This window comes from Equus caballus, chromosome 23 (genome assembly GCF_041296265.1).
Source record: "Equus caballus isolate H_3958 breed thoroughbred chromosome 23, TB-T2T, whole genome shotgun sequence".
In the NCBI taxonomy this organism is placed as follows: domain Eukaryota; kingdom Metazoa; phylum Chordata; class Mammalia; order Perissodactyla; family Equidae; genus Equus; species Equus caballus.
Genome location: NC_091706.1, coordinates 15713740 through 15839716, shown reverse-complemented (window position 1 = coordinate 15839716; position 125977 = coordinate 15713740). Strand labels below are relative to the sequence as shown.

At 40.0% G+C, this 125977-nt stretch overlaps 2 protein-coding genes and 1 long non-coding RNA gene across 14 annotated transcripts; 1 reads left to right on the top strand and 2 right to left on the bottom strand.

Moving 5' to 3' along the window:
* Positions 1-5828: 5828 nt before the first annotated feature.
* ISCA1 (iron-sulfur cluster assembly 1) lies at positions 5829-17688 on the bottom strand. 2 transcript variants are annotated; one of them, XM_023627114.2, is made up of 5 exons: positions 17086-17688; positions 10245-10298; positions 7568-7673; positions 6203-6298; positions 5829-6124 (listed from the first exon to the last, which is right to left on the bottom strand). In XM_023627114.2, coding segments are annotated over exons 1-5 (663 nt in total). In that variant the 5' UTR covers positions 17491-17688; the 3' UTR covers positions 5829-6122. The 2 variants fall into 2 exon arrangements, with proteins under 2 accessions (XP_023482882.2, XP_023482883.2); XM_023627115.2 differs by lacking the exon at positions 6203-6298.
* On the top strand, positions 17533-18655 carry LOC138920373 (uncharacterized). Its single transcript, XR_011431449.1, has 3 exons — positions 17533-17663; positions 17753-17959; positions 18389-18655. It is a non-coding gene; the product is annotated as an uncharacterized lncRNA (long non-coding RNA).
* Positions 18656-21287: 2632 nt separating this feature from the next.
* Positions 21288-81023, bottom strand: TUT7 (terminal uridylyl transferase 7). 11 transcript variants are annotated; one of them, XM_070248521.1, is made up of 29 exons: positions 80846-81023; positions 79154-79704; positions 74296-74477; positions 73861-73977; positions 73184-73361; positions 71519-71607; positions 69715-69766; positions 68690-68759; positions 67803-67929; positions 66279-66398; positions 57207-57359; positions 54263-54443; positions 51791-52896; positions 50641-50791; positions 49517-49603; positions 48830-48930; positions 47128-47185; positions 42242-42345; positions 41515-41604; positions 41038-41151; positions 40785-40862; positions 39990-40167; positions 38345-38392; positions 38170-38261; positions 36660-36775; positions 35125-35450; positions 32966-33042; positions 32557-32620; positions 21288-22298 (listed from the first exon to the last, which is right to left on the bottom strand). In XM_070248521.1, the coding sequence occupies exons 2-29, from the start codon at positions 79671-79673 to the stop codon at positions 22231-22233; spliced, it is 4647 nt and encodes a 1548-aa protein (XP_070104622.1). In that variant the 5' UTR covers positions 79674-79704; positions 80846-81023; the 3' UTR covers positions 21288-22230. The 11 variants fall into 11 exon arrangements, with proteins under 11 accessions (XP_070104622.1, XP_023482880.1, XP_070104623.1 ...); XM_023627112.2 differs by having other exon boundaries at positions 80782-80943; XM_070248522.1 differs by having other exon boundaries at positions 80094-80897.
* Between the last annotated feature and the right edge of the window lie 44954 nt (positions 81024-125977).

The following is a 125977-nucleotide window of genomic DNA, read 5'->3' as shown; positions in this document are numbered from 1 at the left end:
TCTCACACAATAAAGATTAAAAGATATCTCCTTGCCAGACACAAAAGGACAAATGTATGACTCCACATATATGAGGTGCCTATGATGTGGGCTCGGGGAGCCAGAGTCGAAAGAAAGATTTCTTGGACTCTCAAGGTCTGGTAGTAGTGCTCCTTTATTCAGAGAACAGCATGGGGACAGGACCCACGGGCAGTGAAGAGATGCAGGCAGGGGACAGGACCCATGGGCAGTGAAGAGATGCAGGCAGGGGACAGGACCCATGGGCAGTGAAGAGATGCAGGCAGGGGACAGGACCCATGGGCAGTGAAGAGCTGCGATGTGTTGAGGGTTAGGGCTAAATTGATAAGGCATGGGTATTTGACTTATTTTCTACTGGACAATGGAAAGATGATGTAAAAAGTCATTAAATGGTATCAGTGCAGGTGGGGTCTGGTTATTGTGTGATCATATAACTACATATGAATCAGGTCATATAGATCGGCATATAGGCCAGGACGCCTTGAGCTTCTCTCCTGGGGGCAGCCCTGATCCACATCACCTAGAGCAGACAAATTCATGGAGACAGGAAGCAGAGGATGGTTACCAGGGGCTGGGGGAGGGGGAGAGAATGAGGAGTTAACACTTGGGTAGAGTTTCAGCTGGGAAGATGAACAAGTTCTGGAGAAGGATGGTTGTGATGGTTGCACAACAACGTGAATGTACTTAATGCCACTGAAGTGTACACTTACACATGGTGAAAACGGAGCCAGCCCTGGTGGTGTAGTGGTTAAGATTCAGCCCTCTCACTGCTTCTGGGATCGTTTCCGGGTTGTGGAACCACACCACCTGTCTGTCAGTTGTCATACAGTGCCCGTGGCTCACATAGAGAACTAAGTTAACAACTAGGATACCCAACCATGCACTGAAGTGTTAAAAAGAAAAAAAAAGGCTAAAATGGTAAATTTTATGTGATGTATATTTTACATGACATAGCATATCTTCCTGAGAAAGGCAGGGCCCTGAGCCACCTTCTGCAGCCGTTCAAAGGGCAGGTGGGCTGTGCCAGACTCTTTCCTTCCTCTTAAGTCTCCCTGAGACCTCAAACTTAGTCTTTCTATTTGAGAAGAGTCTGGTTCAAAAACGTGAGGATAAAAATGACTTGTGGACCCTCCAGGCCGCCTGGTTCTGCTGGCGAAAGCAGTGGTAGCTGAGCTGGTGACCCCAGCTACCAAGGAAGCTACTATGTGGAAAGGGGGCTGGGGTCCCCGAGACATTTTCAGTAGTTCAGAACACCTAAAGGTAGTCATAGACAGCGCTTATAGAGGTAAAGCTGCCAGGTAAGCTGTCCTGGCCTTCGGGTGCTGTCACCTCAGGGCGGCAACACTATGAGAAACCCTGAACGCCATGGCGGGTGCCAGCGCGAATTATCATTAACCAGGTTCTTCCAGAGAAAAATAATTTAAAATCTTGCTACTCAAAGGTGGTCTGCAGAGCAACAGTGGGGGCTTCACCTGGGCCTTCGCTAGACGTGCAGAACCCCAGGCCAGCCCAGACCTTTGGACCCAGGCCAGCATTTTACCAAGATCCCCAGGTGACTTATTTACATCTTCAAGCTGGACAACTTCAAGACATGGACTCCACGGAGAACAGTAAGTGGATACTTTGTAGGCAACAGTTTGGGAATTACTTGTTTACGGAAGTAACCCACTAAGGCCATCAAAGAAATAGGAGTTTTAAGCTGGGGGACTATTGCTGGTACAAAATCCTTGCCTTGGGGACGGTTGAATTTCATGCCGTTAATGAGAATCACAGGCTTCACCTAAGATTTCGTAGGGGACCAAGGGAGGAAGTTGACATCACACCTCCCACACGACAATCCCCCAATGGGCCCCGCATCTCAAAGGAGGTTGAGGGGAGGGTAGCCACCAGGCCTGTTCTCCCCCTGAAGTCTGATGCCTGTCCCCTCCTAGGGGCTTCAGCCACCACTCCTCCAGGAAGGCAGGTTTCTCTCTGCATGAGAACTCTCTTAATAGTTAATCAGCCACTAAGAGAATGCAATTTCTCTATATGATTATATTTATAGTTCTTTTCAAACAAGTTACTGTGGTCATTTGAAAGAAATACAGCAAATCTCCCCCAGATTAATACAGGACAGTAACTCTGTAATTGCGTGGAAACTCATGTCCCTGAACTCCTGCTTTGATTGATAATCCATAGGTAAGGGGACCAGAACTACAATGTATTGTCTTCTCTAAGCTGGATGCTGTTTATGTGCAGTTAGTCCATCAAATTTCCCCAAATTCTGAGATCGTTCCTCAGAAGGGGAAACGGGCTCAGAGAAGTTACCTAACCTGGCACAAGGCCACAAGATGATAGAGGCCCTGATTCAAATGCAGGTGTTATCTCACCCCCTGGACCTCGACCTCTGCCCACCAGCCTCCCTGCACTGCAGACTGAAAGTCAGCGCCGGGCTGGGCTGGCCGTGTCTGCATTCCCTCTGGTCGAAGGGGTCTCTCTGGCCCAGGTCACGTCTGCCCTAAGGCACAAATGGGGCACTGATAAACGGCTCCGCAGGCCACGAGGGTCCTTACAGCTGTTGGGTGGCATGGGAACAACCAGGCAGCTTAACATCATAGGCTTCTGAGTTTCCTGATCTCTCAGGCATCAAACAAGACAAGAAAGGCGGTTTTTAAAGGTGTTTCCTGCCGAAGGAAACCTAGCAAGTACTGGAAATCTTACAGACATTTGATCCTGAAGACATTTTTTCCAACCTCCTCCTCCCTTTTCTCTTTGAGAAAAAATAACGTGGGTCCAGAGACAGCGGGCAGGGAGATGCTCTGGAGCAATGCAGCACGGCAGCCCTGTCTCTGGAAATTCTTCAAGGGGTATTTTAGCCGCGGTGCCTGAGCCATCCAGTTAGCAACCTGATAGAAGATGGGGCTTCTAAGGGTGACAAGCCAATGGGAAGCTCCTCCTACAGCAGCTGACAGCCCGCATGTTGCACAGGACACTACGAAATGACCTCTTGCAGGACGCCCGGGGTTTAGAGTGGAGCTTGAATATGCGGCAGAATAGACAGAACATGATACGGCTGATACGGCTGCAGGGAGTCACTTGTCAAAATAACTATGATGTGCCTGGCGCTAAATGAACATCAACGAAATGACAGAGCTCCTGTCTTCGAGAACTTTTCAACGTTGCGAAAGAGACAGAAACCAAAACCCAAACCCCAGTAGAAGCGTTACTAGTTGATGGCCAAGAGCCACACCATTATGGCCTCACGGAGGTTGGTCTGCTAATGGAGTCCTGCGGAGCTCACCTGCTAAGGCTTCCTCACACCCGTCCCTCCCTCCGGCTCTACTCGGGGTTTTGCAGCAGCTTCCTCCTGGCCGCCTCCTCATCCAGCCTTCTCCACGCTGCACAGGGCAGCCAGGTTGACACTTCTAAATACACTGTCTTGATGATCGCCCTGTAAAAACCGTTGGTGGCTCCCAACACCTACAGAACCTAGAGAAAGCCCCAGTGTCCCAGGCTGCCCTGTCCTCCGTCCTCTCTACTGCCCCCTTCTGCACCTCACATTCTTCCAAGGGCTCAGCTTCTACGTATGATTTCAAACCTCTTTAGTTCTGTCCTTCCCTCTTCCTCAAACCTCATGCCTTTGAAGACTGTGCTCAAGTGTCCTAACCGCTAGGATACCTTTTCACAAGTGCACCCTCATCTCAGTTCTTGTGACATGCAGTTGCCTAACTGCTAGGAGCCCGGGCTGCGGCCAGAAGGCGTGGGCTGTCATTCTGACCCGGGCACTTACCGTGTTACCTTAGGTAGATAGACTCTTTTGTCCATGCAGCGCCCCAGCTTCTCATCTATGACAGACAGCTGTGAAGACGTTTATTAGAACAGTTCCTGGCATGAAGCAAGGATGCAATAAATGCTCACTATGTTCTCTTCAATGGTGTCTGTCTCGTCTGTCAACTTTAAGATCTTGGAGGTCCAGGACGGTCTCTGGTCATTTGTGAGACCTCGGGGCTAGTGGAGAGGAGGTGCTTACAAAAATGCCTGAAGTGAACAGCCAAGAACTTTCTTGGAGGTGAACATAAAGCTTGGATGACAGACTTGGAAAAAGCATTCCAGATAGGGATAATGAAATGTGAGAACAAAGGAACGAATGTGGGTGGGAGGTGGGAGGAGGCAGCTTGGATGAGGTGGACAACCCTCAGAGTGAAACAGGGAGAGACAGGCTGCAGAAGAAAGGGAATGAGGACGACTCTGGAGCCAAGAGCAAGCTGAAATGGTTACTGCCAGGGCCAGGGAGACTGCAGCAACGGAGACTGGCTGCACGGAATCAGGTGGGGAAAATTCTGGGCAGCAGAGAAACTAGTTAGAAAAACATGGCAATTATTGATTAAGTAGCTATAATAGCTACTACTCCCAAATCCTTCCAAAAAATAAAGGAGATTTTTATGATCACAAACGAGGCCACATTTTTTTATTGACAACTCAAACTCTACATACATCCAGTATTACACAGACTGTGAGATGGTAAGTGGACTGACAATTATATTAATGACACAAACCAATGAGCATTACCCAGGGCTGCCGCTCTAGGTTTTGGTGTATCCTGAGCCAGGTACTTTAGTAAATACGACAAATGTAAGGGAAGCAGCTACTTCAATTCATGAGAATCAGCTCTCAAAAAAAGCATGTATGTCATCTCACGCAACACTTAATATGTCAAACCCAGGAAAATCACTAAAAGACAAAAGGAACACTGCTAAAAAAAAAGTTGGTGACAAAAATGTTAGGTTTAGAAATTTTAGTAATTGGACTTAGGATCCAGAAAGTGTAGGTGTATGGAGAATTTTAAGAAAAGACCCCAAGTTCTGCTTCATGATTACTACTACATTCCAAAAGGATATTTCTGGGTTGCTACGATGTCTTCCCTGCTGTTAGAAACCACTGCTTCATAGTTCTAAAGAAACAAGAAGGCAATTCACATAAATGGGTTCTAAAATAAGATTCCTCTCGAAATAAAAACTAAACATGATCTGCACCAAATTACAAAGAAATCTGATTAAAGTGTTGACCAGAGCAAAAAGCCAGACCACCCATGCACCCTCCCTGACTGCCTGGAGCACAGTGCAGGGAGGCCACCTACAGGGAAGGGGAGATGCAGCAGTCCCCTTCTGTCCCCACCCAGCCTGCAGCTGGAGGGGCGACACGGCCCTTCAGGCTCCCTGAGGATTTGCTTCCTAGGTACAGAACTGAGGGCGCGGGCCAAATGGCTTTTTATAGATCTTCCGACTCAAAGGCTCTCAGTGTGAGACCCCACCTTTGAGCGGACATGTTGGGTGGCAACAGAAACAGACTAAACATGGTGGGGGAAGCATTCCTTATCTTTTGATGCCGTCACTCAGAACTATTCTGCAGTTCAAGGACATCTTTGTCTGATACCTTCATCTAATGGCTGGTGCTGCTAAAGAGTAAGTGAACGAGGCAACTGACAATGAAATTTTGGATGAAAATGTAGAAAGACAATGACAAGTTTGGGAGAAAACCAATGCCCCAGATCACACCTGCAGTCAGGACTGTCTGCCTCTGAATTTTAGGAGCCATCAACCTGGTTGGGAGATGCACATTCAACAGAGATCTAAGGAGTGTGAGAATGTTTCCTGAAATTCTCCCTGGAAGGCGACTGTCATGAAGCTGTAGGTTCTAACAGGAAGGATGCAAGCAAATTAGGTGCAGGGTAGGATTTGTTTTTCTTTACAGATAAGAAAAATGACCCAAAGAGAGCGATGGCCCCTAAAAAGAATACAAATACCACTTTTTCTGGAATCTAACACACTGGCTTCATTTTCAAAATGCACACTTTATTGTCCTCGTAAGGCAGCCATACGTTACACACCTTAAGCACGTGACAATCACATGATCTCTTCAGTAAGTCCCGGGACTTCCACAGCTTTCCCGGGGCTTACAGTCAGCGCACTCCCGAGGGGTCAAATATTAAAGCTTTCTCCACAGCCACACGTTCCTTTGATGTTTGGGTTATTGAAAACAAACTCACTGGATAATTTGTCTTCAACATAGTCCATTTCTGTTCCTAAAAGTGTTAGCTGTGCTTTCTTTTCGATGAACACTCTGACTCCTTGGGGAGAAGAAAACACGTGTCACATAAAGCCTGCTGACTCGAAGCTCAAGTGAACTTTAAACAGTAACGACTCACAAAGCCACAGAGGAAGCTCCCGAGTGTGTCTCAGTATCTCCTTTAAGGGATTTAGTGTCCAGCTTCCTGTCTGGCCCCTCTTTCCCACACAATAATCTATGTCAAGAACAATAGTATTAGGCTAGACAGATGTATACAAGAAAATTCCAAAATAATTCCATGCAAAACTAGAACTTGCTTTTCACTCCACTCATTTTTCCAATTTGCAACAGGAAGAAAATGTATATATTCTCAGTGAGAATTTTGTAAAGACGGAGACAATAAAACATATGAAAACCTTGCAATGACATCTGTACACACGGCAGTGCGAGCCTGGAGACACAAAAAGACTGTGACACAGCGGGCTGGTTTAATAAGAGCAATCAGTACAACACAGCAGTTCCGTCCTTCTGCGCCTGGGCTGGAAAACTGCTAATGACATAACCCCTAGTAATGATGTAGGGAGAGGTTGGCATCTTCGTAAATGCAATCGGTTTAAGAAAACTTTCTTCCTTGTAAGAAATTGGAGTAATTACTTAAATATGAACTACACATAATTATTAGATCTCTTCTTAAGATGAAAAATTGAAGGTTTAAGATATTTTATGTATTGACTTCAAAAACAATATATTAACAAATGTCTTTACTGGTCAGTCCCTTTAGTTTAATAAAGTGAATCGACCCAGGGAGTCCACGCACGCTGGCTGACAGCACGCCTCCTACACACAAGCACTGCTGTAGACCCTGTGCACACTGACGTCCCCCCAAAGTTGTAGCAGGAGTGACTTTGTTTTAAATAGGTTTACCAGATTACTGGTTTGCGGCAGGGAGTGGATGTAAAATGTAATTAAAGCACTGAAACTTTAAAAAAACCCCTGGAAATATAGATTCCTCAAAAGCATGAGATGACGTTATTTGACACAGATGTCAAACTGCTGCTTCAAACAAAAACGGCTGGTTCATTCTCAAGTTTTATCACCTTAAAACTTTCTGCACACGACTATCTTTCATAAGTGAAATGAATAAATAAGTTTACTCAATAATCTATCAGTTACTAAGAGCACAGCCTCTGGAGTAAACTTGACTGGGTTCAACTTTTCACTAGGCCACTTACTAGCTGTGTGACCTTAGGCAAACTATTTAACCTCCCCACGCCTCAAGTTCCTTCATCTGCACAGTGCGGACAAGATGGTACCATTCTCCCCTGGCTGAGTGTATAAATCAGTTAATACATGAAAGTCCGTCAAACCACACCTACCTCATAGTGAGCCCCATACACCACTCTACACCATAGGAGAGCCATTCTGACTACTATCGTTCATGCCACGCAAGGCTAAAAATCTCAGGCAAAACAAAGTGCCCAGAAAAAGTGTGCTCAAAACTCACCGTCTTGAACGACTTCTTCATCAGAATCTCCTTTTGTCTTCGTATATTCTAGAGTATATGAGAGGCCATTACAACCCCTAGTTCGTACACCAACTTTCACACCTACCTGAAAAAGTATCACAAATATAAACTTAGTTTTCAAGTAGTACAGATTAATTACTTTAATAAAAACCCTGGCTATGTGACATTTTCCATTTCTTCATAAGCTAAAAGATAAATATTTCTTGCTATAAAATGTCTCGAATGGCAAACAAGTATTTAAAAAAATTAACTTTGTACAAACATCACTACAACACTAGCAGGGATCCAAAGAGAATAAAAACCAATGACATGCAAAGAAAATAATACAGAGAGGAAAAAACCCTTAAAACTATAGTCACTACTACGCTAAAAAATCAGCTTATATGTTTTTTCCTATTTTCTTCCAGCCCTTGTCACATATATAATCTAAACATAGTTTTTATTATAGCACAAATGAAAATTTTATTCTCAGCTTTGTTTTTTCTACTTACGACATCATTTTCCTATGTAATTAGCCTTCACAATTATCATTACCAAGTAATGCCTAAATATTCTACTATACCAATGTACGTTTATTACTTAACCCTTATTATTAGTCATCTAGGCTGAGAATAACTTTTTTAAGGGAAGAGTTTTAATTCCAAAAATGAATTATCACTTTTTTTTTTAATGGAAAAAGAAAAGTATCTTACGGCAGAGATGACTACCTAAAAAAATCAGACTTTCTCAAAAACGTTCGTGCTCCACCTCATTGTGTGAGATGTGCTCAGGGAGTTTCTCTACGGTTTGGTTCACCAAGGTTCCTGGGCCATCACCTGGCCATCACACTGCCTCTCCACAGCCCTGAATTCTAGGGCAGACCTGTGTAAACATTCTCAAATACCAGAAATCAAAAGACTGCAGCAAATATAGAGGTAAGAACTTTAAAAAGTGAGCAAACAGCACTTTTCAAACATCGAAGTCTACCTTAATCTAATTTTCTAACAGTATCTACTGCATTTCTATTCTTGGGTCCTATGTGCTCTTTCATTTAATTATACAATCAAAGTATTATAAAAAGTATGATTTCACCAAGCAGATCCTGATTCCCTTAAAAACAGCAATGTGTACTTGCTTCAGGAAAGCAAACATAAAGCAGGAAGACACATGGTGAGGGCGAGTCAGAATGCTGAGCTGCCTGCAGTCCTGACAAGCTGAAGCACTCAGAGGGTAGTCTCCTCGGTCCTTAACAACAAGGAGACAGAACTATGGTTTGATTCACCTTGAGAGCCACAGCTTAGGGAACGTAGGTGGGAATGCCACATACGTAGCATGATGGATAATAAACTACCTAGCTGAAATTCTGGGGCACATGTCATAAGTATTTGTTTAGCCTAGTTTTTATCTTTGTAAACAAGGAGACTCAAGCAAGCAGGCAGTCCAACTGTTAGGAATGGACATAGACACAGAGCGTGAAAATATGGCTTTCGGGTAGCTGGAGTTTGGAAAAGGGATTGCTTGTGCCATAAATTACACCCAACGAAGTGTTTGCTCAATCCTTTTCACATCAATATGAACAAACATCCCTCAAACCTACAAAGCTAAATTCTTGTTTCATTTGGTCAAGGTATACTCTAGCCAGTCTATCCAAATGGAGTTGGAACACTCATACACTTTAGCATTTAATAATTCTTAAGATGAAATGTGCTAGAACTCCATTACACTGTACTACAGGTTGTACAACGGAACCCAGAAAACCACTCTGTAGTCTAATTACTAAATATTCATAGTGACTTGAAAGTAGTTTACAACATCCCACAGGCAATTAGCAAGGCACTAAGATTAAGATGATGCCCACACTCCTTACTCCACAACTCTATATTTAGGAATACAGCCTATGCAAGTGCATGCCACAGGCTTGGCCCCCTAAAACAATGGGCCTGGCACCTACAGATGCTAAACATTTGTTGAATGATGTTTGTAGAAGCGCTGAATGAAAACAATCCAAAGACCATTAATATGGGGAATTGGTTAAATAAATCAAACCTGTTCAACGGAACATACTATTATATGCAGCCACAAAAAAGACTGAGGCAGACCTTTTCACAATGATATGGGAAGATCTTAGGCTATATTATTAGGGGCAAAAAAGTAAAGAACAGCACGTATGGAATGCTCTCATCTAAGCAGGAAAAGAGAGACACACACAACCGGAGCAAGCATAGCTAGGCCAGTGGGTGCCCTCAGGGAATTATTTTTGGTTGTCACAGCTCAGGAGTGGGGCGGTGCCACTGGCAATCTAGTGGGCAGAGGCCAGAGACACCACTGAACACCTTGCAATCCAGCCCCAACAAAGAATTATCCAGCTGAAAACATCCACAGCGCTGAGCCAGAGAAACCCTGGCGGAGGCAGATAAAGTGCATGGACTATCTGGGAGGATGATGAGAGGCCGCCGCTCAGAAGGAAGAACGACAGTGAAGCGTTTGGGGTCAAAGAATGACTTCCTTTTCACTGAACACCCCGTTACATTATTTTAATTTTTAAAAATGAGCATATTTTCCTTTTTAAACAAAAACCCCTGATCAATGAAAGCATACTGTCTATCACAAGATAAACTCATTGTGAAAATACAACTTCAATTAGTTACTAAATATTTGTCTGACTGTGTTTACTCACATGTTCAGGCTTATCTTTAAGAAGTTGTTTTATCTTGTTCACTGCTGAAGGTGTCTGAAAAAAGAAAATGTCATTAAGCTTTTAGTTACAAAACTTGCAATCTTCAAAGCCTTATATTTCCTAGTCTTTAAGACTATTCAAGTCTGTCTTTAGCAAACTCATGTGACAAACACATGTTCCATTCTTGCCAGAGCCTCGTGGATTTTATACACAAACATATGAACTCTACTCAATTCAAAGCATTCTGTTTATTTTTATTTTTAAAATATCTTCTCTAGCAACATCCTTTTAGTCTTGCTTTCCCTAGTCAAGGTCAGCTCCCTGTAACACACTCTATGGTACTATCTACTTACACCACAAATGTAATTTTTCCGGGCAGGATCTGTTTGGGGCTCCTACTGTATGCCCAGCAATAAGCACTCTGACACAACCGAGGCACTCAATAGCCAAAGACTGAATCAAGTACCTCCCCGGGAAAGCCAACCTCCAGGTGTTTTTCCTGTTGATTATTATTAACTCTACTGCTTTTTTGCTACCCCAATCTATTGCAAATCCATCAAAATGCATACCTAGAGGAAAAAAGTGTACCAGTGGCAACCCAGACTGGTTTCTTGTACCAGTCTCACCAAATGTTCACAGATTCTAAACATGGCTTAACTCAACATTTTAGGATTTCTTGATGAAAAGAACTAAGCTAGTCGACTTCAGAAACAAGAACAGGGAAGAGTTGTTTTCAGGAGAAATGCTGTTTAAACTAGCCTCATTGTCCTCAAAATGAGAAAAGCATCACAACATATTCTATGTATAGGTCAGCATCACCAACCTCACTTTCTTGGGAAGGAGGCTGTTAGGGACAAAGTCTATTCCAGGGCACTCCTGGTCCCCTTCCTAGCTATGTCACAGCCCATTTCTTGGGTGAATGGGGATAACAGTTGAGGATTCCTCTTCAGGATTCTTGTGAGAATTAAATAAACAAATTCATGAAGGGCATTCAGAACAGTGCCAGGCACAAAAAGCTCAATATCAGCCAGTTATTATTACAATGAGTACATCATAACAAAGAGATCATATCCCTCCTACTTTGTTTCATTAGCTCCTCTAGCTGGCAATGCTGTGCTGGTCCTCCAGTTTTTATATTGGCATTTTACTGGTTTGTAAAATCCCAAAGAGTGGACATCATGAACTACAACCAGGTACGAACTACAGTCAGAACTCATCCTGTGCTGAGAGGGCAGACCCAACGGATGGCCCAGAGCGTGCTCTCCACCTGTCTGGTGGGGGCCCGGCCAGACGAGAATCCTGAAGCAGAGTCTGGTCCTAGTTTAGAAAGGCCACAAAACCAATTCACAAGGATGAGACTAGCATTTCTTAAAAACACAAAATAGAAGACAAAAGAAAATGCATTGCACTGAAGACGAATGTTTAGTAAGACTTTTATTTGTTATTACTATATAGTGAGTATGTACATATATATATTTCTTATTGTGTGTCACTGTAAAAGAAAAAAAAAGGGTAAAAAATCACTACCAATAGGTGGTCTATAAAGGCCTTTTCCACGATTCCATGAGAAGAGGAGCCAATCAGTGTGAAAACACAGGGAACAGTATGGAGGAGGAGGAAGAAGGAAATGCTGAAGAGCAGAATTAGGGCCTTTTTTGGGGAGATCATAGCTTACCAACATCAAATAGTTACAGAAATATTTGTGAAAAATTTTTTTAAAAAGTGCTCACTCTTAATGATTGCCAGTAGAAACTGACTCCCATAATTTTCATGGTCCTATTTCCCATGTGAGTCCTAAACAACTTAATCTAAGTACTGTCAAATAGTAAAAGATTTCTGATACATTAAAAAAAAAAAGGCACAGCAATGAGAAAACATTCGTTGGAACGACAAGCTGATATGAAGCTAGCGGGTCACAGGTGCGGAGGGTCACCACGGCATGATCTAAAGGCGCACAGTATGCTGTCAGCAAGCCCCGCGTGATTTTCTAAAGGACCTAATTTTATAAAATACTATGTTTTCTTCTTTTCCCAACTCTTAGTTGAACACAAACAGTAAACGAAAGCACCTCATAGACAATGCTCCACAAAGTGGCTGATGGTCACATCTTATGCTGAAAGGTGCGGAAGGGAAAAGCGCCCGGTGCGCCTGGGAGTTGTGCTACAGGTACTCAAACGTGTCTTCATTTTCCCGTGTCAGGCAAAAACCAAACACACTCCACTTGGAGGAGTATTACTAATGATGGATAACCCCGCTGAGTGCTCATTTAAAGGGAAAAACAGGGTTCTTACAACTTCCCAAATGACGGATCTGGTTTTCAGAACCGTCAGAATGACTAAACATGGAATATTTGGGACTTAAAAAATTCTAGCGATAAAAAAAGTACTTTTTGTATCTCAGTCCCAGGCAGAAGCTAAGGATCCCACTTTGCTCTAGGTCTCTTTGCACACTCGGGCAACTCTGCACTGAAGTAAAACCACTCTGGGAAACAGTATAAACCTTCAACTAAACAACAGGCTGCAGGCCTAGCAGCCCTCCAATTTCAATGCACTCCCCACACAACTAAGAAAGCCACAGCTTTCCAAGAGATTTCTGCATCATTAATGACTCCAATTCACCCGAGACCTGGCCAGGGAGTTAAAATTTAAGAGATTCTTGAAACTCAATGAAATATAATGATGATTTTTAATCTACTCATATATATATCACAGGAACACAAAAATATCCTTGAGCGAGATATTTTGGCCTTCTAAAAAAAAGATTTCCAATCTGTTTTTGTTGTTAAAATTATGGCAAAAGGCACTGTAGATGAACACATTTTATAACTACTTCATAGCAACATTCTTCTACTTTATCCAATGCGACAGGTATCCTCAAGCATTCCCCGGGCAATTTTCATTTTTTTGCTAAGAAAACAAAATGAAAGCTCAAACTCCATGATTATGTATACTACACATGTGCCAACAACTACAACGCACTTTAATTTCATTACAAATCTGGGATTTTTATTTTCTCCTATTTCTAAATTTACCATTTTAATGTTTAAAAGATGCTAGATAAATAGCAGCCAATGAACAAGTTACAGTATATTTTGTTTAACTCGTTCTTTAACAGCTATGGCTGCCATTATGGTGGTGTTTCCCCTCCATCTTTTCCTATTCATGTATGTCTGTATATGTATACATATATATATATAATCATATAGACAGTTTTGTAGCCTACATCTTCTTTTAAAGATTGGCACCTGAGCTAACAACTGTTGCCAATCTTCTCTTTTTCTTCTCCCCAAAGCTCCCTAGTACATAGTTGTATATTCTAGTTGTGAGCGCCTCTGGTTGTGCTATGCGGGATGCTGCCTCAGCATGGACTCATGAGTGGTGCCATGTCTGTGCTCAGGATCCAAACCAGTGAACCCTGGGCCACCAAAGCAGAGTGAATGAACTTAACCACTCGGCCACAGGGCCGGCCCCACAGCCTACATTGTAAAAGCTTAACATGTTCCTCATTTGATACATAGAAATAAACATATATTCACCACTTACTGAGTGCCTTCTAGGCGTTTAATGGTTTATATGCATCATCTTTTTATTCTTATAATTCTGTTATTTAGGTATTAAAGATTAAATAATTTTCACAAGGCTAGTCAGTCAAAGAATGAAGAGTTATGACTCACAAACTTAAAAAAAATCATTATTTACAATGACTACATAGTATTTCACCAAAAGAATTCACTCTAACTTAACCAATCTCTCATTGTAGACATTCAGGCTACTTCCGCTTGTTTCCTGTGCAATGCCCCTTAAACTGCCTACATATACAAATCTTACTGCTTGGTCACTCTTACAAAGGCCTTCAATGAATTAACAGCTCCTTACTGAGTCCCAGTGTATTTAACATCGTATTGTTTCGCAGTCCTTCTCAACCAGGTGCCACTAGAAAGCTGTACATAATGAATTAACTTCTCTCCTGTGCGTCAAGAATGATGCTGGCTCTGTACATCATTCTCTCACAACTTTGGTTGAGCTTTGTGCACAGCTGTGGGCACACCCCCAATCCTAAATTAGGGTTGCAGGGATTCTCATTTGTACAATGATGGAAAGAAAGGCTTCTGCTGGTAGGGTAGTGTTCAGTCTTTGGGTTCTTTAGTTGTATTTCACTCCCGCTCCTACAAATTCAACTCCCTGTGTCAATTCCTGGGTATGTAAGGAAGTACGGGGAGGGGGACATCCTCTTTGGATATTCTCCGCAGGTGTCCAAAGGTACTCACTTTGATGTGGTGGGTTGGAGTCTTAAAACATTCAACCAAAGAACCATCTCTGGTTTGCACAGAAGTGTGATGGGCAGCTGTCACCAGTCTAAGCCTTTCTCTCCAGCAAACTCCCAATCCTCTCCTGGTTTAACATTAGTTAACGCAGATAATTTGGTGCTGACAACATGGAATCATGTTTTCATTTCATCACTTCCTTTTCCTAGCTTCTTGCTGACCTCTGGTAGACTGAACAGGTACAGTGCTTTTCAAAGGTTGCAACACGTCAAATTCTTGATGTCACAATTTGTATATCTAGGTAACATGTACCCCTTCTTACCTGTTTTAGTGAATTATCTCTAGTTTCATTTGTTTTCCTCTGTCTCTACCATTAGCCCTTTGATGACCTCACTGTTTTTGCACTTAACAAATGTTGGGATTAAAAATGTTCGCAAAAACACTTGAAAACTAAGCACAAACAGCAATACGTGACTGCCATAGCGTCTTGAGACTAGGGAACACGTGCCAGGATTAAAATGACCGCCAGCCTGCTAACACAGGCCCTTGGTGGAAAGCAGTGCGGACGTGTTTTTTCTCTGCACCAGCTTCTAAGAAGGAAGGAACATCTAGTCACCGGGTAAGCAGGATTAGTTCAGACAATGACTCCTGCAAGTTTATCACAACAGTTAATCAAAGGCAACACAGAACCCTTGTGGACTGAGAACTGATGTAATAAAGCAGTGCTGGCAGCAGAATTAGGCTGGTGAGAGGACGCACGTAATGAAGCAGGAGCAGCAAGCGTGGAGAGCCCAGGTCTCAGAATGCGACTGTATTATCATTCTCAGTAATTCCTAGAGGTGGCGAAGGCCAGGCCCAAAACTGTCTCCCAGGGCAGTGGGAACTATATAACTCCTTTATTTTTTGTCTTGAAACACAGTGGGTCTTAAATGTCTGTTGAATAAATACGAATGGAGAGGAAGGGGAGGACTCACACATTTTGAAGAAACAGGTAATATGCCAAATAATGCAGAAAGAAAAGGCCAAAAAGTGTTTCCACACTTTGACTCCTCCTGGCTCTACCATTACCGGTGGTAGAACTCTTTCGAATTCGGAGTAACTTTTACTGAGATTTTCAGGGGACACAAAGCCTGAGTTGTGCCCCCCAGTTCCTGTGGTTTCACGACCTTGAAGAACTCTGAGAATCAACGGTGTATCTTTCAGACATGGAAACGGGCGGGATGGCACAGGAAAAGGTACCACAGAACACAGCGCTGTCTGTGACCAGGACCACCTCTTCACGACCCACTACAAATGAATTCTCCCGCCTTAGCAGGACTCTCTTCTATTTTGCTACAACTGATTTTCTGGCAACAGGCCTTCTTATGGCATTAGATTGAAAGCAGTCCATCATTCGACGTAAATAACCTATCTCCCCAGTCTCTAGAGCAGGATGCTTCTTAACCGAGAATGGGGTGTGTGTGAAACTGCTGAGCTGATGATAAACTTTGCTACGAAATGACCCTCTTCCAAAACTGCGAATACATGTGCCTGCTTAAAGCATTCGGGTTTCTTTTGGGGTCAAACGTTTTGGAAGTAGACAGAAGTGATGATGCACAGCACCGTGAATGTACTAAACGCCAGTGAACGGCACACTTTAAAACGGCTAACGGCGGATGTGGATCTTCCCCGGCTAAAACGGCCACGGCAGGCCAAGCACACAGGCCGCGGGGAACCGCCTCTGCGCTACGCACCCTGCCCCTCACCCGCACGCACGGACGCCCAGCCCCGGCGCCTGGCCTCTCACCCGCACGCACGCACGCCGGGCCCGGTGCCTGGCCTCTCACCCGCACGCACGCGCGCCGGCGCCGGGCCTCTCACCCGCACGCACGCACGCCTGGCCCCGGCGCCTGGCCTCTCACCCGCACGCACGCACGCACGCCTGGCCCCGGGGCCTGGCCTCTCACACGTACGCACGCCTGGCCCCGGGGCCTGGCCTCTCACACGCACGCACGCCTGGCCCCGGGGCCTGGCCTCTCACCCGCACGCTCGCACCCGCGAGCGGGACCCTCCCCTCCGGCGGCCTGAGGATGCCATCGGCGGAGCCGCAGCGGTCCGGCGGACTTCAGGACGCCCCGTCCCCGCCGCTCCCGCCCCACACGGGGGTCCTCGGAGGGCTCCAGCCCCCGGGCACCGGCAGGGGCGTCCCGGTTGACCTGTCCAGCTGCGCCGGCACCCCGCACACCTGGCCTCTGACCACCTGCCCTCGAGGTCCGCGGCCCGCGACCCGCCAGGATCTCGGGCGGCCCGGGGCGGGCGGGGGGTTGGTCGGGGGCGTGGTGTGTGTGTCCGGCTGCGCGCACACGACGCTCCCGGCTCGCCCCTCCCCCGCCTGGGGGCGCGCGGCCTACTGGGAAGCGTAGTCCCGGGCGCCGGCCCGCGGAGCAGCCCCGCCCGGACTTGTTTATCTCCCAGCAGCGGTAGGGGAGCGCGCCCGGGGCCCGCCGCCCGCCCGCGCCACCCCGCCGCCGTGACCTCCCGTCGCGGGGCGGAGGTGACCCAGCGTCATGGACGCAGCCGCGCGCCTCGGTCACTCACCAGGGTGAGGGCAGCCCTAGTGGGCTGCAGCTTCCTCTTGCTCACGGCCCGGACGGTGGCTCGGACTAAGGAAGCCGACATCCTGGCCGTCCCGGCGCCCAGGTGCCTCGGGCCGGAGCTCGGCCGCCTCAGCCTCTCTCCATGGACACGGCGGGCGCATTGACGCCACAAGCCCCGGCGCACGGCCCCAGGCCCCGCCCCGCGCGGTCCCTCCGCCGCCATTGGGCGGGCCGCGTGAGTGACGGGCGGGGCGGGGCCGGCGCCAGGGCCGCGGGCACGTGACGCGGGCGCAGCGGCGCGGAGGAAGGTCGTCCCCGCGAGGACAGCCTCGGCGTGGCTTCGGGAGTGGGTTGCTGCAGGCGGAGCGGCCAGCGGCGTGGGGACTCCGGAGGCGCGTCGCTGCATGACTGCCCCCTGGGCAAGGAGCCGCCGCTTAAGAACGTGAGGAGGCCCCCCAGCATGGGAGCTGATGCTCTCGAGGCTGGACGGTTCCGCGCGCAGCCAGCCACCTACGCTTCAGCCTTCCCTTTTGGTCCAGCTAGATGGTTTTCAAGAGCGTAGAACTACCGCAGAGAATCGTGTAATAAATAAAGATCCCCCCTCCCCCAACTGCGTGCTGTCCTACTTGGGATGTTGAAGGATGGTGCTAATGCAGTTTTCGCTTTAGATGCTGGCTTTGGATCCCTCCCCTACGATGTGACTGGGCAGCTCTGAATACTCACACTTATAACTAGTACCAGTCAATGCGCTTGATTGAACACCTGTTTGTCAGACCCTGTCGTAGCTGCTCGGTGGCCTCTGTCTCTTAATTCTGCCTATTCAGCAAATAGTCCTGAGCACCAGGCACTGTACCTGGGCATCCACAGGAGGCCTGGTAAACGGAGGCCCGGGGAAGAGTGGGAGATGCTGGGAGGAAGGAAGCGCGGCCGGGTCAGCAGTCGGGAGAACAGGATGGCACTTTTCAAAAGTGCCAGGGGTGAAGGGAAAGAGGGAGGGGCTTGGTTCTGTGGAGCGGCGCTAGCGGGGTAGATCCTCGCTCAGTGTTTTGACGGGGAAAGAACTAATCAGTGCAACGGGTTTTCGTGGCCGCCTTATCTTTCATCCCCTAGAGTCGACAGGGTTGGATAGTTCAAAATTCCGTTAAGTAGTTAATGCAATCGCATTGACAATAAGAGAATCGTTATTTTTTCCCTAAGCCCCACTGCACACAGATACTGTAGGATTAGGAGGCGTCTTGGCTATGTCTGACTAGCTGGGTGATTTGGGATAAGTCATTTTACTTCTCATGTCCTTCCTCCTACAGATCTTGTGAAGATTAAATGAAAAGCCCTTAGAAGAGTGCATGGTACGTGGCAGCACTCAATAAACGCTAATTGTCAGCAGATATTTAAAGATGCCATATATTGTGAAACTGTTCTGTATGATGCTGTACAACGGTGGATACATGTCACTATACATTTGTCCAAACCCACTGGATGTACCACACCAAGAATGAATCCTAAAGTAAACAAGGGGCTTTGGGGGATAATGAAGTAGATTCATCACTTGTAACACGTCCCACTCTGGTGCGTTATGTGGATAGTGGGAGAGGTTGGTGTGTGTGGAGATGAGGGGGCATGTGGGAGCTCTCTGTATTTTCTACTTAAGTTTGTTGTCAACCTGAAACTGCTCCAGAAGATAAAGTTTGTTAATAGAAATGTAAAAAAGGATGCCATGTATCATTTTTATCAAGTATTGAAATAGTTATACAGTTGTGGAGCACTTTACAGGTTTCCGAGGAACCCAAACATATCATCTCATCGCAGCCTCACAACTTTGAGCTGCGGAGGGCAGGAGTGTTAGCACGGCGATTTTACAAAGGATCCTTGAACTCAAGCCTTTTAGTCTAGTGCATTAGACAATATTTTAAAAATCTAGTCTTAAATTTTCTGAGTCAGGATCTGGTGTATATTTATACAGGCTTCTTTCCTCTATTTAATAGACCCTAGTTTTTAATTGGTGAACTGTTTTGCATGTAAGTGCGAAGTCACATAATCCACCTGTCAGGGCATCAGGCACACCTAATGTTATTTGAAGCTGGCACAGCTCCAAGAGATAAACTCATGTTAGAAGAGTTTTCATGACTATCTCAGAGAAGCAGCTGTCCTGTGGTGTTGAAATGAGGTGGGTGTGGAAACTGTTGAAGGAGATTGCAAGCTCTAACCATTTTTAGATTTCCACTAATAGCTTAAAAACATATTACTATAGGGAAATGTTCAACACTGCATTTTAGGATTTAGTTTCAGCGTTTTAGACATTTAAAAAAGTGTTTTCCTAGGAAGACCTCACTTGATCCTCACTATTCTGTGGGAAGGCAGGTATGATTTCCATTTTATAGGCAAGGAAACAACGGCCAAGAGGTTGGGGGGACTGTCACACTCTCAGCTGGAAAGCTGGCAGAGCCAGACCCTAAGGAAGCCTAGAACTCCACTTAGTGAGAAGTGTGCTCAATTCTTGACTGCCGCTGTCCAAACAAACCTGCTTTCAAAGAAAAAAGTACCAAGTGCATCTTGACTTTCATGGGGATTTGTTAACTTCTGTGTTTTCTTGTTAACATTTTTTGCCTCTAACACTATGAACCCTACTGATCTATCTACTCAGGATTTTTTCCACTAGGGAAATATTTTTTTAACAGAACCATTTGTGAAACACCTTTCAAGATGAAAAACTGAAGTTATCTCAGAACATTTTAACATCTCTAAATGTGCACATTGCTGATACTGTACATGCTGAGCAAGACACTAAAAAGTGTACATTGGGGCTATAAAAAATGGGTTTCATAGAATTGAGGTAAATCATATTTGTTCCTCAAAGAGGAAAGGAGAATCCTGGTACTGGGGCATTTGTGGAGCTTGTTGAGAGAGAGGTGAGCCGCATTTGAAAGACAGCTGTGCCCTCGGAACTGGACGTGGCATGGAGCAGATGCACCTGCCCCCTAGCTGGGGCACTGAGAAGGGGCTGTGACCACCATCCAAGTACAGGAAGTAAAGAACCAAGGGCAAGGCATTCTCCAGGTCTGTTGTTATATACCGGTCATCATACCACTGGTCCAGTGTGAGGGGTCAAAAATCAAACAAAAAGCCCAATACACTGGGCAGAATCTACTATAGCAATCAGAATAAAATGTACGAAACTTTAAAATCCTTAAAAAGATATAAGAAAACATGGTTTCTATGAAAAGGAAGAAAATAAGAATAAACTAAAAGAATGAGAGGAAAGGAAGGTGAGTGAGGTAAGTTTAAGAAAATTAGAAGTGAAATGACAAAATTCATGTTAGAAACAGCAAACAGCAGAATGACACTAAAATTCAAGCCAGTCATGTGTATGGAGATTAAACTTGAGAAGTTTTCCAAGGAGAGAGATAACAGAGGAATATTGAAAAAAGACAAAAACATTTTTGAAAAAAAATTAAGAACAGAGATATTTTCTCAAATTGAAAAAAAAAATTGGGTAGGGAGATGTATTGACAACAGTCGCTGACACAAAAATGACGGGGATAAACACACACAGAAGCATCCAAGCAGAAAAATAAAACCTACAAGGGAACAAAAATTAGGCTGGCCTCAGACTTCTGCTATCATGCCAGAAGACAAAAGCATCAATAGGCTTTCCGAAGAAAGTGTGACAAGAACTGTATGCCCAGTCAAGTTGACTTTCATGCACGAAGGCAAGAGAAGAAATCAGAAAAGGAGCAGCTGAGGAAAGTCTCGTAGAGCAGTTTCAGCCCAGGGTGCGTAATTCACTTGTTAATTCGTGAGTTTGTGTTCAAACTGATTAAGGAATGATCAGTAAATCTACCACAGCTTCCCAATTCTCGAGTTAATTTTGATATGATTCTTCTTTGCCTGGAATATGTCTTCAAGTAATTTGTTGAAAAGGAGGGCACATAGGTGTGTATTTTCTGAGCCCGCTCCTGTCTGGGAAGCCTTGCCCAGCAAGCTCCCTCCGCATCCCTCTTTAGGTCTTCATCCCGCTTAGTCTGTGCCTCTGACCCCCACATTCCCCGTGCATGGTACACAGTGGGTGTCAGTGATCACCAATGACCGTGTGAGCACAAGCAGAGGGAGCAGGACAAAAGAGGAACAGATCTGTGCTGCCCTTACTCCTTGGTCTAGCTTCCTCAGGAAATTTAGGACTCTCACTAGAAAGTAATGTGGATAAAATTACAGATTGAAATTTTGATTTTATTTCAAAATGATAAATAAACCAAGGCATAGTTCTGACCATGTACTACTTCTGAAGGGCTTGTGACGTTAGAGAAACAATTCCATGAGGGCTCCAGTCAGACTCAAAATGACGCCAACCAAACTCGTGATTGGCAGAGATAGCCTCTTTAATCTTCAGGGATGTGTAAAAGTTCTCCACCCTAATTGAATATCATAAAAAGTAAAAAGCACTTTTATTTTGTCATTTTTCCTTTGAAAATGTTTTTAGCAGCAAACAGGACGACTTGTTTTCCTTACTTCATTTTTATGAGCATAGTACTTATATGTCAACTCACTTAAAATTAGAGAGGGAAAAACACAAGCCCCTCAGTGGCACTGCTCATCCATGGAAGGCTCACATAAATAGGTACTCATGTTCGTTATCACTTCTACAAATATCAATAAAATAAAGTTTGTAAATTGTAAATACAGTAGTAGCAGTTCACACATATTTGATACGCTTTCACACAAGGATTCAGTAAACAACAATAAATATAATTTCCCCTCTTCAAAACAAAAGGGATTTATAGGGGAAAAAAGGGTTAATTCCTTGGGGTTTATCAGCACACCATTCTCAGTGTGCTTTGAAAGAATTAAAAACCATGAAATTGTATTCAGTAAATACTGGCCCATAGTTAACTTTTTTTTTTAAACCTGGCTTAAATACATACGTCATGGCTTTCCATTAAAATCCTTGAATCTATGGGGATTTGTGGTAGGTAAGATTATATTAAAATTTTTTTTCCTCATTAACAATTTCATTAAGTTAAAAAAATCTGACATTTCCCTTAAATATTAAGTTGAAGCCTGATCTACGCTGCTGTGTCCTGTGAAATGAACCTAATTTTCAAAGTGAACAGGCACGCCCGAGTGGCCACTGAGAGTGCTGCATTTCCTTCCCTCATGATTCCTGCTGGGTCCTCTTCGCTGAGGCTTTTCCCTGAGTCATATATTTACTGGAAAGGCTACCTAGAGGAGGGGAAAAAACAAAACCCAACATAAATAAAAACAAGCCTCACTTTACCACAAAAGCCATAAAATTACTTCTTATTGTTAATTATTTACAGAAACTTTTCACACTGGCATTGGTCATTTGTTTTGAATCAGTAATTAGGCTAGATATAAAAAAGTATATATGAAACATGACCTATTAAACACAAGCCTCGTCAAAATTCTTCCTAAAGAAGACAAGCTGCTAGAGTGACATCATTTTAATACACGCGCATGTTCACTATCCGAGTTGGTGCAGAAGGGTCAGGTGAAGCTGTTTCAAAGGCTCTGCTTTGCATAAATCAGTGTCTTCATTTGCAAACACACAGACCAAATTGCAAAGAACTCTTTGGTCAGAAATAAATACCTTGTATCATTGCTCTGCAGATATGAAGCCATGAATGGTGACATTCTAGCAATAACTTACTGATATAAAAGGAAATTTATTATACTTACAGGTAAAGGATAGAAATAAAGATTACTAATTAAAACCACAACACAGAACAGTTAATAAATTTTGTTCTGGAGTCTAAAGAAATAGATCAATGAAATAAGAAAACTGAGAAATTCTTAAGTGATTATCTATAAGAGAGTAGTATATAATAAAAGTTGCATTTCAAACCAATGGGGGAAAGTATGAATTTTTTAATAACTAGTATTGTGTCAAATAAATTAATTTTGGGGAGGGAGGGAGGAGTTAGTTTCCTTCCTCACGTCATACCCTTCCTCCCTACCCAATTCCAAATGAATTACAGTATTAAATATAAGAGGGTCAAAGTATAAGAAGGGGTGAATATTTATATAATCTTGGGGTAGGGAAGAGTTTCCTCAGCACACCACCATATGCTTTACTTATGAAAAAGGCTTGCTATGCTTAGTAGAGAAAAGATGAACGCCAATAGATGACTGGGGAAAGAAAAAGCAATATATGGAAGAGAATAAATATGAGTATTGGTAATCAAAGAAATGTAAATTAAAACAAGATACCAATTTTTGATCACCAAATTGTTTGAAAGACGAGCAGAAGGAAAGGGAGGTGGGTAGAAATTTTGCTAAAAGAATATTCACAGAAAGCTTATAATAACGTAAGTATGCAAACAAATGTCTAAAACTTTTGCGATATGACTAAGTATATTAGGAACACAAGAGAATACTAGGTATGCATAGAAGGATAATTAATAACATGAAAAAAGTAGGTCATAAAACCACATGAATAGTATTTTCACAAAAACTAAAAATTAAACACATGAAAAACTACACCAATCATATATTTGGTGCTTCATTTTCCTTATCTGTAAAATGAGGGCAATAACACCTACCCCTTGGGAGCAATTGTGAAGATTAAATCAATTAATACATGTAAAGCAACCGGAACATAGAAACTACTCAATAGATGTCAACTATTATTATTACATCGACATAAAAAGATGGGAAGATTTTACTTCCAAAACCTAAACAGTTAATGTTCTACAATGGAGCAAGTATAAATGTCTTTTATTTTCATTTTGTTTAAGTATACTTTCTAAGTTTTCTAAAGCAAATATCTTAAGTATACAAATAAAAACTTATGCCCCCAAAGCAAACTTTTCAAAGCAGGGCATCTAGATAGTCAACACCGTGAAAAACGAACGACACCAGTCAGACAGAAAGCATGCACCACAGTACTGTGGTATTTATGCTACAGAACGTCTGTTGGTCTACAGGCACATATCTTTGATATTCTGAACTGCACAAAGTGTTGAGGATAAAGCTATCAGAAGAAAATATAGATGGATATCTTTATGACCTCAGGTTAGGGAAGAATTTCTTAAAGATGACCCTAGAATCATGAATTACACGACCATGAAAACTAATCATGGAAAACCAATCATTTGATTATCTCAAAATATAAACTTTGGAGTAGCAAAGATAAGTGGCAGGAGTGGCAACAGACATAAGGTGAAAGACAAAGATATACTGGAGGAAGATATTTAGAATGCATATAATAATAAAGGAGCACTATTCAGAATAAATGAAGAACCCTCACAAATTAATAAGGAAATGATAATGGAACAGGAAAATGTGCAAATGATCTGAACAGGCTATTCACAGAAGAGGAACTCCAAGTGGCCAGTAAACATATAAAAGGGTGCTTAGCATCACCAGAGTCAAGAATATAGGCATTTGAACACGACTGAAGTATTGTTCCCTCATCAGATTTGCAAAAATAAACACTGCTGATAGTAGTGGCAATTATTTCAACCAATAGGATAATTTGACAATATTTAACTAAACTGAAAATGCACATATGCTATGACCTAACAAGTTGACTTCTAGGTACATGAACCCTACAGAATCTCTCAAACATGTTCTAGGATTAAGAAACTTTGTGCATTCATGTGATGGAATGCTATAAAGAAAAAACTAAATCTATATACAGCAACATATATAAATTTCAAAATAATTTTCTTAAATAGATTTGAAAAAGCAGGTTGTAGAACATTCTTATTATACAGTATGATGCGTTAAATTTAAAAATTCACCAAGGATACATATATTAAAAGACACATTTGTAACAGCTTAAAAAAGAACTGGAAGAGCACCTGAACTCATAATAACGGATGCCTCCGGGATTGAGGAGGACATGACAGAATGGGCCTGGGGATGGGAGTCAAAGGGGACTTCCACCATCTTAATCTTTTATTAAAAAAAAAGGAAAAGAAAATGTGAAAAAAATAATGCCAATTCTCTAGTAGATGGGTAGTTATTATATTATTTATATCTTTTTATATTTTTTGGCAAATGTTAAAAAGTCGGTTTTTTCCCTAAGAAAGGTACAGTACTAGTAGTCTTATTACTGTATCACTTAAACATGTAATTTCCCATATATAAAAATAAACCTCATCATACTTGAAGAAACTTCATATAAAAAGTTTCATATAAAAATTCACACGTAAAAACCCAAAACTACTAGAAATAAAATACGAATGAACTTTTACGTAATCTGGGGCAAGAACATGAAATTCATAAAATTGTGTAAGCATGACTTGAAACTACCCAGAAGGTGGCTGATCGAACTACTAAACTACCCAGAAGCAGATCAAACTACTAAAACAAACAAGCAAACAAACGTCTGTAAGGCAAAAGAAATCATAAATGAGGTTGAAAGAAAAATAAAAACAAAGACGAACACTCTAATTAAAAAAATACAAAAACATAACATGAAGAAATACAAATGAAAATGTGAAAAATGTTAGTGTTCAATGATAATAATAGAGATTCAAGCAGATTGGCAAAAAGACTATCCCAGTAAAGTGAGGGTACAGGAAACAGGTTGTGAATGACTCTGGGATCGTCGCCAATCACCATTTGGCATTATTGGTATCATTGGTGAAATGTGCATACTTTTTAACCCATCAGTCTCCTAACTGGGAATTTATCTCGAGGAAATAACTAGGCAGATATGCAATATTCACTATAGTGTTTTAAACAAACAGTTGGTTTTCAAACATGTATTCTTGAGTCAACTTAACGGGACAAGTGGGCAAGGTGCTTTAAGAGAGCCGACTGCCGCGCCTCCACTTCTATCTGAATTCTTTCTGAGAACGCCTTTGTGGCCAAGACTTTGGGCTGCTTCTCGGGAATCACACCAGTTCTCCTTTCCAACTCCCCTTTCACAATTTTTCTCCTCCTACTTTATAAATGAGAAGCATTATCTCCTCACCACCCAAATCTTAGCATGGTATGTTGCCCTGGAGTGAAACAGCCCGGGGAGGCAGGGGAGGCAGGGAGGCACACAAAATGCTGGTTATCTACGATAAATGTGAATGCTTCTAATAAAAATCCAAGTGTTCAGTTTTTGTAAAATTACAGTGATAGCTGATGATCATCACAAATAATTTCTGATGATACATTACTTTATGATTTTGGTTATTCAATGAAAATATTCAGTGAAAACAAATATCTTTGTTCCCAAACTCTTAAAAAGTATTTCTATTATTTTTAATTTACTATCATAAAGACTTCTGAGGTTTCTCAATGTTTACCAACTATAAAAACAAAAGGATTAGGAATAGAAATGATAAAGAACACTGTTTCATTCCCGCAATAGGTAGTACTGATCCAAAGATACACGAATGCATGGGGAAAAATCCCATCCATCTCATTAAATGAGGGTCACTTTCAGTGAGCAAATATAAAAAGTAATTTTTAATCAAAATTTGTAAATTTATTTTGATCAATTATATTATTCTAGTAACTGTAAAAACAATTTAGAAGAAATGTTTACATTTGAGACTTAAGTGTAAAAATCCAATTTATATAAATATTTTTGTTGCAGATAAGTATGATAGGCTGATCAATAAAATGCATGAAATATATATGATAAAAATATATTATCTGAAGATAAAATTCTTAGAAGTAAAACAAAGGAATTCAAGGAAAAAGGGAAATGACGTAAAATTTCTGCAATATTTACATTTCATTTGAAACATTTAAAGCTGATTCAAAAGTTTTATTTTAAAAATGCCAATATTTACCAAAAAATGCCCAGAAATTACATGCCTTGTAATGTAACTACGATGAAACATTTAGATGTCAACTTTAAAACATACGAGGAGATAATTGGGCTTTCCACATTTTGGGGGTGAGTATGCAAGCAAAAATGTTTTGAAGACATTGATTTACCAAATATCTGAAAACAGCTTGTCCATTAATAAAGAATGATTAAATAAATAATGGTATAGTCATATACTGGAATATCAAGAAGAGTATCAAAAAGAATGATCTATATTCACTGATAAGATCTCCCCATACTATTTAAAAAAGTACTTCTATTATTTTAAATTTACTATCATGAAAGCCACAGATTTTTTTTTTTTTAATAATAAGTAGGCTTTAACATTCTGGTCAAGGGAAAAAAAATGGTTTAAGTCTCCGGCATCATGCGGGAGAAAAGATATCCACCAATCTCTTATAGCATCTCCAATTTTTGAGATTTCAACCCATGGGATTAAAACAGAATAAATGAAGAGATAGAGGTAGTTTCTTCTAAAAAGTTAATTTTCTTTGCAAAAAAGGGGAGGATTAAGGAATAGAAAAACAGTTTCTTGAGATTCTTATACTGAATAAACTGTTATATGTAAACCACAGTAATTAATTTAGGCATAAAAATCTGCCTTTATGATGATTTTGCAATCTCCACATACCCTTGTTTTGTTAAAAATTTCCATTACATATTTGTCAAATAAGTTAGAAGAGAGAAATCACAGCAAGGTTGGAGACTTTCTGCTAATTACAGTAACAAGGGTGGCGGTAACACACTAGGTGGTATGTGCCAGATGCTTTATGTATATGAAATTAACTCCTACAATTGCTCTGTGAGGTGTCAGCCCCAATACTGATAAGGAAACTGAGGCACAGAGAGGTTAGATACTTTGACAGAGATGACAGCTAGTAAATGCTTGGGCTGGTTTTCAAACTCAAGTATGTCTGACTTTAAAGCTGATGTTCTTGACCATTCTCCCACTAAGTCTTCTTTATTCCTTCAAAATGAGTACACCTCCAATCAACAAAACTTACAGAACATCTAAGGCATTGTGTTAGCTGTACACATATGGGGAGAGAGGTAACAATGAAGAACAAGGCAATTCATGGAATTTTCTATCTACTCCTATCTCGTTTGGGAGTTAAGAACTACTTGTGGGGGGCCAGCCTGGTGGCGTAGTGGTTAAGTTTGTGTGCTCTGCTTTGGCAGCCTAGGGTTTGTGGGTTCAGATCCCAGGCGCAGACCTACACACAACTGGTAAAGCCATGCTGTGGTGGCATCCCACATATAAAATAGAGGAAGACTGGCACAGATGTTAGCTTAGTGACAATCTTCCTCAAGCAAAAAGAGGAAGATTGGCAACAGAAGTTAGCTCAGGACCAATCTTCCTCACCAAAAAAAAAAAAAAAAGAAGAAGAAAAGAAAAAGAAAAAAAGAAAGAACTACTTGCAGCCTAGTGGAAAGGAATGCAGGCAGGCATCAGGATTGGAAAGAGAACTTGGCGAGTGCTTACTAAAGACTGCGTCCTTTAATCATCACAGCACCCTGGGAGACAGATGTTACTACACCAATTATAGATGAGACATCTGGAGCTCTGAGAAGCTAACGTCTTGCCTAAGGTCAATACAGCTGATGTGTGAGAGCAGGGGCAGTCCACACCACCAGGTTCTTGCTAGAAAACTACTTGTGAAACTATCTGTGCAACACTATGGAAAGGAAGAGCTCTGGGGAGACAATACTATGTACAGTTGAGAAATATTTCACATTTATAACAGAAAATAATTTTGATAAATTTATCACGGAGAAATTTGACAGTCTTAACAGCTGTCCTGTACTAATTTGAATAATTTATTGGAAAGCTAGATATTAGCCACCTATAAATGTTTTGTTTCTGGTATAAAGTAGACATATTTATGGTAATAATTTTTTCTGTAGTAAACTTAAGTTTTACAGTTGCTCCAAAGATTTAAAAAATCTGGAAGCCTTTTACTCAGAAGATAATTACAGAAATCCTAACTTACTGTCAATTGGTAATGCCATTTCTAGGTATATACCTAGCATCTGTATTTCCATCCCACTTAAAAAAAATTATGAAGTTATAACAAATTTTCCTTTCAAAGAGGTGTGACCTTCTCGCAGGAGCAACACTAAGGGATGCCGTCCAGCAGCATCAGTGTCGTCACCCCCACACTCCTCTGCTCCGCTCTCACCACAGGCAGGCACTGTTCTCAGTGCTTTGACACGATTTCTCAACATCCCTACAAGTCAGGGATGATGATGATGATGATTATTGTCCCCTTGTAACAGATGAGGAAACTGAGGCAAGTGGAGGCTAAGTAGGTTTGTCAAGATCACAAAGCTAGAAATCATGCCATGTAATCTGACTGCAGAGCTGATATTCTTAAACACTTTATCCTTGGGAAAACGAACATCTTGACTAAGCAAGGATCAGTATCTTTCCTATGTAAAATGTTCTGGAAACATCTGTTCAAGACTGAAGCTTGTAAGAGCAACACTCTTGGCTTGTTTACATATGGTAACTAAGTGACCCTCGAACTCTCAGAGGATCTGTGGGAAACTATCCCAGAAACAGCAAAGGAGTCTGCTTCTCATGCACTTTCATCTGCTGAAGCTGCTTCCAGAGGCAGCTTGTCAATCTCCTCATCCAACTTTCATGGCTGCTCTGACTGTCAATCTAATCATCTCACAGTTGGATCCATTCTCATTTCATTTCTATTTGACTTTGGGGGTTTGCCCAATGGAACTTTCCTTGTTGTTAAGTCCATACCTTCTACTGAGAACAATTACAAACCCTCCCTGGACACAGCTGCCCCTCATTTTCTCACTGAGCCTCCTGCGTCTTTACCTCTCATGGACACCATTCTCCTTTTGGGTAAGGTGGCAATTTGAAGATTGCTGTTTCTCTTTGAATCATCCAACCTCACTCTGCATACCAACCTCAACCCCCATGCCCTTTAAATTTTAATTGTAAAGAGATTTCATGTCACTTCAAATGTTTTCCCCAATCACTAAAAAAAAAACCCAAAATAAAAACCATCTATAAAATTCACAGATCATAAAAATCAATGCCTAGTTCTGTTTAGATTATTTTACATACTTGAGATAATTCATCTCGGTATGGACAGAAACAGAAGTACTTGAGTAACTTAACAATTCCATTTATTTTTCTCTTGTTAACAACAATCAAAGGAGACAACCAAACAATCCTCGCCTGGAGCTTTCTTGGCTCTCCCAAGCTGAGGTCTCAGAGCCCTAGCTGATCTCAGACCACGTTGGTGAAAGCAGGGAAGTGCTCCCTCTACCGCAGGGTGTAGGAGGCTGCTGAGGATCTGGGAGCGCTATTTCTCAATAACTGACACCTAATGGCAGAGAGAGCCTAGACTCTTCACACACTGTAACTAACACAGGGATCTCTCCCATCTAAAAGCAAACAGGGTTTGCACATCAGCAGTAAGACACAATATGTAAAAGCTGAGCATGAAATATGTGGGCTGTTTTACATTACATACAAAAATGTCAGGTTGTATCAGTGAAGTTGTAAGATTTAAAAAACTTTTCTCATAAACTATACATTCAAGTTAAAAAGACTACACATGCTCTATTTGCCCTCCTTCAACCCTACTTTACTGAATAAGATGAGAGAGAGACGGGAGGGGAGGGGAGGGGGAGGGAGAGAGAGAGATTAAGCAAAGTTACTAATGGTGCCTGCAGGCCACAACTCAGAATGTTTGCATCAAGTTTATAGTTTCATTCCGTTCTTAATTAAAAAAAGCTGAAAAAGTTACTCAGTATGTTCAAATTACTTTGTTTTTTCTTTCCCTCCTCAATATTCTCCCTTCCCTTTCAGGACTCAACAGCACTCCAGAAACACCAGAAAAAGGCCTTCAGAGCCTCCTGGTTTCCCCTCCCTTTGAGCATCGGTCCACAGGCCTGGGGACCTGGTAGGGATGGGGGCCCTGGTGCTGGGCACCCACAGCTGAGGTGAGGTTGCCTACAATTCCTCTTCCAGCGTTCCTCATCGGAACTCCCTGCAATGAGGTTTTCTCCGCTCCACTCCAAATAAATGGCTTTTTGCAGTTACCAGTGATTTCTGTGTTGCCAAATCCAATGCTTAATTCTCAGTCTACGACCGCACCAGACCTATGAGCAGGAGTTCGCACAAATGGTCAATCTCTTCTCTTTGAGGCACTTTCCCTTTTGGACTCCAGGACCCAGCTCTCTTGCTGGCTCTGCTCCCTCACTGACCACTTTTTCCTGTCTCCTTTATTTATTTTCCCCGAGTCTCTAAATGCTTTTCCCTTTTCTATCTGGATTTACTGCCTAGGTGATCCCACTCAGACCAGGCCTTTATATACTATCTGTACACTGATAAGACTCAAATTTACATCTCTAGCCTGGACCTCTGCTCTCAATGCCAGGCTCATATATCCATTTGGCTACTCGGCATCTCTATTTGGGTATCTAAGAGGTCTCTTAAATGCATGTCTAAAACTCAACCTCATTTCTCCCTGCAGTCTGCTCTTCCTGAGTCTTTCCAAGCACAGGAAATTTGACCTCCGTTCTTCTAGCCAAAAATCGTAGTGTCATCTCCGATTCATTTTCTGTCATACTTTATCATCCAATCCATCAATAAATCATGTTGCAACTACCTTCAAAATATCCAGAACAGGGGCAGGCCTCACTTCCTCCACTGCTGCCACCCAAGTCTAAGCCACCATCTCTCCCTGAACTGCTGCCGGAGGCTCCTCATTGGTTTGAGTCTCCTCTCTCACCTCCTCAAAGCAGCCATAATTCAAACACCACACCCTAGCTCAAAACCCTCCAACAGCTGCTCACCTCACTCAGGGGAAATCCCTGCCTACCAGTGCTCAAGGTGCTTTCTGATCCAGCCCCACCTACCTGACCTACCCTCTTCCACCCTACTCCCGTCACTCTACCCACTCCACGCAGGGATGCTGGAGGACAAAAATTGCTTTTAGTTCTGCTATAATGGTCCAACTCCAATTTCCCCTTGACTTGTCCCTTCCTTTCATCTGATTATTTGCTTAAACGTTCCTTTGTCAGAGAGGCTGCCTCTCCATCCACATTCTCTCTCCCTTTTCCTGCTTTTGCATTTCTCAGCACCTGTCGCCACATGAAATATTTAGGTATCTCTTCTGACAAAAAGAGAGAGTAAATGAGGTAAGGGCTTTGTTGTTCACGGCTGTGTCTTCAGTGTTTAGGCCCATAGCTTGTATGTAGTGGGGGGGGGTTTAATAAAACTTGTTAAGGGACAAATAAATGACGTAGCTGAGAGAATGGAGCTCAGGCTAAGAGCACCTTCTTTGCTTTGGTGCCCCGCAAATAGTCTCCACAAGGAGAACACACTGCTGACAAGATGGTGGTGATTTCACATCAGAAACAGAATGTGTGGAAGAAGAACTGATAATTAAAGGCTACGGTTCCTAGGGATGGTATAAGAATCACCTGGAACACTTAAAAATACAGAGGCCCAAGTCTAACCACTGAAGGATCTCAGTTAGGAAGGGAAGGCGGGGCAGGGCAGCTGTATTTTCAAGGGTTCCCCGAGTGATTCTGATGTCGGATCCCTGTTAAAACCAGTTATTCAAAGGAAGCGTCTCAAAGGGCATGTGGTAAACAACTATGCAGTAAATAAAACAACACACATTTGTTTTTTTTAAACCCACATACCTGACTGGGGACTCAAAAATACAGTTGTTTTTTGTTTCTTTTTGTCTTCATGTAAAAGCACTGCCTAAAAAATGAAATAGACTAGTTTACAAAATTGAAAGGAATAGCACCAAAACAGCCTTAAAACTATAACCATATCCAAGGAGAGCCGAAATTAGGCATGTAGGTGGCAGAACTTTGCAAGTTAATTGAAAAGCAGGACACAGAGGCAGGAATCTTGAGAGCAGGCCCTGCCACCAGAGGAGAGCAGGCCTCACGCACACAGTGCCGGGAGGAGTGAGGGAGCCAGGAGCGTTAGCCAGTAGGAAGGAGGCAGGGCCGGGCTGGGCACAGGGCTGCAGCACTCAGGAAGTGTGTGCTGACAGACACGTGACGGAGGGCTTCCTGCTCAGCTCTGAGCTGGGTTTACCTGGACAAACGTGCCAGCTGGTCTCAAAGGGCTAGCTGACGAAGGGGATCCAAACACACAATCTGATTTAGACAAACCTGAGAAAGAAATCAGCACTTTTTGTTCCTACTTTAAACTGAAAGCACTGGCCGTTTTCCCACTTCCACAGAAAGACTTTCTGCTGATGTTACAGAAGCTCCACTCAGTATATATCATGTGGACAAAAAAATAACACATTTGAAGAAATGAGGGAGCAGCACAATTTTCAGACAGGAAGAAGCAGCTGATTATTTTGAATTGCTGCTGGAGGAAGTCCACCCTACTCCAGCCCCACTCCTCCCGTCTTACTTTACTTTTCTAATATGATAACTACTTGACAATGTGGAACTACTGCATTCTGAAGAAACCAAGACTCTAGCGCTCTCCTTTAGGTTTGATAACACCCCGCCCCCACCCCAAGATACCCCCTCTCTCTTGGATTGCTGCCCCCCGCCTGCCAGAATCACTGCTGTATTTTGAGCGGCGTCACTAGTAGACAACTTAGCTACTAGCTGGAAGGAAGAAATCCATGAAAGCTGGGGGAGGGCAGGGGCATTCCTTCCCCACTTGGCCGTACCAGAGAGGAACACAGTGATAATGTACTTCATGCTATGAGTAAACACAGACCTTGAGTTCTTCTGAGGGTAGCCTACAAAAATAATTTTGGTAAAACTTTATTACATCTTATCTATACTGTTTACAGTTTCCTCATCTGTAAACTGGGGACATGAATACCACCACATAATTGGGGCTGTGATGAAAATTAGATGAGATTACCCATGTTAAGGACTTAAAATAGTGCCTGATCCGGAGTAGGCGCTCAGTGAATGGTAACTGTTGCTATTTTCTTTTAAATATATTTATCTATTATAATCATAAAAGAAAATAGTTTATTCTGGTATATGTCCCATGTCAGGGCAAAAATGCTTGAAAGTGAATTTGTCTGAGCTCCTTAGAAGCAGAGCAAGCTATATCCTCCATAAACATTTAAGTCCTATTTTAAAATCATAAATAAATAATTTAAAAATATACTTCTTTCCATATAAGGCTCCTTTTTAAAAAAAATAAGGACAGGTGATGTAAAAATTTTGTCCTAAAAAAAGAGACACTCTTTTGCTGATAGAATCAAATGGAAGAGCGGTATTAGAGTTCCAGGAGCAGTGAGCACAGCGTAAGAATTTTAAGGAAACTGGCAGCAGTGCTGACTTTTTTATGCTGTCCACAAACATATACAACTGAGGACAGGAACAGAGTTACTGCTTCAATAAAAAAAAATGACTTCCGAGGGTTTCTCCTTTATGCTAGTCAAATTTCACCCACTTTCACAGGTTTGTTCTGAGAAACAAAGTGAGAGTGCATAAATCAGTTTGTAAATGGTAACTTATTACACACGCACAAGGTACCCTCACTTGTAACTGTCGGTTAGAAAGGTACCCACAATGGACCCTTCGCCCATTTCAGATAAAGGGCCAATTCAGACCCAACAACTTAGAGGGGCAGGACTTATGGATGATTTTCAACTATGGACTGATAGTATATTTTTTCTCATCATAAGAATAATCATGTTCACTGCAGAAAGTACTAAAATGATGAAATCCAAAGCTACAACCCTCTGCAAGCCTCCTCTGCAGTCAGAACCCCCGTGACCTGTCTACACATTTGCTCTAGTCCCTTTCAGGTAAGTGCATGTCATGCATTTACACAAACATACATGCGGCTCCCTGCACACACAGGGCAGCATCCTGAGATGCTCCGCCCGTTCCCCCCGGGTGGGCAGTGCTTCCACTTCCAAAGGGCGCACTGAGGAGCGGAGCTCATGGTGTAGTCTGCTTTCTGCTCGCCAAGGCTGCACTTTCTAGGGACTGGGGATGACCAGGTTTTCACTTCATTGATACTCTTAGTAGAAAAGTCAGCCAAATGGTTTTCAGAAGCCTCTACACAAAACTAGGAATAAGTGTTTAAGATGCACAGAGGGTCAGAATTAAAGGTGAGGGGGAGGGGAGATTTTGCTTTCTTAAAAACAGTAACTTTTTGAGTAAATGGATTTGTTAAAGAAACAAATTAAAATAGTGAAGAACTCTAAAAAAGAGATTTCCCTTGAGATGTGAGTGTAAACATCACGGTGTGATTGGTGAACATACCTGCAGAGCCTTTAAACTGTGGGCACTCCTTTTTAATGTGCCCTTCTCTTCCACAAATAAAACAGCGCTTTTCTCTTAAGTCTTTGTCGTCCTGCCTCTTCCATTTCTCCGCCGGTGGCCTGAGAAGTCTCTCTCTCCCCAGGTCGCCGGCTGCCCTCACTGGCTTGGCTTTCTGAGGGGTGCACTGTGCGGGTTTATCTTCCTTTGTTGATGCCTCCCTCTCTGTGTACTTGTTCTGAATTTCCTTGTCCTCTTTGCTTCTTTTCTCTTTGTTCTCAGGGTATCTTTGGTTCAGGGTATCATCCTGATCTCGCCGCCGCCTCACTCTGTAGAAGAAGATACAATACTAGTAGGAAAAAGTGAAACAGAAACCTAACAAAATATTAAGACCATTCCAGGTTTAGGAGATGAATAGAAATAGAAAGTATCAGGGAAAAACACACATTTAACCAATTTAGGTCCACCTTCTCTATTAAGTAGCAACCTCAGGGCTTAAGGGTGTAGTTTTTCTTTTTCATTTTCAAAATTACTCTAGTGCTGTAAAGCCAGTTTTTGCAATTAGTGGAACTCCTTGGTTCAATATCTACTTTGATACTGAGGTGATGAAACTCAAATCTCCTTGGGGGATTTCTTGAACCTTTCTGGTCCATTAGCATTCTTTACTAGGCACTGGAAATTTGAGATGCGAAACTTTAATTTCACAAGACAATAATGGTTATAAGGAGATTTATGTTCTTAAAAGGTTAAAATCATTTCTTCCTTGCCCAACATGACCAGTGACTATTGTCTGAATAAAAACCGAAAAAAGTACTAAATAAAAGCCTCAAATTCCAGATGGTGACTTATTTTTAAGCAGCATGTTTTTAAATGAGAATATCATCATCCAGTTAAAAATACTCCCCCCAAAACAACAATATGCCCCACAAGCAACCCATGACACACCTCCCCTCCACCCCCGCCATACCCCACCCTTGTGCAAACATCACCAGAAGCAAGCATGGTGACGAAGCTGAGTAGGTCACCATAGCAATTATTAGGGGTTAAACTGCATCCAAGTGAAGGGTCCTATGGTCCAGTAAACGGTCAGTGAGTCTAAATTCCAACATGACAGACTCCAGTTATTGTACACTAGAAGTATAATTTACATTCTGAAGGAATCCATTGTACTTGTCGTTGACTGAAATGATTCTGAACTTCTCAATGCTGGAAAAGGGAAGGATTTTGTTGCCTCTTTTCTTCCTCCATCCTGGGTGGAGAGGTTGCTGACCAAATGACTGAGTAAAGATTAGGGCCATGACCAAAATCAGGAAAGGGGACCAGGCCCAGAAGACTGTCACCTGTACACCTGAGTCATTCCTAGTCAACTGCACTTAAAGCCATGTTTTAAATCACTTAATTCTCATGGTAAAAAATCTTAAATTTATCTGAGAACTGGATTTCATGCAAGTTTACTTTCTGTTACAATAGAACCTCATTTAAAAACTGGTAAAATAAGAAAACAAAAACAAAACCATCCCTTTTGAACATTTACTTACTTTCTCCTCATAGGACAATCCTTCATGAAGTGTCCAATTTTCCCACAAATTCGGCAACATCTATCATTTGGGGCCAGCTCTCCTTCAGTTAGCACATCTGGATCAAAAAAGTACTCCTAGCAGAACAGAAATATATACAAATCTGAACTACTAATGCGACAACAAAACACAAAAGCTAACCAGATGTCTATCAGGGATCTTATATCTCAACACTGACATATCATTATGTTTAATAATTATTATGTACACTGTTTAATTCCAAATCTAAAACAATCAAGCAGTCTCATTCAGGGTAGCTTTATCCAAATTCACTTCTGTTTATTTCTTTTCATCATGCAGAACACTGTTTAACTTTATACTGTAAAGGTAGCTTTTTTTTAAAGTACACTTCTAAGTAAGAGCATTACACATCCCTGTGAGTCAGCTTCCCCCGGACTTGAGAGGAGCATTTTATGTTTTCTCATAAAATGAAAAGGCTAAGGCTAAAATGTAACGAATTGAGGAAGGTGATTTGCATCACACATTACAGAGAAAGAGAAAGAAGCTATGTGTTGTTGCTTTGCTTTGTTGTGGCTTCTGAGTGGAAACATATCAGGAGAAAGGAAAGACAATGGTCTGGACTCCAGCCTCTTTGCCATGGAAATTAAGGTGGGAACCAGCAGCATCGGTGGCATCACCCGGGGAGCTCACAGGAAATGTAGAGTCTTGGGCTCCACCCCAGACCTCCTGAATCGGAAACTGCACTTTAACAAGATCCCCAGGGGATCTGCTTGAACAAGTTTCAGAAGCACTGGTGCAGAAGATTGCCACAGCAATATCTAGCAAAAACCAGATGGACAGAGGTAGTCAAATGCTGACTGTGCCTTTACACCCATATGCTTAAGGTTCATTCAGAAAGTGTTTATTAAGAAAACTAATACAGGAGAAAAACATAAAACCCTCTAGTTCCTAAGCCCCTTTTCTCTCACTGAAATGAACTTTTAAAATGCAATTTGTTTTGTTTCTCAAGAGTGTTGTTCCATAAAAACCTGAATATTGGGTTTTATGAGAACGGACAGTTCTCCAGCACAGGCGGTACTGTCTCTCTCCTAGTCCCATTAAGGGATTTATTATTCTTTGCAAGCAGACTGAAAAATCTGGACTTCATATAAGGAGCATGGAGGATGTCCTTAGATATGCACAAACTGCGCTTGGCAGAGGCTGGCATGGAGTTGATGCTGGTGGAACAGAAATGCTACCTATATGTGTTACCAAGGAAAAGCAGCAACAAAATTATTAATTTTCCCACCCAAACTCCATTTCTGGCTATTTCTCCCTGTTCTCCTGATAAATAGCCCCAAAACAGGGATGTTTAAAAAAAGGTTTTTAGAAATCACTTTGTACTGTAATTATCTCAGCTAGACGCACCAGACTTTCGGAGTATTTAAGTTATTACTGAAGTAAGTGTACAAATTAGGTGCTTAATAAAAGCTTTTAGAATTGGTTTTTGGTATTTACAACAAACACTTACCATTTTTGAGGGGTAGTCCTTTGGAAATCCTTTGACTGGAATACCGAATACTCTTCTACCATTAATAAATGCTTTCATTATAAAATTTGTCACTAAGAAGAAAAGAGTAAGTGCTCAATTAGATGGATTAAAAGGAAAAGAGATCACATTAATATTTACAAACAAAGAAACTTACTTTTCCTTGATAATCCAGCTCCAAGATTATGATTCAAATCAAAAGGATCTAAGAAAATTAATGAGAACAAAAAAGATAATCAAATAGGAAATGCCACTATGCATACATTAAGTGAGGCCTATATAAGGCAAAGAAAGTGTTACATACTTTATCTTTAATAAAAGTATTAAATGACTGCCTTTTTAACGAAATTCAAATCTGTAATACAGCTAAGTAGTATATACTCCTAAATATATGCCAAGTTTTTCCCCAAAAGTGTCCATCAGAAAAGAGAGTGTTGCCTTATCTTTGAGTCCTTACACATCCTTCATATTACGAGGAATTGCTTCATCATGAACAACCAAATGCTGTTTGGAGAAGACTTATTAGCCTGATATTATCTAATGATGCTGGCTGTGGAGGCACACAGAGGTCACAAATATACTTAAAACATTTTAGCACTGAATCTTTCTGCTAACCAACAAGCTTTTAATATCCCTTTAGAAAATAATTCATCACAGAGATCATAAAACACACTTATAAGATAAATTAAAACACACACACCTGTCCCACTGGCATGCCCATAGCTACCTGGGTCTTAATTTCCAATAAAAGCTTCAGATAAAGACTCCTATATGATCTCAAATGGCTACATCTCAAGCGTCTTGGATAGGGGTGTATATATATATATGATGTGTTCTGGATTATTACATGTTAGAGGACCCAGAAAGTGGTAGGAACGATGAAAAAAATGCTGATGTCAAAGATGTATGTGATACCTGAATAAATTGGTTCATGAAATAAATGGAGGTAAAGGACTATTTCTAAATCAAAATACTATTTTGTATATAATACTTAAATATGTGCAAATAATAATTCATAATTTAAACATTATGTGTAGATATTTAGTTATTTCCAAAAAATGCCTAATAGCATATTCAAGAAAGCAAAGGAAAAAAAACCCAAAACCTTTTTTGGAGAACATCTCATTAGGAAAATGGAGGCTTGCGTTCATAGAGCATATACGAAACGAGTGAAGAAGTTTTAATAAGAGGCACTCTTCCAGTTGTCTGTTAAGCTTCTAGCGCACAATAACTGAGATACGCCATTTGGGAGTTAGACTCACTAACAGTTTCCTGGAGCACAGGACCCTTGCCTCAGTTTAACCCTACACTAATCATTGCTATGAGAAGGTTACCCTCCTAGTAAGTTTGGTCATGCTTTCTTCTAGCGATCGTTATGTGTGTGTGTTTGCAAGTATTTCTGGCTATTGTACAGTTACAAACACTACTACTACCACCATCACTGCAATTTCTCAATTCTAGAAGAGCTGCTTAAAAGTCCTCTTTCTGATTAAGCCTATGGCTCATCTGAAAGCAACGTAAAAATTAAAAGCAAAAGATAATGAGGTTTCAAAAATTAAAAACAAAATATTAATAATTGGCAGACCATACAAATTTATTGTGATAATGGAAAGGTTTAAGACAAAGTTTTATGTTTTTGACATGTGAGATCCTAAAAAGTTAAAAGCCTATCTCTAGCCCATTGTGATCTGAATTTAATTTTATGAACGTTCACAGTATTTTAATACCACCAGTAGGCAGAAGTAATGACAAAAGCATAACCTATATTAACACATATTTAGGTGATATGAGTATATATGTACCTTCAATAACAATGTATTTTGAAGTCCACTGTTTCTTAAAAGTTGTAAGCAGACTTTTTCTCCTGATGCTAATAACATGTTCTTTAAAATCAAATTCCTCTGTGTAGAAACGAAGAAGACCCAACCATAGCTGCCCAACAGATTCTGTATTTTTTCCATATTCTGGCCAATAGGAGGGCTAGAAATAGAAGGGAACAAAGATATCATGCTCTCTGTTAAAGTGTTAATATCAACAGTCATTTGCATCTCAGGGAGTAAATTTGCACTTATTTTAATTAAGTTTAAATACATAAAAATATAATTACATAACTTTTCTTTCACATTTTAAAATACCATTTACATGAGTTTATTAATCTCTACCTTATGACTCAGAGATAGGGAGAGCTTAGGGTTTTAAACGTCAGAGTTCAGAACGCATGTTTGTGGAAGAATCTGGAAATAAATTTAAGAGCCTTGGCGATGTCTGAATTATTAGGTGTTTGTAACTTAAAGTCTTTCCAAACTCTCTGTAGAAAACCACAGAGGAAATATTCGTTCATTTGGAATAAAGTTATCTAACCATTTGGAATTTTAGGCATTAAAATAATCTTGGATATAGTCCCTAGAAACTCACCTGGCTTAATAAAAATGTTTTCAACTTCAAAGAAAACATCTGTATATGCTAGTTTTTTACTCTCATAATATAAATAAATGTAATAAGTGATAACACAGTTGTTGACCATCTACACTACAGCATAGCAGAGTGAACTTTTAGTCAAGGATGTAAAAAAACATCTTTACTCTTAAAATACGTACCAGTTCATCTATTTGATCAAAAAAATAAATATTCCAGCCATCAACAAATATTTCAGGTTTCTTTTCACCTCTGTATATCTGAAATTAATTTTTAAACTATTAGTATGGATAACAACTCAATACAATTGATAGAAAAACTCGTAGAAAACAGTTAAAAAACTTTAACTACAGAACTACAGAATTTTAGAAACGGAAGAGGGTTCAAAGATCACCCGGCTTTACAGATGAGAAGTACAATTTCCTTTACGAATACCTCCTGAAGGACAGGAATGACTGGCGGGTTCCTCTGCTGGAGGAAATAGAGCACCATAAGCGTGTATGCATAGGACGACAAGCTGCCTCTTGACGCGTCACCAATGTCGCACATCTGGAGGGCAGGCACGGGGACAAAGGAAAGAGCAGCTGGGTTTTCTGTTAAGTTTGCAGCTGTTCTACTATCACTAAAAGGAAGCTGCTTCTTTGGGCCCCAATATAAAAATGACACTTTCAAATGCTAAATATGCCAACAAAAGCAACCAACAGAAAATCAAAAACAAAACAAAACAAAAAAACCCCAACAAAGCAGAGGAACTATCAGTTACAAGCATTTTAGCTTGCTGGGGAGGGTTTCCCAGAAAGCTAAGCAAGCACTTGACATGGCTATAGTTCTTTAGAGAAAACAGACTCATGTTTTCAACAAAGTTTGCAGACACAATGAAATTTCCTGATAAACAGGAAGCTTTGGACTCACCTTTGTAAATACTTTCATGGTATAGCACAAATATTTCACTCTGGGATCAATGGCTGAATAAGCAGATAAGAGCCTTGTGTTATGAAGGGCCTGTTAAAAGGGAAATTACACCATTAGGCTATCAATTAAAAGAAAAGTTTTAAGCTGGAATATTCTGAAAAGGTTCACACTGTAATCCATTTTAGGATGAAGACATTTAGACTGAAACTAATAGTTCATTCTCCAAGATAAGCTTCATTAACTTACTAGCTAATAACTCTAAGTGACTGAGCTCATGACTTCCACTATGTGACTATGTCCTTGGTCTGAACATTCCTAGAAAATAAGAGCTATTAAAATAATCAGTTCCCTTTAAGTAGATGTAAGATTCCCCCACCCAGCTCTGACATTATTTAAATTAAACGCCCTTAGGGGCCAGAGAGGTCCCATAAAGCTCTGAGGCACACCGAGAGTGAGACCAAACTCTCTCCATCCCAAATTAAAACAAAGTTCATTCCAAACAAAAAGCACCTGCCACTCTGACCTCATTTTAAATGAACGCTAATATTAACTTACTTCTCTGTTACACCCCAGCCTCAAAACACTGCCCAGCACCTAGCAAGCACTCACAAATAACTGAAAGAATGAATAAGATGAAATGAATGGCTTTATTTTACTTGAGATTTTGTAAATTGAGACATTCATTCCCCTTAATCTCCCTAAAGAAAAAGCCTAGAGAAAATCTTACCAATGTGTTATACAAACTGATGTCCACTTCCAGCCCACTTCTCAAATGGAAGAACTTTACAATTGGCACCTTTGCTGTGGTAATAGGCAAGATGTTTCTCAGACCTAGGTTGGGAAATAAGTATCATTAAATACAGCAGCTGGGGATCTAAGATGCTCTTATGTTAACGTTCCAATATAAAATGATGTAAACCTAACTTTGGCTGTTTCCCTGTAGTCACTAGGACTAGTCAAACAATCCTCTATCAATTAACAAATATCTGGGAAGACTCTTGTGACAGAAACCAGTGTGTTTACATTTGTTAAACACACTGGTTTCTGAAGTACAAGAATCAACAAGGCAGCCACTGCCCTCCAGGAATTCACTGGATCTCGTGGGTGTAGGGCTGTCAGTCTGATAAACACCCAAACAAAGGAAACTACTACAGAGCCTGGATTATGCGGGCCCTACCTATTCTCTCCATATGACTGTATTTAATACGGAGAAAAGCCTATGGTGCAATCATGTGAATCCTCATGACAAAAGTTACTCATCATGGAGCTAGAAGTTATGACAATAAAAGAAAGGAATCAGCTTTAATAGGAGAGGAGGAAACTGCCTGAGCTGGGTTTTAAAAAAGGAGAACAAGAGGCAAAAAGAGAGGAGGCTGAGGGGATTTACTAGGCAAGGAAAACTGCACACGGAAAGGGTAGATGCCTGAAACAGAACAGCATGCTCAAAGAACTTCCATGGAATTGTGAAGGCTACAGAGCGGACCTGAGGAAAAGGAATAATGAGAAATAGAAGGTAGCGTAGAAACTGGGAAGAGCCCAAAAACAGAACATACATATTCTGCTACAAATTATCTCCTTAGAGGCAAAGAGAAGCCAATGAACTGGTCTAAGATGGAAGGAATCACTGACCACCTATGAGACAGGAACCAGCCTAATGAGACAAGGCCATCACAAGGCCCTGGGTCTAACAAAATAAGGCCCTAACAAGACTGGCCCTAACCAATCTGCAGACTAGGAGAATCAGACAGAGGCTGCCAAGATCCACATTCCATAGCCTCAGGACGTTCATGGGCTTACGTATGCGCCCAGCACCCAGGAGTCCACTGAAGGTGTCCCTAGCCCCATTAGCATAGTAAAAATCACAGCCAGGTGTGGAGAGCTAGCATGCTATTGATACATGCGTCACATGAGATGGCATATTAAACAACAGTGCAGGCGTAAGGAAAACTCCACCTCTACATGCCCTGACAAGGCCCTCCTCCCCAGCCTTTGCCTAATGGAAGCCCCACAGTTCCACTCCCTAACGAGCTGGTCACCTGCCCCTTTCCTTTCGCACCGGTTCCCTTGTGCCTCCCCTGTGCAAAAGTCAATAAACTTTTATTTTTCTACTCCTGTTTGTTGTCTTTCTTGTCTTTCCATCCTGGGGGACAATAAGAATCCAACACTCCAGTAACACATCTATTTAGACAATGCCCCTGAAAATGGACAGATTGAGGCACCCGGAATAGAGGCGGGGTGACCATTATGAAAAATGATCTGGGACTGAACTCTCATGGTGTTATGGGAACGCAGAGAAGCAGCAAGACACGTTTGAGAGCATCTATAACTGGATGAGGTGGGGAAGTGGAGGCAGGGGTGATAAGGGAGAAGGAGGGCTCTAACAGTAAGAGCTACCACTCCCTGAGTACCTAGAATCCTTTACAAACATTCCCTCCCAAGACTAGTCACCCTCACCTAACAGATGAAGAAACGGAAACCCAGAGAAATGAGCTTGCTAAGGAATGTGGAGCTGGTAAACTGGCGCTGGGATTCCAATCTAGGTACGACTGACTCTAAACTTCTACTGAGGCTGATCTGGGAGAGGCTAATTAGCACTTCATCCATTTTGGTGATTCCAAAGACGGCAATGTCAACAACCCAGAAAGAGGATTCAGAAGGAAGAGTAGGTAATGGTGGCTGTAGCAGAAGGGAGGCAGTAGAGAGAAAGATAAGTTCTTCCGAGAGTCAAGTGGCGATACCTAGAGGGCAGATACACAGTGATCCAGAACTCAGGAAAAAGGTATGTAGATGACAGAAGAAAGTTCAGCAAAAAACGTCTGTGTGGGAGAGAAGATGTCTAACTTATCCTGCTGGGGAGGAGGGGCAAGGAAGCTCATTTTTACTGAATACTTAGCATACGCTAGCCCCTGTACTTTAATGCATTACTTTTCATAATCTTAAGTGCTATTACTGTTATTCCCACTTTATAGACGAGGAACTGAGTGTTTATAATGAGGTTGAGTGACTTTCTGGGATCACACAGCCAACAAGTGGGGAGCCAAGATCGAAAACCAGAGTCTGACTCCAGAAACCCCACCGGCGACTTTGCCATACTGCCTCTAAATAAGAGAGTTTCTCTCAACCTCCTTCCCATTCTAGGATTCGACAGTTAACCACCATGAGACTTACAAGCCTGTCCTCTGGGCTTTACTCACAGCACCATCATCCTGGTTCTTGTTTATCATTCTAATGGCTCCTTTTTCGGTGTCTTTTCTTAATTTCTACCCACAGAAATTAAGGCTTAGTCCTCAACTTCTCTCAAAGGATTCCTCAGAATTCTGCTTTATTCTTGGTGTCTCCTTTCCCTCTCTTCAAAGCTTTCAATGCAAAACTGTTCTGCAATCCTGACGGACAACTCCATATTTCTAACTGCTTGCTGGACTGTTAACTCTTGGAGATTATACCTTCCTAGCAAATTAAACACTCCCACACTGGTGTTCTCTGCAAGCATCCCCATTTCTCAAGTGACATGAGCCTGAACCCTTATTTCCTACTTATAGGTACCAAATCTAGGAAATTTTCCTTTTCCTTTTAGGGCCACTAGCAGCTGGTTAAGGTCATTCTGCCCTGTCATTTGGATTACACTTTCTCCAAAAGACTATACAAGCTGCCTAAAAAGCTTAAGTTTTGCTTTTATTGAGTTCCTCCCCTCCTGAAGAAACCTCAGTGGCTTCCAAATATCTACAGACTTCACCTATTTTCTAATAGTTCCCACTTGAAACTCTTCTCTAAACTTACCAATCTTCTCACTGTCCTCCAAAATATACTACAGTGATTCTCACGTTCATGTCCATGCACTCTTACGAATGACTTCTCTTCCAATCCTTTTCAAATCATATTCATCATCACTGAGATCAGAACAAACCCATCTCTTCCACCAACCACCTTGATGCAACTCTTTCCCAGACTCTCTCTCCTCAGAAGTTACTGACTACTCATTATAGTCTCAGACTCATTTGGATAAACAAATACTACCTTATAGTGTTACACGGTGTGTGAGATTCTCTTACCTTTTATAAGATCTGACAGCTGTCCAAGGAAAGACTTGTGGAGACTTACTCATTTTCCCACCATCCCTAAGTGCCCAATACGGTGCTGAGCCCATGGGAGGCACCCAATTAAATGCCTGGGGAGACTGCTTTTAAAGATGTTAAATTTTAATTATAGCCCTCTTGCTATTATTAAATTCTTGTTCCATGCGATGTGCATTCCACTGTTATTATCTGTGTGTATAAGTCATTTCTAATCTAAAAATTACCTACTTTAATTTAACATGGTTCATTTTTAAGAAACAGACACTCCGGTATTTCAGGGAAAGGGATGTGATGCCTGAGTTTAATCTCTAACAGTATAGAAAAACACTGCGGTGAGCAACAGAGAATGATACATCAAATGGGGTAAAATGTTAACAGTGCTGGCTCTGAATGAAGGACATACAGAGTTCTTCATACAGTTTTTGCTGCTTTTCTTTAAGTGAAATTATTTCAAAATAAAAAGTCAAAATCAAGCTCAGTATTAAATAATTAATAGTTGTGGCAACTTAGCAATTTAGTTTCTTTGCATAATCTTCAAAAAAAATTAAAAAGCACACGATCTTTAGGGGTCAAATATCCAAGTGAGGGCAATGCCTATTTCAATGACCAAAAAAAAAAAAAAACCTGTATCAGTTCACATTAAAAGAAAAACAACAAACCTGATGCTCTAGGTTAACTTTCAGTGGGAATAAGCCAAAATTAAATATTTTTCCTTGTTATTTAAATAAAATGGTATCCTCTATATTTAAACACTTAAATAAAAAATACAAAAAAACGGGGCACTCCAGGTATATGTTTGTGTGTGTCTGTGTGTGTGCATGTCCATGCTGTGAATTTTAGTCTACTCTCGACTGAGACATAAGAAAGCTTTCCATGGATAGATCCATGAATTTTAAGTTCCATGAGGACATGGACCATATTGTGTTCACCTTCATTCCCAGCTCTCAGCAAAGAAATCTGCTGAACCACTTTTTAAAAGATTCTCACTGTTAACAGCATCCATAGCTGCCCCTGACAGCAAAGAAGTTGTTAACGGCATTTCAGCTCTGTGAACAATTTACAGAATCCATACATTTTACAACCATAAATTTAGAAATTACCTAGCCCAGTTTCCTCGATTTACAGAGGAGAGAAAAGAGATCAAGTGAACTTAAATGACTTGTTCCGGGTCCTGCACTGTTGCTGAGCAGCACAACGCAAATACAATGCATAACCCCAGTCCACAGTGCTTCCACTGCGTTTCACACCACTGTTAGTAACCCCTACACTCTGACTTATACAATGGCAATAAGGCAAAATGATTTCCAAAATTTTTTGCCTGTTCGGCATATGCTTTGATCTTGAAGTAAGACTGAGATAGGCAACAACAGGCACACAAATTATAACCAATTTCTCAGTCTTTCATAGTCACACAAGAGTTTTCAAAAACACCAATACAAGTATGCTATAAATACTGTTTCACTAGCATTAGTGAATTCTAAGTATGTAAAATAGTAACAAAAAAGACAAAAATGCTTTTAGAAAAAGCTTATAGAGGTACCTGAATGTTTTTTGAGGACTCTTGCCAATTCTTCAATAGTTCGTACACAGTCCAATCCCTGCAAGAAAAATGGCACAAAATACTGAATCCAAGGAAGACAGGTTCCTAACCCGGCTATAAACAGCTTCCTTTACCTTCAGGAATAATGAAACTAATTTCCACTCGTTCTATACATATTTTCCCTTCCAGGTGACCATTAGTCAGTGTTCATAGTTAATATCCTAAGGATACAAAAGCCCCATTCACCTGACTTACTAATTGCTTTTGGTAGTGCAACAAAGGCTGAAATCAGAGCCCCCAGAAAAGCCTCTGCACCATTGAGAACCTCTATTTTTTCCCCTCTATATAATTCTGTCACTCAGAAGTACCCTATGTGCCAGAGTAAGTCAGAGGGAGCACCTGTGCCCTGTCGCATTCATTCTGGGTAGACTTTCCTTACAGCTTAAGAGCTGACGAACTGCTGTGGAGTGTGATTGGCTCAGATTATTTCTCTATAGTACAAGCCAAAAGTATGAAGCACAAAATCAAAGCCATAGAGCAAATCTGAACAATACTTCAAATAGATCATACTAAAAACACTTGGGCTGACCCTTTTGAACATAAGCCCTTTTGACGGTTATATACATCCCAGAATATACTTAAAATTTTATTTTAGAAATGCCCTCAATACTAGTTTATAAATCATGTAAAAATTCAATCTTGATGATGTACAATAAAGTCATTCCATACATCAGACTCAATTTTGCTTATCCACCTTATTCACCAAAGTCAGGCTAGATAACTCTTGGCTGTTTTCTCAAATCAGATACATCCTCAAACGACAAAGACTTGAAACTAAGAAAAGGCATAACACCTTGAGCAGCAGCAGCCTCACCCACTTGGATAGACAGCATTTGGACTCTTGTTGAAAATAAGAGAAAGAGTAGGGATTCAGTACTTCTCAGACTTTATACCTCTTCTCAGTATTTTATATTTTCATAAACACCTTCATGTCCATTAGGGCTGGCAAACCTTTTCTGCTCTACGGGCCCTAAGGCCTGCTGCAACTACTCAACTCTGCAGTTACAGAGCGAAAGCAGCTCTAAGACAAAAAGGAAACGAAGGGGTGTGGCTGTATTCCACTAAAACTGTATTGACAAAACAGCCAGTGGGCTGAATTTAGCCCGTGCGCCATAGTTTGCTGACTCCTGACATACGTGATCCAAGCTGATATGCACAACAATCTCCTGAGGCAAGAGCATCGGAAGCGATCATTTCCATTTATAAACTATCAACCAAAGACCACATGTTTAGGGACTGACGAAACCAAGTTTGTCTCGAATCCAGGTCTGTGGACTGTAAAGTTAAATTGTACCATTGCCTGCCTGCCAAAAACCTTTTCGGAAGACTTTATGTGGGTGTATATATCTAAGTTCGCCTCATGGCCATGCCAGTGAGACACTGGAGTGGCTGGGTTTGGCTTTCTAGGATCCCCAGATGTTGATTTAAATATTCTCTGTACTACAGGTTGAAAGTACAAGCCTTTCTAACTCCTCACATTCACCACTAAACTTCTTAACGTATTTGGCTAGAGAGATTCTGCCAAACGGCATACTCCATATGATATGCCCTGATGAATTTGGAAAATACCAAGCTGTACTGTCAGTCAAGATTGTCAAATCACACTGCCACAGCAAATGCAAGTTTTATGTGGTCACTGTACCTCAGCAGTTTCAAGTCCATTAATTGTCATACAGACGTCAAGGTCACTCTGTTTGAACCCAAATCCATTTTTGGAGGAGCCAAACAAGCTCAATTTAGTTCCTGTTAGGGATATATGAAAAGTAATAACTAATTACCTGAGTACATTTAATTTTCTGATCAAAACGGCCCTCTCATGAATCAAAAATACCCAGTTGTTAACTACCTCTATTAATCTTATTATAATTATGTTCTCTTATTAACAGTCATTAACCATAAATTATTTCCTCTCAAAATTTACTTTAAATACAAGCTGTATGTGGCATGAAAGATTACAAAGCAGTATTTTATTCTTAAATGAAAGGACATTTCAAGGAAATATGGATCACCTCAACATATTTAATAAACTTACTACTTTCTAAATGAATTTACTTTTTAGAGGTGTGAACTTTGACTCTAAACATAATAATAAATGATATTCACTTGTGGTGTCTGCTAAGAGAAATCCCAGACTCAGGTGTCTCCTGTTGGCATACTAGCAGTGGGCAGACCAAAGACTGTGTCAGGTATCTCACGGAACAGCTAAGCCTTGTTCCCACCATCATGCAAGATTATTTGATTTTCAAAATTAGTGTGCTTGGAACACATGGACTCATTCGGAAGGGAGGTCACGATGCCTTTCCTTTCTTAAACGTAAAAAATGATTTACCTGGAAACTCCTGTCTTATGAAACTTTCTAGGTTTTGCCGAATATGTTCACGAGCCTGATCTTCTAAAATAGTTGGAGAAAAATCCTCTGTTTAAAATAAATAGAAACATTCAGAAACATTGTTCACATTCTCTGAAAAAACTGTATTTTTTATAAAATAAAACCTAACAAGCTTAAAAAAAACCACCCTAAATTGTGTGTCCTCTCAGTAGACAGCACTAGTAATGTAAAATAAAGAGAATTGTCTTTTTAAAAACGTCTATCACCAAGAACTGCTTCTGCAACGGAAACGAGCCTGAGCAGGGGTTCTGTAGATGGGTTCCACAGAGACTCAGGCCTCTAGACAATGGCCTCAGGGAACTACCCTGGGGTTTGAACACAAAAGTCTGTGAGCATGTACATATATATTTTTTCTAAGGAGAACCTGTAGTTTCTTTTCTATAATCTCCAAAATGGTTTAAAAAAAAGTCACTGGTTAAGAACCAGTGTCTTCTGGCACAGACAGACATCTTAAGATGTGGCTAGGCGCCTTAGGTTCTTCCACTAAACAGCTGCATGCCGTTCCTTTAAATGTTTTTTCTTTGTAGAACTTTAAACTTCTCTATTCCAATGCTTCCCCAAACCGGTGCTCCTTAAAGGGCTGTTACATAGGCTATAAATTAGCATTATTTAAAAAGTATTCTATGCTCCAATTTTGGAAATGTTGGATTTAAGAGTAAAATAGGTTTTTAACCATAACATTTCTCAGAAGCTTTATTATGCTAATGTGCTCTGTGACTCTTTAAGGGAGGGGCAGTATGTAGTTATTCCCTACTTGACCTGTGGAATACTTCTTGTCATGAAATACTATTAACTATACCTGGAAAAACATTTCAAAGAACACCAGCTGGAAAATGCTAGTATTCTAATCTTAAGACTTAAAAGATCCTCCCTTCTTGTCTTTCTTGAACAATTATTTATTGTGTGTCTCAAATGGAACAGGACACATAGAATACAGTGGAGAAAATGGAGAATGGAAGAGACTTTGTCCCTGTAATGGAGCTAACAGGCTAGTGATTCAGATCACTCTTGAGAAAATGTCAATTTAATATTCTGACAAATCAAAAGTAATGTTAATAACTTACTATAACACTGGATGCAAACTTGATCTAAGATATTTGAAAATTTGGGTGTTAATGGTGGCAAAGGTTCCAGCTGGATTCTTTTGAAGTCTTCGGGACAGTCCTTCTTTAGATGACCCTCTCGTTTGCATAAACTGCATACTACCATAGGAGACTGCAGGAAGATGGCAAAGCAGAACAAGACTTAAGATAAAATTTTATTTGCCAAATAAAGGGGTCTTGAATCTCTTTTTAAAAGTACACAGTCCAATTATGGAGATTTCTCAAAAAATTAAACAGAAATACCATATGACCCAGCTATTCCACTACAGGGTATTTATCCAAAGAACAGGAAATGAATAATTCAAAAAGATATATGCACCCCATGTTCATCGCAGCATTATTCACAACAGCCAAGATGTGGAAGCAACCGAGCGTCCATCAACGGATGAATGGATAAAGGAGATGTGGTATATATATCGAATGGAATACTACTCAGCCATAAAAAAGGACAAAATTGTGCCACCTGCGGCAACATGGATGGACCTTGAGGGTATTATGCTGAGTGAAATAAGTCAGATGGAGAAAGACAAATATTGTATGATTTCACTCGTATGTGGCAAATAAACACATGGATAAGGAGGACAAACGAGTGGTTACCAGAGGGGAAGGGGGTGGGGGAGGGCGAAAAGGGTAAAGGGGCACATGTGTAAGGTGATGGATGAAAACTAGACTACTGCTGGTGAACATGATGCAGTCTACACAGAAACTGATATATAATAACGTACACCTGAAATTTACACAAGTTATTAGCCAGTATGTCCTCAATCAAATAATTTTTAAAAAAGTTTACTTTTTTTAGTTTACTCTTTACTTCCGAAAGGAATGAAAATATAATGTGCAGCCTCTCCAAACTATCTGAGATGGGGATACCTTATGGGAAACTCAGGAGAAAAAGGCAGTTATTTTCACTGTCAACAGCATTGCCTTTCTTCTATGCAAATCCCCACCAGTCTAAGGAGGGAAGTGGACCAAGTGGTTGTACTGGAGTGAAAGACCAACTTCTTAACCGTTACTAAAACAGGGGAGAGCCCTGTTCTAGTAAAACTGAAATTACATGCACTAAAATGATGCCAAGTCTCCTAGTTCTACATCTAGGAGTGGCACTGATTACCTTGCCTTTGGTGAAGGTGAGTTTACTAAATTCATAGAAGAAATCAGACTGATGCACAGCTGAATTTTCCTCATGTACGTTTTCTTCTTTAAGACTGATTTTATTAAGTTCCATTAGTAGAGCTCCATCTACATGTTTTCCACTTTGTTTCAAGTCTTCATACTTAGCAGACCTGCCTAATTCCTCATCCTCTTCAGACAAGGCATCTTCATCCCCTGATCCAGTGTAGATATTGTCTAACTCATCTTCATTAGCAATATCATCCTCATCTTCCCTTCGGGTAACAGAGAGCCTGGGTTCTTCATCCTCCTCCTCCTCTTCTTCCTCCTCCTCCTCTTCATCGGAGTGAATGATTCCTGACGTCCTGCCCTGTCTTGAAGGGGCAAAGTGGCTTAGCGTGTCTTCGAGATCATCAGTACCTTCCATGCTTTCTTCATCAACATCAGCCTTGCCATCTAAAGAAGCATATCCATCACACTCTTTAGCCGTAGGATTTTGGAAGCCTTCTAAATCCAAAGTGCTGTCTGTGTCATCATTTTGTGTGCTGCCACACATGACAAGCTCTCCATGTTTGCTACTGCTTAAAGCTTGAATGGTGGCAGTCAGAAGATGCTTCTTGCTCTCCCTTTTAATTTTTTCTTTCCCAGTTTTACCTCCTGTTTCTTGATGGTGTACTTTAATATCTTCATAATCATCACAACCGACCTCTGCCTTGATACAATCTGAGTTTTCCAGATGGACACTGACGTGTGCATTTCCCATTTCCTGTGTTGGCGGGCTTTCAAAGCTCGCAGCAGTCCCTTTAGGAGTAAGTGACTGTACCTTGCAGGTGTTTGCAGTTGAACTGGCAGCACCAGAACCTTGAGCTAAAATTGAGTTTTTGAGCCTATCATCTTTTACTTGCACAGCTGGATCACGCTTTGCTACTTCTTTAGAATGTTCGGAAATGCACATAACAGTACTCAGAGGCTTTGGAAGGCTGGATTTTGTAATTTTATGTGGAAGAGCAAAATATTTATATGTTGTCCTTAAACAATGAAGTATATATTCAAACACGGGTTGATTATTTAGGGTCCTTGCCACATTTCTTTTAACAGAGTATGGATCTGTAACAACAACAAAAAAAATCCACCACTTCATACATTTCTATTTCATGTTTTAAAAATGAGCCTGCTATAGATAAAAATAGACAACTAGTAAACAATAGTAAAATTTAGCATGTATCTTATATGCTTTTTAAAATATTGGGGATGGAGAATAAAAAGATATAGTTTAAGAACAAAAAGGAATGTTTTCTTATCAACATCTGCTCTATGAAGAGAACCCATTCTGTTCAGAAACAATACCCCTTCCCTATTTTGTTCTGTGACTGTGGAGGTAAAAAAGATGTCATTAGTGTGGCTCTTGTGCCCTCGGGAAGGCAGGTCTTCCCGCCAAGCTCTGCTGAGTGCTCTGCCTCCCACTCAGCCAGGCCCTGTGGTTTGTAGAGCTTACCTCCACTCTTCTGCCCTGGGAAGCCCCATCACTGAACTGCTGGACTGAATTCAGGGGCGAGAGGGAGGCACCAGGAGGAGACACCACTTCTCTCAATCTTTTCTCCTCCCCTAGAACTCCAGCAGGTTAGGCAATTGGCCAGAAGAGCTGAGCCAGAGAAACTGCAGGGGAGGGTTTAAAAATGTGAGATCCCCATGACTGCACACAGAATTTATGCAAAATGCAAAAAAACTCTCTTATGCAATACAAAGCTTGAAAAAAAATCAAGCAAAAATAAGAGAATTCCATTTAGGAGGTTCTTTAAGTTATTTGAAGGAGGAGAATTAAGATTTCTAGAGGGGTTTCAACCTCCTGACTTTGCAAAGCTGAGAAGAGCTAGTCCATTTAATGAAGTCTACAGGGCACATCAGTGTGTCTTTTATGCAATGGTTTCAGTTCAACGAGCCTTCACTAGAAAAAGTGTTTTTTATGAACAAGTTCTAAATTTTACTGCAAATATTCCGAAAATAATTATCCTTTCTCTCTATGGAGAGGAATTCAACAAAGAATGTTATTTTTCACGAGAAAAAGTATTTTCTCATCTTTGTAAAACTAAACAACATCAACAACAATCCATAAAAGAACTGAATCTAAAAATCCAGAAATAAGAACAGTAAGGAAGAAAGGGGATTCACGCATCACTGGGAAAAAACCTAAGCATTTAAGTTATTAAGCAATTTACAAAGAAAGCAAGGACTCAGCCAGCCATTATTTTAGTTATTGAAGTAATGAAGATGTTTCACTGCAGCACTTAAAACATTCAGGAAGAACAGTTTCGTCCCTTGCAAAGGTCCACTGTAACACGTGCAAGATGCTAACTATTTATTTCACTTTTGGGGTCAGGCCTACCTTATATGAAGGAGCTGAAAAGAAACTGAAATGAAAAGCATGCTGTTAGACTGGTAGCTTAAAAAAACGGAATTAAACATTTTGAGATACCTTCAATAGCAATGCGCTTTTTGGGCCAATCCTTCGATTCACGAGATATTGATTCTTTGACACGGATGCTTATCACTAAATCAGCCAAATTAAACTCTAAGGCATAGAATCGAAGCAACTCCACCCAGAGCTGCCCAACTGGTACGGAAGGCTGGTGTTTTAAATCGAATGTTAATGATACCTATTAATAGCAGAGAAAACATACAGGTTATTGCAGATGTCAGCAGAATCTGAAAAATCAGAGATCATTCAAGCATCAAACTAAAAAAATCTGAAAAGCCTTAGCAAAAGACAGGAATCTGACACTCCATCTACATAAATCACAGTCTAGGTTCTATTTTGCTTGTGGGAACACAGCTTCCCTTCACTGGCCTCCTGGGATTAGTTATGGTAAAATGCAGTCACCACCACAGGAACAGACAGGCAGCACTCCTTGTTCCGAAGTCTTAAGGACGGGGGAGAACTGTGCGTGGAATGCTACAACCCAGCACTGAGCTCTCCGTCACTGCCGCCGGAGGGCGCCTTCAGTGACACACACGGACGCGGGCAGCAGCTAAAGGGGCAGAGCAAAAGGAAAACACTCCTCTCATTTTGAGAAGCTAGTAAGTTCACTGCATCTGCCCGTGGCAACTGATTTTAAAGTCAAATAACTCTTGATATCAGAGATTGAGACTAGTTTTACATTCACAGACTCTTGAGAAATTGGAACATACAGTGATGTAACATATTGGAAAGTGCATAGAATTTAGAATAGAAAAATAATTGGTTCAAATACTGATTCTGCCACTTCACAGCTCTTAACTGCCCTGTGACTTAGCTTCTTCGTCCTCAAACTGGCAGTACAGCACAGTGGCTGAGAGAACTGGCTTTGGAATTTGACACTTTAAGCATGAAATCCAGTTCTGCCATGTCCTAGCTGTGTAGCATCCTGGTCAAGGTACACTAGCTGTCTAAGCCTCGGTTTCCTCATCTGAACAATGGGGATCACAGTACCCACCTCATAGGGTTGTTGGGAGGACTGAGTGAGAGAGTATCTGTAAAGAGCTTAGCACAGTGCCTGGCACACATGTTCAAAAAATGGTCGCTATCATTATCTGCAGAGTAGGGATGATACCACCTATAACACAGGATAGTTACGTGGATTAAATCAGAAACAAGGGAACGCATCTGGCAGACTTGGCTGCTTTCTGTATTTTTTCACTTAGGTATAGGCTTTTAAGAACAAGAAATCCATTTGTCATTGAAACATAAGGTCACAACTGTAAGATGCTCTGAAGAGGTAATCTAGTTCAACTCCCAAATGTTACAAGAGAAGGATCTGAAGCCCAAAGGGTTGACGTGCCTTGTCAAAGGTCCCCCTGCTTGTGAGTGGTACAATGAGAACAACATCCCCCGAGCCCAGCACAGTGCTCTCTCACCACGCCACGCAATCTAGACACTGTCTAGATCTCAACTTCAGAAGTGGCCGCATGATTAATCTCTCCAAGTAGCATGAGAGTGTAGAGATAAAGTATTTAATTGGACTTACGGCAATACCTTTTCCTGCTAAGATATACAAACTTGTTTCCAATCACACTTGTTTGCATCAAGCTTCAAAACAGATGATATGGTATTTTATTAACTATTAAATCTCAACCACAAAGGTTCTGTCAAATAATATAATCATTGAGTGGATTTACAAAGCAGAAGTGATTGAAAATGGAAGTTGTCTAGGTTCCAACAGTATAGTTGAGGACAAAAAGAAAACCTCCAGAAATTGAAAGCCTCTTAAATTTCACCTCTTTATCCATAGCCTTACTCAGCATTACCAAGGACTTTTAAGCATCTCACTGAAATGACTTGATAATACCGTAACATGGAACTTAAGAGATCTTCAACATATCTAGAGTAATGGTACTTAAGCTGTTTTTTTTTTATTGGTTTTGCAAAGTAGAGAACATTTTCAAATAAAGTAAGAAAAGCAGCTAACAATTACTGAGTGCTTACCACATGCTTGGCACTGAGTTAAGCATTCTATAAATCAATGACTCTATGAGAGGTAGCAATATCATCCCCATTTATAGGTGAGGAAACTGGGACATAGGAGGACTGAGTTGCTTGCCCAAGGACACACAGCTAGGAAGTAGGAGAGCTGGCATATAAATTCACATATTTTGGCTCCACAGCCTGTGCTCTTATCCACTACCAGAACCCAAAATATAACACCACATAAAAGTGATGCTGTTTTGGTGGCAGCAGGGGTAGAGTGGCACCACCTCCCTCTCCCCCGCAATGCTCAAGGATTCTAGAAAACACAACTGCAGAATCTAGGATTCACCACTAATTCCTCATTTTGGCATGGATTGGAGGAGTGACATGACTTTTTTGTGTAGAGCTGGGATTAGAACCCTAGTCTCAGTATTTTGTGGATATTATTGTCATTTCACCCCAAAGGGTTAGGTGATGGGGTCAGGAACCATTCACCAATTTGAGACAGAATACGATTTTTATTACTAGTATAATTACATTGCTCAGATTTTTGTTTGAAATTCAAATGGGAATTCTTTCCCTGTGCAAATTCTGACCCCTAATGGGATGGATGAGGACAAGTACTTTAAACCATGTACTTATTCACTGTTAGTTCAGTAATTTGAGGTTAGTTACCTTTTCATATATTTAATGCTTAGAACACCATATAAGATCTTAGCTCTCTGAGAACAGATAGGGATTTACCTTTGAATTCTTAATATCTTTCACAGGACCTTGCAAACAGTGAATTTAATGCTCTGAATTTTACCTTTTCTCGTTACCTGTCTATTCAAAGGACTGAATAGACCAGGAAGTGAAACATCCATGAAATAGTTGATGTAGGTGAGGAAAGAAGAGGGCTCATTAGCTCATAAACTCGACAATGGACAACTGAATTAAAAATAGATGGTAAAATGAGTAATGAAAGAGAACAGACCTGTCCCCTTTTAACGGGCACTTCTTTTGGTGCCTCTTCTTTTGCTGTGTCTGTGTCCTCTGCAGCATTATCACTGTATTCCCAAAGCACAACGTCTTTCTGAATGTCTTTAAGGTTGAAGTTTCCTAGTTTGTTTAATGAGAATCCTTCAATCTAGGAAAAATTAGACACATAGTATCATGAGGTAGAAAATTTTATATTAATCAGAGCATCTTAACCCTGGAAGAAATGAAAAAATAACATAGTTCATTAAAAATACTAAGGGTATCATTCATGGACTGTCTCTGAGACATTTGTAAATTTAAAAATATTTTTTAAAGTAAAAAATAAGGTTTTGATTAGCAAAAGAAATGGTGACTTTGTGATATAATTATTTAGTAAATAGTCTAAGAGAAGGCAACATGGCCTAGGGCTAAGGCCATGGGCTCCAGAGTAAAACTGCCTGGGCCCAGATCTCAGCTCCCTAGTGCACCAGCTGTGAGACCTTCAGCAAGGCACTCACTCTCTTTAGGCCTCAGGTTCCTGGGAAAAGGGCTACCCTAGAACCTCCCTCATTGGATGGTGTGATATGAAATAATGGACATAAACCATTCAGATACAAGGTAGGGCACACAGTAAATGCTCAATAAATGTAAGAAAGGATTTCTATTGATGTAATAAGATGCAAATTGCTAAGGAAAATAGTCTGGGCTCAGATGATCTAAGAAATGTGGAAAAACTTGAAGAGGTTTCTTTATTGTACAATAGGATTTATCACAGCCTTTAAACAGGTTAATGTACATAATGAATTGTGGGGTGGGGTGTGGATGTGGTACCCCATTTCCCAAATGTACTTACACTACTTCTTTGTTTTAGCAGAGTAATCCTTCTAAAACCCAAGACATCATGTCGCTCCCCTGATAAGTTTCCTTCTCACTCAGGATGAAACTCACAGTCCTTTCCAGGGCCCAGGCAATCCGCCCTTTGCTACTCCTCTGACCCATCTCGAGACATTCTCCCAGCTCGGAGCCAACGTCGGCTCTTCCCTCCACCCATCAGCTATCCCCCTCTCCCTCACTGTAGTCAGGCTCTGCTCAAACATCTTTTTCTCTAAATAGCTCCTCCCCTTTCACTCTGTCCTTCTTACCCTGGTTTACTTTTCCTTAGAGAAACTACCACCACTTGATAGTACTTACCTGTTTCACCCCATTAGACCTATGAAAGGGAAAAGATTCTCTTTTGCTCGCCGCTCTCACTCCAGCATCCTGGCACAAGCTAACTGCTCAGGACGGATTTGCTGACTGCCTGAATAAACCACTCTCCTGCAGAAAACACTTTGGAAATACCAGGTGTGGTGACTCTTAGATGTACATATTCAGTATTTTCTTCAGTTGTTTTTGTTTTCTTGATGGTTCTTGAGGAGTAAAAGCTCTAAAGTTTGACAGTTAAATTTATAAAATCCCCAGAAGAAAACCTAGGAGAAAATCTTCGCAGCCCAAGGATAGGCAAGGATTTCTTAGGTAGAACACTAAAAGCATAAACTGTATCAACAGAAAAGAATATTGATAAAACTTTTATGTTTACGTCTTTGATCTATTTTGAGTTAATTTTGGGGTATGCTTGAGGTAAAGATTTGATGTTCATTTTTTTCCTTATAGATACCTAGTGTTTCCAGCATCAACTGTTGAAAAGACTTCCCCCCAATGAAATGCTTACGCACCTTTGTTGGAAAAGAAAGGACCACCAGAGATGAAAACAATATTGATGCTTCCAATCCATAGCCTTGCTATGTCTCTTAGTTACCTACATTCTTAATTTTTCTCAGCAACGCTCCAGTTTTTAGTTTAGAAGTCTTGCACATCTTTTGTCAAACTTACTCGTAAATATTGTATGTTTTCAAGCACTACTGTTAACGGAATTTTTAAAAACAATTTTTCAATTGTTTGCTGCTAATATAGAAAAGCACAATTGATTTTTGCACATTAACTTTGTATTCTATGATCTTACTCAATTTACTTCTTAGTTCTAGCTGTTTTGTAGTTTTCTGAGGATTTTCTATGCAAACAATGATGTCACCTGCAAATAGAGAAACTTTTACTTCTTCCTTTCGGATTTTTATTGCTTTTTCTTTTCCTTCCTTTTTGTATTGGTCAGGACTTCCTGTAAATGTGGAATAGGAATAGTGAGGGGGATATCCTTTTTTGTCCCCAATGGCACAGGGATAATGTCCAGGATTCCAACATTAAGTATCACATAAACTGTAGATGTTTTTCAGATGCCCATTTTCAGGCTGAGGAAGTTCCCTTCTGTTTCTAGTTTGCAAAGAGGTTTTCTTTTTGTTTTTCAAATCATAAACGAGTGTTGCATTTTGTCAAATGTCCCTCCCCCCCACCACATCTACAAATGATCATATGGCTTTTCTCCCTTATTCTGTTAAAATGGTGAATTATATTGATTTTCAAATGCTAAATCAACCTTGTATTCCTGGGAGAAGCTCCATTTGGTCATAATATCTCTGTTTTAGCATATTTCTGAGTTGATTTGCTAATATTTTGCTAAGGGTTGCAGTGTCCATGCTGATGAGGGCTATTGGTATATAGCTTTCTTTTCTTTTGTCTCATTTTGGTATAAGGGTACTGCTGGCTTCTTATTTCTCCTCTTCATTTTCTGAAAGAGTTTGTGTAGTTGGCATTCTTTCTTTCTTAAATGTTTGACAGAATTCACCAGTAAAGCCATTTGGGTCTGGAGTTTTCTTTTTAGGAAGGTTTCTAATTACAAATTAAATTTATTTAGTGGATAAAGGGCTATTCAGGTTATTTTTTTCTTCAAAGCTCTTTTTTGTATTTAGTCTTATATGGATATGCCCATTTTATCTAAGTTTTCTCATTTACTGGTATAAAGTTGTTTAAACACTCTCTTCTTTCCATCATTTATGTCCATAAGAGCTGGAAAGATAACCCCTCTTCACTCCTGATATTAATTTGTGTTCTCTCTTCTTAATCAGTCCATCAGGAGTGTATCAGTATTGTTGATGAAATAAACTGTTTGGTTTTCTTAACTTTCTCTATTGTCTATTTCCTCTTTATTGATTTTGCTCTTATCTTTATTATTTCCCATCTTCAATTTACTTTTGAGTTTATGTTGCCCTTTGATTTCTAGCTTCTTGTGGTTAAAATTTAGGTCACTAATTTTAGACTTTTCTTCTTCTTAAATTTCAAACCTATAAATTTCCAAGTGAACACTATTTTAGTTGCATCTCACAAATTTTGATGTGTTGTATTTTTATTATTACTTAGTTCAAAATATTTTCTAATTTCCCATGTGATTTCTTTGATCCTAGATTACTCAGAAGTGTGCAATTTAATTTCCAAATATATTTGATTTTCCTAATTATCTGTTATTAATTTCTAACTTAACTCCATTGTGGTTGAAGAACACACTCTATATGATTTCAATCCTTTTAAATGTATTGAAACTTCTTTTATGAACTAGCATATGGTCTGTCTTGGTGAACGTACAAGATGCACTTGAAAAAAAAATGTGTATTCTGCAGTTGTTGGGCAAAGTGTTCTATAAATATTAATTAGATCCAGGTGATTAATAGTGTCTATTGAATCCCTTATGTCCCCACTCATTTTCTGTTTAGCTAACACATGAGTCAACTGCTGAGGGTGTGTTCAAATCTCTTACTCTGATGGTGCAATGGATTCCATCAATTTTTACTTCACGTATTCTGCTGCTCTCTTAATAGATGGAAACATTTATGATAGTTTTTTGTCTTCCTGACGAGTTGACACTATCATAATGAAATGTCCCTTTTGGTCTTTGGTAGTATTTTTTTCTCTTGAAATCTATCTCAACTGGTATCAGTATAGCCTTGGTTTGACTTTATTCTTTTTTCCCTAGCTTTACTAGGTATAAGTGACAAAAGCTTATAGATTGCATATATTTAAGGTGTACAATGTGATTTGATAGACATATTGTGAAAGGATTGTGAAAGGATTATTTGGTGGTTTCTGATGAGCATTTGGCCATCATTCAAATCACTGTTCTTTTATGCAAGGTGTTTCTTCGGCTGCTTTTAAGTTTTGCCTTTTATTTTGGTTGCCAGCAGTTTCACTATGATGTGCTAGGCATGCTTCTCGTTGAACTGATCTTGCTTGAGGTTTGCTCAGCTTCTTTAGTCTGTAAGTTTATGTCTTTCATTAAATTTGGGAAGTCTCTGCCTGTCCCATTCTTTCCTTCCTCTCCTTTCTGGGACTCAAATTACCCATAGGTTAGACTTTTTTTGAAAATTGTCCCAGAAGTCTCTGAGGCTCAGTTATTTTTTTTCAAACTTTCTTTCTCTTCTTCAGACTAGTTTCTATTAAACTATTTTCACATTCACTGACTCTTTCCTATGCCATCCCCATTCTACTATGATGCCTATCCAGTAAATTTTTTATTTAAATTAACGCATTTTTCACTTCTAAAATTTCCACTTGGTTTTTTACATTTTCTATTTTTCTGGCTGATAGTCCCTTTCTCTTCATTTACTGTAGTATATTTCCTTTATCTTATGGAGCATAGTTGCAATAACTGCTTTAAAGTCTTTGCCAGTTCTTGCATCTGGGTCATTTTGGGTTTAGCATCTGTTGATTTCTTTTCCCTTGAGAATGGGTCCCATTTTCCTGGCTCTTTGTATGTTAAGCAATTTTGGATTGCATTATGGATATTATGATACTGTACTGTATTATGAAAATTCTGGATTTTTGTTATTCCAAAACGTGTTGATACTTTTGTTTGACACGTAATTAACTCAGTTAGACGAATTGCAGATTTGTCAAATCTCCAGTGGACAGTGGCTCCAACCTCGGTTGTTTTCTAAGACTTAGCTCTTAACTGTTTTTAGATTGTTTCACATGTGTGGTTTAGAAGTGCATCATTACTTCCAGAAAATTCTCAGTTATTATTACTTCAAATCTCTCTTCTGTTCCTTTCTCTTTCTTATCTTTCTGGTATTCCCATTATCCATGTATTACAACCCTTAGTAATGGTCCTGCAGTTCTTAGAAATTCTGTTCCATTTCTTTTTCAATCTTTTTTCCCTTTTTGCTTTTCAGTTTGGGAAATTTCTACTGAATAAAGCTCACTGACTCTTTCCCCAGCTGTGTCCAGTCTACTGATGAATCCATCAAAGGCATTCTTCATTTCTGTGATAGTTTTTATTTCTAATATTTCCTTTTGCCTCTCAGAGTTTGCATCTCTCAGCTTATATTACCCATCTGTTCTTGCATGTTCTCCATTAATGTGCCCTTAACATATTAATCTTGGTTGTTTTAAATTCCTGGTCTGATAATTCTAATGCTTGCTCTGTCTCTTCCAAACTATGTTTTTTGCCTTTTAGTATGCCTTGTAATTTTTTTTGTTGAAGCTGGGTATGATGTTCTGGGTCAAAGGAACCGAGGCAGACAGGCCTTCAGTGTGAGGTTTTATTTATCTGACCAGGAGTTAGGCTATGTTTACTGTTCATTGTGGACGTAGATGTCAAGAGGCTAAAACTTTGTCTGGTGTCTTTTTTTTGTCTTCCCTGCTATCTTTGGGTTTCCCAAGAGATTTCTTGTTGAAAACGACGTCTTTCCATTGTACTACCAGTATACAGGAGCCTGAATGACGTGGCAGTAAGGTGTGGGAGAGAAGCCAATCTGTAGTCCTATGATGCTGGGTATTTTTCCTCCCCCTAGGTCGATTAGGCCCTGGTAAAACAGTCCCTCGAGGACAGGCTTTTGTTTAGGGGGACAGAATGCTCTGGGCATATTTCAAAATGGCTACCTTTCCCCTCATGCTGCCAAAAGCTTGAGGGAATTTTTCTTGCCTCTTCACCCTGAGAACCTGGTTGGGGTTCCTGAAGGTAAAACTCATGAAACCACTGGGGGTCCCCCAAGACTGGGCCCCCCTTGTTTTTTTTCACTCTTAAGTTTGTCCAAACTGAGCCTCTAGAATCACAGTCTAAGTCTTCCTACCCTCATATTGGCTGCAGCGGCAGGACTCTGCTCCTGGGCTCCATGCTAGCAAGTGATAATTCACTGTCTTCACCTCTCTCTCCAATTTTGGGGGCAGGAGTTTTCCCCATGACCTCAATTCTCTGATATAGCTAAGAAGGGTTGTTGATTTTCAGTTTATTCAGCTTTTTTCTTTTTGTGAGGATGGAGTGACAACTTCCAAGCCCCTTACATGACAAACCAGACGGGCTCAGGAGTTAGTCAGAGATGTGCTGAGTTCACAGACAATTAAGGGTTCCACTTCTTGGTATCTTTCCTTTCTGGGTTTTTTCCCCCTTATTATCTGGTGGCCCTAGTTCCTCTGGCCAGAAAGAAGACCAGTTTTTCTACTAGAGTTGACTTTAAGGGTAAAGCCACAGAAAAACAAAAACTCACTCTGTGTTGACCACTTGCTCCAAGTTTTGACTTCCCTCCAAAGTCTGCCTGCATTTGTTTGGTTTCCAGAACCTTCACGTTGTTATTTTTTTTCTATTTTTTCTGAGAATTTATAGCTGTTTCCAGAAGGATAATTTGGTTAGGAGTCCATGCCTCCAGACCATAAGTGGAACTTGACTTTTTATTGAAGGGGAAAAGGACCACACTTGTTCTCTGACCTTGTTCCAGGAGCTTTGCATTCATAATCTCATTTCAAAATTTTTCAGATGAGGATACTGAGGCTCAGAGATTAAATGACTTACTCTAGGTCATAAGATATTAAGTGGCAAAACCTGGATGAATCTCATGGCTGCCAAACTTTAAAACTACTGTTCTTTCTATTATAATATCTGGCATCTTTAAAGTGTAAATAACTGTTTGCTAAAGGTTGAGTTTATATAATCCAAAATAAGGCAGATTCCAAATAATATCTATTAGGAAACTAGTAAAATTTGTTGTAGGGGATAAAAGATGCTAAGACAGGGTTAAACCTCTTCATCATTCACAATTCACCATGATTAACTTTAATCATATCAAGGTCTAATGACAATAAAATGGGAATTTTAATTGGGAATAAAAGGTCAGAGAGGACAGTCTCCAACACGGAACAGATCTGAGTAGGCTGGAAAGGAATGGCCAAAAGATTCCTGAAAGACAGATTAGAGCACAGAGGTGTGACACTCTAAACTTCTCAACAGAGAATTCAGCCTCGTTCATCTGTGATTTCCCTTCAGGGCCTAATACAATGACTAACATACACAGTGCTTTAAGATTTCAAAAGAATTGACAGTTTAGATACTTTCATACACATGATTTTAAAGTCTTCAATGAATTTTCTGCAGAAATAATGGATATAAAATACCTGGCATGAATAAAGTACTGAATAAATATTAATTCCTTTCCCCTTACTTGCTTTACATTTTTGACTAAGACTCTGGCAGAAGCCACCACATCGATGCCTGCTCCATTTTAAATGCTGAAAACTGCAGATCATTTTGTTTTAGGTAGCAGAGTTTCCCTTATTTGATTCATAGAATTCAACCCAGTGTTTGGCCACCACATATCTGTTTTTGTCATTAAATCTTAAATAAATGGTATAATCAAAATCAAATTCAGTGTCACTTTAGAGAATTTCCAGTATCACTGCTAAGGAAATAATGCATGGGCCACAGAAAAGAGTATTCATACAACTCTAAGCAAATCCTGAGGAGAATCTCACCACCAGAATAGAAATGCCTTTTTTCCTGCAGCCTCACATCAATGACAGATGACTAACCAGAGGTGATCAGGACAGAAGAAAAGGCAGATCTCACTAAGACGGTGGTGAGCATGACTACACATCCGATCACTTCTGGGGACCTTCTGGGCATAGGAGTCCACCTGGCGGGGTTCCACCCTACGCTCTTGTCTCTCTTGGATCGAAGTGAAAGGCAAACTTGCAAGGCTTTCATGGCTACCTACTTGGGTCCAAGAGGAAGGGTTATTTATCAACCAAGGGCTGACTTCGTTATCTCACTCTTGTTTCCACCAGGAGAGGGGTCTAGCAGATACCTTCTCCGGGCCTGAATTCTTTCATTTCAGCACCACAAGCATAGAGAGAGATCCCTTTAGACAACTGGGACACACAGCAGACTGCAACCCCTTACGCCAGGACAGATTTTATAAGGGGCTTATTCTGCCCTAGTCGTTACTCCCAGGGCCTGGCAGGTAAAGGTCTCTGCTTAATTCTCAACCTATTAAGTATGAAGAAAAAATCCCCTACAACTGTATTTCTTTGATATGTACCCATAGTGAAGAAAGACTGCTCTGGAACATACCCTCTTAATGATGAGAATCCCGTGTACAGTAAGAAGAAAGGGAGTTAAAATATCAAATGTGCCAAAGTAAGCTTTTCACCAACTAAAAAGCCTTTCTACAAACTAAATGTACACATAAGATTTTATCAAGATAAACACCTGGGGATTAAAAGTGAGGTTTCCAAGAGGATGAGAATGTGGTGACTTTGAGATGGCGTCTTATTAAATCTCATTATTTGAAGAAATCAACTCAACTTTATACAAAAGAAAGAGTGGTCACATTACTGAAGCCTAATTCATCTTAAAGATAACACCAAAAATATTATTCTACAGGTGACAGTGTACTAAGTTCTGCATCTTATGGCATAGGGAGCAATCTGAATGCTTACATTTTCTTTTGTTTCACAGCAAATGGGGAATAAAGAGAACTGAAGACTAGAAACACAAAGTAAGTTACAGTGAACCAAATGCTTCCTACAGTCTGTCCGGGGGTGATATATAAATTCAAGCATCAAATTATAAACTGTACCCAAAAAAGTGTGCGCCAAGTGACAAATTTAATACAGGTTCACATTCTCATTTGAAACCCTCAGGATCATGTTCCACAAATTAAGAGTTTTTTCAGTTTAGAAAAGTAATAATATTCCTAGAAGAGTACAAGGCAGCATCTTGTAATCAAATAAATTAATATTTTCACAGTGAAAGGTATGAATATTCACACTAGTAGGAGAAATAAATGCAGGTCAGTTCTGCTTAGGTTTTTAGATTTTCACATTATGCGTAAAGGACTGTGGCCCTATAATAAAATCAATATCTGATATATAAGCAAAATAAGTTTTATACCCATGATCCTAGATAAACAGGCAGAAGGGGTTCCTTCCTCTGTTGAAGAAAGAAAACGGCCATCAGAGCAAACACATAAGGTGGCAAACCTCCTTCTTCAGGGCGATCTATACTGCAAAGCTACAAATGAGAGAAAAGAGGATAAGTATTCTTTCGTACCAACTTGTCATTCACACAACTTGGTCTAAAACTTGTAACTTCATTTCCATGTTATTACATGATTTCCTCCTCAGCACAAACCACCACAGTGACAAAATACAAGACTTCCTTACAGTTTTGGAGCAACCAAATATTGTGGTTTTGAGGAGCAGCTTTGATTTCACATTTTTAATCTTGTTAACTAAACTTACTCATGGAGGGCCCTAAAACAATATTTGCTATTTCTTTCTTCTTCTTCTTATTTTTTTTTTTTTGGTGAGAAAGATTGTCCCTAAGTTAACATCTGTGCCAATCTTCCTCTCTTTTGTATGTGGGATGCTGCCACAGCATGGCTTGATGAGTGGTGTGCAGGTCTGTGCTTGGGATCTGAACCCATGAACCCCAGGCTGCCATAGTGGAGTGCACGAACCTAACCACTACACCACTGGGATGGCCCTTATTATTTCATTTTTTGACATCCATGGTAAATCCATTCCCTTGGTTAAAACACTTGTTAAAGAAGTCAAAATGAAGGCTTGATCCCAAGTCCAAGCCAACTACTGGATTTGCTCAGTTTAATGGTCCCCTCATCCTAACCTCCTTCCTTGAAAATGCATGCTTTGATCACAAGCGATTAGGGCAAGTTCACCAGCACTAAGAGAAATAACTTAAAAAGCATGGCCTATTTAGTGATGAAGCAGGAGGCAGCTTTCAAAGTACGGCATATTGTAATTATCTATTCACCGAGTTAAGAGTGGGGCATTCTCTCTGTTCATCCTGGACCCAAGCAAAAGGAACTACAAATTGCTATTGCCATATCTTAATCAGTAAAGCTTTGGCTTTTCTCTGTAAAGCACCTATACAGAATCTCAATTATCTAAATAATTATCTAAAAAATTAATAATCTAAATAATCATGACAAGACCTTACATTTTAGGGCAAAGGGATACTACATTTAAGACATTATGGAAAAGTAGGCAAGATCAGATAGTGGTTTTCATTTTTCTGAGTCTCTGGGCATATTATTGGAAAAGGTATAAGAAGCTTTATCTCAAACTTTCCTGTGCCTAAGAATCACCTCAGGAAACTAGTTGTAAATGTAAATTCTTGGGCCATGTCCTCTGGTATTTGACCCACAAATCTGATTTTTAATAAGCACTATAAATCATTTTGATCTCTGAGTAACACTGTTATAATGAAACAGAAACAGTGAATTTTCCTTTCTGTACACATTAAAATTTCTGTTCCAGTACTCAGACGCCTAGTCTATGGACGACTTGATAAACAGGCATCCTAATGTTTCAGATTAAATTAACCATGTGAAAATCAAAGCCCACTGATTATGCATACAGAGAGTATTCACACATTTAAAGAACTCAAACCCACCTTTGCCCAGTACCTAAATGCAATCACCAAAGGAACCAGCCTTGATTCTAGCTTTCCAAGGGCAGTTAAATGATTCGTTGTGAGGCAAGCATTTTCATTTCCTGCACTCACTTTGCAAAGAAGACCACTGGTAGGGGTAAGGGGTGAGGATGGGAAAGAAAAAGAGGAAAATAAGTAGTGTTATATACAGATACTAGGTATCTTCTATGCCAACAACTAACTTACACTGATAATACTTTAAAAATGAAAATAAAGTAAAAAACTCACTAAATCTTTAAAGGTCAGTAAAGAAACTGGATTTTAAAAAAAGGGCAGCTATTTTCTGACTAAACTTTACTTTTCCAGAACTGAAACTTTCTATTTTCATATATTAAAACTATTTTTGAGGCGAAATGCAAATAAAGAAAATACTGTAAAATGTCTCATTTGGGAGCATGAATTCATCTTTGTAAGAGTAAAAGAGTGTTTTCCCAAGAGCTGGGGGAGTGTGCCTAATGCAGAATCATTGCAGCCTACACACCATCCATTCACAGTGCTGACGGCAATGCTCCCAGGTGGAGGACACGAGCCAAGTCACACTAACTGCTGTTCAGCACTGCTAGAAATGCTGCTACAAAGGATGGCAAATAAAGGTGATCGGAGCAAGTGACCACTTGATAAAGGTATTTTTTACTGAGTTGAAATGGGTCAAAATGCTTCCTTCCTCTATTTTTTCCTCTTAAGTAACTTTATTTTTTTAAAAAATAAAACACTTTTTCCTCTTGCATCAAATGCCAAAAGTATAGGGAGAACACTAGTAGCAAGCCTGTGAAATTAACCACATAAGGAGATTATCATTCTACAAACTGGACATTAAGATTCAGTAAAGTACTTAAAGAAACTGAGACCTGTGCTTTTCTCTGCACACCACCACTGGCACCCTTGCATGGAAATCCGCATCAACATCAAGAAAAGAGTCTGAGGAAAGAAGAAAATAATATTAAGTAAGTTAATTAAACCTTTACAAGAGAATTAGATCAAGTACAAATACTAGTTCTCACTTATCTGTCTGGCCTTTGGAAAGACCCTGCTAAATAAAGCTCTGAGATGACTTGCAAAGGATAAAAGTATTATACGCAAGCATTAAGTAATCACATTAATTTAAACCCTTGTTTTGCAAAATTAATGTTGAATTAGAAATGACTCCATTATTAAATGAGAATATTTCAATATTATGTGGATAACAATTAGAAATATGGATAGGACATTCAAAAACAAAATTGCTGTAAAAACTACTGAAATGTTCAGGGTCAAAATACATATTGACTGAAGTAAGAAGATACGTCTAAATGTTTTATTCAACCGAAACAAGAAGGATGGGAAAAACTAATTCAAGGGGTGAGTCACTTTGACGAGGCCTAAGGAAAGCACAGAAAGTCAAAACCCCCCAGTTGGATATTACTCTGGACAACTGGTAAAGCTCACTGAGAACTACTATTTGTTGATTCATTAATCAGGGTTGGGTCATATCTACGCACCATTTGTAAAGAATTAATTTAAACCATTGAATAAAGTAGATTATCTTTACCTCTTTCTGTTCCAGTAGAGGTTTAGCTTTACCTCTAAGAGTAAATTTTACATATTTTGCATCTTTTAAGTCTAGGATTCATTTAATCTTTATAAACTGTGCCATTATCATCAAGCTAAAGGCTTTACTTGTAGAATGGTTATTCTGCATAGTAGAACAACTAACAGGACTCTGACTTGCTAATAATTCATGGGCATTTGCTTTTGGTTTTTGTTTGGACATTACCCATATAAATAATTTTAAAAACATGACTTCCTACTTTCACAGTTTGAGAAATAAGATGTATTCAAATTACAGACAAAAGAAAAATTTAAGAGCAAATTGTAGAAAAGAATTTGGCCTTACCACTGTTCTTTAAGCATTCTTGAACAAGTAAGAGAACATCCGGCTGAGACATCTAGGAAAGAAATCAATGAATACATCAAACAATCTGTAAGTACTTCTGCTTCGCTGAGATAATACACAGTTATCTGGAGTTATCCAAAGTCCTTTCCAAATCAGAAAGCACACTGCTCCCAGAGGAAAGAAACTGATCATTATGCTGTGTGCGCATGTCAGTCAGAGAGAGACGAGCGCCACAAGGGTGAGTGTGGGCAAAAGAGCTGCTACACAGCCAACTCCTGATTAACCAATCCCTGAGGTCATCAGTCTCTCCGCAATCTCAAAGTTGTGGTGAGAAGCTGCCAAACTGTTAACAATATTACCTCTCACTCTCTCAGACTACTTCAACAGACAGCTTACTTGTCTTGGGCTTTAGTTTTGCCTTTCTCCAATCCTGGCTCCACATGGGAGCCAAAACCATTTAAAATCACGAATTTGATCTAGTCATGCCTCTCCTTAAAACTCTCAATGGCTTCTTAAAGTCCTTAGGTCAAAGTGAAATTCCTCATGATGGCATACAAGAGGCTGCATGTTGGGCCCCAGCCTACCTCTCCATCCTAAGCTTATGCTCTTCTTCCTCTTGGTCCCTTCACCACAGCTACAGACTCCTCTTTGTAGCTGCTTGGACATGTCAAGCTCCTTACTGATTTAGGGTGTTTGCAAATGCTGTTCCCTCTGCCTGAAACACTCTTTTAACCCCCTTTACTCTGGCCCCTCTTTTCATCTTTTAAAGCTCAGCCTAAATGTGATCTCTTCAAAGGGAATTTCATGACTCCTGTATCTGTGCATCTCTTGTTGTTTTCTGCCACAGAACCTTGTTTCCATGCATAGCTCTCATTATAATTAATTATATACATGTACATATCTCCTTCACTAGGTATGAGTTCCTGTCTTGTCCTCTAGAATCTAGTACAGTGCCTGGCATATGACAGGGACTCAGAGAATATTTGCTAAATGAATGAATGGCATGAGATCAAAATAACTGCTATGCTTGTAAATTACTACTCAAAATTTAAGGTTAAAAGAATAGCAAAATCTATTGGTCAGCTGACCATGTAGCTACAGCAGTCAGGAATGGCAAGGAATGACTGGCTGCCAAATAGAACATCCGGGGCTGGAGCCCAGGAATCTGTATTTTCAACCAGCAACCCAGGTAAATAGGTATAAACTACCTGCAAGCTGGCCTGTGGGAACCACCAGTAGATAAATGGATAATCTACTAAAGTGCCTTCCAGTTTTAAAATTCTGACTCATCAATGTGCTTCTGAATCATGCTTAAACCAGAAATCTAGGTTAGGTGTGGTTCTTTAAAGGTATAATTATTTTAACAAAGTAGCTGTATAAGAGAGGACACTGAGGAGCGAATTAAGTTTTCAGGTCATAAATGTCTACATGTCTACACTGTTTAAAATCTGAAATGCTTTCCCGCCATTGGAAAGTTGACTTTACCAAGATAATTTAATCTTTTCAAATTAACAGAACCTAAATAGCCCCGTTAGATTCACATGGTTAGAAAACCAGTGTTTGAAGTAAGCATGAAAGATCTGTAGAGTGAAGTAAGTATGAAAATCTGTAGAGTATTAAAAGAAATGCTCTAAAATTGAAGGCAGGCAGAAGAACATAAAAACAGAAATTTTAGAAAAAAAAGTTGCCACTATTACACTTAAACTGTCTTCAAATATCTAAAATATATTCACATGTAGCTCACACTTGAAAAAAAGAATTTCCATACTACATTGAAAATTCAAGCATTTCGTTTTGTACTTACAATGGCTGGGAATTGAATGTCAATGTTTACATCTGAATTTTTGAAACCCAATCTGCTACAGGATGACCCATATAATCTCAGAGAACAATCTAAAAAAAATTAAATAAAAGTCATTAATAAAGTAAAATTTTTCTAAGTTATAACAAAACACTGCTATTTCAGAAACGGAACCATCAACTAAAGCTACACAACAGCAAAAGAGTTTTCAAGTCTGGCATCATGGAAAGACAGGAACAGGCGACTCTGCTCTTACCCTCACTTTATTTAACAGGGACGGCTGCCCTTACTGCCATTTAGCTTAAGAGTCGCTCCTTTCACGTCAGTTGCAAAACATGTTAAAAAAATTCCTACACTATAATTTCACATTTTTGGTAGAAAATACCATTTGCAGTGATTTTCCAAATGTGCAAACTGAAAAGGGATACCTAAAGTTTGTTTTACATTTATAAACTTGATAGTATACTAAAGAGTTAATGCACACATTTCACCTTTTAGAAAGCACACACAGGCATAGTTTACTATAAAGACGTTCCAGTAAAATAATAATCATAAAAATGTCCTTCAGCATAAAGTTACTTTTCAATATGAATACTCATTACATTATGAACAAAAAGGATTTAACATAACCTAATCCCTCCAGGAAAACTTTTGAAAAATGATTATAACATCACTGATATAATTTAGAATGCTAGGCCGCAAGTGATCCACTCTTCAGAGGAAGATGTGTGTGTGTATGTATTGCCTATATTTATTAACGGCATTTTTTCCCCCAACGTTTTACTACTATTGTGCCAAAAAATTATCCCTTCTCATCAGGTGACTTGGGTATTCTTTTTTTTTAGGTTTGTTAAGTCAAGTGATTTCTTTGGGTTTTAACAGTTTTCCATGACAAAGCACATTCAATTTGACGATGGATCTCTATAGCAAAGATCACTGAAATTACAAATGACTTTTTAGGAACTTGTGTACAACATCAAGAATGAGAGATCTATTAATGAAATGAGCAGACTCTCATCCTTTATTTTTATAAAGTATATATGAGTGATATCCTGTATGAATGATCTTTCAGTAGAACAAGTAGTTGCATGGGTGATACAGTGATAAACTTAAAAAGTGATTCCAACCCTAGCTGTGGATCAGAATTACTTGCGGAGCTTTCTAAAAAATAGTTTTCCATGACTCCACAGACATAACTTGGAAAATCAATTCAACAGTACACAAAATCTATTCAAAATTTGTTTTCAAAGCTCATTTGAGATGCTGCAATTCTGTTAAGTGTGGTTAAACAGAACCTATTTTGGACACAGATAACCTGAAACTGACTCTAGGATACTTCTCTTTTTTTAACTCAAAATATTGTCTCAATTTAAACAGGTAGAAAGGTAAATAAATATACACACAGAGTCCCATAGTGCCCCAATAATATCGGGCACTTAACTTAAAGTACATGCACAAAATGAAATTCCTAAGAAAGACAGGTTTAACGACAATGCACGTAGAAGTCTTTGTTACCTTGGGGGAAGCCTGGAAAAGCCAAAACACACACAAAATTAAGAGCTTCAGGATGTAGCAAATCAATTTCTATTAGGTGAAAATTCTGACTGGCAGGACAAATGGATGAGGTACTTTTAGGTAACTAAATAGAAAAACAAATCTAGAAAATACCTGGTAACTTGTGTTGGAACACATTTTCCATGATACGTTTAATTTCTAGTCTCTGTTCCAAGTTCTCATTGTGTAAGCCAAACTCCTGCACCACTTTCTCAATGGCAATACCAACTGCATTTATCTGGGAGGGTGTAGGCGGGGGTAACGTAGTGAGCAACTCTTCCTCCTGCTTCTCCTTTTAAGATCAATATTGAGATTAAAAATGACTCACACCATTTTTACCTTCGGCTGTTCACTGAGACAACACCCTGTAGAATATTCTGAATATTTTTCTTAACCCTCCCTCTTGCCTTAGCTGTGTTAGTCTTCATCTTATCAAACATAAACACACTTCTTTATGCACATAACAGTGATAACGGAAGGAAGGCAAAAATAAGGAGAAAGTGCAATAAAAACAGCAACCACAAATCACTTGCTTTATTATTACTGGCATAAGGACATATCCCTAGGTCCTATCGATGACTTCATTTATCCTGATACTTTTCTCAAGGAAATTCACAAGACTGACCAGCAAAACATAACTGACCAGGACAAAGTAAATTGGCCAAAATAAATTCAATAATATAAGTATTAAAGTTCTTAATATTATAGCCTTAAGGAGAAGAAAGTCACAAAGATGACAAGTAATAACAACTGACAAGTAAACATACTTGTTTGGCTTACATTAAACTTACCTTAATATTTTTCTTGTGCCTCTTCTCTTTGATATGCTTATGGGCAAATGCAATGGATTCAATTAAAACATCACAAAGTTTGCAGGTGTACTTTGCTGTAGGGTAGTTTCTTGGCTTCTATAATTTGAGGAGATTTAAGAGACAGACATATGTATCTTCAAAAACGCACGTAAACAAAAATTAGCCAGAAGATGATTTCCCCTTCACTTTTAAAACTGTTAATATATTACTGTCACTCTTTATCACTACCCTAATAGTCATTTTAATTTAAGTAACTCTATTAAATCAAACTATCATTTTTAACTTGTAGTGTTTAAATACTAATAACCAAAGTAGGATACCTAATTTATGAAAGAACATTATTCTCAATTACTACCAAAGTTTAAACCAAAATAAGAATTCTCATTAACAAATAAATATGTAGGAAGATGTTACCCTTTTCAGCCTGTCAATGCAGTCTCTCTTCAGCCGCTCCTCGGCCTGCTGTAAGCCCAGGAGCTCCTTGGTCGAAAGCGCAGATTCATCGATCACAGGGCCTTCCAGGTCTCCGTCCTGCTCATTTTCCTCATTTCTGGTCCTCCGTGGCTTCCTAGGTCTGGACCTCTGCTTCTTGTTTTCTTAAGTTAGGGGGGAAATATCAATGCCGATATTGAATAATATCACTCCTGAGTAACAAGCAGAACTTATATATTTCATAATGAAACCATGTGACATCTGAATGACATGTGAATACAGAGCAGACGGAAAGGTACAGCTCTTCCATGGATCAAATGCTTGAATACTCAGAAAGCACCTCATCTGGATACATCAACCCACAGAAATCATCTTTTTGGAAAACTTAAAAAGAATTCTACTTCAATCATACAGTATGATTTTATAATTATCTCTTCCTGGTATCCTGCTTAGCATACTCAAGCAACAGTAAAAATGATCCTCTGTGTAATTCCAATATACCTAATACATCATAATACACATGCATCTAATATATTCTAGTATACCCGTTATTCTAATGAAACTATCTACACTTGCTTTCATTTTTTTATAAGTGGACAAGCTCAATAGGGTAAAGACAACAATACACCTCCAGAGAACTCAGAAATCAACAACACTATCATCTGGAGGGAAAATCCATCATTTAGTTGTAAATTGAGCCTTCACATAATTGGGCCCTCGCTCCACATTAATAGCAAGAAGTCCAAGGCAAAAGTTTGTTTACTGAGGACAGCTATTTTTCATTTTATCTTTACTTTCATTTTAGCTTCTTTGAACGGCCTGTACACTGAGTACATTTCAAAGAAAAAAACCAATTAGCATTGAAATAAAAGTTATCTACAAATATAGACTAAACCATTTGTTTATGAACTCTGCTGTTCTACTAATAAATTTGTTACTTTTTTTTAACTTTTAACTTTTCAACCTGCGAAACTGAAGATGATTGTGGGATTGAATTGAATTACAAAAAACTGTTTTAAATAGCTTTGCTAACTTCTATCAAGTTCTGAAAATGAAGCTATCACCAACACATAAGATTAATATAAAATTTATTTCCCCAATAAAACTGTGATAAATGGATTGAATAGTTTAAAATGACTTATCCAAAATTAATCTTTGAAAATATAAACCTACTGAAACGGCCTGCCTGAGGCGATTCCTATGTCAAGTTTTCAGTGGAACTCATTACTTGTCCAGCAGTTACAATGAAGCAGTTGATTGAAACAAATTCTGTGTCAGAAAAGGGAGGCAGGGAACATCTAACTTAAAAAAACCTATTGCCAACAGCTCTAAAGGAAAAGCAGCAAGCACTATGCTCAAACTACAGTAAGAAGAATATAATGAAATTCTGCAAACAGCTTCTATACTACAAGAGTGGCAAGTAGAACATAATAAATAACTACAAGGACAAATACAGTCTTTTCAAGAAAAAGCAATCAAAATGGACCAAAGCACTAAAAGGTAAGTAGTCACTTGAATAGAAAACGAGGCTACTTTAATACTTGCTTTTTAACATTCTCCTTACTCCCAGTTAAATTATCACAATCTTTTAAGGGCAGTACTTTTGGTGTGCACAAACTTTTGAGATAAGCACTTCTTTTCACTTAGAGGTGTGTGTATTCTCATTTAATTTGTTTATCATCACGTACTCTAAACAACTGCGTGACTTCAGTGTTCATGACAGAAGTTCCTTACCTAGGCAAATGCTCATTAGTGATTTACACTAATATGTGCAAAACCCATTAGCAAAGTCCGTATTAGTTCACAAAACAGTAATTGATACAGAACCAAAGTTTTTTTAACCTCTCCTCTCTCTTGATCACAAAGGTTTCTCAATATAACTATATTTGCCGTCATTTTCTTGTGACTTCAATTTCCCTCCAAAGAGCACAAATAACTCCTTGCTGTTTTTATACAGAGCAGTAGATGGCTGCAGAAACTATGTCTGATGATGATGGTAACGGCAGCTACCATTACTGAGTATCTTATTATGCGACAGGTACATGGCAAACACTACCTGTATATTGCCTCATGTAATACCTACAGTGATCCAGTCGTGGATGCTAATGTTATCCCCATTGCACAGCTTGGGAAAATGCCGGTCCAAGAAAATAAGTAATTTGTTCAGAGACACATGACTAAGTCAAAGTAAAGGGATTTGAAGTAAGATCAAAGCATGTATGAAATTCTGAAATTCACGATTCTATCTAACAATATAAGAACCGAAAAGAACTTAGTAAAATCCCTTCTTGTAGCATACCCATTCACATCTAGAATAGACTAGAACTGACAAGGCAATACAACTTTCTGAACTGAGTTTCACAGGTGTGCATGGGAAAAACAGTCAAAATCTCGTTGGAGAGAATCCTGAAGGCAAAGCTGGGTACTGCTAAAAACTAGCCATAATTACTTAAAGGAAGGTTACTTGACTCATCCCAGGATTTTTGTAATATGAATTCTCTATATACAGTATTCCAAATTTCCCATATTTTATTTGCATATGGTCCATTACTCCATTCACAAAAGACATGTGTATTTGAGTAGATGTTTTCCAGCTAAGATCATTAACGGCATTGTCCCAAATACATTAAATTGGCAATCAAGGATATTTCAGGGATGAAGTAGGGGTGATAACGTAGAACTAAAAATAGGAAGTTAGTATTAAAAAACAACTCTAAGATAACTCTAAGATGTTTTTCTTTATGTCTTCTCACATCATTTAATAAGATCCTTCCTTATTAAGACTAATTTTGATTCAAGGAAAATTTCGGTCCTTTTAAATGAGATCCTTTTTAGGATCCTCTGAGTGAAGTGCCAAGTTTATACTTTAAACTGAATTTCTCTCTGTAGTAAGCAATGTTATATCAAAGCTTAATATTTCCCTTATGAAGACTTCCCAAGGGAGAGAAGCTGAACAATTCTTCATTTAGTGATTGTGAAAGGACACACCTGTATTTCATATAGAGAAAACATGGGAGCTTTTGGATTGCCTTCGAGAAAAAAAAATATTAAAAATGTACTTCTTGTTCACATGCACAAAAACAATTCTTTAGTTGCTTTTAAGATGAAACAAGAATATAGATGAGAGGTTTTGGTCTGTAAACAGTTCCTTTTAATATCTGTCTGATTGCAAACTTCTGATCTGTAAATCTTTCTTTTTATAATGCTGCTCAAGATCCTTTCTTTTCTTAAAGACTAACTATTGGTAACTAAATTAAAATGTCCATGTCCCACCTGGACACAGTAATACAGAAATACTTAAATGTACACAAACTTTTAAAAAGAAAAACACAAATCAAAACACCAGAAATTATCAGTATGTGTTCAGTTTCCCCTCTGTCAGATTCAAGCTCCAGCAAAGCTGAGTTAATGGCCAGAGCAGCACAGGACATGATTTTAGTTCCACTTCCTCATCTACCACTCTGCACAAATAAGTCTGGATAAATTTAACCCCTCTGAGCCACAGCTGCCTGCCGTGTAAAATCGTGATTCTACTTTTGATACATCAGGACACGGCACTGCATCAGACAATTCCTTCAAGTTCTTTCTAGCTTAAAGATTTAGGAGCTAAGGTTTTCTCTCTCCCTATTTAATTCCTTTATAACACCTCATTCTGTTTCAGCTATTTGATACAAAGCATTTTCTCTTGCTTTTCCTATCTTAAAAAACATAAAACAGCACCTTTTCCTCCATTTAATACTTTCATAAGACCCTCTAAAGATAAAACAACATTTTCCCTATTAAGTATTCTAAATGCCCAGGTCACAAATTCAAATGCCTTACTAGTAATACATATACAATATAACTGGCTGCTGTGAGATGACAAAAAGGAAAGGGGCCTTAAATGCATTTAAATTAAAAAAACTGGAAAAGTGCTGGCTAGTTTGCAACCCATCCTATATGGCCACTAAAAAAGGCTTACAGCCAATAAACTTAAAAGCCCATTTTTCCAAGTATAATTTACCAAGCATAATTTGCATTTTTGGACTAAATATTATTGTTTTATCTTTTCCTTCAAAATAATGACTTTATTTCATTTCAGTAAATGTTGTCCATTAGATAAAAATAATTTTCCTGTTTATAGAAATCATTGCTACAAGGACAAAATCTACCATTCACCTTTTAGACAAATGTATGAATACTCACTTTGGGACAATTATTATCAAGCACACAGGGCACTTAGAATGGATTTTGGTTTTACTAGAACTAAAAAGCAAAGCTTTTAACTGTATTTCTGATTTTCTAAACTTAATGTTTCTCAACCTGCTGGCCAAGCTCGCTTTTGAGAAAAAACCTTGGACTACTTTCCTCTGGGGATCAATGCTCCACCCCAAAGAACATACCTCCTGCTGTGGCAGGAGATATATGCAGTCTATATTGTGTTTTTACATCGAATAAGATTTTTTTTTTTTTACCTTTATTCTGTCATTTATGTTAGGGACACGTTCCTTATTCAAATACAAAATGACAATAATTTAGAAAACATATATACACCACTCAGAAATTATATGATAGTCCCCAGGGGAATTATGACCACCCTCTTCTGTAAAAAGCACCAACAGGAAATATGTTGACTAAAGTAAAATGAGCCTTGTGACAAAGTACACTTTTAAAGGGACCCATATACGCAATGTGTTGAAGTTGCCCAAATATCATGATTACACCCCTTAAAATAATCACATTAAATAAGCAGAAACTACGAAAAACTGGAACTGCACTCCTGAAAATAATAAAATTCAGATGAAAGAGAAAAGACATTGCTGACTTCGGGGTTGTAACTTGACAAGTTGGAACACATTACCAGGGCTTCCTGTTTCCATTTCTGACATGGTTTCTAGGCTTGTCAGGTCTTTATGAAATAATCGTCTTACAGTTCTGCAGCCTCTTCCATCTTGCCACCTATATCCATCTTCACTTTCTTGAAACAAGTCTTTTCTTGGTCGGTTTATAATAGGAATTCTAGGTCCAGGTTTGAATTCTCTCCAACTGTCCGAATTACCAGCAAGTTCATCAGATAGCCATCTCTTACTCTGATCTTTGTGGTTGTCATTTATCCAAGCAGGTTGACTATAAATTGGGTTTTTAAATGCATATGGATTGCTGGAAACAGCATATGGTCCTTTTCTGGGGGTATTCCCATAGTTTCCTGGTGATATTTTTTTTTTTGGAAGGCCTTTTTCCATTTTACCGCTGTGGCCTTTAGCATAATCATCCATTGTTAAATAATCTTGCTGGGGGTGACCCCTTCTGAAATCTTCATCATCTATATTCCCTCGGTCTTTAGCACGCTTCATAAAATAAGGTTTCACTGCATCTCCCATGGTCTTTGACTTCAATTTTCTTACTTTGTACCTGAAAGAAGGCATTTTGGGGAAATGTCAAATTATAACAAGAAAACATGTCAAGTATACAAAATACCACCCATTTATTGCGCAGATGCTCAAAAGCCTGTAAGAAACTCTTCCTAATTTCCATTACTTTCCAATAACCAGTGCATTACACCAGAAGTTAGGTGGGTAGTCCTATAATATTCTTCATGAAAATTAGTACTATTTAACGTGAAGATTAAGTCTATGAATAAGGGAAGCTCCCTATAGTCTAGAGAAATGTAGTTTAACAAATGTTACTCATACCAAGTTGGATGACTTTAACTGCATAACAAAAATGCGTCTCTTCAAAAAAAAAAAACCTCATCCCAAGCCTATACTGTTAGTCTTTTTTAAAAAAAAGTTGGCAATTACTTTTAAGTGCTATACAAAGTAACAAACTTTCTGCGAACGTGGAACACCTCCTTCCAACTTCACTTTTCCGTCCCTTCTCCGTCTCCCGGGGCCTCGGCTCCTCTCACCACCACTGTTCAGATGTTCAGAACACAGGCTTCGATCGCTTGGGCTACGGAGGGGCTGGGCTCCCGACCAAAGCTCCGCTCAGCCAAAGGGGCTGGGTTTCCGACCAAGGGACAACTCCGGCTAACCTCCCCAGTCCCCATGCTCCAACCTCAATCAACTTTAGCTTTGACACGAACAGCAATTCTCCCTCTTCGATCCCCATCTGACTGCCCCACCCCCGATCTGCCTCAGTTTCCCCCGTGCGGGGCCGGCGGAGAAAGAGGAGGTGTCTCTGCACCCCTGGCCACCAAGCCAAGGCAGGCACCAGGAAGCAGGAAGTGACCTGCCTCCCCGATGGGGTTCCGGGGTCCCCCAGGCCGGCGAGGGGGCCCAGCCGAGTGCCCCCACCCAGACCCCTTCCTTTCCTGCCCCGCAGGGTCTGACACAAAGTGAAGAAGCGGACTCGAACCCGAGAGCTCTGTCCTCGCTGGCCTGGGGGCTCCCAGGTCCTCGCAACCGGGGCGAGGAGGCCGGCGGAGGACGGAGCCAACGTATCTCCCGGGCCGGGCCCGCCCTCTACTCTGCAGACCGGGGCACCCACCGGAGACCCATGCCCGAGGCGAGGCCGGGAGGGCCGCGGGGAGAAGGCGCTTCGGAGCACTCACCACCTCCGCCGCGGTCCCCCGCCTCTTCCTGTCCCGGCCCGGCTCCCTCTCCGTGTTTTCCTTCGGCCCCACTTCCGGCGCTCAGCGCTGTCTCATTGTGCGCGATTGGGAGGCGGCGGTGCCCCCGCCCGAGCGCTCCGCCGCGCACGCCGGAAACGCGCGCCGCACCTCCCCGTCCACTTCCGCCGCCGCCGCCGCGCGCCCCCGCCGGGGTCGGGCGTGGGGTCGGGGCGGGCGCGCTGGCTCGGGGCTGGCCTCGCCTGGGCCTGGAGAGCCCGGGCGGTTCTGGGGAGGCAGCCGCTCGCTCCCCGCGGGAGACGCGGAGCCCGCGGCTGGGAGGCCCGGTGTTGCCCCGGCTGCTTCCGGGGCTCACAGGGCAGGGCCAGCCCGGGCCGGAGGCCTCGTGCTGTTTGAGAACGCGAGTGAGTGAACGGCCGAGTGAGGGCTAAGTTACAGACCTGCTAGAAATGCCAGCCGCTCCGCGTCGGCTGTTCGCCCCGGTCTCCGAGTGGTCAGGGGAAACGCGCTGCTTTTTTTTCTTAGGTTGTGTACGGATTAATTTTACGTAAAAAAAAAAAAAGTGTGTGTTGAAGAATGTGTCGTCTCACAGGATGACCACGGAGGGTCCTGTTCGAAGTTTTGAACCAAGAATGCACACCGGGAACTAGCAAAACAACCCGCGGTTCCTTTTTTTTTTCTTTTGACTTTTACCTTCCTCGCTGTCTGCAGTGAAAGCCTCGAGCAACTGAAAAATTAAGGAGCGTTGAGAAAATGAGACAGTTTTGAATTCTCTGCTTTTTAAGAGCATTTCAATTTAAATCCATGAGATTCTGTGGGGTATTGGTCTTAAAATAATAATGAACACGTGACAACTGGCTATCGCCAGGCACTGTTCTGAGGGCTTTACGAATCGTTACTCATTTAATCCTCACGACAGCTCCACTAGGAAAGTATCATTATCCCCGCCTAAAAGATGGGGAAATAGGGTTTATGGCGAAGTAAATGGCACCTCTGAAATCCCAACCCTAATGAGGCAGAGTCTGTTCTTAACCAGTGTGTCTACTAAAGGTAATTTAAAACACGTTCGTACAGCTTTGGTCTAATGCCTTATCCGGATGCTCTGGTTTTTAAAATACATGAGGATCAAGCTAATAATCTGACAGGCAGACAATGGCCTTTAAAAGAGTCCAAAGGGAGTGTGGTGATACATGATTATATGTCTTATGGGACAGCAGTGTCGCCACACCCAGTGGAGTAATTCTGAACAGAAGAACTGGTTTAGGAAAAGTTTTGGAGGAGCAATCTTTTTAAGGGCTTAAAATATTTTTTATTTGCATTTTCTTCAATGTGTTTCCCAAAGCTTAACTTCTATTCTAAATGTGCTTTTAAGATTCATCTTGATAAATGAAGCTCTCTAAAACAAGGTGCAATATTAATCAAAAGATATTGACAGATAATATACCTCTTTCTATCCGTATGATACTGTCATGGGAATTTAAACTGGTCATGGGGATCCATAAAATCCAGTTGAAAAGTTTGGTTTGGTCCTTCGTTGGATGTCACCAGAGGGAATAGTGAGCTTCTCAGAGTCTTTGTGGCAATTGCTTCACGGTCTAGATGTATTTCCAACAACGTGGAGTGGAAATTTGGGGGCTCTCTGGTTCAGAAGACCTTAACACTGTTCCATATGTTAGAGTGAGACTTCTCTCTTGAAACTTAATGTTGAACCAGAAGCTTAATGTTGTGGTACATCTTGACAAGTCAACCTTTAACAAACCCAGTGCTCTTTTTCCTGTAGGGCGGAGAATCAGAAGTGCAGGAGTTGTAAACCTAGCTTTGTCAGCCAATTTCTCCACTAGTGACTGGGGGTCAACTTGCTTTAGCAGTACTCAGTTGTCTCTTTGCAAAAGTAGTTAGAGAATGCGTTACTAAAGCCCACCCTATCCATAGCATTGCTGACTCCTGGATCACCATGGCAACGGCTGCTTTGGTTGTGTTTTTAGTTGACTGTCCGGGCCGGTTAAGCTTGGCATGAAGCTTGACTATGCAGATCATCAGTTACCTCACTTCTCACCTCCAGTCATCTATTCCACACTTCAGACCACCCTGCCCCTCTATCCCATAAATACCCCAATCCTTATTTTTGGGAAGGTGGATTTAAGACTTGTTCTGCCATCTCCTTGCTTGGCCGCCTTGTGAATAAACCCTTTCTCAGCTGCAAACTCAGCATCTTGGTGATTGGTAAACTGTGACAGGCAAAATGAGCCTGGTTCAGTAATACTAGTGCTTTCTATCCACATTGACGTATGCGTCAAATATGTCCAGAGTCCAGTGACTTCTCACCACCTCCCTTGCTTGCAACCTGATGTTCATCACCATCATTGCTTCACTGCATTGCTGCAATCATTAGCTTTCATCTTTGTCCTCCTTTATCTACTCTCGATGGTACCAAACCTCTTAATCTCAAATTCGTGTGCCAGAAGTGCCACAAGCCAAACACTGAGAGATGGGTGCTTGGAGATGAAGAAAGATTTATTTGAATTGGCCAAAGTGAGTAGGTGGGAGCCTGAGTTCGCTCAAATCTGCCTCTCCAAGAAGAGAAAGGAGGAGGGTTTCATGGAGCTAAGGGGCTGGGCAGGAGAAGCTTTGGAGAAACAAAGGGGTCATTCCCAGTAAGCCCCGGGGCGATCTGACTCCTGGGCTTCGGTGGCTGCTGAGGCCTGGCAGTTGATTGAAACCTCCCCAAGGCAGTCTTTCTTCTGAAAAACAAGCTCACAAATCCTCAAGACCCCTGAGTCACCCCACAAATTAAACAGGAAAACAGCAAATTGTAACCCTCAGGTACCCGGCTTCATCAACACTATAGCCAGAAAACTCCTGTAAAAATCTGAGCCAGGTTATGATTTCCCCCTCAAAACACCTCAGTGGCTCCGCATTTCTCTGGGAGTAAAAGCTGGAAGTCCTTACAATGGCTACACAAGCCCCTCCCTTTACCTTCTGATCGCATCCCTTATTCCTCTCCCCCCTTCACTAACTCCACCCTAGCTGTACTAGTCTTCTTGCAGTGGCTTCCTCACACCAGCAAAGCTCTTGCCTCAGGGATTTGCCCTGGCTGTTCCCGCTGCCTAGAATGCTTTCCCTCCCTTGATATGTGTATTGCTCACATCCTCATCTCCTTCAAATCTTTGCTGAAAGACCACATTCTCAATGAAGCCTACTCCGACCACCCACCACCCTCTCCTCTCCCTCCCCAAAGCGCCTCACCTGGTCTATTTTGTTCTTGTAGCACTATATACACCTTGTCACCTGCCATATAATTTCATTATTTATTACAGTTATTTGTTTCTTGTCTGCCTCCCTCCACTAGAATATAAGTTCAACAAAGGCAGAGACTTACCTGTTTTGTTTACCAATATGTCCTCTAGGACCTGGAACATTACCTGGCTCATGGCAGACTCTCTAGAAATGTTTGCAGAATGAATGAAAGATACAGGACAAGCCAGGCTCTGCAGCAATGGTTCTTCACAAACGTTCGATTCCCCTCTCTTATTGAGGTATGTTAGTATTCTTAAAGAAGTCTAATCTTGCAATAGGATTGAAAGTGAACTCAGAAACTTTAAAATATTTTACCCCCACCCCAATTCTCCCTAACTGTCTGCCTAGAGTTTTCAACATCTTTGTAATGGCTTTCTTTCTTTTTCTTCCCCCAAATTTCCTAGATAACTGAGTTAGAATACTTCTCGAGTCAGTTAGGATGCATCCAGCTTTGAGTTTGATATAAAACCTAATTTAAACTGGCTTACACAGAGAAGATATTTATAGGCTCACGAGACTGAGAGTTCAGAGGGGTGGTGCAGGCTACAGTGCCAGCTTCATCCAGTGGTTAGGCCCTGGTGTGTGGACTTCCTCTTCAGGCTGTTGTCCCACAGTGGCACAGTGGCGGTGGCAGTTCCTCACATCATATCTGTCCACCACAATGTCCAGGAGGAGAGAGAGCAGCCTCCAGAAGCCAGGAAAAACTTTCCAAGACACTCTTGCAAACTTCATTTTACATCTTAGTATCCTTCCTTGGGTCAAAGCCTTCTTCTTAAATCAGGCCCTGGTAAGGGGGATGCCATTACCCTTAGACCAGGGTTTCTCTGTCTTGGGACTATTGGCATTTTTGGGTTGGGTAATTCTTTGTTGTAGGGGGTTGTCCTGTGCATGGCAGGAAGTTTAGCAGCGTCCCTGGCCTAATAGATGCCTTCCCCCTCGTTGTGACAATCAAAAATATCCCCAAGCTGGCCAGCCCCAGTGGGCTAGTGGTTAAGTTTGGTGCGCTCCACTTTGGTGGCCCAGGTTTGGTTCCTGGGTATGGACCTACACCACTCGTCTGTTAGTGGCTGTGCTGTGGCAGTGGCTCACATACAAAAAAGAGGAAGATTGGCAAAGGATGTTAGCTCAGGTGAATCTTCCTTAGCAAAATAAATAAATAAATAAATAAATCCCCAAGCATTCCTAAATGTCCCTGGGGGGCAGTGTTACCACCAGGTGAGAACCACAGCCTTGGGCCATCAGGCCCACCCTTAGAGCTAGGGGTTGGAGTCAGCTTGCTTTGGGGCACTTGGGTTGCCAGAGGGGGGATGGGATACTGAATAAAGTCTGGGTCCCATTAGGAAGAACAAAGGTGAGAATGGATGGCAGCCAACAATGTTCATTCCACCTGTATTGGACAAATTCATCTCTGAACTCTGGAACAAATTTTGGCTTTTCTGTAAATTAGGATATGAGTGGGAATATTGAAAAATACGTCTTTATAATTTGATATTTGGTCAGAGAAGACCTTCCAGTTACATATCAACTTTTTTAGAATATCAAAGGAGACAGATGCTCCTTCTGCTCCATGCAGGGCAGAGGACAGAGAGAGCTACTGTGTTATATGGGGGAGACAATGTTCCAGGGCCTTTGAGGAGCTCTCTTCATAAAGCCTTTTCAAAGACCTTACCCTGAGTCAGGCTTAGACTGGACTTTTATGACTCCTGTGGCTTGAGGAAAAGAGCTAAGAGAATCCCCTGCCTCTGCCTGCCACAGAGTCTCAGTTTGAATTACTCCGGGACCTTGTATTTACATCCTAAGATATGTTGTGTAAGGTAAAACAATTTTATTTCCAGTACATGTTTTCAAATCTTAGGAAAATCTGTGAGCTAGTGTACTCTAATAATTAAAACCTAGACTTTGCTGTTTTAGAACTAGCTGTTTATTTATAGTCAGTCATTCAGTTTATTCAACAAACGTTGAGTGCCTATGTGAGTGATATGTGAGGAAAACAGACATAGTCCCAATTCTTGCAGTGTTGAAAATAGGGTAAAGGCAACAAATGTCCTGAAATTGAAAATTTAAGACTCAGCTTAGACTCTAAAATTGATCTAATCTTGCTCTGGGGCCCTGCATAGTCTGGGGACTATGGAAAAAAAATTTTAACTTGCTAATTAATGTATCTCAGTCTTTTCTAACTTAAATTGTCTTTTTGATGGTTTAGTCTCTGGATACTTGCCCATCATTCACATTTCCTTTGTCGCTTCCCTCAGGTGCCGTCTGGGGATGTGATGGTCTGGAGTCACATCACTGGAAAGAAGCATCCCGGGATACACATTCCTTAGGCTCACTGAATGGTCCTCTCGCTTCTCTGGTCTTTCCAGTCTCTCTTCTTCACCTTCTTATTGGATATCTAATGCAGAGGTCTGAGACTCAGATTCATGGTTAGTTCTCTTGGCTTAGTCCATCTCCAGTGGTTTGCTGTTGCTGACTTGGACCCACCATGCACTTGATGGCAATATCCATCCCTCTTGAGATCCAGCTGCAACTCCCAGGTGGTTTTCAGCATGGGTGGTCCACCACTTTCCCCCAGTTCTGCCCATCTCCTGGCTTCTCTGCCATCCATCCTCCTTGGCACCAAGAAGAACCCAGAAACACTTGGATTCCTTTTAAGGACACGTGAAATCTCAAGTATGCCTGAAAGTGCCAATTTCGGCTCTCTTCTGCTTGACCATGCCCTGCTGTTATTTTTACATTCCTGAAACCGTCTTAGGTTTCTCTTGGGTGGTCTACTTCCCCCTGGTTCCAAGTTTGGGATGAGTCACATGCTCTAAACTTTCTCCTCAACTAATCTCACCCTCAGAGTAATGCAAAGTTCTGCTTCCCTTCCTGTTGCCAGGGAGACCAGCTGCCCTGTCTTCCTTCCTCTCCCCACTTCCAAGTCTCAGCCATCCATTTTACCGTGGAAACTGAATACCCAAGCTCTAGCTGTTTCTTAGATCCCACTGCAGGCCTCTCAAACTGTCGTCGTGGAGAAATGGTCCTCTCACGTCCACACTCATCAAATGTTGCACTCTAGACTTCTCTATGGCTAACCACAGCCCTCCCTACCCCCATCCCCAGGGCTTTCCTCTGGTCAAACTTCCTAAGAGGTCTCTGAGCATTCACTGGATCGGGAACCTGAGAATCTCCCTCGGCTCATGGGCTACCTCCTAGATCCTGCAGCCTCCGGTTGGTACCCAAGCTGGGGTTATCTGAGCTTTTAGAGTGCATCTGCAGGCCGTCTTCATCTTATGGACCCAACCTCTAGAGGACACCAGGAAGCTGCCACCTCTCTCCTTGCCAGTCAGCCCTTCACAGATGGAATCCTTTCTCCCAGCACTGGATACATGGCAGTGATGGAGAGAAATTGGGGCTGGATTATTCAGAAAAAAAATCTGTATCTTTTTCAAAAGGAAATATAGCTTGTGGTGCATGGGTCTGTGGCAGTGTTTGTGATTCAATGATGGGAGAGGAAGGAAGGAAACTTGTCTATTGAGTAACTGCTGGGCTGAGCACTAGTAGTTGTGTCTGATTGTCCTCTCCCACTTCTACAATTTATGAGTTATCTTAGCAAACAGTGGCTCAGAGAGGCAAAATCATGGGCATATAGCAACACAGCTTTACTGGCTTATTTGAGGCTTGACCAAGGTCTTTCTGACTTGTAAGTTTATATTCTTTTTACTGTACCATGCCCCAAACTCCTGTCCCCTGACTGAGCCTCACACCCTGAAGAGCCACCGTTCCTTTCTGAATTCTCCCTTCCTGAGACCACTCTCTGAAACTGGGGCTCGGTGGTCTCCGACTGTAGTTCTGTCAGTAGTTAGGCTGACATTCGTGCTGGGCTGCGCTGCGGGGCCTGCAGAGGGAAGTTGCAGCTTCCTGTCACAACTACCAACACTCCTGTAAGTTGTTCTTCAGATGAGACCACTGGTGAGGAACCGGTTTAAATCAACCTGAGCCACCCAACTCCCCTTCTGGGTGACCGAGAGTGAACCCCACTCATTGTAATCTCATTATAATGCTAAAATCTCCACCCAGACGCATTCCATCCCTCTTCCTTTGAACATGTGACCTATGTAATAGCATGTGTACATGCTGGCATGCACCTTAAAAGAACATGGCTGTTACACGATAAACTCTAGTATCTTACCTTTCCTTTAACAGATCAGAGTATTCATGATCTGTGCCTTGGTTTAACAGTAAAAGGACCCCTCAAACCCCTGTCCAGGGGGACCCTGCTTTGGGCATCATTCCTGGTGTTCTCCTTTTTTCCTACAAGTAATAAACCTTGTTTCGCTCTTCTTTTCCCCTGGTGTGCTTGTTGCCTCTGTGCTCACCAAGGGGCGAACCCATTGCGTTTGGTCACAGTTCCAGGTCTGCCTCTGCTTTGCTTTGATCAGCGCGAGTTACCTGCCCTCACGAGCCTCAGTTTCCCTAACCGTAAGCAAAAGACAAGGAACAGGAAGCCCAGCATCCACTATTCTTGACTGATCCTGAACAGTTCAGTTCTTCTCATTTAGTAGCTCATTTTGGAGTGTATATTTTTATAAGTTTATAAATATAATGATTTATTTTTATTGATTATTTTAAGTCTAGGTTAAAAATTGTTTTATATATTTTGGGTTTTTTATTTTTAGATTTCTGTTCATGATACTAATTGCCATTTGTAGTTGTGATATAAAATTTTCTTTTAAAATATATAAATTAAAAAATTAAATCTATTTAAAGAAAATTATTAATGAATATCAAGAGATTTCAAAAATCGTGAAGATAATATACATATGATTGAACTTTGGGAAGCTCTGGCCCCTTGGATGCCAAATGTACCAAAAATGCTTTGTCAAGGCATCCAGGGGTTCCCCTGGGAAGGGAGAGTCCCCAGCCAGTCATTGAACTAATGACATTGGTTGTTAACACAGTGACTCAAATTTCTAGAGGCAATCATTGCTATCATGTGTTGTTTTGCAACCATCCTCTCCTGGGCCAAAGAGGTGGAAGTCGATATGGGAAAAAGGTAGTGAAGGGGACCGGGAAAGTGAAGTATTGAGAAGACAAAGATGGGAGTGGGGGAAAGCTTTTAAATTCAGTGCGAGAATATTGAGCATTAAATTAGAGTTGTACCAACACTATGTAGGGAGAAAATAGAGCTTGAAGAGTAGTCTTCAGTAAAGAAAATGGAGAAGAGTTTGATTAAATAAAAATAGTGAAAAAAAAATAGCCCTAACCTTGAACTGTCCTGGTGTTCTTGAACTGGTGTGCTTCATCCCCCGGGCATGGGACAGGCCAAAGTGCCTCTTGGTAGAGCTGCCAGATAAAATCCAGTGTGTCCCAGGCAGTATTTGGGACGTACCTATATTAACAATTGTTCCTTCTTTTTCTTAATTTAAAATGTAACTGGATGTCCTGTATTTAATTAATTAATTAATTTTGTTGTTGCTAAATTTGGTTGCCTCCGGTGTCTCCTAGAGGCTTTCTGCTAGAGCCTGCACTCTTGGTAAGGGTCCACCCAGCTGAAGAATACTGTCTGCTCTCAGGTTGTCTAGCTATGATGTCTTCTCGCAGTGACCATAGAAAAAGCTCTCTTGTCTCCACCTCCCCCGCCTTGTTGTATTTTGAAAAATGTCAAACCTATAGAAAATTTTCAAGAAATGTACAATGAACATCTGTATACTATTTATATAAATTCACCAGTTTTAGCATTTTATCATATTTTCTTCCTTTCTGTCCCTTTCTGCTCTTTTCCTCCCTTTGTGAATGTGTGTATTCTTTAGCTAACCATTTGAGAATTAGTTGCAGACATCTAGACACCTAAGCCCCCAAACCCTCAGCATGTATCTCTCAAATATGAGGATATTTTGCTATATAACCACAATGCAATTATCATGCTCAGGACATTTAAAATTGACGCAATACTGTTTTCTAATATGCAGTCCATATTTAAATTTCTGCAATTGTCCCAATAATGAGGCACTTTAACTAACACTATTTTATTTTTTTATTCAAGATTTGAGCAAAGATCCTACATTGCATGTATTTTCCTGTCTCTTTAGTCTTCTGTAATGTAGCACAAGTTGTTAATCTTTTCTTTTTTTGATTTTTCATTCATGATATTGACATTTTTGAAGAGTTCAGGCTCATTCTTAAGAGGTCATCTGATTATCTCCCCATGGTTAGACTTGGGTTAAACAATTTTGGGCAGGAATACTGCATAGGTGATGTTGCATTACACATCTCACTGTATCACAACAGAGGGTATGTGATGTGCATATGTCCTTTTAATGAAGATGTGGAGTTCAATCCTTTGGTTAAGGTGTTAGCTACCGTATTCCTCCATTATAAATTTTCCTCTTTCCCCCTTTGTAATTAATAAGTAACTTGTGATGTGATACATTGGGCTGTGTGAATATCCTGTTTTCCCATCTTTCTCTCAGTGGTTTTAGTGTCCACTGGACATTCTCTCCTGAAATCAAATATCACTATGGTAGTTGTTAAGTAGTGATTTTCTATTTCTTTCATTTTTCCTGTGTTTATTAGTTGGCATTCTTCTATAAAGGAGGGCTTTCTGTTTTCTTCCTAATTCGTTAAATTTTTTCTTTTTAATAATCAGTGTGGATGCCTGGATTCTATTTCATTCAGTGTGTTATGTTTCTGCGTTATTCCTTTTGATGCTCAAGTTCTCCTAAATTTGGCAAGTGGCAGCACCTTGAAGTGGTTCTTATGTCTCTTTGGCATATCTTCCTCAGTTTTGAGCACTTCTTTAATTTCTGGCACAAGACATTCCAGGCTTACCTTGAAATTAGGCATTTTCCCAAAGGGTTTGGGAAACGGTGTTTAGAAAGCAAGACCTGAGTGCCTGCCTTGTGTGCTTGTTGCTCTGGGGTGAAATTGCCTTTGGGTTGTCCAATGGGCAGAACTAGGAAACACTTTTTAAAAATCGTGAGTTCATAATGATCTCTCTGATTGACACCCAGTCCATCAGTACAGGATTCTTCCTCTCCTTCCTCCATCCGTATTCATATCTTTGTTCTCCCATGGTGAACTCTGTGCTTCCTCAAAACATCAATATATTTACTTATTTGCTCAATCTTGCAAAATACACAAAACAGTTTCAGAATTGCCTCACCAACATCACTACCCAAAACAAGCCTATCAAGTAAAGTTTAAGATTTTTAGCCCTTGGAATATATCCCACCGAAAGTGTACAATTAGAATACTTTGTTATTATGTTCAAAAGTTTTTGGGTTAATTCTTTTTTTCTTTGTAATTGGGTTATCAACTTGGTTATAATCAAGTTTATTTCTTTAATTTTCAGGTCCTTCTCTCCCCCTCATTCTTATTGATTTAATTTTATTTTTTGAATATGTAAAATGCTAACATGGTTCAAAATCCAAAACTAAAAGGTTATATTCAGACAAGTCCTGTCCCCTTTCACTCTCTTCCATTCCGTTCTCCCAACCCCCATTAGGTAACCAAATTCATTTGTTCCTTGTTTATCTTTTCTGTTTCTTTTTTTGTAAAAATAAATGAATAAATATATATGTTACCTTTATCATACAAAATTTAGCATACTATGTATAATCTTTAGCACCTTGGTATTTTTTCACTTAATAATCTATTCTGGAAATCAGTTTGTGTCATTTCATAGAAATCTTTTTTGTTTTTTAATTTTCCAGCTATATAGTACTCCACTGAGTAAATGCACCATAGTTTATTTAATCGGACTCATATGTATGGGCCTGTAGGGTGTTTCCAGTATTTTGCAATTACAAATAATGCTGCAATGAATAACTTTTGCATGTGTTTTCTTGTATTGTTGTAGGTGTATTTTCAGGATAAATTCCTAGAAGTGTGATTTCTGGCCCAAAGGGTAAATGCTTATGTAGTTTTGCTAAGTATTGCCCAACTCCCCTCCATCGGAACTGTACATTTTGTACCTGACAGTAGCGAACAAGAGTGCCTATTTTCCCACAATCTGTCCAACAGACTGTTTTGTCAAGAGCTTAGATTTTTGTCAATCTGATGGGTGAGAAATAGCGTGTCATCTATTTTTCACATGCACTTTTTTTTATGAGTTGAGTATCTTTTCATCTATCCTTTGCCTTTTAAAAGTAGATATAAAACTTTGGTGATAATACTTAAACTGAATCTTTCATCTGCGCAACAATAAAATGAAACAAAACTTTTCTTCTCAAAGAGTCTCCCTCCTGGTGGTTTTATATACACAAGAAGTTGTTTTATAATGTATTAGAGGGCAGTGAGTTTCAAGATAAAACATTATTTTATAACAATGTGGCAAAACAATTTGATATGTGGTTAAAAAAACCCATTATCTGAGTGGAATAAATTGTGTATTTTCCTGTGCAATTTGGAGAAGGGTTAATCATGATCTCTTTTTTGGTGTATTGCTCTATAACAAGAGGCTCTCACTTTTATCCCGTGTGGTAGATTGGGCAAGGGTTATTACCCCATTTTTACAGATGAAGAAGCTGAGACTGAGAGAGTTTGGGAAGTTACCCAAGCCCAGGTGACTAAGAAGTGGCCAAGTCAGAATTAGAACTCAGGCTGTTTGGCTCCTAATCGAGTATTTTTTAAGTAACTATAGATTAAATACTGAATTATGAATTTACATACTGGCCATTTGTGTTTCGATGGTGGTTCAGAATTTGGGGTTTTTCTTACATGTTGATGGAAAATTCACTTTAAAAATACTAATTATTTAAATGAAATGACTAAGTTAACAAGGTGAGTTAAATGTTTTCTTTTATGATTTTGGGGCTGCTCATTTACTCAGTGTAAGCTAGATTGATAGTCAATGGAGATGCTGAGGAAAGTGAGGATAGAGTGTAAATAGGGATCTCATTTGCCATTTTCAGACTTTCTTGGGGGCTCCTGTCAATTTCCCATCAATGACTTCCTACTCTCTTGAGACAGACTGACTCCATCTGCAGTCCCTGAGGAGCTTGGTCCTCTGTCCTCCCCGGGGCTCTCTGTGCCCTAGCCACACATTACCTTCTTTCAGTCCTCAAACCTGCCACCCCAGGGCCTTCACACATATTCTTCTTCGCAGCTGCTTTTCTCTCCTTTCCTCACCCAGTTATGTATTCTTGTTAGTCAGCGCTCAGATCAAACGTTGCTTGTTTGGGGAAGCTTCTCTGATCTCCCTGCCAGTCTGTTTGTTACATTCTCTCACAGTACCACATACCTCTTCTTCATAGCACACCTCCCAATTGCAGTTTTACATGTTTGTGCAATTATTTGATCAATGCCTATCTCTCCCACTAGTGTGCAAACACAGGAGAGCAAGAACTCTGGCTTTGCCCACCATGGTGTTCCACAGCCCAGTGCAGTGCCTGGCACACAGTGGGAGTCTAGCCCATACTGGTGGATGAGTGCTGGTGTGCAGGGTTGTGTGCATGACACAGGCAGCTCCCCTGGGTTGACAGGCCATTCTCATACCTTCTCATTTTCTCTGGGTCTTTTGTCACCTCTCCATGTCTGCTTATAACGTTTGAGCCTTTAGCAGATGTATGTGTATTTAATCCCATCACCCCTCTAGCTCCTACTTCTACATGTATGTTCTCTGTTTTGTAACCTAGCAACTCAGACACAAGCCTGGTACATACTCATAACCCTCTCCTAAGCCTTCATGGCTTTAGTGGTTTCGGTGAGACTTTGAGGAGTTGTCCCTTCTATCGCTACACAGCCTCCCATCATTTGGCTGACTCTTCTTTCTTCTCTTTCTCCAAACTTTCTCCTCTCTCCTGACTCTTCTTCCTCTTCCACTCAGGAGTCATCAGGCATCTCACCCCATGCAGGGTAATTTTATTTTGCAGATGCCATGGTGCCAGCCAACATCCATGACCCCACAGGTATTCCACTTCCCCAAGTGGACTGACCTGGGCCTTTTCCCAACAAAGATGGATCTCATGCAAGATGAATTCTAGAACCAGCTACTGAAAGTAGGTAATAATAAAATAATACAAATTCATTATGTTATGTTAGAGTGATATTTCTGGTCAAGTTTGAAGGACCTCCAGTGCCCTCGCCCATGCCATTTGGGGAGAGATTGGTGGAGGGGAGGATGAGAGGAAGTGAGAATAATGAAGAAGTTTTTCACACTTCCTGAGACACATTTCTCCTAACATGATCCTATCACAGGTCCTTCCTACAGTTATTTTCCAGCTGCCCCTTTCCTCCCCATTTCTGCCCTCAGACAGAAGAGTAGAAAAGATTACATTCTCAAGAGTTCCTCTGATGATACTTGGGCAAAATCAGATTCAGGCCATTTTAATTTCTGGAATTGCCAGGGAGGACCTGCAGCCAGTTCAAGGAGTCTTGATCATAATGTGCCACCTTTCTTTAGCAAAAACTTGGGCATGTGTAAGTTTCCTGAGTGGGTATTTCTGCCATCCTCAGTTCTCCTTTCAGGTTTTGTTGCAATTCTTTGTCCAAAGCTACCTTGTGCAAGCATTTCGTGTAATGTTGTTGTCACTTTAGAATTTGAGGTTTTAGTCCCCACCCTAGAGAGCTTTAGTTTTATTTTGTACCAGGTGTTCATAAGCATGAGCCTTTATTTAGAAAATCAACAACAATAAACTGCCATCTCACTCCATCCCAACAGTTGTCAAACACTTTTTGTGTGCCAGGAGCTGAACTGTGGTGGTTACATGCGTTATCTCATCATGTCCTTACACTGCCCTTGGAGATGGATCAGACTATTATCCCCATCATATAGGTGCGAAAACTGGGACTCAGAGAGGATGAGAAGTTTGTCCTAAAACGCACAGCTATGAATAGCAGAGCCAGAATTTGAACCTCCCACTTACACCAAAGCTTATGAGCCTAAATGTCAGGCTGTTCACCATGCCTGGCAGAGAGGTAAGGACGGGGAATGAAAATCAGCGTTTTGTCAAGTCAGCAGATATGTTTACACTCTCTGTATAAACAGTGGAATGTCCTCATAGGAGTCACACAAGAAGAGACAGAACTCCTAAAAACACGTTGGTGAACTTGGCTTTGCCCTCCCTGCCGTTAGCTCTTGTTTTTTACCCATCGATGTCTTACTTTTCTTTCCTCATCATCTGTTTGTTACTCATTAATCATAAAGCCTCAACCGGCTCTCTTTTGGAATCACTGTTTTTATAGGTTTTTGGAAAAAAATCTGCCTCCCTTTTCACTTTTTCCAAGTATCTCTTCCCATAAAAGGCAATATCCCTAAATTTGTATCATCCCAGGCATTAGAGAACCAAGGTCAGAAACCTTGATAGGATTTTAAGGTTATGTACTTTCTTCTCCCCCCAGCACACACACACACACACACACACACACACAAATGTTGCTTTTGCATAGTCGTTATTCAAAATATAGACATAAAAACTCTCGTGGTTGCAGGTAGTCAATAATTAATTAAGATGCCTTCTAAATACACTGAGTTTATGTTAGAGTAGGGAGGGGGTCAGTTGCCATCTCAAGGCATTGCACACTGTGAACCAGTTCTGGAGTCTGCTTACAGACCACAAAGGTTTATGCAGGGGCAGGGCTGATGGCAATCTCCCTTCTAGAAAAACGGAGTGACTCACAGTACAGATGTTCCACCTGCCCCTGCATTTGTAATTACGAGCTGGCTGTGGCGGTTCCCAGAGAGTCTTTGAATCTGTTCTTATATTCCCCCTGCTGCTCTTTTTAGAACAATCTAGGACATGTCAGCTGAAAAATGCACCAGTTGCTTGCAAAGAGAGAGTGGCTTTTTACATGGGGACGGGGACATAGAGTTCTCTTTCTCCCTCGGGGACATAGAGTTCTCTTTCTCCCTGTCTGCTTGGGAACAGGGTAGGGAGAATGAGCTAATAATTCTCAGAGAAATATATGAGTTCTGATGAACCCAGATACCTAGAGAACATCACGAAGTAAAGGCAGTTTAGCATAACTTTTTTAAATGAGGAAGACATGATAATTTTACTATAAAAAATACTAACACAAAGAAGATGAACCAGAGAAACCTGAATTTGTGGCAGCCTCATGAAGTAAAAATAAACTGGGTACCTATTGCGAAATCACTTTTGGTGCAGTGTGCCCCAGGCTGTGTCACTCCTGGTATTTTTTTCCATCTGCATATGAGTGTCCCAGTTTAGATAGACCCTGGATTCAGATAAACAGATGGAGCTTTAGGTCAGATGAGTTCCTGGATCACCCTGGCATGAGAGAAACGTCTTATTTTTTTATTTGTCAAGTATTTATCCACACAAAGCATTCTGTAAAGCGTTAAATCCTGGTTTTCACTCTAGTCTTTTGTTACCCCTTCAATTCCTGGGATTCTGGGAGGGGCGATGGAAGCAGAAGGAACCATATTAGCATCAGAGAATTTTAGAGCAAAAAAGTACTTCAGAGGAATATTCCTCAAATGTTCCTCAAATGCAAGTTCGTGGACTGGTGATAATTAGGAAATTTTCATCAGTTTGGACAAAATGAAAAACAAAGAAACAAGAAAATGAGTTTTGTACGAAGCAAAATATATTCAATTTAAAAGGAAATTTTCTAAAAAAGAATGTCCTACTTTTCCAATTTTTAAAAGGCCATTTTATGGTGATTTGGGGGGAATGAAACCTTTATCCTCTACCCTCTCTTTCTTGTGCCTTGTCTGTGAAGGACACCAGAATATGTCACCAAAATATGCCTCTTTGACAGAAAAATTATTTTGAACTGAAAGCAGTTAAGAAGCAGCAAATGCAGGAATAACTCCCCCTTTCTGCCTAGAAGCAGGGTATAAATTCTATAAATTCTCCTTTTGCTAGAGAGAGATTCTTATGAGTCCAGAGACACCAGAGGAATCTACAAACAACCATTACATCATTAGTTTCCTCCTGTATATTACATTCCCATAGTTTGCCACCCTTGGAAGCCTAAAAGTGCTTTCCTTTGTCCTGTCATTTCTCTAGAAATTTCTTGTTTTTGGTTGAAGAATGCTGTATAAGCTGGAGTTGTAAGTCACTCCTTTGAGTTACTCCTCGTTTAGGCTTCTCCCATGTGATATGTGCTGCATGCTTTATTTTTCTCTTCTTGTTCTGTTTTCTTTTTTTGTTAAAGAGCCCCAGATGAAGACCTAAGATGGGTAGAGGTAAAGTTTTCCTTCCTTTGCATCTGTTAGAGGAGAAGAGGCTCAAGAAACTGAGACCCAGATGGGGATCAAATCAAAGTGTCACTTTGGTCCTGGGCTGGGCAAGGGCCCAGTAACACCCTAGGTCCAGTCCAGAGGGCAGCCTCCTCCTCCCTCCCCCAAATTCAGTCGAGTCCATTCCACAAGGCTGATCTGACTCATACCCAGCCACAGGCAGAGGAGGTGGGCCAGAGAGAGACAACTGTGGGTTGCTAGAGTGGGCCGGGCTTTGTTGGCTTAACCACACAGAGAGAATGGCAAGTGCAGTGAACTTTCACCCATGACCTTGCCCCGTAAATGTCAGCTCTCACCAATCAACTTAGATGCTTCTCTTCCTTTTGGATGACAAGAACGTGGAGTGGAAGCTCTCTTCCCAGCATTGGCCTAAAGGTGAAAATGTTGGAGGAAGAGCCTTCCACCACAGACCAAAGTGGGGAGTACAGGACGGCTGGGTAGGCTATGGAGTTTTCCTGTTGTCCTGATGGTTTCATGACATCTGCCATCACTGGTTAGCTAAGGGTTGAAGAGAATCGAAGAAAGGTGTTCTTAGTTCCACAATCAGTCTCAGAGATTTTTTAAAATTAAGACTTTTAAAAAATTGTGGTAAAATACACATAACATAAAATTACAACCTTAACAATTTTTAAGCATACAGTTCAGTGGCATTAAGTACATTCCCATTGTTGGGCTACCATCACCGCTGACCATCTCCACAACTTTTTCATCTTCTCAAATTGAAACTCTGTATCCATGAAATAATAACTTCCTCCTCCCTCCAGCTCCCGACAACCACCATTCTACTTTCTGTCTGTATGCATTTGACTATTCTGGGTACTGCATACAAGTGGAATCATACAGTATTTATCTTTTTGTGAATAGCTTCTTTCACTTAGCATAATGTCTTCAAGGCTGATCCACGTTGCAGCATGCGTCAGAATTTCGTCCCTCTTTAAGGCTAACTGATATTGCTATTTGTATTTAACTGATTTTGCGCTGCGGGAACTTGAGCCAGACCCTCAATGTGGCAGCTGGTACCTGTTGCACCAAGAGTTCTGGGAATGGCCTAAAAATGCACGGATAGCCTTAGCACCTTCCTGAGCACATAGCTGGGGAGTTGAAGAAGATGTAAGATAAATTCTTTACCTCAGCTGAGAAGCAGAGGGATAGCAATCAAGAAGGAGATACAGGCGTGCCTGTCAGTCACTGGGCACCATTTCAATGGCTCCTCTCTCAGGATCCATCCTATTGGAAGCTCGCATTTGGATGGTACCTCTAAGCTCTGGCTTGCTCCTCAAAGTGCATTTGTTCCACTGGGGTCCGTGATCCTCTGTAACACTCACGAAAGAGAGACTTGTGCTCTCGGGACTATGTGCTTGAGAGGAAGATTCCTACTATACAGCAAATCTGAGTGAGAGAAAAAGTTGCATGTCTTCAGACCAACGTCAAAGGATTTCATCTTTGGAATTCCACCTTTCTTTGGAAATGTAATCCTTGATGTGAGTTCATGTTAAAATTTAGGTGTGTTTGTGTTGCTTGCTTTGCATTATTTGGAGTATTTTAGACTTTCATGTGGTGTTCATTGTAGGATCCCTTGTGAATGATGTTGAGCATTGAATGGAATATCATTTGAGATGGAAAATAGAAAAGGCGATGAATTTTGGCCTACAGTGTATATGGCCTTGAAATTATCTTAATATTCTGTTTTGACCTGTTTCAGAGCCTTCTGGGCGATAGCTGAACTGCCCACTTCACAGCCCCCAGAAGCAGCCACTGGGGGCAGGTGCAGGGAACAGAGGCCCAGCTTCATTTAGGTAGAAGACACAAGTCCCTGATAGGCTGCTGTGCATAAGACTGGCACCAGGCGTGGTTGTTAAATTCAACTCATTGAGAGATGCCAGCTTGTGTTCCCTTATTTGGCTTTATGATATTCCCTATTACTCGGTGGAACATTTGGCGCTTGACTAACCCCCTAATAAAGCTGTTTTTTTGGGTCCCCATTTGGATGTCTATGTCAGTTCTCCACTGGTTGGAGCCAGGATGAAAGGAGGGGTAATAGATGGTTGTGGTTGTTGATATCTTGAATTTATTTCAAACAAGAAAGAGTTGGCAGGCTCGTGTTAATAAAGCTTTTTTTCAAGTTGCCGGCTCAGTGGCGCAGTGGTTAAGTGCCCATGTTCTGCTGCAGCGGCCCAGGGTTCGCCAGTTCAGATCCTTGGTGCGGACATGGCACTGCTTGGCACACCACGCTGTGGTAGGCGTCCCACATATAAAGTAGAGGAAGATGGGCATGGATGTTAGCTCAGGGCCAGTCTTCCTCAGAAAAAAGAGGAGGATTGGCAGCAGATATTAGCTCAGGGCTAATCTTCCTAAAAAAAAAAAAACAATTTTTTTTCAAACTGACCTATGAGCTTACCACCTGGAATCCACTACCTTAAAGACCATGCAGACCTACATGATCATTTTATAAGTGAGGAATGTGAAACTCAGAGAGTTTACTTAACTTGCCCATGGTCAGACAGATGGTGACCAAACTGCGCTCATTACTGCAAGCTGTTTCCACCAAACCGCTTAAAAACCTCCTGTTGAGACCTAGGACTCCTGCTGCATTCACCCACTAGGATTCGCAGTAGCATGAAATTCACTCCAGGACACACAATGGTTTGGTGGAAGGTGGGAGAGACTCCTGGCTGTGTGTTGACATGACTGTTATGTCCGTGATGTTGGAAGGCTGAGATGGAGAGGGGAAAATAGGGTGAATCCAGCTTCCCTACTTCAAAGTCATGAAACAGCACAGTCAAAGATAATACCCGGTCCTGTCTACGCCACAGACATATTGGGAGGACCAAATTAGATAACGAAGGTGAGAATGCTTGGAAAATTGTGGTGTGTGATCTAAAAGCAATGTTACTTACAATCAGGCTGCCAAGACGGATTTGTGTGAGCACTTGTAGAATCAGCATCATTTTGCAAGTGTGCCTCTCAAGGGCCAGATTTCCAAATCAGCCTTTGTATCTTTATCCAGTGCAAATCAACCCATTCATGAGATACTTGAAAAAATTCTTTCTTGCTGATTTTTGAGCAGTGAATTGCGCTTCCTCTAATGCTTCCGATTAGTGTAATGAAGTATACCAGCATCACACAGACATTTTTCAAATTTCAGATGGAAAACCATCCTTAAGCGTTTCCTTTCCTTATCGCTTCTTAAAGATTTACATATCTTTTCATGTAATCTTCTAACTCTCAAGTAATTTTTTAAAGGAGCTCTTTAGAGTTCTTTAGAGTCAGGCGAGGGCCCTCTTCCTGTGGCAGACTTCTCCCTCTGTCCTCACATGGCAGAAGGGCGAGGGAGCTCCCTGGGGTCCCTTTTATAAGGGCATTAATCCCATTCATGAGGGCTCCACTCTCATGACCTGATCACCTCCCAAAGGCCCCACTTCCTGATACCATCCATCACATTGGGCATTAGGTTTCAGTACGTGAATTTTAAGCGGGGGGACACACATTCAGTCTATAGCAGGAAGTGTATGTTAAAAACCAGGAGGTTGCCTGCGAATGAAAATGTGGTCTGCCTGGAGAAAAGGTGTCACAGTCATGAGGCAAAACAGACATTGCAAACACATCTTCTCGTCCATTTCTAGATTGACTTCACCATTGCTTCATTTATTGAATAAACATTTATTAAATTGTCACCCCGAAGTGCTCAAGGCTGGGTTTGGATATTTCAACTGTTGCTGCAAACTGGTTTTTTCTTTTTGTTATGCTAAGGAGATGCAATCACTAACCTCCCTGAACCAGACCAGGCCTCACCACGAGAGCTACACCTGTGACCTTTGCACCGTTTTAATGCTAAGATCTCTCCAGGAGGAGCTCAGGCTGTCTCACCATCACCTGCAGTGTGTGTGGAAGCATGTTTCCCACTGAGCTTGCGCAAGCGAATACCCACCTCTCCTTTTGAATGTTCATCCCCCATCCCAAATAAATGTCCCTGCTTCCCTTGGTTCGGGGAGCCATGACTCTGGAAATGATTCCACATGGTCTCCTATTTGCCACAAATATGCCTCACTTTGTGAGTCAACTACTGGTGGAGAGTCTGATTTAACTCGCCAGGAGGGAACCCACTTGGGTTTTGGTAACAAAATGTGTGTCATCTATGTGCCAGGCATTGCTCTAGACACTTGGGATATATCCGTGTACAAAATAGGGAAAAAAGGGCAAAAATCTCTGCCCTCCTGGAACTTACATTCGAGGGGGTTGGACAGCAAACATATAAAGAAGCCAAGTATCCCTGTGGGGAAGGAGGGGTGAGCACCAGAAAAAGCAGAGCTGGGTGGGGGAACAGAGAGTGTGTGCGTCAGGGTGGGTTGACGTCTCTGAACTGCCCAGGGGTGTGAGCCTGGCCTGGTGGTCCTTCCTGAGGCAGATCAATGAACAAGCAACTCATCAGCAAAACTCTTTTCTTCTCCATTTCTTTCCTTTCCTCTTTTTACTTTGGAGCCTCGACATTTTCTCTTGTATTTCTGTCCTTCCAGGCTCCTGGGTGTCTTATTCTAACATTGCATGATTTTCCTTCTCCACTATCTTTCATGTATCTATATCCCACCTTGTAGTCTTCTTAGTGTCTTTATTTTTATTATTTTTCTATCATCTGCAGCCCGTCTCATTCTTTTCCTCTTTCCTTTGACTTTCTCCTTCTTTCTCTCTTTTCTCCCTCCTCCTTCCAACCTATCACACTGCAAAGAAGGAAAATACCAAAGACCTGAGTAGAGATTGGATGAAAGGGGAAGACAGAGGAATCCTTTGTGAGGCCAAAGGGGCCAGAAGGTCACCTGGAAGACCAAGCTGATCACCTTGCTTGTTTTCAGGGTAATGTGAAATATACTTTAATTTTTGAAGTATGATTCTTTTTCCTTAGAAATTTTACTTAATCCCTGGTGAACATGATGTAATCTACACAGAATTTGCAATATATTACGATGTACACCTGAAATTTATATAATGTTATAAACCAATGTTACTGCAATAAATAAAATAAATGAAAAAATTAAAAATAAATTAATTAATTAAAAAAGAAATTTTACTTAATGCATAGTAAAGCAAGAAAGTATAGTTCCCAAGAATATATTCTGCAATAAAACAGGCTTTGAAATCCAGATAAGTAAGCAAATAGGACACATTCACTTTCTCTTTTTAACAGGGCCTAGAATTCTTTTTTCTCACACTAGATGGCAGTAGAGTTAAAGAAAAATGTCCAGAGAAGTGGTGAATTTTTCCACAAAGCTTGGATGAGGATGGAATCAGAGCAAAATCTGCAGTAAGAGAAAGTTAAAGTACAAGACAGGCGTGATAGGACACTCTAACACGTCACACACTCATTTTGGCAAAGTGTGTTTTGGGAAGAGTCTCTTTCCGTCTCTCCATGGTGCATCTTCACAGGGTGAGTAAAGAATCAGAGACCTACTGAATTGCACTTCTAAGACAGGACGTCACTTTGGGATGACAAGGTGAAGCTTTCAATGTGAACTGGTCCTTCAAAATAACTCCTGGGTTTGTTACTATATATACGTTTTGCATCCTTTTCCTGCCACTTAAGATCGGTTAGGTCTCAAAAGACATTTAATGTGAAAATTGGAACCCTGAGGAAGTCACGTTTTCAGTGGTTTTCAAATGTTTTAAGAGTTAAGAAATTTAAGAGTAATGTTGTCAAGATTCTCAGAATAACACTAAAAATAATAAATATATGGGGAGGGAGATAAAGCAAATGTGTTAAACTGTTAGCAACTGGTGAATCTACGTGGAAGATATATGATGGTCATTGTACAACTTGTGTAACTTTTCCATAGCTCTAAGGTTTTTCAAAATAAAAAATAGAAAAAGTCATCACAAAATGTGAGGTTTAACTCACACATATAATACATGTGTAGGAGAAATTACTATGTAGCATAATCAAAACTATAGCAAATATACCAAATATATGAGTCCAAGAATGAGACTTGGATGAGATCTATATCTTTCTAGCAAATCAAGGCCAAGTCTCAAGTGTTCACTCATTCATGGACCCCAGCCTGGTATTCATTCATTCCATCATTTAACAAATATTTATTGAACAGCTACTAAGTGTATAACACAGGGGTTACAGTAGTGACTGTGCAGACAAAGTCTCTGCCCTCCTGAAGCTTGCATCCAACTGAGAGACAGGCAAACACACGTGCAGCATAATGATGTTTTGGTCAATGACAGCCCACATATACAACAGTGGTGCCAAAAGATTAGTGCCATAGAGCCTATGTGTGTAGTAGGCTATACCATCTAGGTTTGTGTAAACACACTCTATGATGTTTGCACAACAGTGAAATACCTGAAGATGCATTTCTCAGAACATGTCCCCGTCATTAAGCGACACGTGAATATAAACATTCGCTAGGTTGAGTGGTGATGAGGAGTAAGAAGAGAAAATAAGTAGGAAGTTAGAGAGTGACAGGGACGGTCACTTTAGATAGGGTGGTCAGGGTAGGCTGGCCTTTCTGAGGAGGTGACATTGGAGCAGACACCTGAGGAAGGTAGGCGTGGACGCTGTGTATCTGGGAAGAGAGTTCCAGGCAGAGGGAGTTTTCCTGAGGAGTCAGAGGATCAGCAACCAGCCAGTGTGACTTGGGTAAAGTGAGGGTTGGGAACCAGGCAGAAGATGAAGGTGACGGGTACCAGGGCCAGATAAGGTCTGGCCTTGTGGGCCAGCAGGTCAACAAAGAAACAATGAGAAAAAAAAATCATTAATGCCCAAAGTCTATTATCAAATACCTGTGTTTGAAAAACAGTTTGGTAGTTCCTCAAAAAGTTAAACATACACTTACATCTGATCCAGTAATTCCACTTCTAGGTCTATACCCAAAGTAATTGAAAGCAGGGACTGAAACAGACACTGTTACATCAAGGTTCACAGCAGCACTATTCACAAAAGATGGAAACAACTCAAATGTTCATTGACGAATGAATGGTTAAACAAATGTGGTATATACATCAATGGAATATTACTGAGCCTTAAAAAGGGATGAAATTCTGATATATACTACAATAAGGATGAACCTCGAAAACATTGTGCTAAGTGAAATAGGCCAAACACAAAAGGACAAAGGTTGTGTGATTCCCCTTATAATGAGCTACCTAGAATAGGCAAACCCATAAACAAACAATAAAGTTTGTTACGTATATTTTACCAAAAAATAAAAAATCTTTCTTCATTTTTCTTATTCATAATATTCAATTTATCCTCTCAGTATGACTAATTTACAAGGACTTTGAAGGTATGGAATATTTTCCAGCAAGGTTAACCATCAATTTTTGCCATCTCTTATTCCTCTCCTCCTTGAAAGAAACAAACAAAATTGCTTTATTTACACTCATTATCACCAAAAGATCTTTTCTTAAGGAGGAAGTAACGTTAATAGATTAAAATCATATTAAGAAATTATAATTTTTGTGGGTGAAGAATTGGAAACACATTAAATGTTCAAAAATTGGAAAATAGTTGACAAAAATTCTTGTTCAATAGACTATTATGTGTCCATTAATTTGATGATAACGTGAAAATGCTTATGAATGAATGTTAAATGAAAATGACAGGCAATAAAACTTTATATGGAGTAAGATGTCATTATAGCTGGGAAAAACACACACTCCAGGAACTAAAAATAAAAGCTACTTTACCAAGATGTTAACAGTGTTAGTCTCTAGGTGTTTGTATTATGGATGATATTTATTTTCATTGTATTTTTGTGTATTTGCATTTTCCCCACCTTTTTTTCTGAAAATCTTCAAATATACAGAAAATTTGAAAGACTAATACAATGAACATCAATGTACCCTCTAATTAGCTTCAACAATTGTTACTGTTTTCTCATATTTTCCCTATCTATCCATCTATCTATCTATCTATCTATCTATCTATCTATCTATCTATCTATGTTAGGAGTTGGCAAACTATGGCCAAGGCCAAATCCAGTCCATCATCTGTGTTTGTACAGCCCTGAGTTAAGAAGAGATTTACATTTTTAAGCAGCAACATTTTAACTAGTTCTACGATTATCTACAAAATATCCTTGATTTTGTCTCTTGGTCTGCAAAACCTAAAACATTAGCTATCTGGCCCTTTACAGAAAAGTTTGCCAACTCTGGATCTACACACACACACACACACACACACACAGATACAATTTTGCTGAACCGTTTGAAAGTAAGTTGCAGACCTTATAACATTTCTCCCTCAAATACCTTGTTATGCATCTCCTAAAGATAAAGTAATATTCCTACTTAAGTGTAGTACTATTATCAAACCAAAGAAAACGAGCAACTGTTTCATAATATCATAAAATATCCATCCATATGCAAATTTATGCGATTGTATTTGCAAATTTTACACAATGAAAAATGCGTAACTTTATAACAATAAAAGAAAATGTTTTTTTAAAGTCAGATTTTTATAGTCAACATGAATTTTTAACATCAATTTTCTTATACAAGGTATTTAGGAAAACTGCTTTCTCTAGCTACTCCCCGGGTCCTTTCAGATTGGAATGTAATGTGTTTGCAGATGAAACAGCTCATGTTATGCAAAGCCTTCAGTATCGCTGGTGGTGGTATTGTTTGCTATAGGCATAGGCGGGACAAGGTAGAAGGCTGTGTAATCTTATTTAAGATTATTTGTATTTAAAAACAATCTCTAATATCTCTTATAATTTTTGAAGTTGGGTGATTGGTATATGGGAGTTTGTTATATTATTCCTTCTCCAGTTTTTGTGTATGGTTGAAAATTTCCATAATAAAAAAATATATTTATATGTATACATCACAATAGTAATAAACTTGATTTATGACCTACATCTACTCAGGCAAAGTTACATTGAAGATATGTCAGAACCCTGAAACTTAGATGGGAAAACTGTGTGTTTGTATGAACCTTTTATTTTAGATAGGAAACATGATAGTTATGTCAAACAAAACAGAAAGACTGGCTTTAAAATTGGAATGGATTTTGAGAAAAGGCTACTTTGTCCTTTGGGAGTCTCGTTTTCGTAAACATTTCATTTTCTGTGGGATGTGAGTCATGTGCTGGAATCACCTGATTTAGCTGTGGTGTAACCAAGTCTGGAGTTTCGAGGGAGACTCTGTTTTTAAAATTCCCCACCACCAATCATGATAATGGTTACATGAGATTCGTGTCTTGAAAAAAGAGATCTGTGTCCCGAAGATCTGGAATTATTTAAGCCATGTACTTTGTAAGCTCATCTTTGTTCTGTGTGAGCCATAATGTTATGTCTGCTTTTACCACAATCATATGCACAAGGAACTGGTAGGTCAGGCCTTCTCCCATCATGCAACAGTGTAGAATCTGCTTTATAAAATCAGTCAAAAGATCAAATAAATGACTTTTCCTCACTTTACGAAGAACTCAAAGGTAAGTATTCTAGTAAATTTTTCTTTAAAAGTGGAGATAATCATGCTGTGTTGTTTAGTAAGGAAAGATTCAATAATGAAAAATTTGGAAAAGAGTTATAGTGAGCTCTTAAAAACTCTTGTGGTTAAAAAAGTCACACTATTATATTTTTGCAAATGTAAGACATACAGATTTTTAATGTGCTCAATGAGATACAAAGATAAAAGTTATTAATTATGGAGTGTTAAATTCACAGCAGCCAGATATGCTTGAATTTGCATAATAAATATTCATTCTTTTGGAAAGAAATTGTCATAGAACATTTTCTTCCTCTTGAGTAGGAAATATGCACTTATTACCCCTTGTCCTTTGTGTATTCTCCTTAGTATATGGTGATCTATTTTCTGCCTATACAATGTAATCTGGTACTTCATTATCATATCAATATAAAATTCTATTTGTACACGTTTGGGTCATGTGGGTTCAGGAAGCAGGTTTTCATCTGTTAATGTCATTTTTCCAACAAATGTGTTCTATTCTTCGTTCTTTCCTCATGGGGTTATTTACCACATACTACAGTTGATTCTTATTGTTCACAGTAGTTGTGTTCTACAAAGTCACCAGGAACACTGAATTAGCTATCCTGAACCATTCCTCTTAGGGGAAATGCAGGGTTAGGTTCCTACCAGCCGCTGGTCACAACATTTTCCTAAACCAATCAATATATAACCTTGTTTTATGTATGTTTCTGTTTAAATAGGCACCTTATTTAATATATATTGTTGATTTGTTAACATTGAACTCATGCCGACAGCACTATAACTCATGCTGAAGCTTGTCTAACACAGCCCTCTTGCACTTAGGAATATTGGACAACACTTCAGTACTATGCTTGGGGTCATTTTAAACAGTGAAATCACCAACAAGAAGCAAGAAGTTGTGAAAAAAGTGGCACTACGTAGACCGTGAGGAGGACACTTGTTTACAACATGAGAACTGAAATGGGAAAGCAGAGTGTCACCTGGTAGGACCTCAGCTTGGAATGTGCCATTTGGGCGACTGGAATTTTTCACCCTCTGCACGTGTCTGTGCAAAGGTGCCCCAAATGTTAGGTTTTGGGATAACAAATTTTAGCAAATTCTCAAATAGGGAATCTGTGAATAATGAGGATTGAGTATATTTGCAGTTACTCTGCTGAATTTTGAGGACTCAAAGATGAGTATGACAATTCTTATGCTCAAGTAGCTCAAAATCAGTCTTAGGGGAGGGATGTGGACATAATGAACCACGATAGAGAGGGGTAACCACTGTATTGATCAATCAGCAAGATGTGATCAGAGTTTTAAGGAAAAAGCAATAACTCCCCTAGGACTCATTGTGAAATAGTGAAAAGACTAATCAACTTTGAAGTCAGGCGTGGGCGCCCATTCTGGTTATGCCTTAAAAAAGCTGTGTGACTCCTGTATGTCTAAGCTCTCCAAAAATTTGAGTCTCTGTCTACTCACTGGAGAAATGGCGATGGAAACACCTACCTTCCAGAACGACTGTGAGGAAACATTTAATGCTAGGTGTGGAAAATAGGGGGTACTCAGTTAGGTACCTATGGTAGGAGCAGAAAGTGGTAGCTTCCCAGAGGAGGTGACATTAGAGCTCTGCCTTGAAGCATGAGAAAGGTGTCCACGGGTACGCTGCTGGAAGGGGGAGCGTTGACCTCTAAGCCCTCTGTGCTTTTGTCCTTTATGTGCCTCCATCGAGTCAAGGTGGTGCTGGGAACATAACAGTTACTCAGTTAACACATGTTGACAGGTAGCTTGGTTGAGGGAGTGAAAGGTGAAGGATTTCTTTGGTAGCTGCTTCTTTGCTAAGCCACCTATTTTCATAACAGCACATATTTTTAGCACACTGTATACCAGTCTTTGGAAATTTGATCTGGAGTAATTGAATAAGAGAAGATACATACTTCAGCTAGGAGTTGTATACTTCCAAATTGATTTCGAGTAAGAATGTGGCTGGAAAATGAAAAACAAGGAAGAAAAAAGGTAAGAAACCTGTATCTATGCATGTGTGTGTGTGTTTGTGTGTCTTCGGTGTGTGTGTGTGTCTGTGGTGGGTATGGGATAGAGGGAGGGAGAGAAGGAGAGAGAGAGAGAATGGGGGAGAGAGAGAAGATTGACGTGCAACAGTATGGATAAATCTTAGCAATGTAATATTAAGTGAAATAGGAATTCCCCAAAGAACATGTGTAAATATACGGGCTAGAGAAACTGGGCAGTACTGTAACCAAGGGATCAAAGCTGATATCACCTCCAAGGGGCCTCTGGATATGATTTACTTAGAAGGACATAGCACACAGCATCACTTCTGTGGTATTCCTGTCAAAAATGTATAACCTGAATGCAATCAAAAGGAAACTCAAGAGAACACGAATTGAGAGACATTCAAAAATACCAGATGAATGTTAATGTCATGAAGAGCAAAGAAAGGCTGAGGAAATGTGTCCGGTTACAGAAGACTAAAGAGACAAGAACGGAATGTAATATGCAATTTTGGACCAGATTCTGTATCTGAAAAAATTGCTACAAATGCTATTATTGGGACAGTAGACAAAACTTAAAAATGGCTTATTGATAAGATGTACGTCTGTAAGTCTGGTATCATTGTTAAATTTCCTCATTTGTGGTTTTGTAAGAGAATTTGCTTTTTCTTAGGAAATTCACACTTATGTATTAGAGGTAATGAGGCAAGATTTATGCAACCTATTTTCAAATGATTTGGAGAATAATACCTCTCGCTGTCTACATACATAAATAAATATATAACATAAAATATATATCAGTAAGGCTATATGAGAGTTCTGTGTACTATCCTTGGAACATTTCTGTAAGTTTGAACTTATTTCAAAATGAAAAGTAGAATTAATTATAAAATAAAGTAAAACAAAGGAAAAGAATACATACAGCACTATATCTTTTAGTAAACTGAAAAAACTAGAATAACCCAAAATTTTTGGAACTGCATATAGATACAATTAAACTGCCTAAAAAGAAACAATGCCCAGCATTCGGCAAGGGGGCTACCTAGGGTCGAGGAGCCAGGGGGTAGGGTAGTGGGCTACGAAACGGTTTGTTATAGGAGATTGTGAGATCCCTCTTTTGTTTCAGTGGTTGTTAGAATCATTGGTACTTACTACATTATTAAAAATAAGTAATTAGAAAAAATATGAACCAAATAGAAGAGGGCCATGAATGGAACGTGCTGAGAGAGTCATGAAACACACACTATGATTAATCTTTTACTTTTCCTCTGAAGTCAGTTGAAAAAAAAAATAGAAAGATGAGGAGTGGGAGAAAGAGAGAGGAGGGCAGAGGGAAAGAGAGAGAAATCGAGAAATCAAGGAGCAGGGAAAGAAAGAGATGTCAGGTCTTTTGAAGGAAAAGAAAAAAATTAAAACACCGCTGGAGAAAATAAACTGAAGAAATGAGGGAGAAAAGCCTGAGCATATTTCCAAGAGAAGAGAAGCACAGATTGCAAGAAGCTGAAGGAATGAGAAATGGGAACGCTGAGGCAGAAGAAAAGCCTAAATGGTATTTCTGAGCCACAACAGGGACACTCTGTCTCCACAGAAGAGTGTCAGCCAAAGGGCCAGACTCCAGGAAAGGGTGCTGTGGTTAAACAACACACCACGGTTTGGTGTCACGGAAGGCTGACACTCCGCCAGCTGGCTTCTCCAAAAACTCAGAGTGTTGTGGTCACTTCTGGCTTCTTCAGTACTGCAGGCTATTAATCAGGAGGAACCGCTGGATTAACCCGTGGCCATAATCACCTATGACGAGGGCTTATGCCCACATGCTCGTTGAGGGTAATTGAAGGCACTCCTCTGGGAGCTGCCATCTTGTTTCAGCCCTTCTGGTTCCCAGTGTGGGAACAGTGCATGCTGGGAGCTCGGAAGGGAAACTGGGCTTATGCAAAGTGCAGATGTATTTATCAAGGACACTTGTCACTCCTAATAATTGTCCTGCAGTCCCTGGGTGCTCCATGATGACTGACCAACAAAAGACTGGCTTTGTCAGCATTAAAATAACCAGAACACTTTGGAAATATTCAAGCAGTCTCAAAGGTTCAGTCCTTCCTGTGTTGTGCTCTATGGCATTTGGAAACAAAACCAACCAAAGAAAATGTCTCTGCTGGAGGAGGGCGGGGAGATTCCCACTTGCCAGGTGATTCAGTCTGTGCTGGTGAATGGGGAAAACAAGGCCTTCTGTGGTCTGGCTCCTGCTTCTCCAGCCTTTTCTGTGACTGCACCTCACCGGGGATGTGTTCCTGTTTGCTGAGCTAAGCACACCTCCCTGAACAGATGCTGCTCTCCTCACTTCGTGCCTTCCATTCAGAATGTCCTATGTCTCTCAAACCTGGAGAAGAAATACCTTTTTTTTTTTTGAGTTAAATGCTCTGCTCCAGTGGTACTTCTTCCATAAAACCTTTCCTGAAAGCCTGTGCCCCTGTGCCTCCCACATACACACAGGGTGTCACCCCTTGGGAATCCCTCTCCTGCTCTTAGGATGTCTTCCAGAGCGTGAGAGCACTTTACTGCATTGATCTGTTTACATGTCTTTTTTCTTTTACTTCTATCCTTTGATGGCAGAGAATTAAAATCAGTGCTCAATGAATGTCGAGCAGCTCAATGAATGAATAATAAGCATTTATCACAGGCCACGTGAGTGCTTTACACGTCTTACCTCATTTCAGCCTCACACAGCCCTAGAAGGTGGTTACTATTATTAATCCTGTCCTCACAGATGAGGACACCTAGGCTCACGAGGGTAAGCCATTTTGTCCAAGATCATACTATTATTAAGTCCTTGAAGTTGGATTTAAAGCTAGATCATCTGACTCCAGAGTCCTCCCTTTCAACGTACACAGTGCTGCCTCCTGATGGATCAACAGTCACAGGTCCATCAACGTACTAAGCATTTCTACCCACTGGGATGTGACTATATCCAGGCTCAGGGTAATCCTAACTTAGCATCTAATAGTGATGGATGTTCACAGCATCTGAGACGGGGGCTTTGTCTCAAGGAGTGTGAACCACTTGAGAAACTTTGACTAATATTTGGAGCAATTTGTGAACAACGCAAAGTAATATGTACTCATCTACATGTATCTTTTCTGGTACCTCTATGTACAAGGCATCTTGCTATAGATTGTGAGGGCTAAAAAGAAAAATGAATACAATAACTATACCATCCCAGCTTGCCAGGATGGACTGCATTTTTTTAAATGACAGCTTTATTGAAATTGTAATACATATACCATAAAATTCACTTTTTAAAAGTCTACAGTTCAGTCGTTTTAAGCACATTCAGAGCTGTCCAGTCATAACACTATGTAAATTTATAACATTTTCATCACCCCGAAAGGAAATCCTGTCTCCATAAGCAGTCATTTTCCATTCTCCCCTGACAACTCTCTAAGTCCCTGACAACACTAATCTACTTTTTGTCTCTATAGATTTGCCCTTGCAAACCTGGTTTCGTTTCTATGAAATTTATTCTACTTGCAGAAATTGACAAAGTGGTGATCCTAAGACTCATATGGAAATGCAAGGGACCAGAACAGCCAAAATAATCTTGAAAACGAACAATATGTGACGTTTCTTGTCGAGCTTCTTTCACTTAGCATAATTTTTTCATCCGGGTTGTAACATATATCAATACTTTATTTCTTTTTATGACTGAAAAATATTTCGTTGTATGGACATACCACATTTGTTGATCCATTTATCTGTCGATCGACATTTGGATTGCTTCTGCTTTTTGGCTATTATGAATGATGCTGCTATGAACGTTCATATACAAGTTTTTGTGTGGACATATATTTGATCTCTCTTAAGTATATGCCTAGGAGTGGAATTGCTGGGTAATATGGCAACTCTATGTTTAACTTTTTGAGGAACTGCAAAACTGTTTTTCAAAGTGGCTGCACCATGTTACATTTGCACCAGCAGCATATGACGCTTCCAATTTCTCCACATCCTCACCAACACTTGATATTATTTATATATATATATATAATATACATTATATACATTGTATATATATATAAAATATACATTATATACATTGTGTGTATATATATATTTCAAGATTGGCCCTGAGCTAACATCTGTTGCCAATCTCTTTTTTCTTCTTCTCCCCAAAGCCCCCCAATACATAGTTGTATATTCTAATTGTAGGTCTTTCTAGTTCCACTCTGTGGGACGCTGCCTCAGCATGGCTTGATGAGTGGTGCTATGTCTGTGCCCAGGATCCGAACTGGCGAAACTCTGGGCCACTGAAGCAGAGCGCATGACTTAACCACTCGGCCACAGGGCTGGCCCCCTATATTTTTGACAATAGCTATCCTAGGGGTGTAAAGTGGTATCTTTTTCAGGTTTCAATTTGCATTTCCCTGATGCCTGATGATGTTAGCATCTTTTCATATGCTTCTTTGCCATCTGTATGTCTTCTTTGGGGAAATGTCTATTTAAGTTCTTTGCCCATTTTTAAATTGAGTTGTCTTTTTATTAAGTTGTAGGAATTCATTTATTCCACATACTAAACCTTTATCTGATATAGAATTTGCAAATATTTTCTCCCATTCTGTAGATTGTCTTTTAACTTTCTTAATAAAGTCTTTGATGCACAAAAGTTTTTAATTTTGATCAAGTCCAAGTCATCAATTTTTTCTTTTGTTGCTCATACTTTTGCTGTCGTATCTAAGAATCCATTGTCAAGTCTGACGTTATGAAGAGTTACCCCTAGGTTTTTCTTCTAAGAGTTTTATGTTTTTAGCTCTTTAAGTCACAGATCCATTTCTAGTTGTTTTTTATATTATTGTGTGTGGTGGGGGGTCCATCTTTGTTTTTTTGCACATGGATACCCAGTCATCAGGATAATTTATTGAAGAAATTATTCTTTCAACAATGAACAGTCTTGGAACCCTTTTTGAAAATCAATTGGCTATAGATGTATGGGTTTATTTCTGGTATATAAACCAGATTATGAGTTTATTTATTCCATTGATATATATGTTTATCTTTATGCCAATACCATATTGTTTTGATTACTGTGGCTTTGTAGTAAGTTTTGAAACTGGGAAGTGTAAATTCCCCAACTTTGTTCTTTTTGAAGATTTTTTGGCTGTTCTAGGTCCTTTGCATTTCTATAAGAGTTTTAGGATTAGCTTGTCAGTTTCTGCAAAACAAGGTAGCTAGGATTATGAAAGGGATTATGTTGAATCCGTAGGTCAGTTTGGGAAGTATTGCCATCCTGACAATATTATGTTTTTCACTCCATGAATATAGGATATATTTCAATTAATTTAGGTCTTATTTAAGTTTTTTAAGTTATGCTTTATAGTTTTCAGTGTATAATTCTTGCACTTCTTTTATTAAACTTATTCCTATGTCTTTTACTCTTTTTGATGCTATTATAAATTGCTTTTTAATTTCATTTTTGTATTGTTCATTGACAATGGAAATAGAATTGATTTTTGTATATTGATCTTCTATTCTGCAACATTGATGACTCAGTTATTAGTTCTAATAATTTATTGGGGGGCTTCTTTAGGATTGTCTATATACAAGATCATGTCACCTGTGAAACAGAGTCTGGATGCTTTTATTTCTTTTCTTTGTGTAATTGCTCTGGCTAGAACCTCCAGTACAATGATGACTAGAAGTGATGAGAGCAGACATTCTTATCTTGTTCCTGATCTTAGGGGAAGAGTATTCAATCTTTTACATTAACTACAATGTTAGCTGTAGGATTTTAATAGATGGCTTTCTTTGGGTCAACGACGTTTCTTTCTATTCCTAGTTTTCTGTGCTATTGTTGGGTGAAGTGTTCTATCAATCTTTGCTAGATATAATTGGTTTATAATGTTTTTCAAGTCTCCTATTTCCTTTTTGATCTTCTGCCTAATTGTTTTATCCATTATTGAAAGAGGGTTATTGAAACGTCCAACTATTATTGCTGAATTATTTATTTCTTCTCTCAATTCTGTAAGTTTTTGCTTTATGTATTTTGGGACTCTGTTATTACATGCATGTATGTTTATAATTGCTGTGTCTTCCTGATTGATTGACCCTTTTATAATCATAAAACCTCCTATTTTGTCTTAAAGTCTATTTTATCTGATATTAATATAGGACTCTAGCTCTCTTTTGGTTACTTTTTGCATGATATATATTTTTCCATCTTTTTTACTTTTAATCTATTTGTGTCTTTAAATCTTAAGTGTATGTATTCAATGGAGTATTATTCAAACACAAAAAATGAGGAAATCACACCATTTGTGAAAACATGGATGAACTTAAAGGCATTATGCTAAGTGAAATAAATCAGACAGAGAAAGACAAATACTGTAAGATCTCACTTATATGTGGAATCTCAAAAAACCCCCCAAAACAAAAAACCCCACCAACTCACAGAAAAAATCATCAGATTTGTGGTTCCCAGATGTGGGGTGGGAGGAGGGGGAATTGGAGGAAGGTGGTCAAAAGATACAAACTTCCAGTTATATAAGTACTAGAGATGTAATGTACAACATGATGACTAGCTAGCATTGTTGTAGAATATGTAGAAAAGTTGTTGAGAGAGTAGATCCTGAGTTCTCATCACAAGGAGGAACTTTTCTTCTTTTTTTATTTTATCTATATGAGATGGTGGATGTTAACTAAACCTATTGTGGCAATCGTTTCACAATATATGTAAATCAAACCACCATGCTGTACACCTTAAACCTTATACAGTGAAATATGTCAATTATTTCTCAGTAAAACTGGAAAAAAAAAGTGTATATCTTGTAGACATGATAGAGTTGGATCACTTTTAAAATCTATTCTGCCAACATTTGTCTTTTGATCGGAATGTTTAGTCCATTTACATTTAATATAGTTACTGATCAGGTAGAATTTATGCCTGCCATTTTGTTATTTGTTTTCTATACGTCTTACACTCTTTTTGTTCCTCTATTCTCCATTACTGCCTTCTTTTGTGTTAAATAGATAAATATTAGTATGCCATTTAAATTCTCTTACTGTTGTTTCTTTTATTGTATTTTTATTTTCTTAGAAGTTGCCCTGTGGATTACAATTAACATCTTAACATAAAACAAGCTGGTTTGGATTAATAACCAATTTAATTTCTATATAAAAACTTTACTTGATGGATTGTATTTAATGTAATATTATCTTTTCAAGAAAGACAGGTTGTCAAATGTGATTTATTTTTATACCTTTTTAGGACTTCCTATATAATACTATGTCAGGTCTTGTGTTTCTTTTGTTTTTTTCCTAAAGATTGGCACCTGAGCTAACAACTGTTGCGAATCTTCTTCTTTTTTTTTTTTTTCTGCTCTATCTCCCCAAACCCACCCCCGCATACATAGTTGTATATCTTAGTTGCAGGTCCTTCTAGTTGTGGGATGTGGGACGCCGCCTCAATGTGGCCTGACGAGCGGTGCCATGTCCGCGCCCAGGATCCAAACCCTGGGCCACTGCAGCGGAGCGTGCGAACTTAACCACTCAGCCACGGAGCCGGCCCCCAGCTCTTGTGTTTCTTGCTTCAAAGAACTTTTAATTTAGTTGAAGAGGAAACACAGACATGTGTGGAAAGTCAGATGGCAGTAAAATCTTTAAATACTAATTCAAGGCGATAAGAGACATGAGCAACCCCTAATTTGTTGGCATACAATTGTATGCCAACACATGTCTAGATAGGAAATGTGTTGTGGCTTAATGACACGACGTTTCAGAAAATGAGTTGGTGTGATACCCATGGCCCAAGCTGGTCAAAGAAGACTTCACAGAATTGGAATTTGAGCTAGTATGTACAGACATGTACGACCTCATTGAGATGTAAGGAGAATGAATGGGAACTCACTAAGCTGGCTTTGTCGTTTCAGAGAAACAGAGGCTGAGGCCATCTGTTCAATGCTGTATCCATAGCACCTAGAACACTGCCTGACACATTGTGAGTGCTCAGTAAATATTTATCAGGTGACCAAATGAGTGAATTTGGTTGAATACATCAGTTAAGGGTAGAATTTGGACCTTGGAAGAGATAAGATACATTCTGTAACATCAGCTTTGGACCACTTGCTACATAATCAATAAGGGAAAACACAGCCATTAAGCCATCTGAGGAACAGTTGGCTCCTGTAAGGGGAGTTCAATTTCTGGCGTCATTAGACCCCTGTTGTTATGCCTATTAGTTTTCAAGAACCAGGGAACACCACGTGGTTTTCACTTTTACTTTAAAAAATCTATAAATCTATCTATACTCCTTTCTGGGAGTTCAGAGGAAATGAAGGTGTAAGGACACTATACGTGTTTGTGCATTTTGGTGATGGAAGAATGTGGTGGCAAAGGTTTGCAAGTATTGAGAGGAGAGAGAATAGGAAGTGCATGGAAACGTTGCTTTGAAACATCTAAAAGAGCTCTATTATTACTTTCCTTTCTTAAATTTTCTTTCTAGTCCTTGACTCTCCAGAGTCATCAGAAAATTTCAATAGTTCCAGCAAATATCAGCAAAAATAAATGAATAGAATTTATTTATTTATTTTGGAGGAAGATTAGCCCTCAGCTAACTACTGCCAGTCCTCCTCTTTTTGCTGAGGAAGCCTGGCTCTGAGCTAACATCCGTGCCCATCTTCCTCTAGTTTATACGTGGGACGCCTACCACAGCATGGCTGCCAAGCAGTGCCATGTCCGCACCCGGGATCCGAACCAGCGAACCCCGGGCCACCGAGAAGCGGAACGTGTGAACTTAACCGCTGTGCCACCGGGCCGGCCCCCATGAATAGAATTTATTTTTAAGGGTTTAAACATATTTATGTTTACTCTTTAACTTGATGTTTGCTAAAGATTCTGTAAATCTTTGGTTAAGGTTTACACTAAGAAACTAACACCATCTTTCTATTTCTTAGTCTTTAGAGAAAGGAATCTGGCTGAAAGGCTGAGTTCTGAGGTTAAATGCATCTTTAATTGCAGCTGTAAAGCCAGTAGAGGGAGCAGTATCCCTACCCTTTGATTTCTAGGGTTGAAAATAAGTGCATAGACTGGACTGGATACTACTCAAATAGTCTAGGTGCCCACGACTTCATTTCTTCTAGAGAGAAAGGAGTCTGGGACTGATCTGGTTTTTGGCATCATGATTTCATATTAAGAAATTAGCAGAGTTACAGAACCGCTCTATCATCATTGAGAAATGTTGCTGAGGGGGCTGCAGAAAGACTGTTTTTCTGTTTTGCTTCCCTAGTGAAATGTCATTTGAGCATTTTGTACCAAGTCCACAAAAAACTGGCCTGAATAAACTCATCAGCTGGATTAGATTCTGGGTATCCAGGATTGCTTGCGCAATGGGTTGGGCGTTTTTGCTAATCCTTGACATCTTTGATGTGGCTGCAGAGTGGGAGCTGGGATGCATTCTTCCTCCCTGTCTCATCAGCTCCCATGCCAGGAGTCTCCAGTGTCTGTCCCACGTAGTCTCCACAGTTGGCTTAGCAGAGGTGGGACCCCTCTTCTCTCCTATCTCGCCCGACTCCGGCAGGGCGCTGGCTGATGGATGAGGCAGCACCCCTCCTTGCCACCTCCATCCTTCTTCTGCAGCTGATGGTTTGTGCAAACTTCTGCTCATCCTTTCTCCATCGGATTCTTCCATGTTTCCGCTTACCAGTTTGGACAGGCTTACGTGGGGCCTCTTTTCTTTACCTTCACTTGTCTTTTGCATTGAAATGAATGCTTTGCAATGTTATCAGCCCATCTTTTTTAGCAGTTCTCTTGGATACAATTCTTCTGACGTTCACTTTTGGTCTTGTGGTGTCTCTTGTATTTCTTGAGCAAGTGTTTAAATCTCTTTTTCATTTAGCATTTTTCTTGTTTACGCCTTCTTTCTCCAGCTGGAATGTGAATTAATACCTGCGCCTGAAAAGAAGCTCTTTTGACCTGGGATCCTGGTCTTCTATGTAAGAGTCAGGGCCTTTGTCATTTGCCTAAAAGTATTTTAGAGAAAAAAATACAGAAATTCAGTACTAATCAGTAACTCTGCCTTCCAACTTTTGAAGAAAAGAGAAAGGGATTTGTGTTATTTAAGATTCAGTTTGGGGGCTGGCTCAGTGGCATAGTGGTTAAGTTTGTGTGCTCAACTCTGGTGGCCCAGGGTTCTTGGGTTCGGATCCTGGGTGTGGACCTACACACCGCTCATCAAGCCATGCTGTGGCAACATCCCACATACAAAATAGAGGAAGTTGGGCACAGATGATAGCTCAGCAGCAATCTTCCTCAAGCAAAAAGAGGAGGATTGGCAACAGATGTTAGCTCAGGGTGAATCTTCCTCACCAAAAAAAAAAGAGATTCAATTTATATCCTCCCTTCCTCTGATAGGTTTTAGTAAATGTCCAACTCCAATAACATGTTAACATTTGCAGAGTCAATCTGATTAAAAAGTGGGTAAACTCTGTTTTGTTCTTGGCTCTTTCTTACTGTCACCTTTAGGCCTCTGTGTTTTTTGTCTAAGGGATTAGCATCTGCCCTGTGCTTGTTTCAGGTCAGTCTGCTTGGAAGGAGAACTCCTGGGCAAGGCTCAATCACTCACCTTTCTCATGTGACCTGCTTGGTGAGACACACTAACTGTTGGCCATTCTTAAAGGACAGTTACAGTGATAAAATCATTTCAAATGTCTTTGACCATTGTAATCAGGAAAGATCTTGAACATAAGATTTTGGGAAAGACGGCTTTATCCTTTTTAAAGGATCTGCTTTACTCTTATTTTGCAATTGGTTCAGAGGTCAAGAGGGAACTGCATCTATTCAATGGGGCCTCTGAAATCCCGGACCCCAGGGAAAGGTTGAGTCTTGAGGATTTGGAGACATAGAGTAGGTTTGGGGTTTGCTGTTTCTAGAGAAACGGAGAAAGGCAGAGGGTAAGGCTATTGTGGTTAGAAATGGGAGAACTGAGATAGAGAACTTGGAATGAGGCTCTAGATTTTGTGAAGATTCCAGGTGGGCTTATTGCAACGAGAATTGAAGACAGAAGTCTAAGGGGTTATGGAGGGCAAGGATAAGAAACAAAGTTGCCGTTTCTGAGGAGTCATTACTGTTTTCCCGGGAGTTTCTAAGTTTGGTGAAAGAAGTTCAATTCATCATTCTACTCTCAGAAATAAAAACCTTGCTGTCTTAGTGACTATTTTGTCTGATATTTATATAGCTACTTTAATTTTTCTTTGGTTGGTATATACTTAGTATGTATTTTCCCATCTTTTTCAACCATTACGTGTCCTCTGGTTTTAGATGCATCACTTACTAACTGCGTAACCTGATTTTTTTAAAATTCAGTTTTGTTTCCATTTAGTCCATTCAGCTTTATTAAGAACTTTCTTTTTGTCTCGTTTTTTCCTAGATCTCCTCCCTTTTTTTAAAAAAATTCTTTCTTGATGTCATTTGGATTTAGTTTTTGTTTGTTTTAAAAATTTTTTTCAAATTTTAATTTTGTTTGGATGTTATGCATCTTTAAGCTCCTACCAAAGCTACTTTAACAGCGCGTCAAAATTTCAGTTAATCAATACCCTTATTATTCTCTCATAAAATAGAAAGACCTTAGAATGCTGCCGCTCTGTTTCCTCTGCCTCCCCTTGTACACTACTGCAGGTGTATTTTATCTTTAGAATGTCTTCTGCCACAAACTAGATTATTATTACTGTTTTAGAAAGTGAATTTGTTTAGATTTATTTACCTATTTACTAGGCCAGTATCTTTGCTCAACATTTCTTTTTATATCTAGTCCATTCTGTCTTAGATACTCCTCTTGCCTGAAGTACAGTCCTTACAATGTTTTACTTCTTATGAAGCATTTTTCCAATATTTTATTATAAAGATTTGCAAACACATAGCAAAACTGAAAGAGATTTATAGTGAACACCCACATACTCACTGCCTGGATTCTATCATTATTATTTGAAAAGAATATTTGCTGGAACTGGAGTCCCAGGTTGCTGGTTATTTTCTTTCTTTTAGTGTGTTGTCTTCTGGCTGCCAGTGGATGGATATCTAGAATTTAGTTATCAGTCTTATTGCTATTTCTGTGTGGCTAATCTATCTTTTCTCTCTGGCTGTTTTTAAAAATTCTTTTCATCTCTGACGTTCTTTAGTTTCACTATGATATGTCTAATATGTATTTGTTTGGGTTTCGTTGAACACCATGATCTCGAGGACTGGTATTTTTCAGCAATTGTGAAAAACCTCATCCATTGTTTCTTTAAATATTGTCTCTTCTTCATTCTCTCTAATAATTCCTTCTGCAACTATGTAAGCTAAATTCTCCACTGAAGATTCTTTGGACTATCTAAGCACGATGAACTGGGGCAGAAAACCCTAGTGAGGGCCATGTAGCGGGTATTAACCGTCAGGAGAGGTTCTCCCTTCCTTCCCTTCCCTCCCCTTTAGCCTCAAGGATGGGATAGGCAAGCTTACATGGCGTCCTCTTCCTGTGTGGTGGAGTTGGGCTGTCCTTCCCCCTCACAGGGCAGGTGTTACCCTTGGGGGCCTCGGTTTCCTCAGGGATCTTCCGTCACTTTGTCCACCTTGGCAGGCCCTGGGCTTTGCTTGCCACCTGTCTCTCCTGCACCGCCCTCCCCCTCGCAGATAGAAACTGGAAACTCCATGACTCTAGGAATGAACAGGCAACTTCAGGTAGAGACAGCTTTGGCCTTTTCCTCCCCCTCAGATTTGTTGGCAAGTTAAGTAACATGCATGGCGATTCTGGGTGGACTTCGTTGGGTGAAACTGCCAAAAGCAATGGGAGTCATTTCAAGGCCACAATTATAAGAAAATTAAACCTGAGGAAAGCCTCTTCCACTCAAATGCTGGACCTTCTGGGGACAGAGGCCCGCACGTAACTCCCAGTTACTTGACTCTCTCCATTGATGAGGAAACCATAGCTTTTAGAAATGATCACTAGTATAGATGTGCTAGTCCAGAGAGGACACGCTATCATCCAGACAGCAAAATGGGGCTCCATAAATATCAGGTTAATTTGAAACTTTTATTTCTATTCTAGGTAAGCTTTCTAAGCATATGGAAACTCCTCTTTTTGGTATCAAGTTGACTTTTTGGGGGGACCAGATGTAATCTCAAGACTTCCTTATCATTGTTAGAATTGTGTTTATATTGGCTAAAACTGTGCATGTTATTTAGAGCAGAAATCATTTGTAAGTGCAGTCTTATCATTCATCATCAATACTTAATGCTTTCCGTAAATATTTCAGAATATAAATTAATATCACTTGCCACTTGACTACATTTCTTTTCATAGCTTGTCCCGACTATGTTTTGACCATATCTTTAAAAATTTTGTTATAATTTGTTCTTTTGGAATATTTTATGTGCAGTATACTTTGGCAGTTAATGAAAGGAGACGTTTCACGAAGATTTAAGTATTTACATCCTTATATCGTCTTAATATGTGACTCAATGGAGACGTATGTACAAAGAAGAGCTGTAAGTGAATCTATGCTTTTTACATTAGGGGAGTGATGCAAATGCTGTGAAAGCAAGCTGAATTGCTGTGTTGCTAGTTACACTTCCTAAATCCTGGAACTGTGGTGGATTTTCAGTTCCATCTCTCATGTAACAAGCCAATAACTATGAAATCATTATTTTTATAACCATTATTAATTGGCCACATGTGGGCTTTGGCAGGAACGTCTTACTTTTTTGAGATTTCGTATATTTAACTTTAGGTAATTCTTCTTGTCTTTCATTATTTCATCTTGTGGGGTGTCAACTCTATAATCATGTTCAATAAAAGTTAGAAGCAAATATATATATGAACAAACATATGAAAGCTCATTGAACAAACTGGAGACCTTAAAACATTAACAAATCTCTTAACAACATCTAATTTATTATCAGAGAATCATGTGGGCGCTGAGTAATAGGACTGGATAAGTAATTTGAGTACTGCATACTATTTTAAACGTTAGTGTAATTTCTCATATATGAGCCATGTGTTTTCAAAATTTGTTTTGAAATAAGTGTATTCTGCTCACTGAAATGTAAGCTGCAAGAGGACAAGGACTTTGTTTCATTCACCATTAATTTCTAGTTTGGAACATAATAGTTACCAAGATTTTTTTCAATGAACAAGTTAATATTTAGGAACTAAATAATAGTGGAAGATAGTTTAGTAAATACAGAAGAAATCAAACGTAGTCTTAATTTCAGTCTATTTTTCTTCACAACTATTTATTTAACATGCTTTGTAGCCACAGGGTTCGGTGCATACAGATTTAAAGTAAATATATTTTCCTGGCGTATGGTTATGTTGATCCTTAAATAATCACCTCCTTAATCTGTCAATGATTTTTTTTCTGGTCTTGAAGTCTGTTTGTTTAATATTGTTGTGCTGGCTCCCTCCCTCCCTAGTTCCCTTCCTCACTCCTTTTCTTCCTTCCATCCTTCCTTCTCTCGCCCTCCTCTTCGTCCTTCTGTTTAGTATTTGCCTGGTATATCCTCTTTCATCCTTTTCGTTAGTTTACTTTTGACCTTTTTGAGCCATTACAGACATGTTTATAGAAAACAGCATATAGCTGGATATTTTTTGTCTGTTCTTTAAAAGCTGATTTGAGAATGTACCTTTTAACAGGCACTTTTGTTCCATTTACAGTCACTTGGACTCAGTACATTGGGCTTATTTTCATCATTTTATTTCATGCTTATGCTATTTATCACGCTTTATTTTTGCTTTTACTTTCTGCTTTCCTAGCTTCTCTCGGAAAGACTGAATTTCTTTATTCTTACCCCTCATTCCAACCATTGATTTGGAAGTTCCATATTTTATCTCTGGTCTTTTAGTAGTCAATCTTAAAATTTCAAGTTGGTATAGGATTTAATATGATTTAATGTTAATTACTAGCTCTCTTCTCATACCTTCAGATATGGATTAGCTCGCGCCTCCCATCCCAGATTCCACTGGTTATTTTATTGTTCTTAAAATAATATTCTTATTTATTAGTCAATGCTTATTTAGATTTATAAATCATTCCTCATCATTGCTTCTTGCATTGTTCATCTTCCTTCTGGATTCACTTTTCTTCTTCTTGAAGCGCATACATCTTTTAGTCTTAGTTTGAATCATACGAAATTGTCGCTTTTGTGGGTCAAAAATGGCCAAATATCAGACATCTCATATGGTTCAACCTAATAGTCATTTCAGGGAGGAACTGTGGTCAGTGTGCTGTTTTACTCAGTCTAAAAATTTTTTTATTTCCTCATCACTTCCATATAATTTAGTTAGATATACACTCTTCATGGATGGTTATCCTCCCTCATTGCTTTAAAGATATTTCACTGCTTTCTGGAATTATTGTTGCTAATATGAAGTCTTCTGTCAGTCTAAATGCCATTTATCTTTAGATAGTTTGTCATTGCTTTCTCATTTCGTCGTTGTTGAAGCTTTGAAGGTTTTCTGTAATGTATCTGGATGAGGATATTTTTCTTTATTTTTAACTTAATGAGATTGTCCTTCATTTCTAGAAGATGTATTTCACTTCTGTTCAGATTGGCTTGTTCTTTTTCATTGTGTCACATCTTTTCCTTATGGTTTTTGTTCCTTCTTTATCTTATTATTAATTTTAAATAAATTTTGTAGTCTCTTTCACACTGTATATAATCCATATTTTGGGGGTGCTAATTTTTTAGTTGCATTTTCTGACTCTGCCTTGCAGTGTCTTGATTTCTTATTGGGTTTAAAAGTGATTTTCAGCTATGGTGGCTCCCGCACCCTCACCCTTACCCCCTTGGGTGTCTCTTAAACCCTTGTTTTTAAAGTATCCTTAAAGAGTGGTTTCACGTTGTCTACGATGCTAAAGAGTGCTTTTAGAACAATTTTTATATCAACTGTGTGGTTTGTGGTGCCTTAATCCTGTGGGTGTTACTCATTTAAACCCCACACCTATGTGTAATGGGTACCTGGAGTTGGGATTCCTCACAGGTGATTTGTCTTTCACCCAAGGCCTGGAGAGGTGGTGAGCTTTCGGCTTTTGTTGTCAGCTGGGAAGAGTTACTTTCGTCTTTTCGTGGAGGAGGTTGTGTTTTAAGGTTCCACGCTTCACATGGGATATCCAATGACAGCTCTTCTGCCCTTTGCAGACACTCGACCTCCTGTCCTCACTGAGGTGTTAGAACCCAGTCCTGACCTCCAGGGTCTGTTGTTGAGGCTGAAACTGCTGTTGGGTTACCTCTGTGCTCTGGCCTTGATTTCTCTGTTTAGCTGGCACATGGGGACATTCCATTTTTTCCAGCATGGCTATGTGTTATTTTCTTTGTTGTTTTGCTACATTTTACTCATTAATTCTAAATATTTATAATGAGAAGTTGATTCCTCCATAGCAACATAGAAATTCAAGTTTTTGAAAGTCCTATTGGTCTCAGAGATTTTTTTGTTGATATTCATTTGGTTTTGATCTGTTTCTTGGTTTATCTTTGTGTTTCTTTGTTGTTCTTTAATTCTTTGGCCTTTTTTGTTACTTCCAGTTGAAACCCTAACATTCTGAGTATACGTTTTTAAATAAGTTGTATTATCTTACAAATTTGATATAAGGTTAGCACATAATGCATATATAACAACTTCTCTTTGATCCAGATGCATTTTGCCTGGTGTTTCCATTAAACGCATGTATTCTTATAGTTGTGAAAATCCAATTTGTTGAAAATTACCCCCTCAAGATGGAAGACATTCCTTAAGAAAGTAGGCACAAGCTTTGAAATGATAAATTCCCTTCCTCATCTGTATTAATCTAGAATGCTGAAATTAAGGATTTTGAGGATATCAGTGTCCAAAGGCTAATATAGGATTTTTAAAGCAATACATTCTGGAATGACCAACCGTTCTTTATTCCTTTTTACTTTTTCTTCTTTTCCGCCATACATATATCAAACAACAAAAAGTAACCAAATGTCCACCTTGCAGGATCCTAAAGATCTTATTTATAGGTCTTAAAGATGTTATTTTCTTGGATAAATACTTGTTATTTATTTATTTATTGTTTTTCAATGGAGATTGCTAATTTAAAAAAATGCTAAATTATGACCAGTAAATCCTACTATTTGTATTAAAGATATTTTATTTATTGGGTTACGTGAGAATTGACAGACACTCTATTTCTATTTTTATGGGCT

Excerpts from the sequence above, each read along its gene's own strand:
- TUT7 (XM_023627112.2), bottom strand. Across the intron at positions 67,930-68,689 it reads GTGTGCAGAGAAAAGCACAG|TGGTCTTCTTTGCAAAGTGA; the intron begins GTCTCAGTTTCT and ends TACCCCTACCAG. Across the intron at positions 22,299-32,556 it reads ATTTTTGAGTCCCCAGTCAG|GTAGCCTTTCCAGTAAATAT; the intron begins GTATGTGGGTTT and ends CCCCTCCTCTAG.
- ISCA1 (XM_023627115.2), bottom strand. The coding sequence starts at position 17,490 with ATGCAGCGACGCGCCTCCGGAGTCCCCACGCCGCTGGCCGCTCCGCCT. Across the intron at positions 7,674-10,244 it reads TTAAAGATAAGCCTGAACAT|GTAGGTGTGAAAGTTGGTGT; the intron begins GTGAGTAAACAC and ends ATACTTTTTCAG. Across the intron at positions 6,125-7,567 it reads TGAAGAAGTCGTTCAAGACG|GAGTCAGAGTGTTCATCGAA; the intron begins GTGAGTTTTGAG and ends CTTCTCCCCAAG.